This window comes from Papio anubis, chromosome 11, assembly GCF_008728515.1.
Source record: "Papio anubis isolate 15944 chromosome 11, Panubis1.0, whole genome shotgun sequence".
Lineage (NCBI taxonomy): Eukaryota > Metazoa > Chordata > Mammalia > Primates > Cercopithecidae > Papio > Papio anubis.
This window is the reverse complement of record NC_044986.1, coordinates 76,001,581-76,132,979: the sequence shown is the minus strand read 5'-3', so window position 1 is coordinate 76,132,979 and position 131,399 is coordinate 76,001,581. Positions and strand designations below refer to the sequence as shown.

General features: G+C 50.1%; 1 protein-coding gene and 1 long non-coding RNA gene across 2 annotated transcripts; one reads left to right on the top strand and one right to left on the bottom strand.

Annotated features, from left to right (window-relative positions):
* Positions 1-49,574: 49,574 nt before the first annotated feature.
* LOC110744121 lies at positions 49,575-55,365 on the bottom strand. The gene is made up of 3 exons (XR_002524309.2): positions 54,053-55,365; positions 52,815-52,882; positions 49,575-51,895 (listed from the first exon to the last, which is right to left on the bottom strand). It is a non-coding gene; the product is annotated as an uncharacterized LOC110744121 (long non-coding RNA).
* A 1,982-nt stretch (positions 55,366-57,347) lies between these two features.
* ZCCHC24 (zinc finger CCHC-type containing 24) lies at positions 57,348-120,116 on the top strand. The gene is made up of 4 exons (XM_003903715.4): positions 57,348-57,779; positions 70,421-70,621; positions 109,322-109,486; positions 115,951-120,116. Exons 1-4 carry the CDS (start codon positions 57,534-57,536, stop codon positions 116,062-116,064), a joined length of 726 nt encoding a protein of 241 aa, XP_003903764.1. The 5' UTR covers positions 57,348-57,533; the 3' UTR covers positions 116,065-120,116.
* Positions 120,117-131,399: the final 11,283 nt, after the last annotated feature.

Below are 131,399 nucleotides of genomic sequence, written 5' to 3'. Positions count from 1 at the left end.
ACATGGAGTTAAATGTTTTCCCCCTTTTCACTGAGAGAGAGGCATGCACAATCTGATGCACTTTCCTTTTTTTTTCTTAAGACGGTGTCTTGCCCTGTTGCCCAGGCTGGAGTGCAGTGGTGTGATCTCAGCTCATTGCCACCTCTGCCTCCTGGTCAAGCAATTCTCCTACCTCAGCTCCCCAGGTAGCTGGGATTACAGGCACTCGTTACCATGCCTGGCTAACTTTTGTATTTTTAGTAGAGACAGGGTTTCTCCATATTGGTCAGGCTGGTCTCAAACTCCTGACCTCAGGTGATCTGCCTGCCTCAGCCTCCCAAGGTGCTGGAATTACAGGCATGAGCCACTGTGCCTGGCCGTGATATACTTTCTAGCTGCTATCCTAGAGATCACACTGGATTAAGCCTTAGTTGCCTTCAATGTGGTCATCTCTACAGTATACCCTTAGCTTTTATCTCCTCCTTTACTTTCCCGGACCCTCACTCTGCTCCCTGGATTCACTTTTCCAAATAACCCTCCGCTGCAAAGTCCTGAGCACAGGTCCTACTTTCAGCATTGGAAGGGGGGGCCCAGGCTAAGACCATGAGGCTCCACTGTGGGTGCCCACATCGCTGTTCCTCTGTCTATTCCCACCACAGTCACATCTTCCTGTCCCTTGGTGCTTCTTCGCCTTTCCCTGAAGCCCACCGTGAGATCCCAGGGGACAGAGCAGCCCCTTCTCTGCCCCAGTGCAGGGCTTGGCCTGAGCACATGGTCAGTCCGTGCTGGGGTGAAGTGGTGAATGAGTGAGTGGTTGAGTGATAACAGGCCATCAGATCTTGTCTTCTCCACATGTCTCTATTCCACCGGGGAGCAAGTTTTCATCTCACAAATGGGCACATGAGCTGAGTGCTCCTAACCCTGCAAAATCTGTGAACTGGCACAGCTGGGGACTGGACTCCTTCCTTGACCCCACCTCACCTCCCTTTCTATATCTATAAAATGTGGGTACCTTTCCTCTAAGAGCAAAGAGGAGGCCTGGCATAGAGAACAAACCCAGCTCGAGCACCCAGAACATCCATCTTGCTCTCAAATACCCAATACAGGGACATGTCTTCTGCTGCAATTGGTATTGAGCTGGTACCATTTTATTAAAATGTAATTCAGTTATGAAGCTTCATTTATTAAAACAGTGTAGTAAATGTGTATGTATGGACAGACAGATAAATGTAAGAGAAGAGCAAGTCCAGATGTAGACAGAAATCCATACAGAAATAGAGAATGGAACAAAGGAAGCATCTCAATGCAGGGTGTTCAGATATCTGGCCAATCATCTGAAAACTGAAAGAATAAAATTTGCTGGGCGCGGTGACTTATGCCTGTAATCCCAGAATTTTGAGAGGCTGAGACAGGTAGATCACCTGAGGTCAGGAGTTTGAGACCAGCCTGACCAACAGGGTGAAACCCCATCTCTATTTAAAATACAAAAATTAAGCAGGGTGTGGTGGTGGGTGCCTATAATCCCAGCTACTTGGGAGGCTGAGTCAGAAGAATCACTTGAACCCGGGAGGCATAGGTTGCAGTGAGCCGAGATTGCATCATTGCACTACAGCCTGGGTGACAAGAGTGAAACTCCGTCTCAAATAAATAAATAAATAAATAAAATTTAGTCCTTTTCTCAAAGTAGACAGTGATATAAATTCCAAATGCATTATGATTTAATACTTAAAGAAAAATCATATGATATCATGAGGATGTACATCTGTCAAGCGTCATCAAATTGTATCCTTTAAATATATGCCTTTTGTTATATGTAAATTATATCTCGTGAAAGTTGGTTAGAAAACATAAAAGTATTGGAAGAATATGTGAGAGAATTCCACTCTTACCTTGAAGTGGGTGGGGTGATTGGAGTCCCTCTAACCATGACTCAATATCCAAAAACCAGAAAATAAATTGATTACTACATTTGACTACACAAATTCAAAAAAATCTACATGGCATGAAGCACCGTAAGAAAAATCAAAAGATAATTCAAAATGGACAAATATTTGTAACTCAGATCACAGGAAAAGGGCTGACCTTACAAATATCTGGAGTTCAAAAATGAGAAATACCTAACAGTCCATTAGGAAAACACGCATGGAACATAGTTTTTTGTTTTTTGGGTTTTTTTTTTTTTTTTTTGAGACAGAGTCTTGCTCTGTTGCACAGCCTGGAGTGCAGCGGTGTAATCTCAGCTCACTGCAACCTCCGCCTACCAGGTTTAAGCAATTCTCTTCCCTCAGCCTCCCAAGTAGCTGGGATTATGGACACCTGCCACCTCGCCCAGCTAATTTTTTGTATTTTTAGTAGAGACAGGCTTTCACCATGTTGGCCAGGCTGGTCTCAAACTCCTGACCTCAGGTGATCCACTTGCCTCGGCTTCCCAAAGTGCTGGGATCACAGGCATGAGAGAATCCCAGGCCTGGGTCCCATCATAAGCCCTGGTTGGATGCCAAGCCTAGGCTCACTCCCAGGCCCAGTCCCAGTTCTAGGCCCATGCCCAGAATTACTCCCAGCCCCAGCCCCAGCCCCAGGGCCCTTGTGGCCTCAGAGCCCCTATGCCTCTGACTTGTTGACAGACACTCAGTTATTCCCTCACTTCACAGAGCTGCTCCCACCTCTATACTCCTAGGAGGGATCCTCAGTCTTCACAATGATGTCTCAGTACCAAGAAGGGCATGGCTCTATGGACAAAAAAGAACTCAGGGTTTCAGTACCAAGAGGAGGATGTCTCTGTGAATGAAAACCACTCTGACCCCAGGTAACTACTGGATTGGTAAGGGGCCTGTGCCTGCAAAGTCCTACAGATCCCAGTGGGCCTGGAGTGGCTGGTCTATACCACTGATAACTTTCTGCAGAAAATGCACCGCCCTTTACCCACTCTGCTGCAGGTGGGTATTTGCTGTCTTCACTGTGTGGCCATCACAGGTGGCTCTGCTGTGAATGTACCTGCCCCTTATTTGAATTGAGCCTGAGCATTTCCTTGCTGGGGTTGGAACCACTGTTCACTGGGATTTTGGCATTAGTGGATGCTGCTTGAGAGCTTTGTAAAGGGCTTTTCCCAGTGCTTCTGGTGGTCAGCATCTTCCCCAACATTTAGGATTGTGAGACTTTTTAATGTTTGTCGATCCAATGACTTGTGGCTTTGTTGTGATTGTAATATCCATTTTCCTGATGATTAAGAGGTTAAGGAATTTTCACACGTTAATTGAACCTTAGAAATTCTCAAAATGTGTATATTTGTTTACCCATATTTCTTCATTTATTGTATGTAATCTGCCTTGGCAATTAAAGTGCTGCAAATGCAAAAAAAAAAAAAAAAAAAAAAAAAAAAAAAAAAACAAACACAAAAAACAAAACAAAAAAACCCACCAATTTTTCTCAAACAATTCCCAAAAATTAAAGGGGAGGGAATTCTTCCCAACTCAGACTATAAGACCAGCAGTACTCTGATACCCAAACAAGACAAGGACACACACAAAAGAAACACTACAGGCAGTATTCCTAATGAACATAGATGAAACCATTTTCAACAAAGTACTACCAAGCTGAATCTAACAATGAATCAAAAAGATAATATGCCATGATCAAGTGGGATTTAGGAGTGGTTTCAGGATGAAACTGTTCCACCTCAGATCATTAGATATTAGTAAGATTCTCATAAGGAGCCGGCAACCTAGATCCCTCGAATGCAGAGTTCACAATAGGGTTCATGCTCCTATGAGAATCTAATGCTGTCACTGATCTGACAGGAGGCGGAGCTCAGGCAGTAATCTGAGGGACGGGGAATGGCTGTAAACACAGATGAAGCTCCCCTCACTTGCCTGCTACTCACCTCCTACTGTGCAGCCAGATTCCTAACAGGCCACAGACCAGTCCTTGGCCAGGGTATGGGGACCCCTGCTGTAAAGGGCTCTTACCAAGATTAGAGGGGAAGAAGGAAAGGTGGTCACCTGGAAGTCACATGGAGAGGGGGCAAGACATGAGATGCCTGGAGAAAAAGATGACTCAGGAGGACATAATCACTGAGTCTTTGAAGGACTGTCATGTGGAAGAAGAGGCAGACTTGTATGAAGTTCACAACTGTGTCCTATGAGGAGAAATTAGAGGAAGATAGATTTTGACTGTAATTTATAGTTAGAGCAAGGCATTTAGTAATAGAATGAACTGCTTCAAGATGTACTGAGCTCTCCATCACTGAAAGTATGCAAACAATAATTGGCTGGCTGTCTGCCAGGGAGGCTGCTCGTGTACGTGACTCCTACATGAGGGATCATGTGAGTCCTGCATGAAGGATGACAACAGGTGACTCTAAGGTCCCTAAGTTGTTTGGTTTATTTTGTTTCTTTGTTTTGAGACAGGATCTTGCTCTGTTGCCCAGACTGGAGTACAGTGGCATGATCTTCATTCACTGCAGCCTTGACCTCTGGGCTCAAGCAATCCTCCCATTTTAGCCTCCTGAGTAGCCAGGACTACAGGCGCATGCCACCATGCCCAGCTAATTTCCTTTCTCTTTCTCTCTTTCTCTCTTTCTTTCTTTCTTTTTCTTTCTTTCGTAGAGATGGGTTTCATCATGTTGCCCAGCTAGTTAATTTCTTTCTTTCTTTCTTTTCTTTCTTTTTCTTTCTTTCTTTCCTTCCTCCCTTCCTCCTTCCCCCCTCCCTCCCTCTCTCCTTCCTTCCTTCCTTCCTCTCTCTCCCTTCCTTACTTCCTCTCTCTCCCTTCCTTACTTCCTTTCTCTTTCTTTCCTACTCTCTCTCTTTTCTTTCTTTCTTTCTTTCTTTCTTTCTTTCTTTCTTTCTTTCTTTCTTTCTTTCTTTCTTTCTTTCTTTTTCTTTCTTTCTTTCTTTCTCTTTCTTTCTTTCTTTCTCTCTCTCTCTTTCTTTCTTTCTGACGGGTTTCATCATGTTGCCCAAGCTGGTCTTGAACAGCTGAGCTCAAGCAATCCCCTGCCTTTGCCTCTCAAAGTGCTAGGATTACAGGTGTGAGCCACCACACCCAGCCACCTTAAAGAGGGAGACTGTGCAATTATCAAAACTATACCTCTGGTAGGTACAGGTTGGCAGCTCTGAACTACTACTAGTTTGAGTCCTTCTCAAGTAGCAGTCTTAATGACAGCAGTCTGGGGCTGGGCAGTAGCCCTGAGGCTTTGGGGACCAGAACCTCATCTTTATGGTCCAAAATGGCCCACTGTGTGTCTGCATGGTTTTACAGTGGCCAGATGAGGGCTGGTCCCCTTCTTGAATAGGACTCCCAGCCCTGAGATGGTCCAGAGCAGCTCTTACCTTGCTCAGATAAGTTCTCGCCCCGTACAGATTTCCTTCCAGTGCTCTCTGCAAAATAGCGGTGTTAGCCCTGAGCAGAGCAAGGTAGAGCTAGGTGATTCTGCAGCTCTCTGCCTCTCTTTGAGGCAGGCTCTCTGTCTTGCATTGCTGTTCTCCCCTTCACTGGTTGCATCTTCTCATCCCTGGACAGTTCATGGTGAGGGCAGTTGCTGGTAAGAATCACTTCTTGCTGGACCCCAAGATTACAAGAGATAGCCCACCGTACAGCAGCATCTTACTTCCTGTGTGATTCCATTAAGCCCTCCCGTGGAGGCAGGAGGGTCCCTGCTCGATGACTTCACGTCCCATGGAGCATGGGATGCCCTGACCTGAAGGAAGTAGGGGAGGAAGACAATGCCCCCCATTCCTGCCTCCACCTTCCAAGTTGCCTGCCTGGCTCACACAACAGACATATACAATTTATAGATAAATCTATTTTACATCGGTATTTTTTTAGGTTACAAAGCAATTTCACATAGAGTTTTACTCAACTGGAGAAATTTGAAAAAAGCAGTTTTTCATTCCCGTTTTGCAGATGAAGAAACTGAGATTTCGAGGGGGTAAAGTAACTTACCCAGTGGCATATAACTGGCAACCAGTTGGGCTAGGACTGAAACCTAGTTTCTAAGATTTATTTCAGAGGGTCTTTCCTTTTTCCTAGAGAAGCTCCATATAGTTAAGGAAAAAACCTCTCTTTCCTAGTGGACATTTTATGAAATACTTAGAAATTCTGATCTTTCTGTCCTCCTGCCCTAGAACAGAGGTAAAGGACACTCACACCCTATAGGAACCAGCTCAGGAAGTTGGAACCCACCCAACTCCATGAAGGGACACAGGGTTTTGAAGAGCCTGTCCAGACGCTGCAGGCCCATGCTTCACAATGAAGTGTGTGTGTGTGTGTGTGTTCAGTTGTGGGTATGGTGTATAGGTGTGTCGTGTGTGCATATATAGTTTAAATGCATGTGTGTGTCTAGTGTGTGTGACATGTGATTGATATGTGTGAGTGTGCATGAGTGTGTGGTGTGGGTGGACATGGGGTGTGTGTTTAGATGTGTGTGAGTGTGCATGGTAGGTGTTTCTGAGTCAAGTGTGTGGTGGGTGTGTTCTTGTGTGGGTGGGTGGATGTGTGATCTGTGAGAATCTGTGCAGTATAGTGTGGTGAGTGTGTGCAAACATGCACATGTGTGGAGAGGGCAGGCCTGGGACTGAGTGAGCTGGGAGAGGATATCCATGTCTCCAGCAGCACACGTGTCCTAGACTCCTCCATGAAACTCATGCCACCTTCCCCAGGCATGGCTCATAGTTCAGCAGGAACCCTTCCCAGCATCACTGCCTGGCTAGGTCAGCATGCCCAGCCAAGACCGGTTTCAACTGGCCCACTGAATTGCCTTTATAGACAAAGTTTCAATGCTTGGATGAGACCAACTTCACTTTGGCCCAGTCCCTGACTGCAGACCCCCCCTTTTTTTTTTTTTTTTCTTTTGAGACGGAGTCTCACTCTGTCTCCCAGGCTGGGGTGCAGTGGCCAGATCTCAGCTCACTGCAAGCTCCGCCTCCCGGGTTTACGCCATTCTCCTGCCTCAGCCTCCCGTGTAGCTGGGACTACAGGCACCCGCCACCTCGCCCGGCTAGTTTTTTTGTATTTTTTAGTAGAGACGGGGTTTCACCGTGTTAGCCAGGATGGTCTCGATCTCCTGACCTCGTGATCCGCCCATCTCGGCCTCCCAAAGTGCTGGGATTATAGGCGTGAGCCACTGCGCCCGGCCTGCAGACCCCTTTTAGGCCACACAGCCTCCCTGAACTCCAGGAGAACAGCCCATGGGGAAGAAAGACACCTCCCAGCGTGACCCAGAATAGCCACACCCATAACTCCGTGTCTTCCTGACCCTGGAAAAAGTGAAAACTAGTATGTGACGCCAGCACTCTAAAAACGTCAATCCTCTGGTAGGGGGACGTCTGGTGTCCGCCTCAGCTGTTACCCTCTCAGGAACACCTGTCCAGATCTCCCTCTTCCAAACTGCACTGCTGCCGCTTCCCCCTCTGCCCCCACTGCACTCCTGACCCCCCTTACTGCAGTGCCTTTTCTCTTTGTCTTTAAATAGCACTTACCACCTTCTAACATTCTGTATAATTTCCTTTCTGTATAAATTTCATATTTGTCTCCCCTCACTAGGACAGAAGCTCCAGGAGGACAGGGACTTTAATTTCTCCATGTGCCTAGAACAGTATACGACATTCAGGAGTGCAAAAACCATGTGTGCAAGGAAGGGAGCTGCGGGGGAGGCCCTAACACCGACATTCCACAAGAGCCTAGGCCTGTGATCCAGGTGTATGGACCCCCGACCTCTCACTGATGACCTGGGGGTGGCTTAGGCCAGGGAGCAGTCTCTGGCAGCTGAGGATGGGAGGCCCAGTCAATGGCTCACCGCCCAGCCTGTTGGGAAGGCACAGGCGTGGGTGGGAGGGAACCGGGGGAAGGAATGTATTCATGTTATGGAGACAGAGCTACTGGCCAGGGATGGACTTAACTGAGCCTGAGTCTGGCGAGACAAGGGCAGATTAATGCTGATCGGGTACAGTCCTTTCCCTGGGCTGGGGTGGGGCTAGGAGCAAGGGTTTGGTTCAAGTGTGTTACTGGCCAAAGGGGCCTGAAACCAGGCCCAGAGGTGGGTGAGGCAAATACCCCTTTGGGAGAGAGCAAATCTCCCTCCGGGAAAAGAAGGCAGCCGGACCTTGCCTGTCTGGGCCATGATGAGCCAAAAGTGTTAGTGTGTTTGACTTTACAACCTACCAATCCCTTTCACAGGTATGGTCTCCTTTGGGCCTTCTAGCCACCTATCAGGGAATAAATGTGTTTATAGGTGAGGAGAGGGAGGCGCGAGGGCAGAAGATGCTTGCAGGAGCAGTGGGTGGTGGCTGCAACCCATGGCTCCAGATCCCTTGCTGGCTCTCTCACCCATTTGATGGGAGGCGCTGACACTCGTGCACTTCCCTGGCTGTGGACTGGGCCCACTAGGGAGGCAGGGTGGCCCTTCCAAGCCTACACCACGCCTTGTGCTGTTGTCAGGAAGGCAGAGCAAACCTGCACTGAACTCCTAAATTTCCAGGTTTCATTCCCTGCTTAACTGCAGTTTGGGCAAGCCACTGCTGCTCCCTGGGACTCAGTTTCCCCACCTGGACAAGCCAGTTGATGAAGCTCAGGTAGGTTTCAGTGAGACTTGAGCACAACTTGGTTTTGTGCACTGTTGGACTCCAGTCACTAGCCAGGAGCTTCCAGAAGCTTCTGTGGGAGCTCGTCCTCAACCCATCCCTCTCCCTCCACCTTCCTGTTCTCTTCCCATCCTCTTCTCCCCCGGTCCTTGTCCATGAGATCTGAATAAAAGCAAAGCAACTTGGGAGTGCTCTCCATGGTCCCCCGTCCAGCGGCTGCTCCAGTGAGCACCATGGCAGCCACTTTCAGCAGCTGCCAGGAGAGGACACTTTATGGGAAGAGGACTCTGGATGGGGCCGTGCCTACTCCCAAGGGGTGAGTGATGATAGCAGGACTTACTCCAGGCTTTCAAAGACTTTCACTTCAAAAAGAGGCCCACGATGGAACAGCCCAAATGTCCACCAATGGATGAATGGACAAACAAGATGTGATCTGTCCATACAGTGACATGTTATTCAGCCATAAAAAGGAGTGAAGTACTGACCCGGGCTACAAAGAGGAACCTTGAAAATGCAACGCTGCATGAAAGAAGCCAGACTCAAGAAGTCATGTAGTGTGTGATTCCATGTGTATGAAACACCCAGAACAGGTAAATCCATAGAGGTAAAAAGCAGATTGAGCAATGGCCAGGGGCTGCGGGGATGGGAGAATGGGGAGTTACTGCTTAATGCCTCTGGGGTTTCCTTTTCAGGTGGTGAAAAACGTTTTGGAACTAAATTGAGGTTGCACAGCAGTGTGAATATACTAAGTGCTACTCATCAAATGGCTAATTTTTTTGTAATGTGATCTCAATTTTTAAAAATGGGGCTAATGCAGTAGGCGCAGGTTACCTGCACCACCCACCTCCTCAGCCTCGGCCGCCTTTAGCTTCCCACCGCAGGTCCCACCAATACCCTCCTCTGCTGTCCTCCTTCAATTCCAGGCCATCCTTGACCTGGCAGAGGGTTTTTAAACCACCTGATACTGAGCCACTGTCCCCGGGGTTCCACAAACCTTAACACAATCGTCCCCATTTATTGAGCATCTACTGTATACCATGCCCTTGCTGAGGCAGTCCTACACCTCTGCCAGGTGGACACATTCTCAAGTTTGTCATAGGGGAGAGATGGCTTTCATTTCATGGGCTGGTGGTGAGGACCTGGTGTCCAGCCTATCTCAGTAAGCACCCAGTGTAAGACAGCTGCTCCAGTCACTGTGATTTTTGCAGTCCCTGTTCCACAGGGGTCCAGGCTCAGGGCTCAAGTGACCTGTCCAAGCTCAGCCAACTGGTGTGAAAGGTCCATTGGGCCTGTGACAATTTCAGCCCAAAACATGGAGTTTTGACGCAGAGGAAAGGGAAATGGGCAGTTGTTTGAGGGTTGAGGCTCCCAGGATATGATGAAGAGGCCTGCAGAGCCCTGAGCCTGTGGCCTCGGAGGACAGCAGGCCTGAGTAAGACAAGGCCAGAATATGGGAGCTTCAGAACAGAGGGACAGACAGATGGTGGAGGTAGCAGGAGCCGGAGGGGCAGGGAAGGCTGCACAGGGCCCTCGGGAAACAAAGGGGTTTTTCTCACCTGTAAAATGAGGTGATGACACTGCCCCTGGAAGTAGATTTGGTGACCAGTCCCAAACCACAAGCAAGTGGTCTCAGGCCAGATGTAGCCAGCGCTAGAGGCCATTCTGCTTCCTGGGCAGGGTCTTGAGCTGTCTCCAGCCCAGACAGAGTCCTCCAGGGCTCTAGCACTTCTTCCGGTCATTTGTCCAGTAGTCTCAGCTGACAGATGAGGAAACTGAGACCTGGAGCGGGTTTAAGGGACTTGCCCATGATCTCATTGTAGAGTGCGGCTGGGGCCTGGGTCTCATTCCCCGTCACACATTCCTTCACTGCACCACTCTGGAAACCTAGACTGGTAAGAGACAACAAGGAGCCTGGGACATGTTAGTGTGAGACTGAGGTCCCGGAAGACCCGATGTCCTCAGTTGCTCTCCCTAGACTTCTCCTCAGTCCTGGAATCTCACCATTAGAGAAGGACTTTCTGGGAGTAAGGAACCACCTACTACTCTATGTTTGGGGTTAGTTTATCACCCCAAGGTTGGGACTGTGTAGAGTCAGACTTCCCCTTGAAAGTATGTTTGGGCTGGCTGCTTAGGCCTGTCATCTCAGCACTGTGGGAGGCCAAGGTGGGCAGGATGCTTGAGCTCAGGAGTTCAAGACCATCCTGGGCAACATGTTGAAACCCCAACTCCACAAAAAATACAAAAATTATCCAGCCGTGGTCATACCCACCTGTAGTACCAGCTACTCAGGAGGCTGAAATGGGCGGATTGCTTGAGCCCAGTAGTTTGAGGTTGCAGTGACCTGAGATCACACCACTGCATTCCAGCCTGGGTGACAGAGAGAGACCTTGTCTCAAAAAAACAAAAAGTGTCTTAGGAGACACCTAGTAGAATTCCCCACACAGTCCCTCAGTAAACCCACACGGGCAGATTTTCCCCCCGGCTTGGCTCGGATCCCTGTTTCTTTGGTGGACCCCAGAAGAAGTAGCTGGTTTCTGTTTCAGGATCATGTATGATTATGCAGCACCATCTGTTCCCCTGGGGTCACTCCCAGCACCTAAAGGAACTTGTACTATGAGGGAGACTGGAGGCCCAGTGGGAGCAGATTCATGCCTCAGCCTGGGAACCTTCCATCACCAAGAGGAACTAGTGTGGGAGTCTCCTGCACCAGCCAAATCCTTCTCTCCTCACTGTCACCCTGGGCCAAGTGTGTTCTGCTGAGGTGGCCTGAGTCCCCAGTCACGGGCCGCTTGTATCTGGGGCAGGGGATGAATCACTCACTCCCTGCATGCTCCTGTGCAGGTGTGTGGCTGGCCTTTTCCAGGCCGCGTGGTGGGGTGAAGAGCGAGCATGGGCTCAGAATCATCACAACTGGGTTTAAATCCTGGCTTTACCATTTCCTCTTTCTGTGAACTAGTCAAATTTCCCACCCTCTCTGGCTCTTATTTCCTTATTTGTCAAAAAACAAAACAAAACAAAACAAAACAAAACAAAACAAAAAACAGCAGGATAGTTAGGGATAAAACCAAACAAGCTTTTCATGTAACAAGCGTTCAGGAAATGCTAGTGAGTACACACACACACACACGCTCTCTCTCTCTCTCTCTCCTCTCCCTGGGGTGGGTGTGGGGATGTTGATAGGGACACAGAAAGGAGAGTCAGAGGTCATTGCTCTGGGAGGCAGTTGAAGGGACATTTAGGGACCTGGGTGAAGGAGAAGGCTAGGAAGGCTTGTGGGTGGGGGTACGACCAAACCAGGAGGCCCCACCCCAAGGCAGGTCCTGCCCCACCACACTGGGTAGAAGGTGTCCCAGGAAGCCTGCCCAGTCAGAGAACCAAGGGGCGGACAAAAAGGCAAACATCAAAGCTGGGTCAGAGGTTTCTGGCCAAATGAAGAGCAGCAGGAATATGTCTGGAGTTGAAAGGCCCAAGAAACCCCAGGTGTCTGAGCTCCCGAGGCTTCAGAGAGACCTGGGTTGAGTGGCTGGAGCCTTCTGGATTCTGTCCAGACCCCTGGCTAGCCCTGCCTGGCTCTCTTTGACTCATGTCTGGGGAAGAAAGGAGAGAACAGCGGGGGGAGAGGGGAAGCCACGCAGCTGTTCCTGAGTTGGGGGCCTTGGAAATTTGAGCTGAGCCACACACTGCCGGCAGGCAGGAGAGGACCTCTAGAAAGCCACTTCTGAGGCCCTGGCCTGGCCTCGCCAGCAGCCCCAGGATTAGCTCTGCAGACTTCTCTGAGCCCTGGACATCTGCAGTCTGGAGTCCACTTCCCTCTCTCCCAGCCCCATGAGGCAACCCCTGTGACAGGCGAAGGGGGAACAGACAGCTGTGACCTGGAAGGGGGGTTAGAAGGGCCTCTGGCTGGCCTAAGACCCAGGGATTGGGACAGAGCAATGGTGCAGGAGCCGACTGGGGCCTCATTCCAGAAATGCCTTCCCCTTTCTCCATCTTGTGAGCCTGAAAGAGATGGGGGTGAAGGAAAAATCCAGGGCAATAATATCTGCACAGGCCCACCAGGCACCAGGGAGGTGCTGGGTGCTGTCCCTAATACTTACGGCCATCTCAAAGTTGGTCTTATTACTTCTAGCCTTCATTTGAGAAGACAGGCTCAGAGAGGTTAAGTAACTTGCCCATAGTGACCCAGTAAGTTGGTAGTAGTGTCAAGACAGAAAGAAACCCAGAACCAGGTCAATCTACCTACCTCTACATATTGAAACCTCATTTTATCCAGAGTCCAAAGAATCAGAACCAGGCAGGCCCAGAATGGAACCCAGGGATGGGGTTAGCCCTGTTTGCCTGCTGAAGGCTCAGTGCAACCATTGGCTGCATCACTGAGGTAGAAAGAATACTGAGAAGGGGAAAGGGACAGCAGCTTTTACAAATTGCTCCTGGGTAATGGTGTTCCCTTTCCACACTGCAGTGTGTCTGGAAGAAGAGATCAAGTGAGAGGTCAGCAAACTGAAGACTCAGCTGGAAAAACTGGGGGCTATCCAGGTTAGAGAAGACTTAGGAGAGGCTGGACTGTTATTGACCCTGAGTGGATACTTGTTCTCTGGGACCAGATTTAGCCAGGATAGGTTAGGTTTTGCTGTGATAATAAACAATCCCCAAATCTCAGTGGCTCACACAGCCAAGGTTTATTTCTTGCTCACATTACATGTTCAGTACAGGTCAGCATGGAGCTCTCCTCATCCTAGTTGTTCAGGGATTCAAGGCAAGTCAGGCTTCATGCAGGCATGAGCGCCCCCAGACACTACTGCAATGGCATAGGAAAGAGGTAAACCACACACTGGCTATTTAGGCTTCTGCTCACATTTCACTGGCCAAAGGAAGTCCCATGGCAACACGTAACTTCATGGGGCCAGGAAGTGCAATCACACCTAGAGCCCATGTGCAGATGGGAATGATTGACTGGCAGCACTCATGACTACCTCAAGGATTAAAGGGGTAACTGGGGCTGTGGATGAATGTATAAGGAAATTGACTTTGAGTCCATTTCAGCATGGCCTTCCCACGAAAATAGTGAGTACCTATCAATAGAAGTGTGTAAGCCATGGTGGGATAGGTGCATTGCATTGCAGGAATGTCGTAGAAGATTCTCCACCATCACTGGCTTCATGGCCTGTGTGGCCATACAGAGCAGTGGCCATTAAAGGCAAGGGTGCTGAAGTCAGAGGCGCCTGTGTCCACATCCCTCTGTCTCTTATTGGTTGTGTTACTTTGTGCAGATTACCTAATATCGCTGGGCTCCAGTCTCCTCCTCTGTCACGTAGGGGTAATAAGAAGTCCATAGAATTGTTGTGAGGATTAAATAAGCCCATAGCACACCATGTCTGGCATTTGGGAAGCTCTGATTAAGTCAGTTGCTCTTGCTGTTGTTCTCATTCCTACCCAAGATCCTGTGACCGCCCCTCCTGGAATCCTTGGCCACATCCCTCCTCCGGCCTCTCACATCCCTAAGACATTAGTCAGCAGCCAGGACAGGGTTGGGAAAGCTCTGTACACTGGGCCAAGCAGGCTGATCTTTTCCCACTAGTGTCGCATGGTCTGCTGGGGTAGGTTACTTTCCCTAACCCACCCTGCTCCCCAGTGGGCTTCCTCCCCATCCTGTCTCCCAGCCGGACTGCAAAGCCATTTCCTTCTTCAGCTCATCCCCAAATCTTCCCTGACAGCCATGGGTCTGATTTCTATCTCTATGATTTTGCCTTCTCCACAATGTCGTATAAATGGAGCCATACAGTATGATGTCTTTCTGCTTTTTTGATTTATCTGTCTTACAGCTATTTGGTCCTATCAGATGGGGGATCTCCTCTCCCCCTTCCCCCCATCCAGTTAGATCTCTGGCATTTGCTCCTTGGTTGTTATCTTTGTGAGTCTCAGTAAGATACTTCTATTTTCAGCTATAGACAGTGTCCCTGGGCTCCCCACTTTCAGAGATAAAGCTATCAGCGCCCCTATCCTTCCCATAAGCTCTAAAATAACCGTTTTAGAAACATCAGGAGGAGGTGCGGCAAAGTGAGGTGGTGGGTTTCAGAAACGGGTGTTGAAGGAGCACAGAGGAGCCAGGGGAAGAGAGGCTTTCTGGAAGAGGCGGAGTTGAGCTGGGCCTTGTCCTCTTACATCTCTGAGGGCAGCTGCTGGCCAACCGGCTCTGGGAGGTGTGTAAGCCCTGATCTGCAGTACCTCACTTCAGACACCAGGGGGAAAGCAAGGGGCTTTGCTGTGGTCACCTGCACAGCCAGACCATGGGCGGCTCAGCTCTCCCCACCCAAATCCCTGAGCGGGGCGGGGGAATCTAGGCTCTTAGCTCTCAGCCCTCCACACCCATAGAGGCTCAACTCCTTGAGTGCCGTCCAAAGCTGTGGCTTCCAGGCCTTGTGTTCATTGGTGTTGTCTCATCTGCACTCGTCATTTCTCAAAGTGTGGTTCCTGGAGCCCTGGCATGGGAATCAGTTTGTTAAGCACATAGATTCCTGGGCCGGGCTTCAGGTCTCCTGTTAGGGATGGGCCCCAGGACTCTGCCTGTTTAATTCTCTGTTCGTGTTTCTCTCTCACACACAGGATGAACTGAGGCTTCTGGATCAAGACTCGCCATGATCTCAGTCCCTTAAACCCCTCCACCCTTTTCTCTCCTACTGTCCATGGCAGTTTCCAGGGAAAGGGTCTGTAATTTTGGGAAACATATATTTGATTCCTGGAGATTCACTGGTTACACTACCATGTACAAACCCTGTGGTAAAGAAACCTGTATGACTTTGTTAAACGTAGCATTTCCCCAAATTATTTGACAGGGAACCCCCTTTCCCACTGTTTAACACCTACTTACATCACACCATACACAAAAGGCTGCCCTAACCACCTCAGGCCTAACCTGATGGTTCCCTCCACAGTCCTCCCAAACACCATGCACTTCACCACTTCTATTCCATCCCCTCCCTCCCACAGGAAGGCTTCCCAGATCTCTGTAGCACACCTGGCCTGAGGCTTCTTGGGGTTCCAGCCTCAAATAACCCTCCCTTCTATGTCATTTTTAGACACTCAGTGGATGCTCCAGGTCCAGCCATCTTAGTATAACAAAACCCCTTTCCTTCTTTTGTTCTCAAAGAGAAGCAAAGCCACAGGCTCTCCTGGACAACATCTCCAAGGGAGGAAAAGACAAGACTCATTGCAGTCCCCCACAAGTCCAGCCCATTCCCTAGGCTGAGCCCCAGCAGTCAGCCCTGGTACCTTCCCAGGTCCCCATCTCATTCATCAGCACTCGCTAATGCAGACCACTCACTCACTCAGTACCGCCCTAGGCTGCTCTCCAGAGCGCATGTTCAGAGGGGACAAAAAGTCATTGCAGGCCAGGCGTAGGAGTTCACATCTGTAATCCCAGTACTTTAGCAGGCTGAGTCTGGAGAATCACTTGAGCCCAAAAGTTTGAGCCTGCATGAACTACAATTGCGCCACTGCACGTCAGCCTGGGCAACAGAGTGAGACCCTGTCTCAAAAAAAAAAAAAAGTCATTGCAGCTAAGTCAAGAACCACCTGGATTTCCATTCTCCATCCATTTAGTTCAGTGGTTCCTAAACATTTGCATTTCAAGGACCTGTAAGCAAACTGCATCCCCTGTCCACATGGAAGGCCAAACAAGAGTCCTAACTTTTTATTTGGCCAAGGAGTACATTAAAATATTATCGGTTCTGCACTTCAGTTTTGGAACCTTTGAATAAGAATCATCCATAATTTTGTGAAATAATGTTAATCCAAAAAAATTTTTGGAGATGGGATCTCACTGTTGCCCAGGTTGTAGTGCAGTGGTACAATCGTTGCTCATTGCATCCTCCACCTCCCAGTCTCAGGCAATCCTCCCACCTCAGCCTCCCAAGTAAGTGGGACTACAGGCTTTCACCACCATGCCTGGCTAATTTTTTATTTTTTGTAGAGACAGGGCCTCACTGCATTGCTCAAGCTGGTCTCAAACTCCTGGACTCAAGTGATCCTCCTGCTTCAGCCTTCCAAAGTGTTGGGGTTACAGGCATGAGCTACCATGCTGGCCCCTCAATATAAATGTTAATAACATTTTTATTTTAATACCAAAATAAGTAAAAGGAACAGACTGGTAGAATAAATAAAAATCCCCTAAATTAATCAATTTAATGTTATGGAACATTCACTATATTGTCCTCAACTTTTCTATTTTTTGTAAACAAATAAAAACCTCACTACAAAGCAGTTCATGTCCTTGAGCCAGGGTCTGGGAAGCAAGCAGACTTGTGCACCTACTCCAAGTGTAGGTCCGAGCTGGAGACTGTATTGTGATTGCCATACCAAGGCAGGGAGTCAGTTCTAGGCTTTCATATACATTTCATTTAATACGAAGACCTGGCATTTTAAATGAAAGGGAGATATTGTTGCCATTATTTTCTATATTACAGGAGCCACTGCGCCCTGCCAACGATCTTGACAGTAGAAAAATAAATGTGTAGCCAATGGAATGTTCCACCAATGGGGGGAAAAATGTAAGAAAAGGGAGGAGTTAATAGTTCTATCATCATACAGGGTTGTCAAGATAGTGAATAGAATTAATTTTAAAAAAGAAATAGAAATATAAGTAATTGTTTAAATGTTCAAATATAGCCAGTAGAAAATAGATTAGAAGATAGATAGGTAGGTAGGTAGGTAGGTAGGTAGGTAGGTAGGTAGGTAGATAGATAGATGAATCAAATAAAGAAGAAGTGAAAAAGGAATTTGTGTGAACTAAATGATTACTTTTCATTATCTAACGTTGGTAAATTAGGAAACAGATCCATAAGCATTTAATGTAGAGTTACAGAGGCTAACCATTTAAATAAATAAAAATAGAAATAGCTAAAAGACATTGCCTTGAGGAAGTGAATCAGGGGTAGAGAGGGTTGGACCAAAAAGCTTGTTCTTCATCACAAACACGTATGCAACATTCTTGGTTTAAAAAAAATATAGGCTGCGTGTGGTGGTGCATGTCTGTAGTCCCAGCTACTCCGGAGGCTGAGGTAGGAGGACTGCCCAGGAGAGTGAGCTGTAGTGAGCTATGTTTGCACTACTGCACACCAGCCTGGGTGACAGAGCAAGACCCTGTGTCTAAAGAAACAAAAACAAAAACAACTCCTTCCCAATACAATGTGATGTATTATTTTCATGTTGATTTTTAATTTAAAAACCACCTTCTCCATAAATAGATTTAAAAAGCTGATGCTCAGAAAAGTGAAGTGCCTTCGTCGAGGTCACAACGCTCCGAAGAGGAGGGACCTGGAGTGGACACCCTATCTGCTCATACCAGCTCCCCTGAGCTGCGTAGGGCAGCTCCAGGGAACCCCAAGAGCTCCTTCTCACCCAGCCTTCATGATTTGCCATCCAGCAGGCCACCATGTCTTTGCCCCTGCCCTTTTCTCTGCCTGGTGTATCCCTCCCAACTTTGTTCCCTGGAATTTGCCCGTTGATTTTTCATGACCCGGCCCACTGTCCATTCCTCCATGACTGTGACTCTCTTTTGTCCTCCCTCTGTACTCTGCCCCAGATATTTTTGATCTCGCAGGATCATAAATATTTGGCTGTCCACGTGTCCATTTTGCTGTCTCATTTGCTAGACTGTGAATCTCTCAAGGCAGCAGTTTGTATTTTATTCAACCCTGCATCACAATTCCCACTGCAGTGTCTGCCACTGGGCATTCAGAGGTGTCTGGGGAATTTGTGAATGGGTGGAGTGCATGTGTCTCTGACCCTAAGATTCTGGGCTGGTGGCCTGAGGCCCCAAACCCTGGCTGCAGGCCTGACAGCTGTGGAGGAGGCTGTTCCATCAGGTTCAAACTCATCCCTAAATGACTCTCCCACCCCCAGCCTTCATATTCTGCCACCCTCTGGCTTCCTTTTCTTCCTCCCTCATCCCAAGGCTTATCTGCAAATCTCAGCACTCCCAAAGGCATGTTTTAAGAGCCAAGTGGAGCCTTCCATCTGGAATGAATTAAGTCACTGACAGAGTTATGTCCCCAAGTCAGCAGGAGCTCCAGGAAGGCTTTGGGAAAAGACCAGACCTTTCCTCCTTACAGGAACTAACTCAGAAGAAAAATAATGTGTTGGTAAGAGTTGCCCAAAGTTGGGGGAGCCGGGAGATGGATGAATTGAGCAAATCTCTTGCTAAATGTGTGCCCCATGCAGGTTTTCAGAGTCTCTAGGCCTCTTTTTTCTCACCTGGATAATAGCAACTGTGCCACATGCGGATTAAATGAGCCAAAGCTTGAGAAGGTGCTGGGAATAGTGCTACCTGAGAGTGGGTGCACAGTCTACGTGTGAGCCTTCTTTCTTCTCTTGTTCTTTTTCTCTATTTTTGTTTTTACTTTTATCACAATTATCTATGGATGTAGTTTAAAAGACAAATTATTCTTTTGTTACGACAAGAACCAGTTTCCTACCCTGTTCCCACTGTTTCTTTTTCCCCAGAGGCAATCACTCTCAACTCTCTTTACAGTAATTATTTTGGTATTTACTTTCATATTTCGAAATAACTTGTCTGTGTTGATACTTTTTGTATTTTCCATTTCAAGACTTACCAATGGACTTTCTGCTATGAAAACTAAAGGTCTGGCCTCTTTGACATACACCTCTCCCATCCTCATTGCCATCCCCTCTCTCTCTCTCTCTCTCTCTCTCTCCCTGTGCTGCCCCCCATCTTCCCATTCTGATTTTACTGTAATTTTGGTTAGAGCCATTTTCAGGATTCACAGTTATTACAGTGTAAACACTATCCACAGCTGAGACATAAATTATATCACAGTTACTTTTTCTCTTCCAAACAGTATTTTCTCCTCTGGAACTAATCATTATCATTTTGTTCTATTTTTTTAATGTTTTGTAGACTTCATTTTATCTGCCAACACACTAATTCAGCTGTGTAAATCTCCTGTCAGTGTGTTCAGCCCTAATTGAGAATCTAGCATTTCTGTCTTTTTAGAAAAATTCCTTCTGGGCCCCTCTGACCCCTCTTTGGCTGCCTGTCTTTGGGCTCACTGCACAGTTGGCCACAGGGATCTTCTTTCGCCTTTGTTCTTTGTCTCTCTTGTGTTACATCTGTTTTCTGGATGCCAAGTCTTTCTCTTCCTTGGTTTACACCCTCATTTTGGGTTGGGCACTTCTTCTAGTAGCTCCTGCAAGGCAGGGGGTAGGGGGCTGTTGAGGCAAATACCTTAAAATATTCTTATTCTACCCTCACACTTGATTGATAATTTTGCTGGACATAGAATTCAAGTTTGAAAATAATCTGCCCTCAAAATTTTGAAGGCATTCCTACACTGCCTTCTAGCTACTGTGTGCCTGGCCAAGTCTAATGCCCTCCACAATGGCTGATTGTTTGTACGTAACCTGTTTGTGTCTCTGTCATCTTTAAGCATCTTCTCCTTCCTCCAAGTGTTCCAACATTTCATCATCTTGTCTTCTTGTTGGGGATCTATTTTCATCCATTGTGCAGGACACTTGCTGAGTCTTTTTGATCTGGGAATGGATGTCTTTCAGTTCTAGGAAAATTTCCTGAGTCATTTTTTGATGATTTTCCTCCCCAGCATTCTCTCTGCTCTGTTTCTGGTGCTTCTATTGGTCAGATGCTGGACCTTGAGCTTGTCTTTTGATTTTCTCATCTTTTCTTGATTTCAACGTCTGTATTTTCTTCTCTACTTTCTGACAGTTTCTCAATTTCATTTCCCTTTCTAATGAATCTTTTTCTTTCTTAAAATTACACATCCTTGTTTGAAAAATTTAACAGATTTTTTTTTTTTTTTTTTTTTTTAGACGGAGTCCTGCTCTGTCACCCAGGCTGGAGTGCAGTAGCACGATCCTGGCTCACTGCAACCTCCGCGTCCCGGGTTGAAGTTATTCTCCCGCCTCAGCCTCCCGAGTAGCTGGGACTACAGGCGCGTGCCACCAAGTCCGGTTAATTTTTGTATTTTTAGTAGAGATGGGGCTTCACCACGTTGGCCGGGATGGTCTTGATCTCTTGACCTCCTGATCTGCCTGCCTCAGCCTCCCAAAGTGCTGGGATTACAGGCATGAGCCACCGCGCCTGGCCAACAGATCTTATTTCCAGAGCAATTTCAAATTTCCAGACAAATTGAACAGAAAATCTACAGCTCCCACACAGCGCCTCTTCCTCCACACACAACTTCCCCAGTTAACATTTTGCGTTAGTGTGGTATGTTTGTCATACCTGATGAGCCAGTATTGCTATATTATAATTAATTAGAGCCTCTAGTTTACATAAGGGCTCACTCTTTGTATTGTGTATTCAATAGGTTGTGACAAATATATGTCATGTATCAACCATTACATACTTCATGCAGAATTATTATATTTTCACTGCCCTGAAAAAAATGTGTTCTTCCTACGCATCCCTTCCTTCCTCTGACCCCCAAACTGCAGGCAGTTGTAATTATTAGCTTCTCTATAGTTTTGTATTTTCCAGAATGCCATATTTTGGAATGATATTGTATGTAGCCTGTTCACATTGGCCTCTTTCACTTAGTAATATATATTTATGGCTCCTTCATGTTTTTTCCATGGCTTGATAATCATTTCTTTTTATCGCTGAATAATATTCCATTATATGGATATACCACACATTGTTTATCAATTCACCTATTGAAGGGCATCTCAGTTACTTCCAGTTTTTGGAATTATGAATATGGATATACCACACATTGTTTATCAATTCACCTATTGAAGGACATCTCAGTTACTTCCGGTTTTTGGAATTATGAATAAAGTTGCTATAAACATTTGTATAAAGGTTTTTGTGTGGACATCAGTTTTCAACTCATTTAGGTAAATACCAAGGAGCTGGATCATATGGTAAGCATATGTTTAGCTTTGTAAGAAGCTTCCAGACTGTTCTCCAAAATGGCTATGCCATTCTCCTTTCCCACCGGCAATGAATGAGAGTTCCTGTTGCCTCAGTCCTCACCAGCATTTCAGGTTGTGGTGTTTGGATTTTAGCCATTCTAATAGGTGGGAAGTGATATCTCATTGCTATTTTAATTTGAAATTTCCTAATGACATATGGTGCTGAGTATTTTTTCACTTGCTTATTTCCCATCTGTGTATCTTCTTTGAAGAGGTGACTCTTCAGGTATTTTACTCATTTTTAATTCGGATTATTTGTTTTCTTATTATTGAGTTGGAAGAGTTTTTTTAATATTTTGAATATAAGTTCTTTATAGGCTATATGTTTGCAAATATTTTCTCCCAGTCTTTGATATGTCTTTTTATTCTCTTAATCTAGTGAGTTTTTATTCTTATTGTGTGTTTAATTTCTAAGTCTATTTTTGTTTGCTGAATACTCATTTTTACATTTCTTTTTGTTTCAGGTATGCAACAATTCTTCTCGTCTCTCTGAGGATATTAATGACAGTTTTTCATGAAGTTTTATTCTCCCTGAACAGCCTCTATTTCTTCCAAGTTGCTTTTCTTTCTTAACAGGAGCTTTCCTCAAATGATAGGTGATTCTTGACTGTCTTCTTATCTGAAGAAGACACCAAAAAATCTTACTGGATTGTGTGTGTGTGCGTGTGTGCACGTGTGTTTTGGGGTTGGGGGTGCTTGGTGACTGAGGGCTCCTCTCTAGGGTAATCAGGCTGAGCATTTTGTTAGGGAGGCTGCCTGTACAGTCCTTGCCTGGACATTATAAGCCTGACTGCTCATAGTTTGGGATTTGAGTGGGGAAACAAGACTGGAGGTCTCAACATCTAGTAAGTAAACATCTATTTATTTTTATTAAAAAACTTTTTTTAGAGACCAGGTCTTGCTCTTTTGACTAAGCTGGAGTGCAGTAGCGTGATCACAGCTCACTTCAGCCTCCAAACTCCTGGACACAAGCAATCCTCCTGCATCAGCCTTCTGAGTAGCTGAGACTACAGGTGCATGCTGCCATGCCCAGCTAATTTATTTTTATTTTATTTTTCCTGTAGAGACAGGGTCTCGTTAAGCTGTCTAGGACGGTCAAAAACTCCTGGCCTCAAGCAATCCTTCCACCTTAGTCTCCCCAAATACTGGGCAGGCATGAGCCACTGTACCTGCCCCCATTATTTTTAAAATTTTTATTACTTTTTAATTGACAAAACTGTATATATTTATGGCATATGACATGATGTTTTGATCATGTATACATTGTGAAATGGCTAAAACAAGCTAATTAACAGAGATATTACCTCCCATACTTATCATTTTTTTGTGGTGAGAACATTTGAAATCTACTACCTTAAAAATTTTCAAGTATACAACACATTGTTATTAACCATAGTCATCATGTTATACAATAGATCTCTTGAACATACGCTTCCTAACTCAAATTTTGTATTTTATGACCAATAACTTAATCCTGCCAATCCCCAGGCCCTGGTAACCACCATCCTACCCTGCTCTTATGAGTTCTACTCTTTTAGATTCCACATGCAAGTGAGATTATGCGGTATTTGTGTGTCTGTACTGGGCTTACATCACCTAACGCAATGCCCTCCAGGTCCATTCATGTTGTTGCAAATAGCAGGATTTCCTTCTTTTTTATGGTTGAATAGTACTCCATTGTGTATATGTACCACATTTTTTAATCCACTCATTGTTGATGGATGCTTAGATTGCTTCCATATCTTTGCTATTGTAAATAGTGCTGCAGTGAACATGGGAGTTCAGAAATCTCTTTGACATATGATTTCATTTCTTTTGGATATATCCCAGGAAATGAGATTGCTGCATCCCATGGTAGCTCTACTTGTAATTTTTTGAGGAATCTCCATAACTGTTTCCCATAATGGCTGTAGTAGTAAGTAAACTTATTTTATTTATTTATTTTTTCGAGATGGAGTTTAGCTTTTGTTGCCCAGGCTGGAGTTCAGTGGCACGATCTTGGTTCACTGCAACCTCCGTCTCCTGGGTTCAAGAGATTCTCGTGCCTTAGCCTCCAGAGTAGCTGAGATTGCAAGCACCTGCCACCACGCCTGGCTAACTTTTTTGTGTTTTTAGTAGAGATGGGGTTTCATCATGTTGGCCAGATTGGCCTTAAACTCCTGACCTCAGGTGATCCGCCCGTCTCTGCCTCCCAAAGTACTGGGATTACAGGCATGAGTCACCTCGCCTGGCCGTAAACTTCTTCTTAATACCTATTTTTAATACTCCACACCCCTCATTGCTTGGTATCTTTCTGTCTGTGCACTCCAATGTTATCCTTTCTAGATAAGGAGACTTCAGGATTTGGCTGAGGTGGACTACAGATTGTTCCTCATCTGTGTGGTGAGGTGAATAGATCTGGGGCTCAACTGCTTCTTAGACTTTTTAGACTTTTGGGGACATAATATATTAAGTTTATTCCAAGGGGGAATTTTCACCTTCCCATGGTGTTTTAGTTTTCTACAAGAATGATATCTAACGTCTTTTCAGTTTATTTGTGGACTTAAGTTTTAAAATTAGAAATAGGGATACTATACACATATGTATTTTACACTAATTTTTAATAATCTATTTTCAAAAAATATAATGGAATTATTTTATGTTATCCTAAGATAAGTTTTACTAAAATTTATTCTTTCTGGTCATCTATTCATCCAGAGATCGAGCTTTACTACCCTCAATCTGTACTTACAAGGAATAAATTTGAGCACAACACTCCTATCAGAATTTTTTTTTTTTTTTTGAGATGGAATCTTGCTCTGTTGCCCAGGCTGCAGTGCAGTGGCATGATCTTGGCTCACTGCAACCTCTGCCTCCTGGGTTCAAGCGATTCTCCTGTCTCAGCCTCCTGAGTAGCTGGGACTACAGGTACCCGCCACCACGTTCAGCTAATTTTTGTATTTTTAGTAAAGACGGGGTTTCACCATGTTGGCCAGGCTGGTCTTGAACTCCTGACTTCGTGATCCACCTGCCTCGGCCTCCCAAAGTGCTGGGATTACAGGCATGAACCACTGCACCTGGCCCAGAAAATACTTCTATATATTTTAGTGGAGTAGATTGTTCAGGGCATTCTGGGTTTTAGCTAGCATTATTTAGCATTTGTTGTTTCGATGGATTTTTTGAAAATAAACTTTTTATTTAGTAGTCATGTCTCCTTAGCCTCCTCTTGTCTGTGACAGTTTCCCACACTTTCCTTGCTTTTGATGACTTTGACTATTTTAAGGAGTGTTGGTTAGGTATTTTGTAGAATGTCCTTCAATTGGGATTTGTCTGATGTTTTCTTGTGGTTAGACCAGGCTTGTGTGTTCTTGAGAGAAAGATCATAGAGATGCATTATATCAAGCGTACATACTATCAACATGACTTATCACTGATGTGTAACTTTGCTCACCTGGCCGAGATCATGTTTGTCATGTTTATCCATTGTAAAGTCATTCTTTCTACCCCCCAGTCCACCGCTTTCCACAATGTATTCATCATAAGAGGTCACTATGCACAGCTCACATTTAAGGACTGGGGAGCTGTGTTCTACATCCTTGAGGGAAGAGTATCTCCACAAATTATTTGGGATTTTCTGAACAGGAGATTTGACTATTCTCCTCTGTTTATTTGTTAAATCATTATTTATATCAGTATGAACTCACAGATATTTATTTTGTACTTTGGGTTATAATCCAATATTACTTTATTTAGTTGCTCAAATTGTTCCAGCTTTGGCTATTAGGAGTTCCTTCAGTATGGCAGTTTGACACATACCCATTATTGTGGGTGAACTCTGTGTGTGTGTGTGTGTGTGTGTGTGTGTGTGTGTGTGTGTGTGTGCTGTTGTTGTTGTTGTTTGAGCACTTATTTACTTTCTGATACTACAAGATGCTCCAGGCTTATCTTGCATATTTCTGGTCCCACTTCTACAATCGGCCATTTCTCCAAGGACCTTTGATTCCTTTTATTGGAAAGTGATATTAGAAACCAAGATCTGGGTGATAGAGGTGCTCATTGATATTGAGATGTCATTGCTTCTAGGCTTGCCCATTGAATAGAGCAAGAAATATATGTGTGCGTAGTAACCCTTGAAACACAAAACATAAAACTATAAATGTTTCTATATATAACCATTGATATGGTATCTGTATTAAGCTAAGCATGAGTTCATATGGTTCACTCCCACTCTAGACTATTAATAAATGGATCATTCTAGCCTCTTCCCCTTACAGATCTGTAACTTCCCACTCCAACAGTGAGAAACCAGGCTCCAGCCACTTACCTAATTGTTAAGTTCTGGTATACATGTAGAGCAGTATCAAAATTGTTATCCTGTGCTCCATGGGAAATAACTAGAGTATAACTACAGCACAGTAATTATGTTCAGTTTTTTCCTTCAGTGTACAGATTCCACTCATTTCCAAAGTTACTTGGGTCAGCACCTTTTCCCCTCATCACCCTCAGTCAGCTTGGTTCCTGCATTTGTAACACAGTTAAATTGTTTTGTCACATTCTTCATTCCACTCTGGGATCTGCTGACTTCCTAAATAATATTTTTTTAATTTTGCATACATTAAGGTTCGTTCTTTGTGCTGTAAAGTTCTACAGATTTTGACAATTGAACCATTACAGTATTGTACAAAATAGTTTCACAGCCCTAAAAATACCCTGTGCTTTACTCAACCCTTCCCCACTCACTGACAATCACTGATCTTTTTGCTTTCTCTATAGTTTCATCTTTTCTAGAATATCCTATATTTGGAATCAGATAGTGTACAATCTTTTCAAAATTGGTTCTTCCACTTAGCAATATACATTTAAGATTCACTCATGCATTTTCAAACTTGATAGCTCATTTGTTTTTGACAATGAATAATATTTGATTGTATGAGTATGCCACAGTTTATCCATTTACCTATTCAAGGACATCTTGGATGCTTCTAGTTTGGAGTGATTAGGAATAAAGCAGCTGTAAACATTTGCATACAGGTTTTCGTGAGGGCATATGTTTGCAAATCAGTTGGGTAATAAAACAGACTTTTGACCAATGATTTTATGTTTTTTGGATCCACCATCTTCTCGCCCACTTCCAGAAGAAAGGGATACTGCCTATTCCCGAGCTTTTTGGAGGCTCTGCAACATAAATGAACTTGCTCCATGGCTTTTCACCTGCCCCGTTATGATTCAGCTTTCTTTGGTCTACTGAGTCAGTTACACTCTTCTGTCATGGTTCCAGGCTGAACAATTATGTTGCATAACTCCCTTTTCTAGTCTCACTATTGTGTGGGTTTATACCTTTTCTTGTCCCTTTTTCTGTCATTTTAGTGGGATGGAGTAAAAGCTAATGCCAGTGCTCAATCCACCAATTTCAACTGGGGGTATCCCCCTTTCCTTTCTTAGAGGTTCAGACTTGAGCTCCCTCAGGTTGAGGTTGGCAGAACAAGCATCAGTAAAGTCACAGCAGCTGTGGCTCCAAATCTCTCCCTACACCTGTCCCAGTAAGAGCTAGGTTCCAACCCTCTGCCCTTAGGGCTTTGAAGGCCCTAACCAATTGAGAAGGGAGAGGAATTGGCTCAACATTCTGAAATGGAGGCCCCAGAGTATGGTGGTGTCTGGATATGGCTCAGCCTGGAGAAAAGACACTGATGGAGGGACAGGGAAAAGGGGCAAAGTTGGCAGGAACCCCAAGAATACACTTGAAAGTAAATACTTCTCCAGTCCCTGTTTATCACCTCCACTCTCATTTCCCTAACCAATAGTGCCTCGCAGCAAACCTTCTGGAGGAAACAACAGAGGTGATAAAGGTTAGGGTTAGATAGAGTCCATAAAGAAATGACTCATCGTTAAATGGAATCCTCTCCCTCTGCCCACCCCTCACAACCTCGACCTTTAACTTTTCTCTCTGTTCACTCTCCTAGGCACCTTCTCCCCGGGTGGTTTCATCCACTCAGCGCCCTCGCTTACAGCCTGCATCCTAAGGACACTCCAGGTGCTACCGGCAGCCCAGTGCCCTGCCTGAACTTTAGCTGAGTAGAGGTGGCTTGCCCTGGCTGTACCACATGCCTCCTGGACACTCCTTCCCTCTTCAGATCACACCCCTTCTGTTTGGGGCTTCTGAAAAAGTCCTCAAATTTCTGGTTTGCTTATAGATCTTTTTATTTCTGAGAACTGGTATGTATTTATATGGCAGCTTTTCAGTATCTGCTATGGCATCGAAGGCCATGCTATGAAGATTGAGCCTCCGTGTCTCATTGCTATGGTGACAGCAGTAAAAGTGATAATGCTTTGTGATCTCTTTATTTGGTTGTTACAGCACATCAGGAGCTAGCGTCAAAATAAAATCAAGATTATTATAAAGGGAATCTCAAAGGTAGATTTGTTTTTGAAAATGTACTAAGATGTTTAGTTTATGAGATGTATGAAGGAATTAAGTTCAGACTTGAAAATTCATACTTTTATGATCCTACAGTATAATTTAAAATTGCCAAGAAAAGAGTTATTTCTTTTTTATAAACAGAACTCTAATTAATTAATTAATCTGCTTATTATTTTTTAAAAATAGGATCTCACTCTGTTGCCCAGGCTGGAATGCAGTGGTATAATCATAGCTCACTATAGCCTCAACCTCCTAGGCTCAAGTAACCCACCTGCCTCAGCCTCCCAAATAGCTGGGACTACAGGAATGCACCACCACAGACGGCTAATTTTTAAAGTTTTTTTAGAGATGGGTTCTCACTATGTTGCCCAGGTTGGTCTCAAACTCCGAATTAACAGTGATCCTCCCACCTTGACTCCCCCAGGGTACTGGGATTACAGGGCTGAGCCACCACGCCTGGCCCCAGAACTCTCATTAATGTCTTCTTTTTTCCCCCTTTTAAATTTAGGATTGAATTAAATTTATTCATTTATGACTTCTTCTTTAAAAAAGACATGCCCAATACCTTCTACTAGCTGGATTTTTTTTTTTCTATTTAAAGTCCTTTAATTATTGTCTTCAAAATGACTTCCAACCCCTTAGTCCCTCTCTCTCTCTCTCTCTCTCTTTATTTTTTTTAAAGAGTCTCACTCTGTTGCCCAGGTTGAAGTGCAGTGCTGCAATCTTGGCTCACTGCAACCTCTGCCTCCTGGGTTTAAGCAATTCTCATGCCTCAGTCTCCTAAGTAGCTGAGATTACAGGCATGCGCCACCACACCCAGCTATTTTTTTATTTTTTAGTAGAGACGGGGTTTCACCATGTTGGCCAGGCTGGTCTTGAACTCCTGGTCTCAAGTGACCCACCTGCCTCAGCCTCCCAGAGTGCTGGAATGTCAGGCATGAGCCACTGCACCCGGCCTAACCACTTAGTCTCTTAAAACTACTTCATGATCTGGACCTTGGAGTTGGCTTCTGCTGCATTCCCTGCCCTGGTCTGGTGGCACTGATTGTAATTCCCTAGTTGTTCCACGCTTTAGTCTGGAACATCCTGCCTCTCTTCTTTGCTTGGTTCACCCCCACAGATAGTTGGGTGTCTCTCTGCAAGGCTTTGCCTGACCGTGACAGCCTGCTGAGACCTTGACATCCTTCCTGTGAGCTCTCATAGCAGCAGGACCCAGTGGTGGTGTCTGTTGTAATACTTGCTTCCTTATATTGTAAAAGTCTGTCTCTGTATATCTCCCCTATGAATAATTCAAGAGATTGGAAAAAATAAAAAATAAATATCTTTGCTGCAATTTTTTAGGTTTTGGGGTGTAGACAAGAAGGCTGTATGACTTGAAATTGGAAGAGCTGTGGTTTCTTCTCCTTTCCTGCAGTTCATTTTTGAAGGGCCTCATGGTATTTTGTCAGCCCCTAAACCACCTTCAGGTGAGTGAAAATCCCCTATTTGGGGAAGGTTGATTCCCGGTGCCTCACCAGAGCACAGTTTAGGGTCTTACAGCCCCTTGGAAGTTTCTCTTAGTGTTTATTTCAACCTTCGATCTTCCTCCTACATTGTTGGCTCATCTCTCCCAGGGGTCAACAGCAGCCTCCCAACTCTCTGGTTTCCTCTTTGAAAAATACACTGGAGGATCTGTTCCCATGGGAACAAGGGGGTTAACAGCCTGGTTCCAAGGATGACTCCATGGTTATGTAACCAACTACCCGGGAATTATGCAATGTTCTCACTGTCCCCAGACCTGCACCAGTAAACTTTTACCACCTACAGGACAGAACCCAAATGTCTTGTCCTATAATTCACATCATCCAACATCTGTGAAATTAACCTTGTCTCGGGCTCCAAAGAGTCAGCAGGTGTCAGGAGTGTGGGATCTGCAGCCGGACCACCTGGGTTCTCATCTGACTCTGCTGTATACCTTCTGTGAGACCTTGGGCAAGTTACTTAATCTCTCTGTGCCGCAGTTTCCTTCTCTGTAAAGGGATAAGTGATGGGTAATAGTAGTATGTGCCTCAAAGAGTCTTTAGGAAGACTAAAAGAATTACAAGTGAAAAAGTCTCAGAACAGAACAGTGCCTGGTGCTTGAAAAGTGGTCAGTAGATGTTAGCCACTAACCCTACCTCCCTCACAGCCCAAGACAGACTCTCCTTCCAGTCACACCCGACCACTCCCCTCTCTAACTCTAAAACTTCTGTTAGCCTAAGTAGATTGTCACGGGGCCAGGCGCAGCGGCTCACACCTGTAATCCCAGCACTTTGAGAGGCCGAGATGGGTGGATCACAAGGTCAGGAGTTGGAAACCAGCCTGACCAACATGGTGAAATCTCGTCTCTACTAAAAATACAAAAATTAGCCTGGTGTGGTCGTGTGTGCCTGTAATCCCAGCTACTCAGGAGGCTGAGGCAGGAGAATCACTTGAACCCGGGAGGCAGGGGTTGCAGTGAGCCGAGATCCCGCCACTGCACTCCAGCCTGGGCGACAGAGCGAGACTCTGTCTAAAAAAAAGATCATCAAGGGCAGAGATAAAATCTTCCTGTTACTGCTCCTTTCCTTCTTTCCTCCTTCTTTTCCTTTTTCTATTATGAAGAAGAACTACCATTTATTGAACACTTGCTACATGCTAGCTACTTTTCAAAAGTGATTTTCAAAATCTTCACAATAACCCTGAAAGGCTGGAAACCTTGCTCCTGTTTCATAAATGAGACAGAAATAATGTGTCAAGTCACTTAAGTGCTAAGTGGCAGAACTGAGAGTTGAACTGTGTTCCTCCTGCCTGACTCTGCCTTCCTCAGCCAGCTGTCGCTCCCTTTTTTTTTTTTTTTTCCTTGAGATAGTGTCTCACTCTGTTGCCCAGGCTGGAGTGCAATGGTGTAATCACGGCTGTTGCAGCCTTAACCTTCCGGGCTCAATTGCTCCTCCCACCTCAGCCTCCCTAGTAGCTGGGACTACGGGCATGCACCACCATGCCCAGCTAATTTTTGCATGTTTTGTAGACATGGGGTTTTGCCATGTTGCCCAGGCTGGTCTCAAACACTTGGGCTCAAGCAATCCTCCCATCCCGGCCTCCCAAAGTACTGGGATTATAGGTGTGAGCCACCGTGCCTGGTCTCTCCTTGTCTTATCATCAAACATTTACTGTTCACTCTGCCAGGCTGCAAGGCTATGCTTAGGCCACTCCATATTACGAATTATATCACTTACAATGCTTTTGTTTCCAAGTAATAGAAAACTCAGCGCAACTCAAGCTGGCATAACTAGAAAGGGAATTAATTGTTCACAATAATGAAATAGCTAGAGCACAGGCAGACTTCAAGGAAGGGTGGACCCAAGGGTTTCTCAATGTCCCAAGGAGCCACTTTTCATGTTCTTTCAGCTCTGTCTTCTTCCGTGGTCCTGACCCCTCCTAAGGCTGGCTCCCGTTGCAGCTTAGGGCAGCTGTCAGTACCAGTCCATATGTCTCACATTAGAGTCTCCCCATATCCTGAGACAAGGATATGAGGATAAGGAGTTTGTTTGGAAAGTGATCTCAGAAACACCAGTAGGAACATGGGAAACTGAGACAGGGAAGGAAAACAGCCCATAAAGGGCTAACTGGAAAATTACCTCTGGAAAACTAGAGTACAGTCTTACTGAGGAATTTCAGGGACAAACATAAAACCATGTGGCAGAGCTGTCCCACTAAGTGTGCATGGTACTCTGGGCCTGCCTTGGAGCAGGTGGAGTGGGCTCCAGCAGCCGGGGGGAAAAAAGAAGAGCAAAAGCCAGGCCAGGTGCCGTCGCTCATACCTGTAGTCCCAGTACTTTGGGAGGCTGAGGTGGGAGGGTCACTTGAGCTCAGGATTTCGAGATCAGCTTGGGCAACATGGCAAAACCCCTTCTCCACACACACACACACACAAATACAAAAATTAGCCAGGCGTGGTGGTGCACACCTGCAGTCAGCTACTCAGGAGGCTGAGGTGAAAGGATGACCTGAACCTGGGAGATTGAGGCTGCAGTGAGCCATGATCACACCACTGCACTCCAGCCTGGGTGACAGAGGGAGACCCTGTCTCAAAAAAGAAAAAAAAAAGCAAAAGCTGGCAATACGAGATAGGAGAATATGAGCAAGGGCACGAGTGCATCTGTCGCACCAGCACGTGTGCTTCCTCAGTCAGGCCAAGGACAGGGGACACTCCCTCCCACCGCCATCACACACAAGTCCTGGGCCTCGCTCTGCTTTGCCCTGCTGAGCTCCATGCCTACACTGGAGCCAAAACCTGTGTCCCAGCGAATACTCTGTCCGGACTGCTTTGGTCTTTAGGTATTGCCCACCCAGCAGCCACTGTGGCAAGAGATGTGGCTGTGCTGCTTGGTTGAGGCAAACCAGGGCCTCCTCTATTGCTCGGAGCAGGACCAGCCCCCCACCCTCCCCCACCCCCAACTGCACAGCAGCTGTTCCTGAACATTGGGAGGGTAGGAAGGATGCTGAGAAGCCAGAAGCCATGTTCATCACATAACTTGTTTCCCTAAACCAAAAGGTGACAGTGGAGTGGGAATAAAGCTTGCAAGAGGAAGAGTGTAGAAACCTGAAAACTCAGCGCTAGAAGAGGACTTTGTTTTCTTTTTATTTTATTTTTTAGAGATAGGATCTTTCTCTGTTGCCCAGGCTGGTGTGCAATGACATGATCACAGCTCTCAGCAGTCTCAACTCTGTCTCAAGCGGTCCTCCTACCTCAGCCTCCTGAATAGCTGGGACTACAGACACGCACCACCACACCTGGCTAATTTTTAATTTTTTTGTAAAAAATTTAAAATTTTCTATACTGCCCAGCTGGTATCAAACTCCTGAGCTCAACCGATCCTCTAGCCTTCGCCTCCCAAAGTGCTGGGATTATAGGTGTGAGCCGCTGGGCCCTGCCTGGGAGAGGGCTTTGAACGTCTCATAGTTTAATTCATTTGTGTTGCTGTGATTCCTTCCTTATCTGTCCTCCAAGGTATGCAATCTTAGCTTGTATACCTCAGACCAAAGGGAGCACACTCCTCCAGAGTAACCCACATTCGTTCTGGAGACGTCTATAACCGCTGGAAGTCTCTCTTCATATTGAGTTGGAACATTCCTTCCTGTGTCTTCTCCCATGGGCCCAGCCCTCCCCTCTGGGATATCCAGGATACATCTGCTTCATCGGTCCTACAGGAATGTGTAAACAGTGATTGCATTTCCCAAAGACTTCTCTGGAACAAACTGACCACTCCCAGGCCTGTCACCTCAAAGACGGTGGGCACAGAAGGGCCCCAACGTCTGGAGTGGGGAGCTGGGGAGGCCCCTGGGGAAGGCATCTTGAAGCTGGTGGGCATCCGACGAGCATCTTCCCTGGAAGCATTGGTCGGTCTCCAGGTCAGTCACAGTTTACTGCTTAGAAACAAATGGCCTCAGTCACAGGGAGGAGCCCCAGGCTCCTCACGCATGTGTTTGTTGGAAGGATATGATCTCCCACACATACAAACACTGCCTCCTCCCCTGCCACATACAAACACTGCCTCCTCCCCCGCCGTCAGTTCCCACAGGAGCTCTGCAGTGCCTAGGGAAGGCCACGTGCCCTGCAGCTTTAGTTCCTGAGGTCTAGACTGCTCCCATCTGGCCACACACATCCAATCCCCTCACCTAGTCCCAGGCCTGATCCCCCACCTCCTAAGAGGTCTGCAAAGGTGGGGCAGTACACCATGATGGAAGGGGTCTGGGCTGAAGTCTGAGGCCTCCAGGGATCCTGCTCTGCTCAGATAAGTATGCCTTTCAGAGCTTCAGTTTCCCTTATCTGAAAAACAGGGAAAGGAACTCATTTGAGGAGATGCTCAGGGAATGGGAAGTACCGAGCACATGGTAGCTTCCTAACAGGCGTGTGTATTACTGTGTCTTATTGATGAGGTCTTCCCTTCACCTTCCCTGATTTTCAGAATCCGTTGAGGCTCTTTCAAATCCCATGTTCCAGCAATCCTGCAATTTGATGGCAAATAGTAATGTACCTACCGTGGAAACACTCCTGAAATCCTGCCTTCCTTCAAGAAGGCCTCATATGCTGATCAGACAGGCCGGTGGTCCCATGCTCTCCTCATCTTTCTCCCCAGCTTTCATAGACCTTGTAGAAGATGACTGTAGTTGTGCCTTCCCCTCCCCTTCTTGGGAACTGTCCCACCCCATGCGCAAGTCTATAGAGGGGGCCCTTGCAGTATTGTCACCCTTCCCCTGGGGCTCCGTTGACCTCAGGACCCAAGCTGGATTAGGCAGAGTTCTCCCCTCAGATTCGTTGGATTGGAAGTGGAAGAATCCCAGTCCTTCCTTCTCCAGGGCGTGCAGGCCTGGAGCTGCTGCCAGTGTGCAGTGCGGGAACAGAGCTGACAGGGAGAGAAACAGAGACAAGAGATGCAGCATATTTGAGTTCCTGGTTTCTGTGTTCTTCAGCCCTGTCTGTCTCCTGCTTAGTGACACAAACCATCCTTAGGATCCAAGAGGAGCAGCCCATTTCCAGCCTCTTCTGAGGTCCAGCTGATCAGACTTTGGGTAGACATTTGACCAGGGAGAATTAATCCAGAAGCCAGGCAGGTCCACTACCTCCTAGAGCTGGAACAGAGTGCCAGGGTCGGGTGTTTCCAGGGCTGCACTGGTGAGGTAAGTAGACATAGCCTTCAGACTTGTCATGAGGATTCTTACATAGCAGAGAAAAACTGAAGTTCCTGGAGCCTGAGGTCAGGGCAGAGACAGGAGGGAGGCTGGGAGAGGGGCTGCCTGGGCTCCGACCGGCTTCCTCCTTTGTGTCTTCACTGCCTTGAAAGTCATGCCCTGGCTGCCCTCAGGTACCATCAGATATTTCTGCATCTATCTGGCAAATCTTCCCTTTTGCTCAAGCTACTTTGCCAGGTCTCCTGTTCCTTGTCCCTGGCTATCCTGTCCTTCAACATGGAGGCAACAGAAAGTCTGTGATCCCCCATAGGGGGCGCTGGAGAACAACTTCCCACAATTGACCAGGGAGTTTACAGCCTTCCTTTTTGTTGTTGTTATTTTTGTTTTAGAGACAGAGTCTTGCTCTGTCCACTGGACTGGAGTGCAGTGGCTGCAACCTCCACCTGAGGCAGCGATTCTCCTGCCTCAACCTCCTGAGTAGCTGGGATTACAGGTGCACACCACCACATGGGGCTAATTTTTGTATCTTTTAGTAGAGATGGGGTTTCACCATGTTGGCCAGACTGGTCTTAAACTCCTGACCTCAGGTGATCGGCCTGCCTCGGCCTCCCAAAGTGCTTGGATTACAGGTGTGAGCCACCATGCCTGGCCTGCAGCCTTCTTTTATTCAACTGAGATATGATTCACGTAACGTATCACTCACCTTTTTAAAATACATCATTTAGCGTTTTCTAGTGTGTTCATAGAGTTAGTTGTGCAACCATTACCACTATCACATTCCAGGATGTTTTCATCACCCCAAAATGAAACCCCATACTCACTAGTGGTCACTTGCCATTCTCCTTCCACCCTCCCCAGGCCCCGGCATTCAACAGACTGCTTTCTGTGTCTAAGGATTTGCCTACTCTGGACATTCATATAAATAGAATCATACAAAATTTGACCTTTTAAGCATGGTGTTTTCACTTACCACAAGGTTTTCAAGGTTTATTTACATTGTAGCATGCATCAGCACTTTACTTTTTGTAATGGCTGAAGAATGTTCACATTTTGTGTGTCCATTCCTCCATTGATGGACATCTGGGTTGTTTCCACTTTTTGTCTATTGCGAGTAGTGCTTCTGTGAGCATTTGTGTACAACTATTTAAGTACCTGTTTGTTTTCAATCCTTTGGGGTATAGACTCAGAAGTGGAATTGCTGAATCATGTGGTAATTCTATGTTTAACTTGTTGAGGAGCCACCAAACTGTTTTCTTTTTAATTTTTTTTAATTTTAATTTTAATCTTAATTTTTTTTTTTTTTAGAAAGAGTCTCACTATGTCGCCCAGGGTGAAGTGCAGTGGCACAATCTCGGCTCACTGTAGGCTCTACCTCCAGGGTTCAAGTGATTCTCTTGCCTCAGCCTCCTGAGTAGCTGGGATTACAGGCACCTGCCACCATGTCCGGCTATTTTTTGTATTTTTTAGTGGAAATGGGATTTCACCATGTTGGCCAGGCTGGTCTCGAATTCCTGACCTCAAGCAATCTGCCTTCCTTGGCCTCCCAAAGTGCTGGGATTACAGGCGTGAGTCACTGCGCCCAGCCCCAAACTGTTTTCTACAGTGACTGCACTATTTTACATTTCTACCATCAATGTTTGAGGGTTCCAATTTCTTCACATCTTTGCCCATCCTAGTAGGTGCGAAGTGGTATCTCATTGAGGTTTTGATTTGCATTACCCAAACGACTAACGATATTGAGCATTTTCTCATGCACCCATTGGCCATTTGTATGTCTTCCTTAAAGAAATGTCTATTCAGATCCTTTTCCCATTTTAAAAATTGGGTTATTTGATTTGTTTTTGTTTGTTTTAATTTTTAAATTTACTTTTTAATTATTTATTTATTTATTTATTTTGAGAGCAAGTTATGAGATTGGCTAATTTTTGCATTTTTGGTAGAGATGGGGTTTCACCATGTTGCCCAGGCTAGTCTCAAACTCCTGGGCTCAAGCCTTGGCCTCCCAAAGTGCTGGGATTACAGGCATGAGCCACTGTGCCTGGCTTTCTTTGTTTTTGACAGAGGGTTTCACTCTGTCACCCAGGGTAGAATCCAGTAGCCCGATCATGGCTCACTGCTGCCTTGACCTCCCAGGCTTAAGTGATCCTCCCACCTCAGCCTCCCAAGTAACTGAGACCACAGGTGTCCATCACAGTGTCCAGATACTTATTTTTAAATTTTTTTCTGTAGAGAAAGGGTCTCCCTATGTTATCCAGGCTCGTCTAGAACCCCTGGGCTCAAACAATCCTCTAGCCTTGGCCTCCCAAAAGTACTGGGATTACAGACATGAGCCACGACGTCCAGCCTATGTTTTTTTTTTTTTTTTTTTTTTTAATCAATGAGTTGTAATAGTTTTTTTTATGTATTGTGGCTACAAGTCCCTTATCAGATATATGATTCGCAAATATTTTCTCCCATTCTGTGGGTTGCCCTTTCACCTCTTTTATAGTATCCTTTGAAGCACAAAATATTTTAGTTATTCAATTTATCTACTTTGCTGCTGTTGCTTGCGTTTTTGGTGTCATATCTAAGATATATGTCTTTTTCCTTAAGTTCAGATTCTTTCCATCTGTTGAGTTCTGGATTCTGCCTGATGTTTGCAAATGTCTTTTCTACCACTTACATTTTGAACAAGTCTCTCTGTCTCAGATCACAAATTTCCCCAGGGACAATGATCAACTCTGGAAAAAAAAAAAAAAAACCAAGCCCACAGTGTGCAATTAATCAGAACTTTTAATGATGAACACAGTAATGACCTAGTGGTCAGTAAGTCCTCCCTTGGGTGTAACCTCATATTGCAGAATACATCCATTCTCTCTTCACAGGTTCTGAGGTGAACTTTGATGTGAAGGCCCCAGAGGATGGTAAGACCCTAGCACAATGGAGGGAGTCAAGAGTGGCTGCCCTGCTTGGAGCAAGACCACCAGTAGCAGGACAGTGCACTAAGCCTGGCTTCCCACCAAGCAAGGTCGGCACTTTGTGCTAGGGCAATGGTGGTGGCTGGGAGCTGGCACTGCCTCTCTCACTCCAAGGGAGAAAATGTACAGTCCCTGGGCAGGATCAAGTCCCTGTCACTATCAGGTCAGGCTAAGATAGTAACACAGGCAGGGCAGGCAGAAAACAGAGAACTAGGGAAGGCGCCTGCTCTGCTCCTGATCTCCAGGGACACTCTGTGGGCTGTAGTGCTTTCTGGTCAGCCGACTTGGAGCTGACCACTGTGGGAAGCTTGTCTCTGGAGATCTTCCCAGGCCAAACCAGGGCAAGCCAATCCCGAACCAAGCACATCTTCTGCCAGGAGACAGGGACCACAGCTGACCAGCTTCAGATTCCAAGCTGCCCACACCCATGGGCTTTGGCTGAACCCACAAGCACATTCAGACGGGTCATAGCTGTGAGAGCTCCTGCTGTGAGCCTGTGCCCGGCTCCACAGCGCCCTCTGCCCTGGCCCTCAGCACCAGGTCTGGCACACTCTGGGTGTCTGGGTTGGTAACTCCACAGTCCAACGTCCCTGCTAACCTCCTAGGCCATGGAAAGAGTGTGGGCTTTGCATGCTGGATTACCATTTAATCCGGGTGTGATTTGGGGCAAGTCACTTAACACCTGTGAATGTCTCTCCCACATCTGGCAAAATGAGGTGTCTGGTGTCATAAGGTGGCTGTGAGAACAAATGAGGTAAGGGATATGCATTAGTCAGAGAAATGGTGCCAATAAAATATACTGATGCAGATATATAAGAGGGGATTTGTGATGAGAATTGGCTCACGTGATTATGAAAGCCAAGAAGCCCCATGCTGTGCCACTGCAAGCTAGAGAACCAGGGAAGCTGACAATACAACTTTCAGTCCGAATCTAGAAGCCTGTGAATCTGCGGGAGGTGCTGGTTTAAGTCCTGAGTCTGAAGGCCGGAGAACCTGGAGCTCTAATGTCTGAGGGAAGCGGAAGATGGATGTCCCAGCTGCAGAAGAGAGAGTGAATTCCCCTTTACTCCACCTTTTTGTTCGATTGGGCCCTCAGTGGATTAGATGATGTTCACACGGGTGTAGACGATCTTCCTAACTCAGTCTACTGATTCCAGTGCTAATCTCTTCCAGAAACACCCCCAAGGACATACGGAAATAATGTTTTACCAGCTATCTGGGCATCCCTTAACCCAGCCAACTTGATGCCTAAAATTAACCATCACAATGTATAAGGGTCTAATGTAATGCAGAACTGACAAAATGGGCTGATGAATGGAAAATATTGTCATCATTAACCACAGAACCAGTTTTCAGTTCTGACCTTCCTTTACCTGATGTCTTTCTGAATCTCTTCTTTAATCTCCTAAATTAGCATCTGTCAGCCCAGATCTTTCTCCTGAAGATTTGACTACCCAATTGGTCCCATACACATGAACCAGGAGTCTCAAGACATCCCAAACTCAGCACACCGATACTGAACTCCTCATTTCCCCATGAAAACTTGCGTGTCTTTCCATGTTTGCAGTCTCAGTACAGCCCCACCATCCAGCCAGTGACCCAAGCCAGAAAGCTGGATGTCATCCTAGAGCTTTGCTCTCCCGAATTCCCCATATCCATTCAATCATCAGACCCTCTTTAACATCTCCTGATTCTGCCCTCCCCTCTCTGCTCCTATGGCTCATCCACAGCACAGGCCCCCATCAGATCTCCTTGTATCTCTTGTGCCAACTCCAGTCAGGGTTTTGCCTCCCTCACTCCCCCCAAACTGCTTTCTTCAAGGTCCCTTGTGACATCCATGATGCTGAATCCAAGAGTCTATTCTTGGTCCTCATCTTTCCTAACCCTTCAACAGCATTTGTCACAGTGGATGGCTCCCTCCTCCTGAGATACCTTCATCCCTTAGTCTCTGGACACTTCCTTTGCCCGGTCTCTCTCGTAGTCCTCAAGCTGTTTCTTCTCAGGTTCTTTTGCTGGTTCACCTTCATCTCTCTAAGTCCTAAATGTTGGTGTTCCCTACTACTCAGTTCTTAACATGTATTTTCTACCTATGCTCACTCCACGAGTGATCTCATCCTGTCCCAGGGATTTAAAGACCATCTATATGTTAATGACTCCTAACTCTAGTCCAAACTGTATCTAATTGCCTACTTTTTATCTCAGTTAGGATGTCTAACAGTATCTCAAAGGAGCCATATCCGAGACTGAGCTCCTAATCTTCCCTGCAGACTTGCTCTCTGGCAGTCCATCTTCCCCACTTCAGTTAATGACAAGTCTATTCTTCCAGATACTCAGCTTTAAAAAAACATTGGTGTTATCTCTCATGCTCTATGAGAAATCTGTCAGGAAATCCTGTCAGCTCTACTTCTAGGACATATCCCGAATCCAACCATTTCTCACCACCTCACCGGCTACCTAGCTGTTTTTAGCCACCATCATCTCTTGCCTGGACTACCACAGTAGCTTCCAAAAGTATCCATACTTCCACACGCGCTTGCTTCTAGTGTAAGTCAGATCCTGTCACTCTACACTGAATCCTCTCCCTCTCCCTCTCAATAAGAGCCGTGATCTTCACAGTGACCCACAAGGCTCTACATGTGACCCTATTTCCTCTCTAAATCTTGTCACCTTCTACTCTCCCACAGATCACACTTAACAGCACATATTTTGAACTCAGAAGCTGTTAATTATAGAAATGTGCATTATCTATCTCAACATCGTTCTTCTTTTCCTATTAGAATAAGAACCCTGGTTGTTAAATGGATACATTCGACCTGGAACAAAAGTCTACATCTCCCATATTCCCTTACAATTAGGTATGGCCGTGTGACTATGTTCTGGCCTCCAAGTTATCCCAGACATAATGGCTGGAGCTCCAAAAGCCATCTTGGGCCATGAGATGACTTTAAGGACAAAACTAGTGCATAGGATATGGAGCAGAAAGCTTGGAACTTAGGGCCGGGCATGGTGGATCACACCTGTGATCCCAGCACTTTAGGTGGCTGAGGCAGGTGAATCACTTGAACCAGGAGTTTCAGACCAGCCTGAGCAACATGGCAAAACCCATTTCTATCAATAATACCAAAAAATTAGTCAGACATAGCTGTCAGACACATTAGTCAGACACATGCCTGTTGTCCCAGCTACTCGGGAGGCTGAGGCAGGAGAATCATGTGAGCCCAGGAAGTCCAGGCTGCAGTGAGCCGCGACTGTGCCACTACACTTCAGCCTGGGTTATAGAGTGAGAAAGAGAGAAAGAGAGGAAGGAAGGAAGGAAGGAAGGAAGGAAGGAAGGAAGGAAGGAAGGAAGGAAGGAAGGAAGGAAGGAAGGAAAGGGAGAAAGAAAAGAAGGGAAGGGAAGGGAAGGGAAGGGAAAGAAGAGAAGAGAAGAGAAGCAAAGCTTGGAAATTGGGCCCTGATGACACATGGAACTTTCACACTGGCACTAGAGGCCTATTTCCAGGTTGCTTCTATATTAGAAAAAAACTTCTATATCGTTTAAGATATAATTAGTTTGAGGTTTTCTCTGATATGCAAATGGAGCATATCAGAGAAATTTATAATTTATAATTGACAGGGGAGTTATAGTAGGCCCCTTCAAAAGATATCTACATCAAATCCCTGGAACCTCTCTGTCTGTCCTCAAATCCCTGGAAAGCTTCTTTGCACATATAATTAAGGCTCTTAAGGTGAGATCATCCTGGATTATCTGGGTGGGCCCTAAACCCAATGACAAATGTCCTTTTAAAAGATACTCAAAGGAGAACAGACATACAGAGGAAGAGGTGACGTGGCCACAGAGGCAGACTGATGAGGTCACAAGCTTGCATGTCAAGGAATGTCAACAGCCACCAAGAAGCTAGAAGGGACAAGGAATGGATTCTCCTCTGGAGCTTCTGCTGGGCAGCCCTGCCGACACTTTGGTTTCCGTTTGTTATAGCAGCTACAGAAAACCAATACAGGATTCACCAACACAAAGGTCATTGGAGCAATGAAAGTGGATAAGGTACCTCTGAGAGATTTCAGTATCCTAAAGAACCAACATTTAAGGCTTGGAAGAACAGGGCCTGCAAAGGATATTGCCAGGCAGTGATCAGAGAGGAGGAAACTGTGTTAGTCTGTTTGCATTGCTATAAAGTCACACTAGGGACTGGGTAATTTGTAAAGAAACGAGGTTTATTTGACTCACAGTTCTGCAGGCTGTACAGGAAGCATAGGGCCAGCATCTGCTTCTGGTGGAGCCTCAGGAAGCTCATAATTGTGGCGGAAGGCAAATGGGAGCCAGTGTGTCACAGAGCAAGAGAGAGAACGAGAGGGAGCAAAAAGGGGGGAAGGTACTAGGCTCTTTTAAAACACGAGATCTCACGTAATGAGAACTCACTCATTAATATAAGGATGGGACACAGCCATTCATGAGGGATTCACTCCCATGATCCGAACACCTTCCACCAGGTCCTGCCTCCAACATCGGGGATTATATTTCAACATGCAGTTTGGAGGGACAAACATTCAAACTGTATCAGAGGCCAAGGCAGTTCCAGGCTGAGTGAACGGCAGTGTCAAATACTGCTCAGGTCAGAGCTGGTGTGGCCAGTGAACTGGGAAATTTAACATCAGAGGGGGCAATCTTGACTTTCCTCAAAGCGTTTTCAGTGGAGTGGTGGGAGTAGGAGTGAGGTCCAAAAGATATGGGGATGAGTGAGTGGCTGAGATGGGAAAACAGCAAGTGTAGAAAACTCATACAAGTTTGGTTGTGAAGTGACAGAAAGAGTAGCTAGAGAAGTGGAAGGATTTTCCTTAGCTGGTAGAGATCCAGGGATGCTCCATTGCTTATGAGGGGACAGGAAAGAGGGGAGGGTTGAAGATATGGGATGATTGACAGGGAAGAAAGCATTCCCAAACACATGAGGAGGTCCCCAAAATGGATCCCAACACAGGTAAGTAGAAAGGTTTGTGGCAGAATGTTGAGAAACCATCCATTCAATGGCTTCTGTTTAGTCTCTGATACGAAAGACAAAGTCACCTGCCCAGATGGATGAAAAGATAGTGGGATACAAAATTGTAAAAAAACACAAAAACAAAAAACTGCGAAAAGGTTTGAAATAGCCTTTGAGAAGCATGAAGAGAGATCTGGAGGCTTGCTGAACTCTGCTGAGAGCCAGTAGAAACTGGAGACCAAGAATGTAATGGCCCCAGCCTGTGTGACTGTGCAAGGTTCTCCAGCAGCCCTTGACAGCCAAGGCCAGTGTGGAGAAGGCAGAGAATGGATGAATCTACACTGGACATTTTCCAGGCAAGCGGGGTGGCTCCTCTAGGCCAGGCCAATGGGACTAATGGGATGCTGACAAAAGTAATTGACAAAATGTACCAAGACATGTAAGGTAAATGAGAAAAAAATATTTTTAAATAGAAATAAGAGGAGTTGGATGGAGTGGAGTTATGATCAAAGAGAGATGTTTGCATTTTTCAGTGTCAGAGGTGGGGCAGTTCTGCAGGTGGCCAGGGTAGTTTGAGGACTGGAGTACAGTGGAAGTAACAGTCCTTAGAGATGAGGTAGTTAAGGAACTAAGAGGGCAAGGTGGTGACAAGTCATCATATAATTTATTGTCCACTTTTGAAAGTGAAAGGAAGCATTATTAATTTGTCATTCATCCCAGAATAACAGGCATGAGTCTGGACTGTACTGAGCAAACCAAGACATATGGTAATCCTAATGCTTAGCCATTCGGGCTGATTGCAAGCCTCAAGGTGGAGAAAATGACAGTGCCCTCATGCAAAACTATAAGGGACTGACGGGGCTTGCAGACAGTTGAGCGCAGAGTATGGGAAGTGGCGTGGCCAATGGCAAGAGGTTGGCCAAGCAGGGGTTCTACAAGAGGGTGGAGGAGCTTAGGTGGGAAGCTTTGCTGGGGCGGGTGGAGGACATAGGTCCCATCTCCACGTCTCTTGGGGGCTGTTAATCTGTAGAATGAGAATTGCTCAACCTCATGCATGTATCACATGTTTTCCTACTTTCCCAAGCACTTTTTTTTCCCAGCCTCCTGACTTTCTTGAGCGTTACCTACTGTGCTTCCCATTTTCAGAAACTGAAACCAAGGTGGAGGATGGTTTAGGTGATGACCCAGGGCAAACTGAGGAAACTCCAGAAGTAGGGATGCCAGACAAAATACAGGACACTCAGTTAAAATGTAATTTCAGATAAACAACAAATAACATTTTTTGTATAAGAATCTCCCAAATATTGCATGGGACACACTTCTACCAAAAAAAGTTATCCGTTGTTTATCTGAAACTCAAATTTAGCTGGGCATCCTTGTTTTTTGCTTTTTGATTTGTTGTTGTTGTTTTGCTAAATCTGGCAATCCAAAAAGAAAGGGGGCAGGCCAGAGTGGCTGAATAAATCAGAGAGCCTTCTTAGTGGCCTCGGAGGCTGGGAGGGCAGGGCCAGGCTCAGGCGCTCTCAGCTATGTTCAGGCGTAGCTGAGAGAAGACTTGAATGGCTTTATTTTATTATTTTTTTATGTTTTATTTTTATGAGTTCATAGTTGGAGTTTATATTTGTCGGGTACATGAGATATTTTGATACAGGCATACAATGCATAATTATCACATCAGGGTAAAAAGGATATCTATCCCCTCAAGCATTTATCATTTCCTCATGTTACAAACCTTCCAATTATGCTCTTTTAGTTATTTTTAAATGTACAATAAATGATTGTTGACTGTCGTCACTCTGTTTTTCTTTCAAATACCAGATTTTATTCATTCTAACTATATTTTTGTACCAATTAACCCTCTCCATTCCTCCTAGAATGGCTTTCTGCTCATGGCCATGTCACTTGCAAGTGAGCAGATAGAGCCTCAGAGCCAACAATGAAAGTCCACATCCCCTATTTTAATTAGATCCTCATCTAGCCCTGGGAAGTAGGCACAGCATAGACCCCTTTACTCAAAGGTTCCAGGAGAGATTTGCTGAGCTTCTAGAGTCAGAGCCCACCAAGGAAGGGGCCTTAGGGAAGGACACATGTTCATGCATGATGGGTGAAGGTGCAAACCCTGGAGCCCACCCAGCAGGCCCCATGGAGCATGGTGCCAAGACTGTACCCTGGCACGGGATCAGCAAGATTGGCCTTCTCCCTAATAAAGCGGTAGGCAGGGTGCAAGGAGAGGGGAGTCATCACTGTGGAAGGTGGGAGAGGCAAGGAGAAGAGAAATGACCAAAGCTCAGGTCAGCTAGTAAATCATTAGCCTTCACCAGAACACAGAAGCTTGGTAGATCATTGTTATAGGATAATTAAATCAAATAAAAAACAGCAAAAATAGGCCGGGTGTGGTGGTCACACCTGTAATCACAGCACTTTGGGAGGCCGAGGCGGGCAGATCACTTGAGGTCAGGAGTTCAAGAGCAGCCTGACCAACATGGTAAAATCCCATCTCTACTAAAAATACAGAAATTAGCCGGGCATGGTGGCAAGCACCTGTAGTCCCAGCTACTCAGGAGGCTGAGGAAGGAGAATCGCTTGAACCCGGGAGGTGGAGGTTGCAGTGAGCCGAGATCACACCACTGCACTACAGCCTGGGTGACAGAGCAAGACTCCATCTAGGGAAAATATTAAAATTAAAATTTAAAAAAAACCCAGCAAAAATAAAATACAACGAAGAAAAATAAAACAACAAAACAAAAGCAGTCCCCAACCTTTTTGGCACCAAGGACCGATTTCATGGAAGACAGTTTTTCCAGGGACAGCACGGGTGATGGGGATGGTTTTGGGATAATTCAAGCACATTATTACACTCATTGTGTACTTTATTTCTATTACTATTACATTATAACATATAGTGAAATAATTATACAACTCACCATAATGTAGAATCGGCAGGAGCTTGTTTTTTTTATTTTTTTAATTAATTAATTAATTTTTTTTTGCTACTAGACAGTCCCATCTGGGTGTGGAATATGATGAGGTTTTTCTTCAAATAATCTGATCAATCTTTTATTTTTTAATTCATATATTCCTAACATGGGGGTAATAGGAGACAGTGACAGATCATCAAGCATTAGATTCTCATAAGAAGCCTGCAACCTACATCCCTCACATGCGCAGTTCACAAGAGAGTTTGTCCTGCTGTAAGAATCTAATGCTGCCACTGGTCTGACAGGAGGCAGAGCTCAGCAGTAATGAGAGCAATGGGGAGCTGCTATAAATACAGATGAAGTTTTGCTTCTTTCCTGCCACTCACCTCTTGCTGTGCGGCCGTGTTCCTAACAGGCCACGGATTGGTACTGGTCTGTAGCCTGTGGGCTGGGTCCTCTGGCTTAAGAAATATATCGTATATCATGATCAGGCATATTAAATATGTATACAAATGAATGTCTTTTTTTAAATGACACAAAAGTATCACAAAACAATACTTTGTACCATGTGTTCTGATAGATTCAATTCTTCCATTTCATTCAAATAAAAATCTGATCATGACCCATTAAATTGATTTCACAATCCATTAATCGGTCATAACCTATAGATTGCACTGCTTTACAGATACTATTCTCACTGTTGGGTATAAAATACATTGTGGGGGTCGTGGGGGCAGGCAAGAGAAGAGGCAGGAAGCTCAATGAGGAAGATATTGCACAAACTCAGGCACAAGCAGATAGCGGATTGGAGCAGGATGTTGGTGTCGGGGGTAGAGGCCGGTGGGCACTCTGTATTTTAGAAGCAGAATGTACAGGACTTATTAATGAATTAGATGAGCAAGAAGGAGGAATTAGTGATGACTTCATTTTTGGTTTGGGTCGCTGGGGGAACAGCAGTGTTGATTACTGACATGGATTAGCCTGGGGAAAGGAGCAGATTTGCAGGTAATTGAGAGTTCTGTTTGGGCTGTGTCCATTTCAATGCAATCTCACCCATTTTCATTGTTCCTGCTCTAGTCTTAGAGTCAGCTGGAGAGAAGTACATAGGAGGTAGAGAAAGACCCCACAGTGAAAATGTTAAGGAAAACGGAAAACTTAGTTAACATCTACTCAGGGCTTACTCTGTACCAGGCAGTGTTAAAAGCACTACACATGTACATTTAATTCTCAGGATAATGCTATGAAATAGGTGCTATCGTTGTCTATGTTTTACAGAAGAAGCACAGAAAGGTTACTTTCCTTGTCTTCAGTTGCACAGCAACTATATGAGCTGAGATGTGAACCAAGTCTGCCTGATGACAAAATGATATTGCCCTATCAGGGAAAGAGGTACTCAATCTCTTGGAGTAGGATGAATCTTTTTTTTTTTTTAATGAATTTTGACTTGGAAAGATGTTCACATTATATTGCAGAGTTGAAACACAAAAGCAGGATTCAAATCAGAAACAGCAGCTTCTGATCTGTTTTTACAGTAAAAGTTAAAAACATGTCTATGCATTGGTAAAAGACAAGAATTATGTATATTACAAAATTAACACAGGTTCTCACTGATGGGATACAGGTGGTTTAAATGTTTGTCAGTGATCGTATACAGTCATTGTTAAATAATATATTTTAAAATAGAGAAAGAAATGGAAACAGTGTTCGGCATATCCAGCCTGTCTGTAACACAGATTCATGGCAGCAAAGTGCCTCAAAGGACAAGTGTGCATTGTGGTGGAGGCCTCTAAAGATGTGGGCTGTCATCCTGGTACTCCCTATCTGCAAATCTCTGTGTGGCCTTGGGACCACAGGGTCCTCAGAGGGGGATCTCAAGGAAAGTACCTGCAGCAGTAGTGTCTTGGTAAATCTGTAACCACCAGCTCTCTAAAAAATAAAACACCCTTGATTTGCAGTGTTCACTGATTTCTGTGGCATAAAAACTACCAGTTTCAAATGCAAATTGAGAAAAGATGAACAATAGTACACAAGTATATGGTATTTCCACCATGTAAATACAATATGTAAATTACCTCCAGAAGATAGTTAACAGTAAAATGCAATAAAGTAAATAGGGCATGATGAGTTACAAGTGTTTATTACTTTTTTAAAAATGTAAATTGTTTATTTGCAATCTCATATCATCTAATTTTTTTTTTCTTTTTTTTTTTTTTGAGATGAAGTCTTGGTCTGTCGCCCAGGCTGGAGTGCAGTGGCCAGATCTCGGCTCACTGCAAGCTCCGCCTGCCAGGTTCATGCCATTCTCCTGCCTCAGCCTCCCGAGTAGCTGGGACTACAGGCGCCCGCCACCTCGCCAGGGTAGTTTTTTGTATTTTTTAGTAGAGACGGGGTTTCACCGTGTTAGCCGGGATGGTCTTGATCTCCTGACCTCATGATCCACCCGTCTCGGCCTCCCAAAGTTCTGGGATTACAGGCTTGAGCCACCGCGCCCGGCCATCATCTAATTTTTAATAATGACTGTGTTTAACAATTGGCTTACAAGATTCCCCGAAATTTAGCAATTGGCTCTAGTGAGTCAGTATGAGCCTGCCCCAGCACACCACTGCCTCAGAGACTTTTGGGCTTTGTCCAAGATCAGAAAGAGCTATGTGCCTGCTGAAGCAACTGAAGGAGGGAACCTCACCGCTGGCTCCTTGGCCCCACAAGGCATCTTGGCTTGAATCTCAGTCCGGAAGGAGAGAGAGGAAGAAGCATAGGAGAGGACTCCAACCAGGAAAGCCAGTTGCAGGAAGGGCTGGCAGCATCAATGTTATCGTGGGAGCTGTTTTTCTCTGTCTTATCAATGGCAAAGACCAGGGAAAACAATGCCCCTGCCTTGATATCACTTTGTAAGCCAACAGGAAAACCCCAGAACCATGGGTTTGCAATGGCTTTGCCAATCTGGGTGGGCCAGGATTCCTTTCCCAGCTCTGAACTCTTGCCTTCTGCCTGTCTCTGCTTTCTGTGCTCCAGCATGCTGATTACATAGCTCTGAGTCTCAGTTTCTCCTCTCTGAAATGGCCCAACTTGGCAGGTCCTGGAGAATTCAGGGGCATAGCTGCCTGTCTCTCACTATGAAGACCATGGCAGAAGCAGGGCAAGCATTCCTCCTTCTTGGCTCTGTGTGACCGGCCTGGACACCACCCAATTTCCATATCATCTTCACTTTGGGAGCTGTGTAGGCACTGAAAACATCATCCTCCATCAGCAGATTTGGAAACTGAGGTCCAGGGAGGTCATGGAGCCTGTTAAAATGGCAAAAGAACCAACTGCACACACATTTCATAAATTAAAAAAGTGGGAGATCAAGTGTTGCAGAGGGTGTGAACCTATAGGATTTCTTATGCATTACTAGAGAACATTAGTAGTATCTTGGAAAGGTGAATATGCATATATTCTACAATGTGGCACATGCACTGAACAGATATTGTTGCAAATGTAGGTCAGGAAGAGTCAGAGCAGCAGTGTTCACAGTTGCAAGAACCATCAACAGGAGAATAGTTGAATAAACTGCAGCTGAGTCACACAATGGATGAAATATAGGAATCTAAATCTAAATGAACGAATGAATGAATTACAGTGGCATACCTCAATATGACTAAAATGTAATAGTATGGCCAGGCATGGGAGTACATACCTATAGTCCCAGCTACTTAGGAAACAGGTAGGATTGCTTGAGGCCAGGAGTCCAAGACTATAGTGCACTATTATTGCACTTGTGAATAGCCACTGCACTCCAGCCTGGGCAAGATGCTGTCTCTACTTAAAAAAAAAAAAAGGCCAGGCGCAGTGGCTCAAGCCTGTAATTCCAGCACTTTGGGAGGCCGAGACGGGCGGATCACGAAGTCAGGAGATTGAGACCATCCTGGCTAACACAGTGAAACCCCGTCTCTACTAAAAAATACAAAAAAACTAGCCGGGCAAGGTGGCGGGCGCCTGTAGTCCCAGCTACTCGGGAGGCTGAGGCAGGAGAATGGCGTAAACCTGGGAGGCAGAGCTTGCAGTGAGCCGAGATCTGGCCACTGCACTCCAGCGAGGGAAAGAGAGAGACACCCCTTCTAAAAAAAAAAAAAAAAAAAAAAAAAAGCAGTACAATATTAAGTGAAATAAGTCAGTCATAAAGATTTTATACAGCATGATACTTTTTTAAGAAAGGTAAACAACAAATCAAAACTATCTGTTTATAGAATGCATACAGATTAGATACAATTAAATAAATGTGAAAGCAAGGGAGTGATTCCAGATGGTGATTATGTCAGTTTGGGGGAACCTAGGAGATGGGGTAGGGATAGATCTCATATGTAGACATAAGTTATTGTCAGGGTTCTCATTTTTATGGTGGCTGGTTTGTACAGGGACTATAAGCAAACAATTAAATAAAACATTATATTATGAAGCAAGGATTATGGTTAACTCCCTTCTGTGCCCCTGGGCTGGGGGGAGGAAGAAGGCTAGCATTGAGAATCAGACTTGGCTGGTGCCACTATCCGGTTTTCAGGGGGACAACTGAAAATCACAGAAGCAGAAGTCATGTGCTTTCCCCTTCCAGGCCTCAGTTTTCACATCAGTAAAATTAGGTTTGGGGATCAGGTCATCTTTGAGTTCCTCTATTAGCTGAGCTAGAGTAGGCCCTGCTGCAGTAACAGACAAGCCTCTCCATCTCAGGGGCTGTACACATCGCAGTCTGGGAGGCCACCCTGGTCAGCTCACCTACAACACTGATTTACAGATCTGGCCTCTTCTGTCTTAGAGTCTTTCACCCCATGGAGGGGAGAGAGAAAGTGTGGAGAACCCACACCTACTCTTGTTGACTCCCAAGAGACACGCAGTTCCTACTCACCTTCCTGCTGAGAATGCACAACCCCCACCCCACTGCAAGGGATGCTGAGTGAGAAGGGAGGAGGACGTGCCTGCTCAGGGAACACTGACCCTCCCTGTCTGAGCTCCCTGCATGTCTGTAATCCTCAGAGTCTCCGGGATGTTCCAGCCCAGATTCGACAATCTCCTGTTTCTGAGTCTACAAACCACAAAGGCTTTCTGAGTTTATTCATTCATTCCTTAAGTAAACAGAGGGCCTGCTCTGATCCAGCGCTGGGTTAGGCCAAGGAGCTTATCACTCCTTAAAAAGCTCATAGTTCGGGGGTGAGTCCTGGTGGGAATGGAGGGTAAGAGAGGACTGACCGTTTTTCAAATGTCATCATGTTGTGTGAACGCCCCATAGTCAAAGATAAAAGAGAGAATATCTAATGGGTGTGTGTGATAGGGGAGGAGGTTGTGATCACAAAAGTCTTCTTTCAGAAAGTCAGTTTTTCAGCTGGGTCTCTAAATGTGAGAGGAGACTGCTAGGAAGACTAAAAGAGGGGGCTCTTCCCAGTAGGGGAACAGTATGTGCAAAGGCATGAAGGCAAGGAAGGCCTTGCATGCATGGGAAAGGCCAGTTATTTCATTTTGCCAAAGGTGGGGTACACGTGGTATAAGGGTTATGGGAGTAGATCGTACCTGCTATTAGGATAGAAGGGTGATCAGGAGTTAGATGCTGAAAGGCCATGAATGTTGTGCCCAGTAGGCGTTTGGATTTTATCCAGTGGGCCACCATGGAAAGGTTCCAAATAGGCAAGGAAGGCCAAGGGGTGACTGGAGTGGCAGTTTCAGCCTTCCCAAAGTCTCCATTAGCCAACTTTCCTTCTATTCTTTGATGTAAACAAAGTTTTTCTCAGAATAAGGTAAAGAACTCTGCACACTCAACTTTACCGCAAGTACCTTATTCCCCATCTCCCAAACAGATGTCCCACTAACTAAATACATAGAAATTCCAGAGCCATTCTCCTTGTCGCCCACAAGAGGACAAGCTCACATTTTGATCACTGACTGCGACCCACTAGGCATTATGTGGAGTGACCAGTCCGCCCTAGAAGCCTGTGTTCTCTCCGCAGGTTGAGCATTGCTAAGAGGCCACCGATAAAATGTACAGTAGTTCCCCCTTATCTGTAGTTTTGCTTTCCATGGTTTCAGTTCCCTGCAGTCAACTACGGTCCAAAAATGTTAAATGGAAAATTCCAGAAATATACAATTCAAGAGTTTGAAACTACACGCCATTCTGAGTATGTGATACAATTTTGTACTGTTCCACCCTGGACATGAATCATCCCTTTGTCCAGTGATCCACGCTGTGGACGCTGCCTGCTTATAGATATCGTCTGCTCCTGACATCCAGCCATTGACCTCGACAGGGCTTGATGGTCCAAGATCACCAGAAGCAGATGAGCCTCATTCTGACATGTAATTAGAAGGTCAAGAGCGGCCTAATGCAACGTCATAATGACCATGTCACTCACCTCACTTCACCTCATCAAGCAGGCACTTTAACATCTCACATCATCATAAGAAGAAGGGTGATACAGTACAATAAAACCTTTAGAGAAAGACAGAACACATTCACATAACTTTTATTACAGTATATTATTATAATTGTTCAGTTTATTATTGTTAATCTCTGCCCCGACTTTTTTTTTTTAGATGGAGTCTCATTCTGCCACCCAGGCCAGAGCACAGTGGGGCAATCTCAACTCGCCGCAACCTCCTCCTCCCAGGCTCAAGAGATCCTCCCACCTCAGCCTTCCAAGTAGCTGGGACTATAGGTGCACAACACAATGCCTGGCTACTTTTTTGTATTTTTTGTAGAGACGGTGGTTTCACCATGTTACCAGGCTGGTGTTGAACTGCAGGCCTCAAGTGATCTTCCTGGCCTTCCAAAGTGCTGGGATTACAGGCATGAGCCACCACACCCGACCTGTTAATTTCTTAATGTACCTAATTTATAATTTCAATTTTATCGTGGGTATGTATATATGTACGTATAGGACAAAACATTGTGTGCATGCATGCGCACACACGTGTGTGTGTGTTTCAGAACTACCTGCGATTTCAGGCATCCACTGGGAGTCTTGGAATGTATTCTCCATGAATAACAGGTGACTACTGTGTGATTGCTGCCCACAGCTCCTATGTGACACTAGACACCACTTTTCAGAGGATGGTTCCTTAGGGAGCAGGAAGCCCACTAGGCCTGCTCCGAACTTCTAGGAACCAGAGGTCCGGGATGTTCTGCCAGCTTTCCCAGACCACACACAAACCCTAGGCCCCTGACACCCAGGCTGGGACCCCTCAGGCCCATGTCATACTGTCCGCCATGAAACCAAGCAAGCACTCTCTCAGGGCTTCCAGAGGCCAGGGCCCTCAAAGTGTCTCCTGCCTCCCCGTGTCATCTGGGATTCCAGCAGCAGTGGGAAGATTTTATACACAAGGAAATGGTCCGGGGGAGGAGACTCAACTTGTCAGTGTCACATAGCCCAGGAAATGACAGTCTCCAAAGCTCCAGGCACTTTCCACAACTCGGAACCTGCAAGGAGTGGTAGGCTGAGTTTAAGGTTCAAGGACCTACCCACCCTTTGCTGCTCAAGATAATCTTAAAGGCTACTAAAGAGCCTGTGGGTGGGGCCTGGAGTGGTCAAGTTGCCCTTATGGTTTTGTCATCTGTGCACTGCACAAAGAGGTCGGGGGCTAGTGGGGGCTGAAATCTGGTTAGTGCAAACAGCAGGGCTGCATCCATGGAAGGAGGAGGCACTCTGTGTGTGTGTGTGTATGTGTGTGTGTGTGTATGTAAAGGTGCCTTGAGAGAGAGAGAGAGAGAGTGTGTGTGTGTGTGTGTGTGTGTGTAAAGGTGCCTTGAAACCTGGATTTCAGCCCACTGGGTTGGTTCTATGGTAAAAAGAGCAATTACTTTTGCACCAGCCTAGTAATTCTGCACAGTCACCATAGGGGTTAGACACTGGCCTGGGAGAGTGGATATAAAGTCAACATGGCAAATAATTTGCGTCTTCAGGGCCAATTCCAGTGTCTCATTAGAGGCGACGTGGGGTGCTGTATTGAGTAGGAACCTGAAGTCTTGCCTGGGAAGGGGATCTGCACTCAGTGAGGTCTGTCCTGGGTGGGGGATGGGGCAGTGGTGCCTGTAAGGACAGTATTTGCCATTTTGCCATCTCTGCTGTAAACTGACACCTTCTGTGTCAACACACAGTCCAAAGGAACCCAATGCCCAGCCCTGGCCTAGAGGAGAAGCAAATCTTAGCTTTGTCAGTCTGTGCTTTGCTATTTATTCCTGGCACATGGAGTGTGGGGGGGTTGAAGAGGGTTAGGGGTTCGTTTGCATGATAAATCATCATGGGGTATTTTTTACAGAAATAAGAAGCATCAATTTGCACAGGATTGTGAAGCCCCATCTTCTTCCCCTGCCCATCTCTGCTTGCCTCCTGGGCCCAATTTGAAGGCTGACTCCCTCATAAAGGCCAACTGCTTCCTCTTCTTGCCCAGGTTTCTCCTGCTTCTCTGAGCTCAAAGGTCTTGGTTTGACACTCCACCAAACACTTATCAGACCTGTTACCTGAGCAACTTTAGGAGCATACTTTTTCCTACTTGTCCCCTCCTGCCCGCATTTCTCCAGATAAAATGAATATTACTGTTATTGAAAGTATCAATGTCACCCTCCCCTCACGCATGACTGCCTACTCACTCAGGGAACAGCAAAGCTCCTTCCTGTTTGTATCCTCCTTGGATCCCGTCAGTCACTGTAGAATTTGGTAAGGATGGGATCAACATTCCCATTTGATACCTGGAAAAACTGAAGTTAACAGAGAGGGCGGGCCTACCCAAGGTCACTGGGCCAGGTTTCTTTCCTCCAAATCCTGTGTTCATTCCACTGACCCATTCTGGAGACTGTGGGATGGCTGGAGCCTCTGGACAGGGAAGGGGACAGGGATGTGAGCCTTACCTGGGTGCTCCCTCCTGCCTTCCAGTCTGAGGACAGTATATGGGGCCAGAGCTGTCACATCTGAATGCTGCCACACTGGGATCAACGAAGAGAGAGCTGGGAGGTAGTAGTGGGTTAGGAGCAGGTAGTTTAGTTATCAGGTTTACTGAGTGACCCTGGGATGGTTCTTTTCCTTCTCTGGGCCATGGTACCTCCTCCTCTGTAAAGTGAGGGCTTGGAACCTCTGACATTTTAAACGCAGAGTTCCTTAGTGTGCACATGATAGGGCAAGAAGGTGCGGAGTTTGGGCATAGCCCGGTCTTCTGGCCTGGTACCTAGTCCTCTGATACCCATCTGGTCACTCTCACCTATTACCCTCTCCCACAGTACACGTTGTCACAGGGGATCCTGGAGCATGCATTCCCAGCAGCTGGCTGAGGGCTGACCTTAGGTCAATCAGTTGCCATCCAGGCAAGCTGCCTATAGGATGCTCATATTTATTAATCACCTACTGGGTACAGAGCCCACATGTTGAGCAGATGTCCTGTGGTCAAGGAGAGGGAGAAAAGGACAAAACCAAAGAAGCCACTCAGGCTTCAAAGAGGAGCAAAATCTGGACATCCGTCCATCCATCCATCCATCCATCCATCTCTCCACCTATTCATCCAATCATCAACCCAGCAACTATTTCCTGATTATTTACTATCTATGCTCCAGGCTCTGGGTAGAAACTACGTTGGGGAGAAAGAGGCAGAGGCCATCAGTGTGGTCACCAGGTATGATAAACACCTTCTTGGCATCAAATCACTCTGAAGGACACAGGGAAGGACCAGAGGTTTCTCCAAGCAGGTGTCAGATTCCTAGTTATGTCCCCTACCTGAACAGCAGTTTTCTCTATAAAATCTAGGGAAGGTCTTCTTCAGTGGTTTGAAATCCTGCCTCCACCCTTGGAATCTCAAAGACAGCAGCAGAGTTCCAGAGATAATCCCAACTATTTCTTTTGGTGTGGTGGCAGGGACAAAGTTTCACTCTCTTGCCCAGGCTGGAGTGCAGTGGCATGGTCTCGACTCACTGCAGCTTCGACCTCCTGGGCTCAAGTGATCCTCCCACCTCAGCCTCCTGAATAACTGGAACCACAGGCATGCACGACCACGCCCAGTTAATTTTTGCATTTTTTTGTAGAGATGAGGTTTTGCCATGTTGCCAGGGCTGGTCTGGAACTCCTGGGTTCAAGCAGTCTGTCTGCTTTGGCCTCCCAAAGTGCTGGGATTACAGGTGAGCCACCATGCCCAGCCCCAAATAGTTCTAAGAATAAGTGGTTATCACATGTATTTGCAACAACCATGTACCTACTCTTTAAACAAATAGGTTTAATACTGCTTAAAAATATAAAGGGTACTGTATAGATGTGTTCTTGATGAATGAAAATATTAAGATATAATTGATATACGTGCTGTTGTTTGTATTAATAACTGCAAATTGATAGACAAGATGGAGATCTGAGATCCAAGGGCCTCTTGGTTGGTGAAAACGGGCGGCATTTGGTCATCCCTGAAGGCCTTTCTGGTGCAAGCGTCCATAGATGTGGTTAGGTACACCTGCAGGTGATGGGAGTAACTCGTGGAGTGGGTGGCAGGGAAGGGCTGTCCTTTACGAAATATCTTCCGCTTACCAAGCCCAAGCTGGGAAGCACACAAACGTCCCCGGCGGCGGGAGGATGACTGCTCCCATTTTATAGAGGAGAAAACAGGCTTGCTCGCAGAGGTTAGGCGTCACGCAGAGGTCATTCCGCTGGGCGGTGGCCGAGCTGGCACTCCAACGCTGGGCGGAATGGCTCCAGAGCCAGACTGAAGGTGGGAGAGATGACTCGGTCCCAGCCAGGCGGTGAGTTCCTCTGGGCTAGGTCCCAGGTGCTGGCGCAGCAAAGACCACCCGGAGAAAGAGACGGTGAAGGCCCTGGGACTTCTTGGGGCGTCCGGCGGAGGCGGGGACAGGGCTCCCTTCAGGCAGTCTTGGACTAGCTGAGTTGTCCCAGGAAGATGGGTGACAGCCGCTTTCCCGAGCTCCCCCGGCCCAGGCTGGGGTCCTGGCGACTCGCCAAGGCACCGGGGCGGGCTGGGGCTGGGGCTGGAGCCGGGGCGGAGGAGAGGGGCGAGAAGCGAGGCGGGCCCAGAGCAGAAATAGGAGAAGGGAGAGGGGGAGGGGGCGGGGAGTCTTTCCTGGGGCAGGAACCCTGGCCCCCCTTGGCGCAGCCGGCCCGCAAAGTGATTCTGCAGATGGAAGGAATTAAGTCGGAGGGGGAGGGTCCGATGGTGATAGCGAGAGGAGGGAGTTAGAAGTGTGTGTATCTGTGTACGCGCGTCTGAGAGAGGAGCGGGAGAGACAGGGAGAAACATCAGATCAGACGGAAATAGAAGAGAGGAGACAAGAAAGAGTGAAAGAGAAGAACATACACAACACACACACACACACACACACACACACACACACATACACGGAGCGCGCCACATAGAAAGACGACGGACACGGGAGACACTAATCGTAGAGAGAAAGAGGGAGTATAAGAAAGGAGGGAAAATAGGAAAGGAAAAGTGAGTGAAAATTAAATAATTGCGGAGGATTTGGAAAGAACGAAACAAGAGAGCTGACGACAGAATGAGACGAGATTGATTAGGCCAGGGCTGCACCGAGCTCCCGGCAGCTCTGGGAGCTGGGTTGGCCGGGCTGGGGCGAGGTGGGGCTTGGGCGGGGCCTCGCATGGGCGGGCTCGGTCGGTGCTGCATATGCAGATGAGCCTCATTCCCCTCTCCCCCCGCCCCTGACGGTTCATATTCAACGAGACAGCCAATGCAAGGAGAGGACGGTGCCAGGCGGGGCAGGGAGTGGGCGGGGCATCGTGGACCCCACCCCTGGAGCCGCCGCTGGAGGGGTTAGCAGCGAGGCAGATAGCGGATCGCCGGGCCGGGCGGGACGCAGTGGGCGGGGCGGAGGGGGCGGGGCCAAAAGTTTCCTGCCCAACTTTCGTAGCCTCCTTCCACCGCCCGCGCGCGCCGCGGCTGCAGTCGGGGGGAGGTGGCGGTGGCTGCAGCGGCTGCGGGCAGCGCGCGGGGCGCAGGGCGCGGGGCGATCGCCGTCGGGGTTCGGGAGGCGGGCAGTGGGCGCAGGCTCCCCGGTGCCCGCCCCTCCGCTGCGGAGGGGGGCCGCGAGCGGGCGGCCGGGGAGGGGCCGGCACCGCCGCCGCAAAATGAGCCTGCTGTCGGCCATCGACACGAGCGCCGCCTCGGTGTACCAGCCTGCCCAGCTGCTCAACTGGGTCTACCTGTCGCTGCAGGACACGCACCAGGCTAGCGCCTTCGATGCCTTCCGGCCCGAACCGACCGCCGGCGCCGCGCCCCCGGAGCTGGCCTTCGGCAAGGGCCGCCCGGAGCAGCTGGGCTCGCCCCTGCACTCCAGCTATCTCAACAGCTTCTTCCAGCTGCAGCGCGGAGAGGTGGGTGCCCCCGCGCGCCCCCGCCCACCGCCCCACCGCCCCACCGCCCCACTGTGGCGGGCCGTTCCCTGTCTGACCCGCTCTTCCTGGCCTGGTGCGGCCTGGCTCCGCATTGCCCGGCCCGGCTTGGCTTGGCTTCGTTCAACTCTGCCAAACTCGCTGCCCGAAGTCCCCGGGGTGCCGGGAGCGCGTCACCTCCCGGCTGAGCCTGGGCTGGAGCAACGCAGCCCGGGGCGGGGCTCTCCCGCCCCCTCTCCCTGCCAGGGCAGCCCTACTCCAAAGGGGTTGGGGGAGGGAGTTGAGGAGGGGTTGTCTCCGGATTTTCTCCAGACAGATGGGGTGCGGCCTGGGCGGGGAGCCCCTTCCAAGTGTCCTTCTCACGCCCAACCCTATCCTTGTCCTGGCCACCGCGGGCTGGGACCGAGAGTGCAGATTCTGCTCAGGGCTCCTCTGGAAGGGCCTAAAATCTTTGCTCCGACCTCTGCTGTTCCCGACCCGAAAGGCACCCTGGAGAGCAGTGACTGCCCAGAGGGCTTCTCCTGTTGTTCTCACTCGGGGACCCCAGATAAGTCCTCCAGCTGCTCGCCCTCCCCCAGCCACATAGGAAGTGGTTTCTGAGGGCTTGACCCCACAGACTGCGCTGTCCCTAGCCCTCCCAGCCTGGAAGGAAATGAAAGGGAAATCCTCTTGAGCTCTTGGGAGGGGGGCTAGAAAGGGAGAGAGGTTCCAGCTGCCCAGCGCCTTCTGCAGAAACCTGGGCCGGCTGTGTTGCAAAGTCTGCCTGTTTGGTAGATTCAGTTACAAAGTTGACTGGGCAGCGCCTCTTTGCCAGCAAGATAAATACACAGATCGCCACCACCTCCCAGCCCTTTTTGAAGAGTCTCCAGGGCCTGCCCAGATACCACTCCTTTCCCTGGGCTGGACTCCTCCTCTCCCTCCATTTACTTCTGCCTCATTTGGGAATTTCAGACACCCATCTGTGGCCTTCACTTCCTCCCCTTGTGGGGGCTTTCTCTGCAAAGATGCAAGAGGTGTGTTGGGGGGGAGGACACACATGGGGGTCACTTTCCTTCCAGACCTGGGCACATCGGTGAATGTTAGGAGACTCAGAGTCCTGAATGGGTTGGGAGGAAAGCCTATGTATGCAAGGGTGTGCTGGGGATAAGAGAGGGATGCAGAGGGTCGCCCTTGAGTTCGACTCTGCCATTATTTACTAAGGGAGACATGGACATATAAAATGCTGGCCTAAGGCCAATACTACCCAGGCTGACGTGTTGACCTGTGTGGGTAGAACAGGTGTGGGAGGGGGCTGGGTGCAGAGGAGGAAGATGAGTCTGGAAGTGCACCCTTTGGTGCCAGGCAAAAGCATTTGTATGCCAAAGCTCTTTGTAAACTGTAAAGCATTCCCTCCGAGTGAGGAATGGTTCTTGGCTGGAGATCTTTCTTTCTTGTAAGAGACTTTTCTGCCTCTTTGGGGAACTGGCTTCAGGTGACCAGTGACTTTGTGGGGTGTTTCTTCGGTCCATGGTGTTTTTAGTTGTTTGTTCTCTTACCAAACATTTGTTGAGCTCTGGGCAGGCCCTGGGGATTCACAACCACAGGCTAGTGGGGGCCACGGATGAGTAAACAGACATAGGGTATGAATGGTGGGTGATTTGATGGTGGCGCTTGTGGGAGCCCCAAGGGAGTTTCTCACCCTGGGAGAAGGCTGAACTTGACCCACAGATCAAGTGTGGACCCCTAGTCAACCTCTTCTAGCCTCCCTCTGCTCTCCCTACCATGGTGGCATTGTTCCCCACCAGTGGGTCTCCCCTGAAAGGACCTGGGAGTTTGGGGCCATCAAGAGTACCCTATAAGAATAGGATGTTGTGCTGCTTTTTGAAAATTTCTGGTATCCAGGATCCCAACTGGAGCTCAGTGAGACCTGCCCTCTGTCACTTCATTGCTGTGTACCTCAGTTTCCCCATAAAGGCACACACTGTGAAAGGAGCAGGAAAAGGTTATACTGTATAGTGCAGTGGTGTGGAAAAGTCTTTCATGACCCAACTTCAGGGAACCCCGTCTCCCTCTTAGCCTTAGCTTACCTATCTGTTAAATTTAGTCTCTGCTACACCCCAGGATGGTGTATCTATAGTATTTGAGACCTGTTCAAACAAGAGAGGGCTTGGGGAGGCAAGAGGGACTTCTCCAATGCTCACAGGCCAGTGGCTTCCTCGGAGGTGATGGAGGGCTGTGCCTGCTGACTTCCGGAAGGCCCTCTTGGCTACAGGCTCACTCATCCTCACCGCTCCCCCCCCCCCCCCCACTTTGCCTCCTAAACCCTCTCAAAGCCTCAGCTGTGTTCCTAGGGACAGGCCTTTCCTGCGCCCAGGGCTTAGCTGGTGACCTAATATGGCTCCAAAATAGCAACTGGCTGAGAAGGCAAGAAAAAATACCCCCCACCTCAATGCCACCAAGGGGCTGGTCGGAGAGGAAGCAAGTCGTGTGTGGGCCGGAGGGGACTCTACGGAGGGACCCAGGGGGTCCAGGAGCATCACCATTCTGTGCGAGGCCTGGCAGGCCCGGTGGTAGTGCCTGTGGATGTGACTTGCATGCTGACCACTGACCACGGCCTGTCTGCGCCAGCCCCTGTGCCAAGAGCCCACCCCCTCCTGCACCACCCCCAGGCTGCTCTCACCACAATAGCAAAACACCATGAATGCAGCTGGGATTTGGAGGGGGTGAGGACATGGGGGCACAGAAGCCCATTGTGCCCCTGGAACCTCGGCTCTGGAAGCTGAAGATAAGCCAATGGTTCTGAGTGGCACACTGGCCCTGAGAGCAGAGAGAGAGATGGCAGAGTTCACACCAGAGTTCCTGGTGCAGGAGCAAGCACCAGGAGGTGACTTGGATTCTTGTGGGGACTTCCCAGCTTGTGGTGAGGGTGCCAGGCTGAAGCGGACACAAGCACCTTGCACAGTTTCTTAAAAGGCTTCTGGGTCTACAAACTAGGCCCCGTGAAACCCAGTTTCAAAAACCTGATCTATGGCAATGACAATACACTTTTAGAAAGGGATTCCTAAGGCCCTTGGCTGAGCCCCTTCTCTCTTTCCAGGTACCCAAGGAAGGCAGTTCTTAGACAGAGTGGGGGCTGGGCTGCATGGGGTCTTCCCTGCTTGTTTGGAATTTAAATTCACAGTTGTAAAGGGACTATGGGAGTCATTTCTGGAAAAGCTGAGTAACCTCCTTGTGAAGATGACCTCTTGGGCCCCTTGGAGGACTGCCCGGAGCCCCTGCCAGGTAGTCCCTGTACCCCCCAGCCTCCAGGGAGATGTGGCTCTCTCACTCCATTCAGGTAGAATTCTTAGGGCAGCTGTTCCCTTTCCCTGTTTCTCCAGGGACAAAGGTAGCTGGAAGATGTGGCCCTACTGTCAAGAGACCCCTACTTTGTGAATGTTGGGGGAAGGACTTTGTGGTCAAATACATTTGGAAGACACAGTGTCCTTCCTTTCCCTTGGAAACACACAATGCCCACTAGCATAGTAAAGGCTCTGAGAAGTCCTGCCCACTAGCATAGTAAAGGCTCTGAGAAGTCCTGCAGTGCAAAACCTGTTAACCTTTCTTTAGTGTGACAGTTCCCACACCTATTCGAGCAGAGAACATTTTTGGCTTAGGACACCTGCCAGTGTTCTTTCAAACATCTCCAGGCCCAGGGATGCTTATTCCTGGGAGACCTCTCCATTGTTGGATAGTTCCGATAGTTCCAACCTTTAGGAAGCTCTTCCTAGAGCATTAGCCTCTGTAGCAATGAACCTCCTCTTTGCTGCTCAGGTCTACCCATTGGTGGTTTGAGAACAGTAGCAAGGTGTCACAAGGCTTAACAGATAGCCTTTCCGTGGGCCCAGCCCTTCTGTACAGACATGGCCATTAAAACCCTTAGAGGAGTAGCTATAGTGTCCTGCTTTAAAAGGCTCCAGTCTTGGCAGTTTCCCAAGGGTTTGGATGTGTCACCTGTGCCCTCAACAGGTGGAGATAAGCCCACGGGCTGCCTGACCAGTGTGGATGTGTGGAACAAAGCCACATTTCTGCCTGAGGATATGAGGTGCCCATGTTTGAGAACGGGCTTAAGGATCTCCGGTGGGTTCCCAGCAGCCTTTGTGGTCTGTGTGTGTTTAGAGGACAGCCCCAGGGCCTGGGAGCAATGGCCATTCTATTCCAGTCCAGAGTTTGGGAGGATGCTCCCAGCTCTCTTGGCCACCCTTAGGAAGCTGAAGTGTGACTCAGGCAAGGAGGACCGTCATTTGAGAAGCTGTTGGCTGAGGCAACCTGACCCTCCCTCTGTCAGATTACGTTGACTGGACAGGCATGGACTCAGAGGAAAGACCACACCTCGTGGACCTTCTGAGTCAGGTGGGAGGGAGGAAAGCAGACGGCATTAGTAATCAGTAAGTAGCAGTGGCAGGGAGCCAGATGCCGTCAGTACCCAGAGGAGGGCTTGGGGAGGAGATGGCCCGTGTGGAACAGTCCCCTGCTCTTGGGTGGTGCTCTATTCATGGCCTCTCTTTCCTCATAGCTCCCATTTTTTGCAAAAGAGGACACAGAGGCCTGGCAAGTCACCTAGCCAGTCAGTGGGAGAGCTCGATCTAGAATTCTGTGTTCCAGCTATGGGTTGCCTCTGCAACCCGTCCTGCAATTGGTCCCCAGGTTTGCCCTCCCCTTGATCAGCCTCCGGGTCCCAGTGAGGGCAGGCAGCAATCCATCTGGACAGGGGCATCCTATGAAGCCTCAATGCCTCCAACATTTTGTCTCTGATCCCCAAACTTTCTGGAATTGCTGAATACTGGTCATGGGTACTGGATTTCCTACCATGTCCCTGTTCCAGCCACTCCCCATCAACCCAGCATGGGGGCATGAGTCCAGGGCTGGCCTGCTTTAGGAGAAGCAGAGAAGATGGGCACTGAGTACTTCCTACTGCTTCTGCACCAATATCCTAGCCTGTGTGCAGCATCCCCATTGTTTGGATAGGGAAACTAAGGCTCTTCTACAGAAAGACGATGCATTCGGGGAATCAGTAGCAGAACCAGGACTCCAGCCTAGGTCTCAAGTCCTCGATCTGTTGTGTGTGTGTGTGTGTGTGTGTCTGTCTGTCTGTCTGTGTGTGTGTGTGTGTTGTGGTGGTAGTGGTGGCATGTGATTCTTTATTCAGCCCTCCTCTGGCCATACGGGTCTACTTGGAGTTTCTGAAAACATCAAGCACTCTCCCTCCTCTAAGCTCCTGCACTTGCTATTGCTGCTACCTAAAATGCCATTCCCTGCCCTTGTACATGGACACATTCCAACTGGCTTCTTTATGACACAAATGGATGTCCTTTCCCTGAGGGGTTTTACTTGGCTGCCACGAGGAGCAGATCTCTCTCCAGCTGCTGTAAGCCTGTGAAAAATGAGTTGTAGGTGCTCTGGTAAAGCATGTCTTTTTATTTTATTTTATTTTATTTTTATTTATTTTTATTTTTTATTGAATCTGGCTCTGTCACCTAGGCTGGAGTGCAGTGGCACGATCTCTGCTCACTGCAACCTCCACTTCCCCCCAGGCTCAAGAGATTCTCCTGCCTCAGCCTCCCTAGTAGCTGGGATTACAGGCACCCACCACCACTCCTGGCTAATTTTTTGTAAAGCATGTCTGAACGATTGGTCTTGTCCTGTAATAGCAATGTGTGTGTCTGTCTCAGTAGTTAGACTGTCAGCTCCCTGAGAGTAGGAATCTTGTCTTTTCTACTTAGTAATCCTGGCATCTGGTTCTTAGTGCGGAGGACATGCTAGCTGCTCAGTTAATGTTTTCTACATGGGTGGGTGTCTTGAATTGTAACCTCCCCTCCTCCCTTCCACCTCCAGACTTGTGAGCATGTAAGTACTCTCCTGGGCTACTTTGCCTTTTGTTCTGTCTCACAGAAAAAAAAACTATTTATTGATTTCTTGATTAATTGGAATGAGCTGTCTTGGGAGATAGTAAAATCTTGTCCCCTACAAGTGTTTCAGCAGAGGCCTGGGTATGCTGATGAATGGTCCTTGACCTTCTTTGGTTAGGGACCTCTTTGAGACTCTGAAGACAACTAGAGTTTCTGCTGCCAGCACAATGCACAGAACAGAAGCATTCGTGCACATGCATATACACATGTGTGCATGTGATTTCAGGGGGACCGTGCACACCTTCATGCCCACAGTGGATCACAGATCAAGGACCCCTACAATGGAGACTGCAAGCCTCATTGGTACTCCAGACCAAGTACAGTCTAGCTAAATATGCAGGTCCTTTCCAGTCCTGGGATTCTCATATTCTTGCTCTCTGCTTTCATTCAACAAATATGCTCTAGCAGTAAGAGGCAGCCCGGTCCCCAGTGCTTACACACTAGCTGGGCAGAGGGCGTATAGCTGTGAAACGCGAGCACCTGTCAGGTGAGTGGTGACCCTGGGCTGGAGCTGTTAGAACCAAGGAGGAAAGGGATCTCCTCAGGTCTCCTCTGCTTTGTCCTGATGCCACTGTCTGTTCCCCCTTTCCTGGGTCCTTTCCCTATTCTCTCTGCCCACTCCCCCACCAAAAATAACCTGGACTTGTGATTTAAATAAGAATCTTTTGCTAAGCACTGACTGTGTCCAGGGAACTGTGTTTTACATTTGCTGGGTGAATGGGCCTCCAGGAGGCAGTGGTGCCCTCTGGGGTCCTGGGTGAAGGGTTGCTGTGCCTGTCATGGCCAGTCCAGCACTGTCCTGGCCCATGGGTCAGCTTTAGACCTGGGAAACAAACAGAGTCAGGGGCTGAGCACAGCTGAAAACCCTCAGTCAAGGTGTGGCCATGTTTTCCCATTGGCTCACTTCCCACCTTGCCCACGGGCTGTCTCCTTGTCTCCCTGAGATGGGCTGGTGTCCACCTCTGTGTATATCGGACATGTATGTGTTTGACCAGCCCCAGATAGATGCCTGAGGTGGAGGAAGTACAGATCCCCTTGGGACAGGGGTGGATTCATTTGTGAGATGAATGGTCTCTTGTCCCAAACAGAGGAGTGTGGGTGCGTGTGTGTGTGCGCGTGTCTGTGGGGTGGAGTAGGGGTGGCTTTGGGATAAGAAAGCGGTTGTTCAGCTGATGAAAGGAACCCCTACAGAGCTGGGGACTCAAATCAGAGTTCCTCCTCCGGGGCCTTCTCAGGCCTGGGGAGCAGGACTCAGCACTTGCTTCTGCCTTGCCTGGCAGCCTGGCCCAGACACTGCCTTCTCCATGGTCTCACTGTGGCCATATCCTTCCCAGCACATGCTGCTCCCCATCCTGCCTGCTGTCACTGCCTCTCCTGTTTGTCTCTTGTCCTGTCTCTGTGCCCTCTCTTCTCCCTCTGGGCTGCCCTCTGCAGCTTCTACCCCCCTGCCCTAACTCCTGCTATCCCTCACCCACTGTGCCTACTTACTGTCCTGCAGGGAGGGAAGAAAAGAGAAGAAGTCCTGCTGGTCAGGCTCTGGGGAGAACTGGAGTCAGCCTTGGAAATCTCTGCCTCTGTACCCTGTATTCTGCAGCAGAACCACCATCCCCAGGGCCTGCATCCCTCATGCAGCCCAGAGACACTGGTCCCTCATCTTGCAAGGGCTGAGGGGCTTAGCATATGATGTCACAGGGCCTCCGTGCCAAGGAGAGTGGTCTGCACCTGGCATTTTCCTCTGATTCCCCTTCCTATAGGGGAGGTCAAGCCTTGGAGACCATGTAGAGGCTGAAATATAACAGGGCAACACGTGCGGGCTGTGTTACCTTGAACAAATCGCTCAGCCTCTCTGCACCTCAGTTTCTAGCTCTATAATATGGGGCCAATAATGCCCATTTGAATAGTATTCTTGCCAGGTATGAAGGGACTAAGAAAGGTAAAGGATTTAGTCAAATATATGACACACCACATGATCAGAGTAAACCACAGGCCGAGCACAGTGACTCATGCCTATAATCCCAGCATTTTGGGAGGCCGAGGCAGGCAGATCACTTGAGCCCAGGAGTTTGAGACCTGCCTGTGCGACATGGTGAAACCTCATCTCTACAAATAATAAATACAAAAAATCAGCCAGCCATGGTGCCATGCACCTGTTGTCTTACCTACTTGAGAGGCTGAGGTGGGAGAATCACCTGAGCCCAGGAACAGTAGGCTGCAGTGAGCTGTGATTGTGCCACTGCACCCAGCCTGGGTGACAGAGTAAGAACAGTGAGACCCTGTCTCAAAAAAAAAAAAAAAAAAAAGTAAACTATAATGTCTTCCCACCTACCTTTCCCCAACAGCCAAGCAAAAACCCTGAAGAAATTCCAGCACTGGGCAGGAGTGTGATGCACGGTCCCCCAGATGTGGTGTGAGGGTCACATGCTTCCTGCTAGCTGCTGGGGTCACTGACCTAGGGAGGAAAGAGAGGTGGCCTCTTCCCTAAGGCTGGTGATTTGGGCCTAGATGGCCCAAGGGCTTCCACTTACCGCATAAGTGGGTGTGCCCTGCATTAGTGCCCAGTGCAGCCTAATCTAAGGTGGGAGTGCCCCTCCACTCGGCCCATGGAAATGAGAAGACCGCTAGGGCATCTGTCACCCTGTCTGTCAAGTGGGCAGGCCCTTCCCTGCTGGTGACCATCTGCACCCAGGGCAGGCTGTGGGGCAACGGAGGCTTGCAGAACTTTTGTCTTCAGGGATGTCCAGCCTTGTGGGAGAGGTGAGGAGGCCTCACCCGTGGGGAGAGATTAGAGACCAACTTCAGAGTTCCACCTGTCACTCAGGAGGGGCTGCGCCATGATCCCTGCCCCCCCTCCTGCCAACCACAGTGCTGGACTGGGCTACACTGGGGTCGGAGGGATCAGTGAGGCCTCTGGTGGGGGTCGGGGCCTCTATGGCCAGGGGGAACTTCAGGAGCACCTGAATCTGTGCTTTTCATGCTTTTCCTTGGAGCCCGAGGCCTGAGTAAGGGGAAGGGATGGGGTCAAGGCCAAAACCCTGGAGTTAGAGCCCGATCTGGAGCCAGGCCCTGGAGGGGTTCTGGATGGACACAGAGAAGAGCATTCCCAGGGTGAGGCAGCAAGTGCGGGCTGGAGGGAGAAAGGCAGAGCTGCGCGGTGGGCATGCAGGGAGGAGCAGGGTTAGGGCCTATAGATGAACATTTCTAGGGCTGCCGTGCGCTCCAGCCACGGAAGGAAGGCCACAGAACAGATGGTGCCTGTGTTGGCCTCTGCATGCCAGGCTCCAGGGGCGTCTCTCAGGACCCTGGTGTCTGGACCCTAGGAAAGCAGGACCGCAGGGATCGGCAAGGTCGCCCTTCTTCCCCGCTCCATTTTACACTGTAGAGATGGGAAACCCAGGAGGCCAAGCCCCAGCTCCGAGCAGGAGAGGATAGAGCTCTGTGTCCTGGCCTCTGTTCCATCCAGTCCCCACAGGCTGTGGAAACAACCAGGAGGCTGATTTGCCTTTCACCTCCCTGGCCCGAGCTCAAACGGGGCTTCGGAGAGGAAGCAGCTCACTGCCCCACCCACCCTTCACACCGGCCAGCCAAGCAGGACTTCTGGCCCTGGGGCCTGTCTGGGTGCCCTGGTCTGCGTCCCTGTGCCCCTGTGGACCTCAGTTTCCCCATCTGTCATGTGGGAATGAGGTGGGGTCAGCTGATGGTCTCTGCCCTTTCGGCTCTAAGGTAGTGTTCGTCTGGAATTAGGGCTTGGGGAAGGGCCCTAATTCCCTGCAGCCAGGCTGGAGGGCACTAGAGGTGGAAAGGCCATGAGGAGGGGAAGCTCTGGCCTCGCTTCTCTCACTGTGGGGCTGCCTGGGGCAGCAGCAAGGCTGTGGCCCTCCAGAGGGTGGGATGTCGGGCTGCCAAGGAGAGGGCACCCACTTAGAGGCCTCTGACTGCCCAGGGATGCCTGTGGGGCCGTCCGTGGGCAGGGGACCGTGGCCGCAAGATGAGGGAGAGGTTTTTCAGGGTGTAATTAGTGCACTTTCTGGCACCCACCAAACTTCCCCTTCCTCTTGACAATTTGCTGCCAAACAGCCTGATTCCTGTGGACTTGCTTAAATCTTATCCAGGGGGGGGGGAAAAAAAAACCAGAAGGAAAGAAAGAAAGGAAGAAAAAGAAAAAAATAATAAGTGGGTTGTTATTTGTGAAATTGTGTTTCCCAGCCATGAGGGTGAGTCACACCATTTGGGGCTTCAAGTTTCTTGTTTGGATGAACTTTTCTCTGGGAGGCTGGGGCAGATTTGGAGGGCGAGGGGGCCTTCTGGTGTGGGGAAAGTCTTAGAGTCAAGATAAGGGGAGACCCTGATGGTTGGGAAGTCCAGGTGCTCCAAGGCTGGGTGGGACAGTGCTGGTTGTACCTTAATTGCCTAGGGGAGCTTGAAAAATACAGATTGGGCTGCAGTAGGCGGGGGTGTTGTTGCTTCATGGGGATGGAGTTTCAGTCTGGGAGGATGAAAAAGTTCTGGAGCTGGACGGTGGCGATGGCTGCCCAGCAGCGTGAATGCTCTTAATGCCACTCAACTGTACACTTAAAAATCATTAAAATGGTCGATTTTGTTGTGTATATTTTGCCGCACACCTAAAAATACAGATTTCAGGCCCTCGATTCCAGGTGGCTGCTTTGGTAGGTCTGAGGTGAGGCCCAGAAAACTATTTGTCATAAGCTTCCCAGGTCATTCAATGCAGGCTTGGGCACACTCATGTAATCTGTAAAATGGGATAGTGACTCATAGAGTTGTGGGGAGAATCAGCTATCTCAATACGTGCAAAATTTCCAGCGCTAGGGTCACAGTAAGAGCTTGGTCTGTGTCACTATTATCCTCTGATCTGGTTTTTATCAGAATTCTCCCCCGCGCCCTGGAAGGTCGACCCCCATTGGCTCCCACAGCTCCAGGGATGGGGGACCCTCTGCTTCTCAGGGTGGACTGCTCCATCTTGGGCTTATCTGAGAGCTGCAGTCCCCCTCAGGCTGAACGCAGGTCGATGTGGAATCTTCCACTCTGGATTTGGTGGTCGGGCCGGGCAGTGATAGAGAAGTTACAGTCAGTAGGACCCATTGAGATCCTTCCCAATCTCTATAGATGACTGTGTGCTGGGCTGGCCTGCGCCGGATGTGGTGTCTGTGTCTTTCCTTCCACATCCCAGGCTCTGCTCCAGATGCACACGAGAGGGAACAGAGGCCCAGAAGGAAAGGGCTGTGGTCGCACAGCCATGTGCCCTGAGGCACCAAGAACATTAGTGACACCCAGATGATGAGGACCATGTCGCTAGGAGGGGAGTGGCAGATGCCTGCAGATGGAAACAGTCGGGTGGCTGGGACACATACTTGTGCAAAGTAGGATCTACTTCAACTGGGGGAGACAAGGCTGTGCCCTGTGCCCTGGGGCCAGCCCGCAGCTTGCCTCCCTCCCCTTCCTATGCTAAGGGAACACAGAAAGGACTGTCCCCAGCCTGGGCTCCTGTCTGCCCCATCTTTGTAAGGGAGCCTGAGGCCCTTCCTTTCAGGGGCCCTGCTTCTCCTTCAGCCTGGAACTCCAGAAAATAAATCCTTGTCTCCCCATCAGACACAAGGCCCCCCAAGGTCCGTAGCTTATTCCTGCAGTTCTTGGGCACCTGTGCTGGGGCCAGGAGATACCCAAGCCCCAAGCCCAGATTTGTGGTTGACCCTCCTGAGGAGGCCGCTTCTTTCAGCCTTGGCCTTGCTCCAGGAAAGGGGGACCACTGGTTGCTCCCTGCCAGCCCCACCTTCGCTAAATTCCAGTGCTCCAGGCAGCCCGGAGCCCGTGACTCCTATAAATAGAGGCTGTATATACCAGGAGGGGGCCTGGGCCACGTCTGCTGTGAAGCTAAGCAAGATGTCTGGTTCCTGTCATCTGGAGGTGAGAGAGATGGACCACTTCCCTCCTTGGGCTTCCAGAGAGGTGGCTTGGCCGGGCTGAGGGCTCCCCACACACAGACTATCCAAGCCTTGGGCTGCAGGAAACCTGGCAAAGGGCTGGGCTTCAGCATTCTCTAGTGTGAAGCGGGAGCAATGCTGCAAGCTGACGTTTCCCCTTCCTTACAAGGTGGGGAAACTGAGGCAGCAGTGACTTTCCTAAAGTCACCCCAGAGCCCCAAATCTGACAGGTTGCTTTCTACTCTATGTTCTTACCTTGTGGCAGTATGTTAATAACTAATGGTAATAATAATAATAGCCATCATCATCATCGCCATTTACTGAGTGGTTCTGAAGTGCCAGGCATGAGATAATCCACTTTCCATTAGTGACCTCGTTTTAGTCTCATAGAAACCCTAGGAGGAATTGTTACTAGGCCCATTTTACAGACAGGGTCACCGAGGCCCAGAGTAGTTAACTGGCTTGTCCATGGAGACACACTAGTTAGGATCTGAACTCAGGCTTCTGGAGCCCAGAGCCCTCAAGCTGAAGATTCAGTGTGAATCCATGCGTGTGTTTGGGCTGGGGGTTATGGAACTTCTCCCAGGGCCGCGGCTGCAGCGTGCGTGCCTCTGTCCCAGGGCCGCGGCTGCAGCGTGCGTGCCTGTGTCCCAGGGCCGTGGCTGCAGCGTGTGTGCCTGTGTCCCAGGGCCGTGGCTGCAGCGTATATGCCTCTGTCCCAGGGCCGCAGCTGCAGGGCGTATGCCTCTGTCTCCCACAGGCACTGAGCAACAGTGTGTACAAGGGCGCGTCGCCCTACGGCTCCCTCAACAACATTGCCGATGGCCTCAGCTCCCTCACCGAGCACTTCTCAGACCTGACCCTCACCTCCGAGGCCCGCAAGCCCAGCAAGCGGCCCCCACCCAACTACCTGTGCCACCTGTGCTTCAACAAAGGACACTACATCAAGGACTGCCCCCAGGTAAGGCAGCCCTGGCCCAGGGGATGCTCTTGGGCTCCCCTACTGACCTGCGGACAGGCTCCTGTGGGTGGAGCAGGCAAAGCGGTGTCCCCAGGGCCCCTTCCACCAATGAGGGGCCCCGTGGCCCTCTGGCCTCTACCCTTTTGTCCCCACTGGGATTTCTGAGGCAAGGCTGGCTGCTGTGGTCAGGACAGAGGCCCATCTTCGGCCCACGCTGGTTGGTCAGCAATCAGGGTGGGGGATTTTTGGACCCAAACTGGGCCCCCAAAGGAGGTTCTGTGCCTTCAGGTCTCCACCAGTCGTTTTTGCTAGGTAGGGCCTGTTCTAAGGGGGCAGCCTCCTCACAGCTCCCTGGAGGCCCCATCTCATCACATTCACGGGGAAGGAATGCAGGCTCTGGGCCAGGAATCCAGATGTGCACCCCCTCCCCCGGACCCCACCTCTGCCTCCTCAGCCTGTGAGGGAAGAGGGGAGGGACCCTGCCCCGCACTCTGTGCTCCCAGGATAGGTCTGGGCGAAGGCTTCAGGCACTGCAGGGCGGAGCATCTCTTTCTAGGAGTGAGAAGGGGTGGGCAGATCCAGGCCCCCACCTGACCCAATGCTTCAGTGTGACAGAGTGGGCCTACCGCACCAGCCCACCCACAGGATGGTCTCTGACCCTGATAGACATGGTTTAGGGATCCTGGGAAGAGAGGGTAGCAGTCATTTTAAATACAGCATGAGATTATCAGTGATTTTTTTTCCTATTAGTTTTTTCTATTTTCCAACTTTTGTTAATAATGTGGCATTACTTTTACTTTACATTTGTAATGGAAATGGAATCCTGGAAACTCTGGAAATGCATGTAGTGTTCCCCTCCAGATGTTGGAAACCGATGCGTGGTTGGGTGGGGCTGGGTCCCTGCAGGACCAGTGGGAGGCCAAGATGTGCTTGTCATTCATTACATTCCCAAACTCTGCTCAGAAACGGCCACACCACGCTTCAGGTCCTTGCCGCTGAGAGTACAGCCCTGGCAGACATGCATCAGTGCCTTCAGGGAGCTATTACAAATGCAGGCTCTCAGGCCCACCCAAAGCAGCATCTTAGCAAGGTCCCCAGGTGATCCGTGTGCCCCCATCACAGACTCCGCATACATAGTGGGAGCTGACCCACTGACGACTTTCCTGCAGACCCCACATCCCCAGTGGGTCCTGTCCTCCCCCTCAATATACATAGTAAGCAGGAGGCCATTGGCACGAGTGGCTCCCAGCAGAGAGTGAGCACCCTCTGTCCCCCTGGGGTTCTCTGGATAGAATGAGGGGCGAACAGGCGACTGAGGATCTGGTTGGTCCTTAAGCCGTGCTCATGACCTGTGCAGTCCATAGCCTGTTGCACTTTGTCCAGCTGAGCCCCAGCACAGCGGCCCCCAGCTCATGCGCACACAGCCATCCACAACAACCCTCCCTCATCCCCTGCCTACAGCCTGGGAAGTGGGCAGAGCCAGACTGGGCTCTATTAAGGAGACAGGCACTGTACTGAGTGCTCTCCAAGCAGTATTTCATTTAATGAAACTACTCTATGTGTTAAGTGCTCTATTTGCCTCATTTTCCATGGTGAAACAGATGCTTCGAGGGAGGAAGGGACTCAGACAGGATTATTGAGCTATCAGTGGAAGAGCTGGGATTTTAATCCAGGCAGGCAGGTGACACTCAGACATCAACAGGGGCTCTGGGGCCCCAAGGAGGTACACTCACTCTGGGCTGGCAGCCTGGGAATGCCTCCAGGAGAAGGGCTTTGGAGAAGGGTGGCAGGGCCTCCCCCAGGGTGACCAATATCCAAAGGCAATGGATGTAAGCCAGAGGCCCGGGGATGACAGAGGTTGTGTGTGTGTGTGTGTGTGTGTGTGTATGAGTGTATGTACACCTGCATGCGCCATCCTCTCTCCTGACAGCCAGAGCTCTTCTAAGTGCTGGGGCAGAGGGTCCCTGGCACCTTCCAGCACAGCACTAACATGGGATCTTCCTTCATAGAGATCATCATCTCATATCGGACTCTTAACTCTATGGCAGAAGGAGGAGCAGCGGCCTCATTGTACAGTCTTGGGGAGGTGGAGAGGGCAGAACGAGATCCCCAGTCTCAGAATCTCCATATTCTTTGCCTCCTTGACCTCCATGTCACTCCAAGCTAAGACCCACATGATCGATGGGGCCTCAGTTTCTCACTGGAGCTGATTGAGGCCTTCTCCTGGCTTCATCCCAAACTTGATTCTGTTCCACACTCCTGAAGGCCCAGGCACCTTCCTCCTCCCTTAATGAGTGGTGGGAGGACAGATAGAAGCTCGCTGCATCAGTTTTATCACCTGTCCCATGAGGCTAAGGAGAGCACCGACACCCAGGATATTGTGAGGACACAGTGAAACTATGCATGGAAGGTGCTTAGCACAGTCCCTGGCACACAGGAAGTGCTTAGTAAAGGTTGGCTAGCATTTTCTTCTCCTTTGGGTCACTATGAAGAGTGCACCCACCCGGCAAGGCACTAGGTATTTGGGCAGGCTGAAACCTGATTGGATGCTCTCTACCCCTCACCTGGCCATGGCTCCAGGGGCAGGTGCTGGGCTGGATTCATCTCCGTGCTCCTCACCATCTGACCATGCCAGCTAAAGGAACCTCACACACAGCAGTGCTCAGTGCAAGGCTCCCTGAAGGGAGGAACGGGTTGACAGGGCTTTTGTAAACCTCAGAAGGAAACCTGTGTCACAAATGAAATAGTGTGTTAGAACCTAACTTCCATAATATTTAAAAGTAGAATGATTTTCTTGGGAACAGCTTTATGAGATATAATTCACTTACCATATAATTCCCATTTGAAGTGTACAATTCAGTGATTTTCGTATATGCCCAGAGTTGTGCAGCTGTCACCTCAATCAGAGAATATTGTCATCATCTCGGAAAGGAATTTCATATTCCTTAGGTATCGCCTCTTTTTTTTTATTTTTTGAGACAGAGTCTGGCTCTGTTGCCCAGGCTGGAGTGCAGTGGCATCATCTCGGCTCACTGCAACCTCCACCTCCTAGGCTCAAGTGATTCTCGTGCCTCAGCCTCCCAAGTAGCTGGGAATCCAGGCCCTGCCACCATGACCGGCTAATTTTTCTGTTTTTAGTGGAGACAGGGTTTCACCATGTTGGCCAGGCTGGTCTCAAACTCCTGGTCTCAAGTGATCCACCTGCCTCAGCCTCCCAAAGAGCTGGGATTGCAGGCGTGAGCCCCCTCGCCTGGCCCAGGTATCACCTCTTGATCATCTATCCCCTCGCATCCATAACTGCTCATCTATTTCTCTCTCTGTAACTCTGTCTATTCTGGACATTTCATGTAACTAGAATCACGTAATGTGTGGTCTTTTATGACTGGCTTCTTTCACTTAGCATAATATTTTCATGGTTCATCCACGTTATAGCGTGTCAGGAAGCGTTCCTTCCTGTTGTATTTTCTGAAAGAGTTTGTAAAGAATGAGCACTAATTCTTTTTCAGATGTTTGATAGAATTCACCTGTGATGCCATCTGAGCACGGCCTTCTTTTGCGGGTAGATTTTTGATGATTGCTGTGAGTTCTTTACTCATTATAGACGTATTCTGATTTTTTTTTTAATTTCTTTTTTGACTCAGTTACTATAGTTTGCATCTTCCTGGGCATTTGTCCATTTTACCTAATTTGTCTAATTTGTTGGCATACAGTTGTCCGTAGTATTCCCTTATAATCCTTTTTATTTCTGTAAGGTCGTTAATAATGTTCTTTCTTTCATTTCCGATTCTTGGAATTTGAGTCCTCTCTTTTTTCTTGTTCAATCTAGCTAAAGTTTTGTCAATTATTTTGGACTTTTCAAAGAACAAACTTTTGGTTTAGTTTTCTCTATTTTTTTCTATTATTTATCTCATTAACTTCCACTTTAATCTTTATTTTTAAATTATATTTAAAATACATATGACATAAAATTTACCATCTTAACCATTTTTAGCTTACGGTTCAGTGGCATTGAATACATTCACATTGCTGTATGACCATCACCACCTTCCAGCCACAGAACTCTTTTTATCTTGCAAAACTGAAATTTATCTCGAAATTTATCTTGCAGAACTGAAATACTGTGCCTATTACATAATAATTCTCCCTCCCTGCCCCCAGCAGCCACCATTCTACTTTCTGTCTCTATGAATTTGACTACTCTAAGTACCTCGTGTAAGTGGGATCACATGGCGTTTTTCCTTTTGTGACTGGCTTAGTTCACTTAGCATAATTTCCTCAAGTTTCATCCACATTGTAGCATGTACCCGTTTCATTCCTTTTTAAGATGGAGTAATACTCCATTGTATGTATATACCACATTTTTAAATCAGTTCACCCATCAATGGACAACTGGATTGCTTCCACCTTTTGGCTATTGTAAATATTGCTGCTGTGATCGAGGGTTTATAAGTATCTTTGCTTGCCTTCAATTCTCCACTCCAATATTTATTATTTCCTTCCGTCAGCTTACTTCAGATTTAGTTTGCTCTTCTTTTTCTAGTTTCTTAAGGTGGAAAGTTAAGTTACTGATTTTACATCCTTCTTTTCTTTTCTTTTCCTTCCTTCCTTCCTTCCTTCTTTCCTTCCTTCTTTCCTTCCATCCTTCCTCTTTTTATGGAGACAGGATCCCACTCTGTCACCGAGACTGGAGTGCAGTGGTGTGATCATAACTCATTGCAGACTCAAACTCCTGGGCTCAAGTAATCCTCCCATCTCAACCTCTGAAAGAGCTGGGATTACAGGCATGATCCATTGTGCCTGGCCCCTTCTTTTCTTAATGTAGATGATTATAGCTATGAATTTTCCTCTGAGCCCCATCCCACAAGTTTTGGTATATTGTGTCCTATTTTCATTTATCACAGGGCATTTTTTTTTTTAATTTCCCTTCTGATTTTCTGATTTCCTCTTTGACTCACTGGTTATTTAGGAGTGTGTTGTTTAATATCCACATATTTGTGTGTTTCCCAAACATCTTTTAATGATTTCTAACCTATTCCATTGTGGTCATAGAACATATTTTATATTATATTAACCCTCCTAAATGTATTGTGGATTGTTTCAGAACATAGCATTATGAGTTATTCTGGAGAATGTTTTGTGTGCACTTGAGAGAAATGTATTCTGCTGTTGTTTGGTGGAGTGTTTTATAGATGTCTGTCAGGTCTAGTTGGTTCATAGTGATGTCTATGTCTTCTACTGCTTTGTCGATATTCTGCCTAGTTCTTTTATTATTATTTTAAGTGGGGATATTTAAGTCTCCAGAAATTATTGTTTATCTGTTTCTTTCTTCAATTCTGTCAGTTTTTGCTTCATGCATTTGAGTGTTCTAGTATGAGGTGCACCTTTGTTTATAGTTGTATCTTCTTGATGGATTAATCATTTTATCCTTATAAAATGTCCTTTTTTATCTCTAGTAACTGTTTTTTTTTTTGTTTTAAAGTATATTTTGTCTGATACTAGTATACCTAGCTTTCTAATAGTTGCAGATTACATGACAGATATTTTCCCATCCTTTTATTTTCAATCTATTCATATATTTGAATTTAAAGTGCATCTCCTGTAGATAGCATATAGTTAATCTTGTTTTTTGTTGTCTAATCTGAAAATCCTTGCCTTTTGATTGGATTGTTTGATCCACTCACGTTTAATGCTCTTTTTGACATAGATTTTGGTCTGTCATTTTACTGCCATTTGCTTTCTAAATTACTCATGTCTTTTTTAATTTCTCTATTCCTTCTAAAGAATAACCAAATAAATTGCTTTCTTTTGCATTAAGTTTCTAACTAACATTTTAATTTCTTTAATGATTTTTTTTTTACTATGTTTTGTGAGTTATTTTCTTAGGGTTGCTCTAGGGATTATCTTATACCTGTGTCTTACCAGAATGCCTCAGATTTATAACTTGATTCCTGTGAGATATAGAAATGTTACTCCTATATAGCTCTATTCGCTCCTTGTTTTGGCTTTCAGCAGTTTTACTATACTGTGTCTGTGGATCTCTTTATGTTTATCCTGCTTAAAGTATGTTGAAGTGCTTGTATGTATTGTTTAAATTTTTTCATCAGATCTGGGAAGTTTTCAGCCATGATTTCTTCAGATATTCTCTCTGCTCATTTATCTCCTCTCCTTCTGTGAGATGATTTTTAAATGATCTAAATGCCTTAAAAACCTTTAATGGTCTAACTGGGAGTAAAATGTGCAGAACACTAGGCCAACCCTGCCTAGGTCCTGAAGCTGCCCGTGGAGCCCCAGGGGTCTGAGGAGGGCAACAGTGAAAGCGAGCTTAAAGCATTCACTGCCATGGGAGCCAGAGGTTGGTCACTTATTAGTTGGTCCTTTCTCACCTTAAGAGTAGGACGAAGGTGTCCAGAGCTCAGCTCATCAGACTGATGGGGCCTCTCACATATCCCCACGGCAGTGGGAGGGGGATTGGGCCCTGGCAGGAAGACTGGGAACCCCCAAAACAGAGGGAGAAGGTGCTAGAAGCCAATTCTGAATATCAGCAAAGGGCAGTCCTTCCTTGTGGAGTGAGGCTGTGCCTAGGCCGTGGTCCACCTCCAGCCAATGTCAGCACTGAAACAAAAAGGATTAGGACTCAAGAGTGTCTATCATTTGCTTCTTGAAAAAACAGCTGCTGTTGTCCCTATGCAGTGTACCAGTCATCTAGCCCAAAGGTAATAATAATATTATACACTATGCAATAGTAGTAGCCTCTAAGCACTGAGTTTACCACTGGGTTTAGCATGTTCTATGTATTAGCTCATTTAATGCTGTCAAAAATTGCCGGGCGCGGTGGCTCAAGCCTGTAATCCCAGCGCTTTGGGAGGCCGAGACGGGCGGATCAGGAGGTCAGGAGATCGAGACCATCCTTGCTAACACAGTGAAACCCCGTCTCTACTAAAAAATACAAAAAACTAGCCGGGCGAGGTGGTGGGTGCCTGTAGTCCCAGCTACTCAGGAGGCTGAGGCAGGAGAATGGCGTGAACCCGGGAGGCGGAGCTTGCAGTGAGCTGAGATCCGGCCACTGTACTCCAGCCTGGGCGACAGAGGGAGACTCTGTCTCAAAAAAAAAAAAAAAAAATTTATCTCAGTAGGTACTATAGTGATCTTCAATTGCCAGATGATAAAACTGAGACTCAGAGAAGTTGAGTGACTTGCCCAACACCACACAGCTAGTGAATATCAAAGCTGGAATTGGAACTCAGGTGCTCCTGATTCCAGAGCGCATGCTTTTTCAGTATCATCCTGCATCACCCTTGGCATCCAGACTTTGATCTCCACTATCATTCCCAGAAAAATCAGGGTTCTTTAAAAAGACAGATGACTGGAAGTAGAGAGGGACAAGGACAATGTAGGCAGAGGCCATCCTAGGCCTGGTCTGGCCAAGTTGGCGTGCCTGGTAGTTTCAGCACCCTGCCTCAGGGTGTCTGCTGCCCCAGTTTAGTCAGGCAGATCAGGAGTGGGTTGGGATTACCAGCTCTGGTGGCAACAGAAAGCCCACTGACTGCAGGGAGGCATGGTTGATATGATATCTCCTGGGCCTGCCTGCAGGGTCGCCTGGTATCTCGTTTTGGCCTCTGCACACTAACGGGTCAGGACTGTGAGGGCCTGAGCAGCAATGTGTTGCTCTGAGCCAGCTGCACTTGCCTCTAGGGATCTGTGGTGGGGGTCTGGCGCAGTGCCACATTTGTGCCCAGGACACACAGTCTGTCCAGGACAGAGCAGGACTCAGGACATGTTCCCATCACCCAACCATTCCTGAGAGCTTCTTGTGCACCAGGCCTGTGCTAGATAAGGCCCTTCCCCTGTCCTCAGTGGGACAGATAGAAAAAGTGTTGGCCACTCTGGGGGAGCAGGGCTGGGGTGAGTTTTGCTTTGCAGGCCCGGCTCAGCCTGGAGCTTCGTGGGAGGCCTCAGAGAGGAGGAGCTTGGATTTGGAGTGGGGAAGGCTTTCAAGCGAGCGTGTAAATAACAGGAATATGCTTTCCGGGCACTGTGAGCCCTGGGCCACAGCAGGCGCTCCTGGGGGAGGAGTGGGGGTGTGGCTGGAACAGGTGATGAAGGGCTTGTGTGCCAGGCTGCACAAACTTGGACTTTATCTGGAGGCCAGGGAGAAGGGTTTTAGGTGACATGCTCAGATTGACATTTTGAAAGATCCTGCTAGTGGCAGGTTGGAGGCTGGGCTGAAGGAGGCAAGAATGCTAAGGAAGCCAGGCCCTGAGCATGGATAGGGCTGATAAGACTGGACACAAGACAGTGGTGAGCAGAGGCTGAAGGGAAGGGAATGGATTCTGGAATGGAAAAGCACCATCTATGGGCTGTGGTGCCCAGTGAGAGGGAGAGGGAGCAGGCAGCAAGGAGGGCTACCAGATCTTTAGGGTGGCTGCCTGGGCAAATGAGCTGCCAACTGGGATACAAGTACACATGCACGAACAGGTAGGCTCGCCTTCATTTACCCCTTCTGTGGTTATTTATTGAATATCTACTGTGTGTCAGACGCATAGTAAGCACTAGAGGACACCACAATGAGCAAAACAGGAAAGGCTCCTTCTGTCCAGGAGCTTGTGTTTCGGCTGGTGAAGTCAGGCAGTAAGCACACATCAGTGGGAACACAGGGAACTGTCAGATCCGGTGAAGAATACAGAAGGGTGCTTTCAGAGCGTGCACCGGGCTGCCTTCTCCAGGAGTAGCAGGACTTAGTAGTTAGTAGCATGCATGCCTAGGCCCATGATATTTTTAGGGTCCACAAATATGCTTCTTTTTCTTTTCTTTTTTTTTTTTGAGACAGAGTCTCGCTCTGTCGCCCAGGCTGGAGTGCAATGGTGTGATCTCGGCTCACTGCAACCTCCACCTTTTGGGTTCAAGTGGTTCTCCTGCCTCAGCCTCCCGAGTAGCTGGGATTACAGGTGCCCGCCACCATGCCCGGCTGATTTTTGTATTTTTAGTAGAGACGGGGTTTCACCATGTTGGCCAGGCTGGTTTCAAACTCCTAACCTCAAGTGATCCGCCTGCCTTGGCCTCCCAAAATGCTGGAATTACAGGCATGAGCAACTGCACCCAGCCACAGATATGTTTCTATTTGTATTTATTTTATAACCAGAAGAGAAAATTAGTATAATAATGAATATATAATTATGAACTCAGCCTGGAGATTTGTGTTTACACCAATGCAGTCAGAAAATATATTTGTGTGTGTGTGTGTGTGTGTGTGTGTATATATGTTTTTGTTTTTGTTTTTTTAGATGGAGTCTCACTCTGTCACCCAGGCTGGAGTCCAGTGGTGCCATTTCAGCTCACTGCAACCTCCGCCTCCCAGGTTCAAGCGATTCTCCTCCCTCAGCCTCCCGACTAGCTGGGATTACAGGCACCTGCCAGTACACTTGGCTAATTTTTGAATTTTTAGTAGAGACAGGGTTTCACCATGTTGGCCAGGCTGGTCTCAAACTCCTGACCTCAAGTGATCTGCCTGCCTCGGCCTCCCAAAGTGCTGAGATTACAGTCATGAGCCTCCATGCCCGGCCAGAAAATAAAATTTTTAATAAGGTTTTTTGCAAAAATGGGCCACAAAGGCAAAAGTGCCCAGGGTCCACAGAAGTCATAATGAAGCCCTGAAGGGTGTCTGGGGCAGCTTTCGACTGGGTGGCCACTGTGGGTCTCTCCTATGATAGGACATGAAAATTCCACATACTGCCACTCCACTAAAGCTCAGGCAGGGTGAGGTCCACATGCCCACAGTAAAGATCCTGATGTTGACATGGGTGATATCTTGTTGAGGTCAAAGGATACAGCCTTGAATTTTTAACCCAAAGACCAGAGTTCAAATTCCAACTCTGCCATTTAGCTGCTGTGCAACCTTGGGCAAGCTGCTCACCTCTCTGGCCACCTTTCCTCGTCTGTAATTTGAGGTTGGTGCCTTGATGATGTACTCAGTACCACTGTAGAAACAGAGGCTGGGGTGGTGGTGGGGTTGTGCACCTTTTCCTAAGCTCTCTCTTTGCCTTTCACGGCTGTCAGGCCCAGGCATGCCCAGCCTGGCAGCCACCCTTCAGGCACTGACCTGGGAACAGAAGCTTTCTAGAACCCATTTCCATCACTTCTGAGACATTGTTAGCGGTACTCGTTACTCCTTTGAGGGAGGTCTGAGGGGTGTTGTCACCTGTGCCTCTTGTGTCCAGCTAAGAACCGGTGCTGTGAGAGGTCTGGGAGGGCCCGAGCCCAGGGGAGCTGCCATTCCTGAGTCAGCATGCCCAGGGCTGCTAATGGAATCCAGATGTCAGGCAGAAAACAATCATCGCCCCCACCCATCTGGCAGCTCGGGTTTCTTGGAGATTGCAAAAGAAGAAGAAAAATAGAGCCAAGAGAGAATGGAATCCTAGAACAGCTGAGATCTTAGAGACGGGATGTAAATAGTTTCAGGGTCTTGCTGGGGGAAAGAGCAGGAGACAAGGGAAAGAAGGGGCTGACCCAGTCCCCCTTCTCCCTCATCCACGTCTCTGCAGCCCTCAGACCCCAGCCCCTGCACTCCTCCCCAGGCCAGAGCAGGCTGGTCCTTGAGGGGAGTAGGCTGTGGGAGACAGCAGGCAGGGCCGAGGCCCCCAGCCCATGTCTGACCCTTGCCTACGGTTTCCAACCCCTCATTCCAGCCCTGACCTCACTGCAGGTCTGGGTGTCCTCTGGGGCCAGAGTGGCTAGAGCCCAGGGAGGGGACAGGCCAAAAAGGACTGACGCTAGGCAGAATTGTGGGCTGACTAGAAGCTTCTCAGAACCCCAGAGCTGCGTGGCATAGGGATAGAGGATGAGGGGTATGGTGGGCCGGCTGGAGAACCTAGCTTCTTCTTCCCACCAGGGCAGCCTCACACATATCCACCTCACATGTTAGAGAGCGTGCAAAGGAAAGGCTCTCAGGCTTATAAAGTTTAATACTATTGATTAGTTCAGACCCATCAACCTACTGGTGGGGAAACTGAGGTTTTCTCACAACACTGGGGCTAAGGACTGCCTGTCATAAAAAAATCTATAGAAGGCCGGGTGTGGTGGCTCATGTCTGTAATCCCAGCACTTTGGGAGGCTGATGTGGGCAGATCGCCTGAGGTCAGGAGTTTTGAGACCAGCCTGGCCAACATGGTGAAACGTCATCTCTACTAAAAATACAAAAAAATTAGCCAGGTATGGTGGCACACACCTATAATCCCAGTTACTCGGGAGGCCGAGGCGGGAGAATTGCTTGAGCTCAGGAGGTGGCGGTTGCAGTGAGCCGAGATCGCACCACTGCACTCCAGCCTGGGCAACAAGAGTGAAACTCTGTCTCTAAAATAAATGGATAAATAAATATTAAAAATGCATACAGGGAGGGAGAAAGAGAGGGAGGGGCAGAAAGATAACACCACAGACAAAAAGCCCTTTGAATGTTAGACAGTGGAATTAGCAAAGGAAGTGTTATACTGCCACCCACTACTCATTAGCAAATATCCAGAAGGAAGGAAGGGAGGAAGGGAGGGAGGGAGGAAGGAAGGAAAGGAGGGGAGGGAGGGAGGGAGGGAGGAAGGCAGGAAAGGAGGGAGGGAGGGAGGGACGGAGGGAGGAAAGAAGGAAGGAAGGAAGGAAGGGAGGGAGGGAGGGAGAAGGGAGGGGGAGAAGAGGGAGGACAGACAGCATCATTCTCTGTTCCCACAAGGAAGGACTGGGCCCAGGGCAGGTGGCATAGCAGGGGATGGGTGCTGCAGGTAGCATTGCAGGGGGTTCTTCTAGAGCCTGGGCTGGCTGGCCGAGGGGCCTCAGCTGAGGTTCTTTCAGCACTTGGCACAGAACCTGGAATGTCGTGAGCACTCAGGAAATGTCAGCCGGGATGGGTGTTACTGGGGTGCCGTGCCTGCCGTTTGGCAGGTGGTGGCTTTGGCATAGATGCTGATGTTAGGGTAGTGCCCCAAACCCAGCGTCTGGGCCTCGAGGCTCTCCTTCCTCCCCTGCAAAAGCCCTCTCCTTTCAGTGAGGTGCCTTTGAGCACAGCCCTGAAGCCAACCTGCCTGCTTTCCACCCCGGCGCCACCTTGTAGCAGCAGTGCTATGTGCCTTTGGGAAAAATTCATTCAGTCTTTCTAGGCCTCTGTTTCTTCCTCTGTAAAATGAAGATATTAAAACATCCTACTTCATGGGATGCTGTGAGCCTGAGTTATTTTATCTGAAGTGTTTATAAGAGTGCCTGGCACCTTGCTCGCACTGCAAGTAGTAACTCTTGGGACTCTGTTAATTACTGTCATTTTTAAAATTATTATTATTATTATCATTATTATTTTGAGACAGTGTCTCTCTCTGTTGCCCAGGCTGGAGTGCAGTGGCATGATCTCAGCTCACTGCAGCCTCTGCCTCCTGGAGCTGCAAGTGATTCTCCTGCCTCCTGAGTAGCTGGGACTACAGACGTGAACCACCACACTTGGCTAATTTTTGTATTTTTAGTAGAGACAGGGTTTCTCCATGTTGGCCAGACTGGTCTCAAACTCCTGGCCTCATGTGATCTGCCCACCTCAACGTCCCAAAGTGTTGGGATTACAGGTGTGAGCCACCGTGCCCAGCCTACTGTCATTATTATTATGCCTCAACTCTGCTGTTTCAAACTGGCTTGAGAAGTCCCAGGGGTCTAAGAGACTGATTCAGCACTTTGGGGATCCACAGAGGTGGCTGGAGCCCTCCCTTCCCACCCTCACCCCTTAAGAGAGGGGCTGCCTCTGGAAGGGGCTGCAGAGAGGCCAGGAGACAAGGCTGTGCTTTCTCAGGGGTCTTGGGGAGGGGACAGGGGAAGGCCCAGATGACTGAATCCCTCAGGTTGGCTTCGGGGACTGAGTCCCGGAGACTCTGCTGTGCCCAGGATGGGTGCTGTGGGAGGAGGGGCGATGCACAGATGGAAGGTGCCCAATGCCACCTGTGGGCTGTCGGTTCCCCTATGGCCCAGGGAAGAGGAATCTCCCTAAGTGCTCGCCCTGGCACAGACAAATAGGAGCAGCTGCTGGGAGTGGAGCAGGGGTGGGAAATTGAATGGGTGGGGCATGGAGTGTGAGGGCTCACGGGAAGCCACTTTTACATCCTTCCTGCTGCCTCTTGCCTGGCAGGAAAGAGCCTAGGAGGGCCAGTTTCACATCCTCAGCTGCCAGTTCTGCTTTTAGAAGAATCACAGATGATGATTAGGAGTCCCCAGAAATCTCGATGTATCAATGGCCTCACCTTCCCAGCCCTCTGCTTCTGAGCCTTAGGGACAGAGATGTTGGCAGAGCCTGGGAGCTAGGACCAGTCCTGGTCTTGAACTACCTGCAGGGCCTTGTGAATGGAATGCTGGAGCACAGCAAGTGCATCCTTAAGCTGAATAGCTCCAAGTGTCACCTCCTTCGGGAAGCCCTCTCTGATTTCTCATTTCCTCCAAGCTCAGAGGGACTGGCCTCCTCTGAATGCCGGAAAGACTCACTCACTCACTCACTCATTTATTCCTCACCTGCCAAAGGCCTCCAGTGTGCCAGGCCCTTGGTCTGCCCCTCTCACATGGCTTACTTTTGTCCTGGAGTAACTGAAGTGCCCTTTGCTGTGAAGACTCCGGGAAAGGTTCTGGCTGGTACATCCCTTGGTCCCTCAACCTCAGTAAGAATAGGAGAGCCCCAGGCAGCGCAGTCCCACTGAACTAGACTCAGAATTCACTTTTGCTGTTTCCCAGCTGTGTGTCCTTCGCTGTGTTGCCCAGCTTCTCCCAGGCATCTGTAAAATGGGTTCACCATCCTTGCAGAGCGTGTGTGTGGAAAGCGTCTGACGCAGGGCTTGGCATCCCACAAGCACTCAGTAAGTAAGTGGCAGCCCTCGCTGTTGGTATCACTTGTTAGGCCATGGGGCTTCCTGGGCCAGATCTGCCCTCATTTGTAAAGTGAGGCTCATGTACCTGATGGGAGGGTTGGTGTGAGGGAGATGAGAAGCAGCCCGGATGCCTGGGAAGCAACACGCATCGGAGCCCCTCTCCTTCTCCCCGACCCACCCCTGCAGCTGCTTAATTACATGCACACACGCACAGGCACACAGGTGCACACATGCAAGCATGCGTGCATACACACCCCCCTTGGGCTCTCCAGCCTCAAGGCCTTGCTCACACTGTCCCCGAGCCTGCAATGTCTTTCCCGCATCTCTTCCCTCCTATCACCCTTTAAGAGCCCAGCTTGAGCCCACCTCTCTCAGAGAGTCTTCCCCAACCACCCAGGGCCTCGGGGCTCTCCTCTCTGAACCCCAACTTGTCAGGACAGCACTTCTACCCCAGAACCTGGTTTTAAGGCCCTCAAGAGTAAGAAATCTCAACCAGATTTCTCACCTTTTCCCCATCTCCATCTGGCCCCTAGGGGACAGAGAATGCCCCTCTTTGGGTGGGCTTCACTCTGCCCTGCCCTAGTCCTGGAAGGTAGCCCAGGCTGGGCCTGTTGACCTCTGCTCAGCCTTCTCGTCCCCACTCCACCTGTGCTATGGCCTCAGCCAGTGCCTCTCTCATATCCCCCAGGTTCAGTCCAAATGCATCCTCTTCCATGGTGCAGCTCCTGTGCCCTTCTGTGCCCCCTGGGCTGGCTCCTACCCATGTGCTCCTGCCCTGCCTTGCTGAGCCGTGCCTAGCCCAGGGCTGATCCTGGCACAAGCCTGTCTCCTACTTCCTGAGGCCACTTCCCAGGTGGGGTCTGTGTCTGCCTGGCTGGCAGAGGGAGCATGGCCTTGGGGTCAGAAGGCCCAAGCTCTCATCCCAGGGCTATCTCTCAGTAGTTGTTCAACATTGGCCAAGTCGACCTTACCCTTGGGCCCCCACACCCCCATGCATGAAGTGGCATCAGCAATGAAGCCTGTCTCTCAGGGCTTCTGTGAGATCCAGAGATGATCAGACAGGTGAATGCGCTTTGAGAACTGTGAAGTTATACCATTTGCTCCACTGCCCAGCGAGCAGTCACATTTGCTGAGATGATCAGAGGTGTGCGAGCGAGGGTGTTTAGGCCTTGATGGCTGCTGTGGGCCGACCCCTGCCTCAGCTGCCATGGGGTCTTGGAGGCATATTTGTGAGGGCAGCATTTTCCCTTTCCACCATGTCTGGGGTGGCTGCCCAGGGTGGAGCCTGTGTTGGGCGCCTCCTGCACCCAGTGGCTTTGTGTGGAGTGGGAAGTGGCCCAGCTGGGGCAAGGTGGCCAGGTCCCAGCCTGGGGTTAGAGGACTTGGCACCACTGACCTGGCCTGACTTGGAGACCTGGCTCCTCAACGTACAGTGCCCCCTCCCTCCCATTCCAAGGCTCAGGGCTCAGAGAAATGGGGCAGCAGGTGCAGGGAGGAAATGTGCATGGAATAGGGATGAGGAGCCCAGGGACATCAGACCTCCCTCATGCCTCGCTCATGGAGCACCTTCATCTCATTTGCTGGCTGGGTTCTCAGACTCACCTGGATGTCATCTGTAGCCCACGTGCCTGCTCCTCTCTTTCTTCTCTCTCTCTCATCCTTTCTTCCTCTTTTCTTTTGTAACAGATTACGTAACTTACCCCTGGTCCCACAGCTGGTTAGGATCAGGCCAAGTTAGTCTGATCTTAGGCCCTGCCTTTCCCACTGTTCCCTCTGCCCAAAAGAACGGATGGGGGTCTGTCCTCTAGGACACGCTGTAGACCTGCTGAGCTCTGGCCCTGGCAGAAATCAGGCTGCGGGAGGCACTGTGAACCCAGGCCTTCCTCCCTGCCTGGCTTCCTCCAAGTTCTCTGGCTGTGTGGGAGCCATGGGTCTCTCCCTGACAGGTTGGGGTGATGGTGAGGTGGAGGGGTGTCCCTAAGGCAGTAGGCATGATGACAAGGGGTAAAACCCAACAGAGGCCCATCCTCCTCTGCTCCTTCCTGGGGACTGTGAAACTCAAACAGAGCCTTGTGTCCCTCCCTCCCACAGGCCCTCTGGGCCCTCCCCATGCATCAGTCCTGCCTCTGTGTTCCCAAAACACCCTGCACAATCAGCTTAGTATTTTGTATTCTCTTTTGACTGTGATCCCAGAGAGGGGGAAGGCTGGCAGAAAATCACTTAGCACAGCACCTGGCAGGCACATAGTGAGTGCTCAGCAAGCATGAGCCATTGCGTTGCTGTGGCTTCAGTGCTCCATCCACAGTGTCTGCCGTGGTGCCCACTCTGAGCAGGGCCCTGGTCGTAAGGGAAACATATTAACAGCACAGCAGCTACACGCACAGGGAGTGCTCGCTGTGTTCTGGGCACTGCTTTGAGCACTTTTCACCCGTTGACTCCTCTAATCTTCTCATGGCCCTTGTGCTGGACACTCTTCTTATCCCCATTGCACAGAGGAGGAAACTGAGGCACAGAGAGTGACTTGCCCAGGGTCACACAGCTTGGACGTGTTCCCCAGCAGTCTTGCTTCAGAGGCTGTGCTGTCATAAATATGTGCAGAAGAAAGGAAGAAATGAACAAGACTCAGGATGTGGACGAGGAAAGAAAGGCAGGAAGCTAATGTTGACTGAGCATCCTCCACGTACCAGCCATGGTGCACATCACTGATGTCTTCAGAGACGTCAAGGGATTCGCCCAGGGTCACAGAGGAGCCAAGGGCATGGCTAGGATTTGAGCCTTGGGTGATTTCTAATCCCCTCCTCCCCACCCTATCCCACCAGCTCAGGCCACAGGGAGCAAACACAGTTCATTATGGGCCCCCTGGTCACCCCCAGCAGCCTCAGACCACACAGTTGAGTTGGAGGCAAGACAAGGAGTCATTCAGTGAGGCCACTCATTACCAAGACGTTTGGTTCAAACCAGCCATAGGTGAGGAGTTTAGAGGAAGGAGCAGAGCCAAGTGGGTGACCTTGAATAAGCCCATTGCCCTTGCCATACCTCAGTTTCCCCTTCTGTGCAGTGGACCCAGCAATATGCATCCTGTCCCTCTAGGCTGCCGTGTGGGTCTCATGAGCTAACAAAGCTGGAAGTGATGAAAGTCAAGCTGAACAAAAGAGCTTTGTAGGAATAAAAATACTTTTATTTATGAACATCTAAAGGCTTTGCCTAAAAGTGTGGTCAGTGGACCGGCAGCAGTGGCAGTACCTGGAGCTTATCAAAAATGCGCTGCCCGGGGCCTCAGGCGCCACCCCAGTCCTGCTGGATCAGAGTCTGCATTTTCGCAAGCTTCCCCCCATGGGAAACACTGGTCTAGAATTTCTAGCTTCCCAGTTCCCCATTCCTAGAGGCTGCCTCTTGGGCCTTCTTCCCGTAGCCTACAAGGGGTTCTTGGCAGGAAATTCCCATCTTGGAGAAAATGGCGTGACCCAGCCAGACGCCTGCCCTGTTCAACTGCTTAGGAGATATGAGTGCGTCAGAATTAAGCTGAAGTTGGGCAGAGGCTCTAACAGCCTCTGTCACTCCAACAACCTCTGATGAGACCAACTTCATTTGTTGGGGGTGCAACTGCCACCAGAATCAGCAAGGCCTTTCAGACCTGGGGCAGGGTGCGGGAGGAGTGAGGGGGTAACCTCAGCCTGGGCTCAGGAGGGCTAGGGATTTCTTCTGAACAAGCAAAGGGCATTTGTACCAGATAGTCTCTATCTTCACACAGGAGGGCAAAAGGTTGAAACCGCAGTTGGAATGTTCCAGGTTAGAAATAAGAAGCAACGTCCCAACTGATCAGGAGCAAGCCAGCCAAGGACACTGAAGGTGTCCCTTAAATGTGTGGCCAGTGTGTGTGAGGTCAAGAGGCAGAGCTGGAACGGATTCCCAGAGGTCCTCTGCCCGCCATCCTGCCCTGAGACCAATTTGTCCTCAAGAGGCCAAGGGACTCATCTAAGGTCACATGGCAAGGAGCTCTGGCTTCTGATTCCCTGTGCCTGGGGCCCCTCTCCATTACAGGCCTTCCTGGAGACTGGGGAGTGACCTCAATGACCTTAGCAACATCCCTTGAAGCAACCTGGAGGTTTTGAGCATGTCAGTGGGAGGTCGGGAGGGGCTGGCTTTGTGAGCCTAGCAACTCTGTGTGTCTCACTCTGTCTCAGCCTTCGTGGTACCCAAGATAATTAGGAATACCCCAGGGGCAGAAGTCCTCTGAGACAGATGCGGTGAGTCAGGGACAGGAACCCTGGAACCCAAAGAGTCCAGGTAGAGAAAGCAAGTAGAGGCTCGGGAGGCCTGACACTGATGAAGAGCCTGGAGACCAGCACTGTGTATCCTTAGGCCAGGTACTTGCAGTCTCTGTTTCCCTATGCGTAAATGGAGGAGAGGTTATTAGACAAGATCAGTGATTCCCAACTGGGGCTTCGCATTAGAACCAGCTGGGTTTTTTTGTTTTGGTTTGGTTTTTGGTGCTAGAAATTTGGATTCAGTAGATCCAGGGTAGGCCTGGCCATGGGCATTTTCCTAGCTCCCCAGGTGATTCTGACGTGCAGCTGGGCGAAAGCACCATTGCCAGGTCTGAGATGGCAGCTGTGGGGGTTGCAGGTGATCATAACCACAATTATCCTCCTGAGGTCCGGGGAATGCAAGATTACGAGGTTCCGGGAGACTCCCAAATGAACATTCAAGAGGTTCCAGTATCCAGAGGTTCCAGATGTTCAATCTCAGATTCCCTAGATCATGTGACTGCAGCTTTATTATTCTGGGAAGTGAAGCTTCCCACGACGGAGGATTCTGACACTTGAGTGTTCTGGTTTTGTGACTTTAAGAGTGTGAGATTCTATAATCATTCTATATACCTCAAGTATATAGAATGTGCTTCTGAACCTTCCACGTGTTTCTGTGTTCCAATGTGCAGTTATTATTCTTCTCTAAAATGAAGATTCTCCATGTCTGTAATTCCAACACATTATCCCAAATTCTAGAGACTCCAAGAACTTAAGCTACCGTGGCACTCATGTTTTTTAAAATTCTAAATTCAGCAACTCTGTGACCTGTCATTCCATCTGGGCACTTGGCCGCCAAGGCTTGGGCCCAGTCTTTGTCTCCTCGAGACAAGGTGGTGATTGTATAAGCCTGGGTGCACGCCCCCTCACCTCCTTGGCCTGGAGGACCTGTCTTGGGGGAAGGGACAAGGGTGGAGAGAGCAGAGACCCCACAGAGCTCTCACTTCTTTGGCTCTTCCTCCAACGCTGGCTGTAAAGGACTGGAAGGTGGAGCAAGTATGAGGGGCACATGTGGCCATGTGGCAAGGAGGGCAGCAGGTGGACATGTAGCTGCATCCCCGAATTGCTGCTTGCATCTGCCCATCTCACAGCAAAGCTGTCAATTCTCTGTGTCAGACTGGCTCAGACATTAGAGGCTATCATATCCAAAGCAGCTCCCTAAACTAACTCTCCCTCTCTCTCTCTCTCTCTCTCTCTCTCTCACACACACACACACACACACACACATATGCACATGCACATATACCCTTTTTCCAGATGGGAAAACTAAGGCCCAGAAGGAGGAGGTGACATGCCTGATAGAGCTGGCATCCAAACCCAGGGCCCTGAACTCCCAGCTGTCATTGCGTGATCCTTTCCAGCTAGTGGGGCCCAGGTCTGGCTTTCTGCACAGAACCATCAGCTTTCTATAGCTGACTTTCAGGTCCCTCCAAGGGGACAGGGACCAGCCCTGCGACTCAGGATTACACATTTAAAGCCTGTAGCCTGGCGGATTTCGCCAGGCCCAGGAGAGGCTCCCCCTGCCCCCGCATGACCTGGCTGTTTCCTGCCTGCCTGACCACAGTCTTCCGTTTCACTCCCCCAGGACGGGTGCCTGCCTTGTGCCAGCGCACGTCAGGCTCAGAGGCCAGGAGGCAGAGGCTGGGCTGAAGAGTTAGGTGTAGGGAGGGGTCCCACCGCTCACTCACTGTGTGACCTTGAGAAAGTCTCTCCACCTCTCTGGGCCTCTCCATACTGTGGGCCGGTGGATGGTAACTGACGGAGTTACTGTAAGGATTAAATGAGACCCTAGGGGAAAACCTAGCATGCTGGGAGGGGAGGGGCAGAGGCTGGTCACATCCACCACCCACTGGTCCCCTCAGCACTGAACCCATTTTGGACGAGTGGCTTGTGTTTGTTGAAGGTGGCCAGGTAGACTTCCTTATAATCCTTCAGAGGTAAAATGATGGATTTCAGACCCTCCTGGGTTTTCAGAAGGTTGGCAGGTAGAGGAGATAGAGTCCAAAGGCCTTGAACACCTGAGATTTAGGCAGGTATCCATAAAATGGTGATGATAATGGTGATGGTGGCTATTGTTAACTGAATTCCAGCCATGTGCTTGGCACTCACGAACTCCTTAAAGCTTCTCGACTGCCTGCCCGATCGGTCTTATTATCCCTACTTACATGGGGAAACTGAGGCTTGTCCAAGCTCTTGCTGCCAGTAATGGCTAAGTTGGGATTCAAACCCGGGTCTCTAGGACTGCACAGCCAGAGCTCTCTTTCACTTCATACTCAGCTAAAAGAGGGGACGCAAGGCCACATGATGGATGATGGCCATCTCTCTACATGGCTGCGGGCAGTCCATGGCCAGGGAAATAGAAAGACATTTTCTAGAAGAGATGCGAATGGTTGCATGTTCTCCTCCCTCGGTGGGATTCTTCCAATTTTCCATGTGGCTATTTTATCACTTTTAGAAATCTAGAGCTGCCTGTGGCTGCCCAGGGCCTGGAGATGGGTGGAGCGCACAGGGCTCTGCACGGCCACCCACACCATGTACGTACATGGGGCTGCCGACAGGCGAGGGTGTACAAGGGCATGTCCGTCCCTCACCGATAAGCCTGTGCACACTTGCACAGAGGCTCATGCTTCTGCAGGCTGCTGCCAAGGCCAGGGGACCCAGGAGCTTATCGGGAAGCTCCTGAGCTGCCTCCCCTGGGGTTCTGGAGCGGCAGCTCTGCCTTAGCCACTCAATTCCTTGTCAGTTGACTTAAAACGGAGTTGGCAGGTCATGCCACGGTGCATTCCGCTTGCTCCCTGTGTGCGTGCATGCATGTGTGCGTGTGCGGCTGCAGACCTGTGCCCACCCAGACCCAATTCAGGGCACAGGCTCAATGCCCCCTGTGGAGGAGTAGCAGGAAGTCCTTGCTCCAGGGCTTCTACATGCCGAGACTCCCCACGTGGTTCCTCCCACTCACAAGATTCTGGCCTTCTGGGCTTCTGGGAGCCAGGGAAGGGCAGGAGAGACAGCCAGGGCTCCGTAAGGGGCACATGTAGAGTGCTCCAGGGACTGGGACGGTGGACTTGCTGGGGATCCTGCCCTGGCAGAGCAGGCCTTTGGGACTAAGAAACTTTCTCAGAGTGGGATGGTAGGGTCCCAGGGCTGAGCATGGCAGCTCCAGGAGGGGCCAAGGCCTCCCGGAGGTCTCCTGACCCTTCTTCTATCCCCACTGTTGCTTCAGACTCTCCCCAGCACTGGCCTGGGACCCTAGGAGGCCTGAGCTTGGCCTTGCCTCTCACGACTGTGTGGGCTGGGCGTCCCCTGGCCTCGGCCTCCTCTTCTATAAAGTGGGGCACCCGTGGGCAGTGGAATGAGACCTTGGCAGTCCTGCTCTGTGCACATGCCGCGCACACTGAGCGCTGGGAGGCTGGGGCCACCTTTCCCTCTAGACTCTGGTTCCATCCTCTCCCTCCTGGGTTTTCTTCCGCTGTAGACTCAACACCCCTTCCGTTGAGTCCTCCTTCATGGCTCCAAAGAATTGTTTCAGGGCCCAGCAGTGGAATAATTGGAACAGTGGGGAAAGCCCTGGCCTGCCACCGCGGCCTGTGTTTACGTGGTTCCTGCTCTGAGCCTATTTGCTCACCTGCAGGGCAGTGTGTGTGTTTAATTACAGCACCATGCCAGGGTACCTGGCCACATTAGACTGTAAAGCTAAGAACGGAGGTCAAGGCCTCTTTTTACCAGTCCCGAGGTGATTTTCACATCAGCTTTAGAGTGGACCATACCCCCAAGGGCACCTTAAGCAGGCTCACGTGACAGGTTTATAGGTGATTCCTGAGGACAGGAGCCAGGGCAGACAGTTATCATGAGGCTGCCATCCATCACTGCTGCCTGCTGTCCAGTGACGGCCAGTCCTCCTTCCATCCATCATTGCCGGCCCAGGACACCATCATCACCTTCCCTTGTCCCATCCCGGCCTTGTCCCCCAGTCAGAGCCAGGGCAGCCACGGGCCAAGAGGGGAGCTCCTGCCTCAGCCCCCAGAGCCCTACAGATGATTGAGGCCACACACCTGGGAGTTGCTCTCAAGCCCTCGCTCTCCTCCCCCAAGGCTAGCCCAAGTGCTGCTGACTCAACCTCATGCCATCTCAGGGGTCTCTCACCCTTCTCCCCTCTGCCACCCCTCCCCAGACCACACCCCCACTGCCTCTCCCCAGCAATGTGGCAGCACCTCCCTAACTGGTCTCCTCATGTCCAACCCCTCTGTCCACTCACCAGCCAAAGAGATCTCACAATGCCAGGCTGACTTTCGCATTTTCAATGCTTCCCTGGCTTCCCATACTCCTGGGCTGACATCCAACTCTATGATATGGTCCAGGACCTGGAGTGGCCTGGCCTGTAAGCCTCAAGCCCTCCATGCTTCATGTGGTCCAGCCCTTTGCACAGGCTGCTCCAGCCCCACAGGGCCCTTTCCACTGTGACGTCACACATCCCCAGCCACTCTGGCCAGATGCTCCCAGAACATGGGGCTCCGCTCATCCTGAGCACATCCAGAAGGCCAGATCTGTGTTCAAGCATGCTACTTTTGTCTGACTGGTCATCATGTATTTATTGAGTACCTACTATGTGCCAGGCACTGCTCCAGGCACGGGACATTTCATAGTGAACAAGAAAGATGAGGAAAGAATACAGTTCCCAGTCTTGCAGGATGACAAATAGTAAAGAAATTGACACCAATGGATATGCTATGCTGGTAGATCATATTCAAAGACAGTTGTCAGGAACGGTGTCTCTGAGGACATGACAACTTGAATAGAGACAAATGAAGCAGGAGCAAGTGGTGTGGGCATCTGGGGGAAGGGTATTCCTGGCAGAGGGAACAGCAAGTGCAGAGGCCCTGAGTGAGGCACAGATGTGCTTGGCTTGTTTGAGGAAGAGCAAGAGGGCCAGAATGGGCCTCCTGACAGCTCCAGCTCAGAGGGAGAGTTGGCTGGGAGGGGAGGGGCGGAGGCACAGTGTTGAACACATCCCCTGCCTTGCTCTCCCTTCTCCCGCCTCCTCCCCCCAGCTGGGCAGCCCTTCTCTAGGGGACACAGATGGGTGCTTGTCTTGAGAGTCCCCTTCCTCCCCCTGTTCCTCCAAACACTGGCAGTGGGGACAGGAAGTGTCGGCCCTCGCCTTCCAGCTGCCCGGGTGGGACACCACTGAGCTAGGCCGGCCTGCTCAGGGAGGGACAGAGGCCCTATTGAGCCCGTTCTCTGGACCATCAGGGACAATAGCCACACTGAGGACCAGGAACAGTGACCAGCGTGCTTGCCCAGGAAGTTGCCAAGCCGCTGCCTGCCCCATCCCCACACCTCCCCTACCCCTCTGGCTTTCTCCTCCAGCTACTTCTCTCAGGCTGATAGTCATGTCCAAATGGTCACTTGTCCTTCACCTCCTCCCCAGAGCCCCCTGTCCTGTGCCAGACCCACGCTGGGCCCGGGGAATCAGAGGGGACCTCTACAGAGTCTCTGTCCCTGAGGAGAGGGCAGGGAAGGAAGTGACAGACACAAGAGCTGAGAGGGATGCATCCTAAGTGCTTCCTACAGAGATCCACAAGGTGCGGGGGTCCCTGGAGGGCAGGAGAGATGTCTGCTAGGAGTGCTGGTAGGGAAGGCTCCCTGGAGGAAGAGTCACATTTCTAAAGAGCTTCCGCAGCCAGAGTCGTGCTTTGAAGGCACACCCCCCAAGTGGCCCAAGCCTGGCAAAAACTAGCCTCTGTTACAGCCCCACAGGTGTGCAGAAGCAGTGGCCAGGACTTGGACTCTGTCCACTTCTCAAGCCTGTGTGCCGTCTACTCGTGGAACTATTTGCTTTGGAAGGATCTTTAGGGATCATCTAGGTCAGGAATGCCAACACAAGTCATGTGTTCCTGCTGCCCCTGGCCATGGCAGGGCAGGTACCACGAAAATCACACCATTCTTGCCTGTTGAGCTTGGATGTAGCTGCAGAATCCTTTACACCACAGTGGTTTGGTGGCAAGTAACGAGTAGACACACAGGGAGAAGTATTTGCCTTTCCTGATTTTACTTTATCCCCCCATCATGGACAGATGGGGACACTGAGACCCAGGCAGGGAAGGGGCTCACCGCAGGTCACAGAGCTTGTTGGTGGCAGTGTGTTGGGACTGGGTCAGGGGCTGGGTCAGGAAGGAGGTCAGAAACACCCACCTTACGCAGTTTAGGCTGTGAACCATCAGAGACCGGGAATGGTTGACTACCCTGAACAGACCTTCTGTGTGGCTTCCCACTCTGAAGAGGGGATCCCCATTCTTCTCTGCCACGGCACCCCATTTCTTCATAGCTCTCATCACAGCTTTAATGATCTGAATGGGATACTTACTTTTCTTTTCCTCCACGCCTGGCTGTAAGTTCATGGGGGCCGGGGTTGCGTCTGTCTTGTTAACCACCCCCCTCCAGTGCCTTGTAGGTGCCTAATTCATAGTTGTCGAGGCACACATGGAGAGGAAGTAAATGCACGTGGCGATTGGTGCTCCAAAGCTTTCCCTGCTCCCTTGCTAGTTGTTTGGCCTACAGAGGACAAGTGGGATCCCTGGGGACAGCTGGGGTCCAGGCATCAAGCTGGTCAGATACATGCCACTATATAGTAAGCAGCTAGCCTAACCTGGATAGTCCCTGAGCTCCCTGCAGGGAAACTGAGGCCCAGAGTGCTATAATCATAAGCCAGGAGTTGTGCAGGCAGAGCAGGGAGCTAAGCTGGCGTCAACGGGCTTCTGTCCAGGCTTCTGGGCACCCAATCTTGCCACCAGCCTCCACATCTGTAGCTCAGGGGCTGACTTTTCCCGACAGCTGGGCCCACTGGGAGCTGTGTGTGTTGGTGCCAAGGCAAACATCAGTGGTGGAGGTGGGGGCAGGAGGTGCCTGCGGGCTCTGTGTTCCTTTGCCTTCCTGAACAGACAGGGCTGGAGCCCCTGAGCAGTCCGGCCTCCTGCTCCACGATCATTGTTCCCAGTGATGGTTTCCAGATGCCGAGGAGTCACAGGTTTGGGGCTGGGCCAGGAGAGCCAGGCCAGCCCTCCCCAGTACCCCGCCGCCACCGACACCACCACCAGTCTTGCTTTTAAAGAGATGGCCCTTTCTCCCCCAATCCAGACTGTTTCCCCGCTCAAGCACAGCAGCCTCACTGTCCTGCAACCAGCCCAGCTCCTGGGGTGAGGAGCCCTGTGCTCCACTCCCAGCTCTGACCCTAACTTCCTGTATGGCTTGAGCAAGTCACTTGCCTTCTCTGTGCCTCAGTTTCCTGGGCTGTAGAATGGGCACATGGGGGCAGCGTCGAGGTGACAGTATCTGACTGGACTTTAACAGACTGTGATCAGGATCCCTGGGGCGGTGGCTCCCCAGGTGGGTCCCCAGACCAGCAGCAGCTGCATCGCCCGGGCATTTGTGAGAGACTCTGGTTCTCAGGCCTTCCCAGACCTATTGATTCTGAGACTCCAGGGCTGGGGCAGCAGCGTGCAGTGTACCAATGCCCCGATGGTCCTGTGCGTGCTCTTATGAGCGAAGAACAGTGCGTGCTCTAGAAGCAGGGGCTCAGGAATCTGGAATCTGGAATCAGAAAAACAAGCACAGCCGTGTGGCTTCAGAATGAACCTTCGCTTCCTGCTGGGGAATATGGACTGGCACTCCCAGCCCTGTGTGTGGTACGGTTACTGTGCAATGGTCAGCCTGGCTCCCACACCACCGAGTGCTCCTCTGGGAAAGGCGCTCCCTGGGGGCAGGTCTGCACCTGGCTGGTGCTCCACCCCATCAGCACTTTAAAGGCGCTGTCTCAGACCCTAGCAAAGAGGCCATATGTGCACACAGGTTGCAGGGCGTGTGTCCAACTTGCCTTCAGTAGGTGTGGAGGGGGACCTAGGGTGGCTCTGTGGCACAGAGAGTGACAAGATGAGCCCTGGGGCAAGGGGGCACAGACCAGAAGGGTCCCTGCAGGCAGGGCAGTCAAGGAGGCTTCCAGGAGGAAGTGCAGCTTCCACTGGATTTGGTTGGGAGGCAGGGTGTGCCAGGGAGTGAGATTGAGGTGTGTAAAGGTGGGTATGAAAACAAGTACCACCAGCCAGCCCCTTCTCCTTCTCCTCCCTTTTCAGCGCACCAGCGGGATTATTGTCCTGTGGGGCTGTCCACAGACAAGGGCAATGAGAAGGTCAGAGCTCAAGGCCACGTAGGAGGCATGCAGTGTTGCAGCAGTCAGTCAGGCCTGGGTTTGGATCCCAGCTCTGCTGTTTCCTGGCTGTGTGACCTCAGGCAAATCGCTTAACCTCTCTGTGCCTTGGATTCCTCATCTGTAGGGGTTAAAGGGAGGACGAAATGGCTGGTGGAGGTAACCCCACACATAGCAGGAGCTGTAAGGGTTTTAGAGCCAGGGACCTGGGGCCCAGGCAGGGGAAGTGACCATTTGGGGACACTCTATCATCCTGCTTCCTGTAGAACTTCCTGCACAGAACACCATTGCCTTTGGGGACAGTGCAGAAAGGTCAGTTTGGGAATGTCTTTCCAGCCCCTTGGTGAAGAAGCAGGGTCAGCAGGGGTGGGAAATGTGAGGCTTCCTTCCTCCCTGCGACCCCCTGTAAAAGCCACGTAAGAGCAGCTCTTCCTCTGCAGAGCACCCCCACCCCCACCTGAAAAACAGGTGCCACAGGTGTCCTTTGTACCTGTCCATGGCCTTCTGGACCTCCGATAGCTCACTCAGCAATGAGGGAATTGGGCAACAGCCAGAAAGGCCATGGTTCGAAGCCTGCTGCTTATTTGCTGTGTGACCTTGGACAGGTGACTTAACCTCTCTGGGCCTCTATTTCCTCACCTGGAAATGGGATCACAATGAAGCTACCTACAGGTTCTGTGCGTGGCCAGCCCCAGCATGCAGGGGAGACTCAGCACTCTCCACCCCTGTCTGTGGTTGTCATAGTCTCCTAAGCACCGTGAGCTCCAGCGCTCACCCAGAGGTGAAAAGTTTGCTTCTCTTTCTACCCGTCGCTGGCCAGATGAGGAGATCGAACCCCAGAGAGAGGAGGTGATTTATGTGAGGGTTTTGCGAGGCTGGAAGTCAGGCCCGCAGCCTCTTGCCAGGCAGCAGTGGGGGCCCCAGCCCCCAGGCCTCTGCCAGAGTGGCCCCAAACTGCTGACTTCAGCATTTCACTGGCCAGGACAGATCAGATTTCTTTTCTGGCACTTGGCCACCCTGCACACCCTTCCCCCATCACTATTTTGAGCTGAGCTCCCCTGTCCCCTCCTCCCAGGGCTGTGGCCCTCACACCCAGAGCCTCACTCCAGGCTGAGGCCTTTCTACCTCTTGACCCACCACCTTCCCTCCAGCCAGGGACGGCTGGGCTGGTCACGGCCGTGTCTAGCCAGACCTTGCCAGGGACGCCTTCAGACACAGAGCCAGGGGCCAGCTGCCCTGTGCAAATGGCACTGCTAGCTCAAGACAGCCTTCCAGGGTGCTCAGCGTAGCCCAAGGGGGCGTCCTGGGAGTGGACAGAGCCCACGCCACGATCAGCCCCGGCATTACCACCTCCTATCTGTGTGACCTCCGCCCTGCCCTAACCTCTGCTGTCCACCTCACACCTCACCCTTTGCAGGCACTGCCACTCCTGGTGTCCCCTCCAGCCGCCGATGGATTCTGAGTCCCAGCCTGAGCCTAGTGCTCCCATAGAAGTAAGAGGTGTGGAGGGCGTGCCTGACCACAGCACACGGAGAGGCTTGTGGAAAACAAGATGGCAGTTTGGGGAATTTCTTTTAAATTTCGGATGAAATTTCTGAGTTTGGCAAGCTGGAGGCTGGGTCAGGGCAGGACATGACCTAGGGCAGATCATGTCTGTCGCCTTTCCCGGAGCTAAGTGTGTGGTGCAGACCACAAAGTCCCCTGGAAGTTCAGGGAGAGGGCCTTCTCCAGGGGAAGGCGGCGGGTGGGTTCTTGGCTCCACAGCAGCCAGCCTGGGACTTGGCAGTGGGGTGAGCTCCCAAGCAGGGCATTAGCCCTCTCTGGGCCAGGGAGACCAGGGTACCCCTGGAGCTTGCTCTTGAAGGGTACATGGCCGTTCACTGGTGAAGTGTTGCGTACAGGGAACAGCAAGAAAAAGGCACAGATGGGCAGCTTGTCACCTGCGGGGAGCGACTTTTCTTTATTGGAGTGTAAGTGCTGTGGGTGGAAGGTCAGCTGGGGCCGGAGGGGGAAGGGGCCTGAATGCCTTCAGTGTTTTGTCTCAGCTCTGCGGTGAGGCCCAAACCTGAAGCGGGCCTTCATTTAAGTATTCGGGGAGACTCTGCCTGGCCCAGCTCGGCTGGTGACGACTGCAGCAGGACAGAGGGGTGCAGTCAGAAGAAGGGACTTGCTGAGCAAACGGGACCCAAAGAGGGATGTGCAAGACCTGGAAACAACACATGGTTTTCAAACTCAAGAGTCCACTCCAGCAATCAGCGAACAGCAGGGTGGCTGCAAATCTTCCATCCACCCACTAAGGCAGCCAGCAATCCCTGTCTCTGCAGCGGTAGAGGAAACCTCTGTCTTTTGCAATCCCTGTGATTCGGAAGCTTTCCACCCCTCTGGACCGGCCCCTCTTCCCCTCCCGCCCCTCCACTCTGATCCGTGTGGTTAGCTAAGGGAGGAAAGCCAGAGCAGGAAACAGATAACTTAGGGAGTGGCTGTTCATGTGATTAAAATGTCTTTGCTTTCCAAAAAGTTTTGCCTGAGATTACGCCAAATCGCCTGGCTGGGGTGGGATTTGGAGAGGGGGCTTCTGCTGCCTTCTGGGCAGTGGTGCCTCAGGGCCGGGCACAGGGCCTGGAGGCACGGAGTGTTGGGGGGCTTGGCACCTCTCTGGGTCCTGGAGGGGCTCCTTGGTCTCTGTGGGCCCCGTCCCCCCGAATGTCTCTGTCTCCCAGCCCTTTTGGTTTGTTTCCGCATCATGTCTTGCCTCTCCTGGGCACCCTGTCGCCCCCCCCCCCTTATCTGCTCTGACGGGCACTCTCTCACTCCCTGCCCCTCATTCCCAACATCACGTCCTCACTCCCCGGCTCTCCAGGATCTCTCCCTCATCTCTCTGTCTCCCGCTTGTTTTCCCCTCTCTATCTCCCTTCCCTCCTCTCCACACCCCCACTCCATGCCCTCCTCCCCAGGGTTTTCCTGAGGCCTTTTCCTGTCCCTGTGAAAGCTCCCATTGTTCCCTGCACTTTGACAAACCCTAGTGTTGTGGAATCAGGATGGCATTTTTGCGGTGGCTTTGGGCTGGGAACAGGGTGGGGGGGGAGGGGTGACAAGAGGCCAGGCCTTCTGGACCCATGCTGGGCTGCAGCAGGAGCCCAGAAGAGGGGAGGGGGCCCTGGGCAAGGAGGCGAGGACGGCTGTGCGCAGACAAGGAGGCCCTTGAGGCTCCAGAGGAAGCCCCGGGTGGCCTCTTGCCGCGTCCTTCCTCCCTCCCGGCATCCTGCAGGCCGCGGCCCAGCCCGCCTGTCCCTCTGACCGCCTGCTTCCTCCGGGGCCTCCGTGGAGCCTGCAGCTGCCCGGACCAGGCTGCAGGGCTGCAGCCCTCCCACCTGCCTCCCCCAGCCATGCATGTGGACATGTGAGTGTGGAGGTCTTTGGTTGGTCCCTAAAGCAGTACCACAGAGCACAGAAGGGAAGGAAAAGCCAGGGGCTCAGCACTTGGCAGACTTGCTCCCCCTGTCTCGAGCCTCAGTTTCCTCATCTGTCATTAGGGTTAAGAGTACTGACTTCATGAGGCCGTGGCAGTGATCAGAGACAATTTCATGTGCCATGCATAGGTCCCATGCCTGTCACTTGGGAGGTCTGTGTGGCCTCTGCCTGAGGGCATGAGTCCAAGCATGTTTTCACAGGTGTCAGTCCGACTTGGGCTTGAGCCTGGGAGTATGTGGCTGGGGAAGTTCGTGACTGGTGTGGGCCATGGTTGGGGAAAGGGTCACAGGGCTGACCTGTTTGGAAGGCCTTGGACTGAGAGCTCCATGAAGACAAGGTATTCTTCATCTGTCTTATTTCCATATTTCTGGAATTTTCCACAGAGCCTGGCACAGAGTGGGTGCTCAATGTAAATTAGGTGAACAAATGAATATTGAGGTGGTGGCCATGGTCATAGGTCAGAGGTGGGGCTGTGTTCCTAGGAGCAGGCTTTCTCTTTAATTTTCTCTCAACCGTCTCTCGGAGAGGCTGCGCATTCAGTGGAAAGTGTCGTTTTGGAGTCAGCAGATTGGGTTTAAGCTTCGGCTCCACAGCTGTGTGGCCTTGAGCAGATTGGTTGGCCTCTCTGTGCCTCAGTTTGCTCTCCCGTCAAATGAAAGGGCTCTTGAGAGTCAGGTCAGAAAGCGTGTGGCACATTGTAGGTGCTCATTGAATGTTAGTGTCTCCAGCTCCACCAGAACAGCCCCGTCACATGGAAGATAGAAAAACCGAGGCTCTGGCCAGGCGCCGTGGCTCACGCCTGTAATCCTAGCACTTTGGGAGGCCAAGGTGGGCGGATCACGAGGTCAGAAGATCGAGACTATCCTGACTAACACGGTGAAACCCCATCTCTACTAAAAATACAAAAAATTAGCTGGGCATGGTGGCAGGTGCCTGTAGGCCCAGCTACTCAGGAGGCTGAGGCAGAAGAATGGCATGAACCTGGGTGGCGGAGCTTGCAGTGAGCCGAGATCACGCCACTGCACTCCAGCCTGGGTGACAGAGCAAGACTCTGTCTCAAAAAAAAAAAAAAAAAAAAAGAAAAAGAAAAAAGAAAGGCGTGGGAGAGCCAGGGCCCAACCTGGACCTCTGACCTCTATCCCCTGTTTACTCTACACTGCCCCAGGCTCAAAGAGAGACACTAGGGAGAATGACCAGGGACCTTCTGCCTCCTCTGGCAAGGGCCAGCAAGGCCACACAGAGGGTCCTGGGCTGGGGTCGTGAGTCCATGGTCAGCCCTGCACTCCCTCTGTGGACTCGTTGCCCCACCCCTGTGACCTCTGTTTCTGCATCAGTGGAAAGTCTTTCTCAAACTCCTGAGACTGGGGATCTTCCTCTCTGGGAAGGTAGACTGGAGCCCAGGGCCACCTCAGCGGCAGGGCTGCAGGAAAGCACGCAGACTGGGCAGACCAGGCGGGACAGGGGCCGGCGGGCAGCCCATCTGTTCTTTATTTCCTCCCCCTGCTCCTCTTGGCTCCAGCCAGAGCCTCTCAGCTGGACGCACGGTGGGGCCGGCCTTGTGCTCCATGGGAGGGCGGAGCGTGAGTGGGCTGCCAGGCACATGCTGAGTTATGGGCCTCCTGGGAGGCCAGTGACCCTGCCCAGCAGTCAGTCCAACCTCTCATTCTGGAGATGGGAAAACTGAGGCCCAGAGATGGGGAGGGATGCCCCCAGCGTGCCAGGACCCATGAGAACAGTGGCCCCTTCCTGTTTCTCACCATCCCGGCTTGGTGGGTCTCTTCTTTGTGCAATCCCGGCATGTTGCATAGCAGTTTAGAAAGTGAGCCCACGTTAAGGGGCTTGGGCTCAGATCTGGACTGCTCCATTTCCTGACAGTGTAGCTTTGGCAAGCCATGTAACCTCTTCATGCGTCAGCGTTCCCATCTGAAACCTGGGACTAACCGTACTTAGCTCATGGGTGGTTGTCAGGGCATAAAGAGGGCCTGGCCCTGACCAAAAATACCCAGTGATGGAGGAACAGTGATTTCTCCATCCCAGGGCTTGGCAGGGCACAGGCCTGCGCCCCTGTGCAGATGGGAGTGGCAAGGCCAGGTCTGGGGGTGAGGCGCTTACCTCAGGCTGGGAGGTATCGAGGCCTGGCTGGAACCCATATCCAGAGAGCAGAGGCCATGCATCCTGGGGCACAGTGAAGCCTGGAGTCATGGTGTGCAGGGCACAGCCTCAGGCTCCCAGTGCCCACCCTGCTCCCCTCCCAGTCCCTGTGATTCTCTGCCTCAACATCCAAAGGCCACAATGTCACCTCTGTGCAAAAGGGATTCACTGTCTCAAAGGGGTGAGGAGATCAAGCTTCACCCTAAAGGATCACTCACTCGTGGTGGGACTTCAAGCAGCTGGGGAGGAGTGACCAGTCAGGCTCTGGTGTTACGTGACAGTGTGTGGACATGTCTGACTTCCCTTAAAATGGAAGGAGCAGAAGGGACCCAGGGGTGGGGAGTGCCTTCCATGGTTGGGCGGCTAGCTCTATGGACATGAGCATGATCCAACAGAACCAGCAGCCTGAGGCCAACCAGTGCTCAGGCCCCAGGGTCCGCACCTGCAGGGGCAGGAGTGTGGCCAGAGCCACCATCTCTGGGGTTTCTGTCACCTTGTGAAAGCACAGTGCGCCCCCTAGGGGGCAGGAGGGGCCTTTGGGGCAGGGAGTGGGCTGGTTATCACCTTCTTCCAAGAGGGTAACCCACTCATTAAAGGCAATTCATTCGTTAAGAAAGAGAGTAAGCTGCAGAAGTAAGATCATCAACAGTCCTGTCTCTCAGCCTTTGTGGCTGCTTTCCTGCCAGTCCTGTTCTTGTGCAGCGGTTGTCTTCGGTTGCTTATCCTGCTCTCTTTATAAGTATTTTCCCAAACCCCTAAAAAAAATCACCATAACTATTTTAATGGCTTTGTTGTCATTCATCCAAAGGGTACAACGTAATTTAGGGAACCCAGGCATTGTATTTGAATATTTTGCTCATTCTAGATTTACATTGTCCTAACTCATGCTGTAATGGACATTTCTGAACATCTCTTTTGTCCACATGTCTGATAATTTCCTTGGGATAGTCGCCCAGAGATGGATTTGCTTAGGATAAGGAATGCACATTTGTTTAAAGTTTGAAGGCTTACAGAAGTTTGAAGTTGTCATATAGAAATACAGTAGGAAAATATACCTGTTCAGTCCCCACCCAGCAGCATCTCAGAGTGCCTGTCTGCACACCGGCCTGGTTGGCCTTTACCAGATGTGGGGGTTGGAAGGACTGTAGAGGTGGAAGTGCCTCCAGAGTCACCAGATCCACCTGCCTGACCAGGGCAAAGGCCCCCTCAGCAGCCTCCCTGATACTTGTTAACTCAGCCTCTGCTTGCATACCCCCAGTAAAAGGGAGCTCACCACCTCCCAGCCAACCACAAGAGATTTCACGCAGGGATGGGAAGAAAACACTGAACCGTTCTGAAGAAGTGCCCAGCCAGTGTGAGCCTCCTCCACATCTCTTCCCCAGCCGCTGGCTTGCCTGGGGGGCCCCTCCCACTTCCCCGCCCTGCAGTGCTGCCTTCTTTCCTCCTTGGCTTGGCTCCTCCTTCCCACCCCCACGCTGGCCACAGTTTCCCACTTCCCAGGCTGCCCTCCTGTGACGATCCAAGCCCCAGTCTGGAAGTCAGAGGATCCCTCCCTCCCCCGAGCTCAGATTTACTGAGTGTGTCCTTGAGTGAGTCCTCTTGCCTCTCGGGTCCCCAAAGGGCCTGTCTGTGCTACAAGGGGTGGTTTCTGAGCTCCAGTGAGCTTTGCCCAGCCTCCTGGCAGATGTCATCCCCCAGAGGGGTACATGGCAGGGGCCTGGGTCAGGAGAGCCTGGTCAGGCCTGGCATCCTTCCCAACCGGGCGGGTGGTGGCCCCTGCAGTGCTGTCAGCAGTTACCGTCTGTTTCATGCTGAAGTTTATGAGAAGAGGCTGTGCCTTTCTGGGAGGAGGCGGGGCTGGGGGATGGTGGGGGGGTGGGGGGGTGGTGAGTAGAGAAGCCTTTGTTCTGTTAGAAATTCCTTCTCCCCTTGGCCCTGCCCTCATTTGTAAGCATAAACAATGTCGGGACTGAACCCTTCCAGGAAGTGGCTCCTCGCTGCTGAGAGCTGCCCACAGTCCTGTCTTCTCCTCCATCCACTGCCTTTACCCCTGCCCTACAGGCCACCTCTACGGAGGTCACAGCCAAGGCCTGACACTGGACTGGGCTGAGGGGAGGCCCTAGGAATTTTCTTATAAAATTCCTGCTAGGGGGTCTCTCCCCAACAGCACAAGCCTCCATCATGGTGGGGACAATTTTGGGGATGGCAGACAAGAGGTGAATCAAGTGTGGCCTTGTGGAAGAGCCTGCTGGGCCTAGCCTGCTGCCCTTCACGCACTGGAAGCACTTTGGCACGTCCCACCCATTCCCTGTGCCTCAGTTTCACCATCTGTTAAATGGGTTGATAATGTCCCCTGCCCCACAGGATTCTAGGAGAGTTCGTTGGGGGCCTAGTGGGCTGTGGAGTCCTGAGCATAAAGCCCAGCACGCAGGCGGTGCCACACTAAAGTCAGTTCTCTTTCCTCTTTCCTCAACCTCTGCCACCAGTGTCCCCAGAGCTTCTGCAGCATGGTCCTTCCATGAGAATTCTAGAAAGCGAAGACGCCTAATGCTGTTTCTTCTTTTGCTTGCCAATCCGTTCCTACCCAGGGATAGAGAGTGACCCAGATGTCCCTCCCAGGTTTCCCTCCCATCTCTGGAACCATCCTCCTGGGACTAATGCCTGCGGACCTCAGCCCTAGCCTCTGCAATACCTCAGACACCTCTGCTCCCTCTCCTAGTGCAGGCAAGGAAGAAGAGAATCACCCTGAAATAGCTAATGGTGACCGAGCACTTGCAGTGTGCCAGCAACTGAGCTGAGACCTTTACACGCATGAATGTATCAAATCCCAACAGCCCTGGGAGGCAGGTCCTTTGTCATCATCCTGGTTTCCAGATGAGGAAACCAAGGCACGGAGAGTTTGAATAACTTGACAAGGAACCCCCCAGATAGTCACAGGCAGAGCCAGATGTCATTGCAGGCATCTGGTCCTGGAGACCACAATTTGAGCCACATCCCATGCAATGGCATGTTGGAGCCAGGCCCTCCCAGTGCCTGGCCTGACAGCAGCCATGGGAATGGTGCGCTGAGGATGTCTGGTCCTGCAGGAGGCTGGGGCCCCATCCCTTGCCTGCCAAGCAGCCCACACGCCCTGATGGATGGCTCCAGACGGCTGCTTTTCTAATTACATGGTGCGTCCATGCTTCCTGGCTCACCCCTCGCTCTTCTCTTTCATTTTCCTGTTCCCTTCAGTTCGCACTCAGTGTCTCCTTTATCTGTGTGGGTTTCCTTCCTGTTCATTTCTGAAGCAGGGGCTCGGGGAACAAATTCCCAGAGTCCACCTCCAGTGTGGCCTCTGTCCCCATGCTTCACTCTGCCCAGTGTCCTGGAATGACTTGACCCCTCCTTCTGGTACCTTGACCCCTGCCCTTTGCCCCAACTGTGTGAGGCCAGGCACCTGGTCCTGTGAGCTCCCTGAGCTAAGAGGCCTGCAGAACCAGCTCCAGAGTGGGCCTGGCTGGGGAGAGTCCCCAAGTTCCCACCTTCAATCAAGGAATCTCAGACCTCAGCATCAGGGAGGCACCCACGCCTGCCCCCTTATCCCCTCTGAAGACGTAGATGCTTCTGGGGAGACATGGGGGAGTGAGTTCATCCAGTGCTTTATTTCAGATGATGGAAGATGAGGGGTTGTGATAGAGGGGATGGCTTAGAAGCCACAGGTTCCAGACCCCAGGTGAAGGAGAAGCGGGCACCAGAAATGGTCAGAGGGACACCCACTAACTTGAGATCAACAGAGCTCAGTGTGCCTTCAGAGGCACACGTTGACCCCTCTATTACAAACTGACTGGCCCCTGGGCCCTGGCTGCCCACTGAGCACTCCCTCGGGTGTGGCTGACCCCTCTCTCAGATCTGACCAGTGCTGAGGGCAGCCCTGCCCTGGAACTCAGGCTGAAACTTCTCCCAAGAATGTTACAGCTGCCAGGAAGGCCACTGAGGATCCAAAGACTTTAGGCAGTGGGCCCAGGAGATCAGGGTGGTGTTGGTGTCACTTTCTAACTTTAGGTTTGCGCACTCAGCACGCATGTCCCCGCTTAGTGTTTTGCCTGAAATTCTAGCAGGCTATCACCGAGTGGTAGTAATGGCGCCTGGGACAAAGAGGCATGATTACTAAAGGAAGAAACTATGTACCCATTTTATATACCACTTTTTGTTCTACATTAATAAATAATAATAGCACTAATATTCCTGTTTTGCCTTGTGTGCGAGGCACTGTTCTAAATGTTTTGCATTTAATCCTCAGCTCATTTAATCCTCAGAACAGTCTTATATGGTAGTTACTGTCCTTATCCTTGTAAAGTAACTTACCCAAGATCCCAGAGCTAGGATCTGGATCCAGAGTGTGTGCCCTTAACCATTACGCACCACTTCATAAATGGGCAGTTCCCCAAGGAAAGTTACTATGGCAACATCATCTCATAGCCCAGCGCTTCTTTAATGTAATGGCATATTAATTCCCTGGGGCTCTTGTTAAAATGTAGTTCTGATTCTGCAGATCCAAGGTGGAGCTTGAGACTCTACATTTCTAACAAGCTGGTGGCGCTGTCACTGTTGGTCCGGGGACCACACTTTGAATAGCCACCGTGGAGAGCCTGCGTTTAAGCCTCTCCAACTCAAAGCCTGCGAAGACCTAGTAGAGAACATAAATTCAGCTGCAGCTGGTGGGAGCAGAGGTGATGTGGAGGAAGCTGATGGGGTAGCCACTCCTTAACCTCAGCCGGCAGGGATTCTAGATCAGAGTGGTCGTATTTGTGTGAAATCTCCCATTTGCAAATATTAGGGTAACTCATTCAACTTTTAAAAACACTTGCAGCTTGCATGTGAATGTTCATAATAGCATTATTCATAATAGCCAAACATTAGAGAAAGCCCCAGTGTCTATCATCTGATAAATGGGCTAATAAAACATGGCATATCCATACCATGGAATATTATTTGGCAACAAAAAGGACTGAAGTGTTGACATATGCTGTAGCATGAATAAACCTTGAAAACATGATGCTAAGTGAAACCAGACACAAAAGGACAAATGTTGTATGTTTCTACTTATATTAAATACCTAGAATGGGGAAATCCAGACAGACAGAAAGTACATTAGTGACTGCCTAGGGCTGTGTGGGGTAAGGAAGTGGGAGTAGGATGGGGAAGGACTATTACTGGGTATAGGGCTACTTTTGGGGGGCAATAAAGATATTCTAAAATTAGATTGTGGTGATGACTGTAGAACTCTGTGAATATACTTAAAACCAATTGATTTGTCCACTTTAAATGGGTAAAATGTAAGATACATGAATTATATCTCAGTAAAGCTGTTAAAATAACACTGTGTGGGAGACAGCTTGTTTCTTTCATATATAAAATGCAGTTACAAATCAACAAGAAAAATATTAGGCTACTCTTGCAGGAAAAAAGAATCACAAAGAGCATGAACAAATAGTTCACAAATGAAACACAAGTGATTCTTAAATGCATGGCAAATTCACTCTTGCTCATAATAAAAGACATGAAAGGCAAAGCTCCTCTGAGAAGATTTTCTACCTCTTAGATTGGTGATAATGAAAACTCTGTTGATGCTGATGTGGAATGTTAAGTTGGGATACCTGCAGTATGTGGGGAGGGGCAGTGGGAATTTGCTCTTTAAAAATTAGTGGTGCTCATACCCATTGACCCAACAATTTTACTTCTATATTCACAAATACACTCACACATGTGCAAAATGATACACATATGAAGTTGTTCATTAGAGCATTGTTTGTAATGATGGAAGAACAGAAACAAGCTTGATGTTCTAAAATAGTAACTGGTCCATGCACTATGGAGCTTGCGTGGACTCATACTGTGTGCAGCTGTTAAACCGAATGCAGTAGCTCTATTTGTAGTGATGTAGGGAAAACTCTAACATGTATTATTCAGTAAGAAAACAGTAGCCAGGCACAGCTGTATGCACCTGTAGTCCCAACTACTCAGGTGGCTGAGTCAGGAGGATCCCTTGAGCCCAGGAGTTTGAGTCCAGCCTGGCCAATATATCGAGACCCTGTCTCGAAAAAACAAAATAAGATATGGTTTTAAAATGGAAGATGCAGAACCGGATGGATAATCTGTTTCCATTTTCATGAGGGAAAAGAATGTACGTACAAATTTGTATGTCATATGCATCTGTAAATGCAGGGCCCGCCTTTGGAGTGGTATGAGGGACATTGGATTGCCTCCTAGTAGAGGAGTTGACTGGGTGCAGGGAGGAGGAAGACTCATTGGCACTGCCACCAGTTTCCGTGCTTGTACTGCCTCTTCAATGACCCTTTAAAGCACACTGCTGGGTAGGCCAAAGAGTGCCTGTGTGCAGGCTCATGAGACCAGCTGCCCTTGATGACGTGTGAGTTAAGGAAGTAATTTCCAGCCACCACTGAATACTTTACTCCTTAAATCTAGAAGAGACGTGCTCCTCTGTTTTTTCACCATCTCCTCTGTTTTCTGTTCCCCATGTGTCTCCCAGCCTTTGGATCCTGTCTGTGCTCTGGGGACATCCCTGATATTATCTAGACTGGGGGCAAAAGGGGCCTGTACACATGGACACAGGACATGAAGACTGAGGCAGAGGCCAGGGGAACCCCATGGGGCATCATCTTGGCCTTTGGACCCCAATCCCCTGTGTTTGCTTCCTGCCCTGTAGGCACGCCCCAAAGGCGAGGGCCTGACTCCATACCAGGGCAAAAAGCGCTGCTTCGGCGAGTACAAGTGTCCCAAGTGCAAGAGAAAATGGATGAGCGGGAACTCCTGGGCCAACATGGGGCAGGAGTGCATCAAGTGCCACATCAACGTGTACCCGCACAAGCAGGTGAGCCGGGCGGGCTGGGGCCTTCTCGGAAGGACCACGGGAGGGTGACTTCTCCCTTATCGGGCCTCAGTTTACTCCCTCCTACGAGGGATGTGTCTCTAAGTTGACTTTTTCTTTCCTTGTCTCATCTGAAATGGGAGGGGAGGGAAGGGAAGGAGAATGGTGGGGCAACTGTACCAAGATCTTGAGACCAGAGAATCCCGGCAAATTATAAAACTAGTGAACAGGGCTTGCTATTGTGAGACAGAGACGTGAGGACAGCAGGAAGCAGCAGGAAACTCCAATTTCCTTCCTTGATCCATCCAGTCGGCCAGTGTCAACAGGGAGGCTGTGTGCACCAGGCCCAGGCATGTGGGAGAGATGGGGCCAGCTCCTCCTAGGAAGGTCTTACCTCAGGCAGCTGCACAGGGAAAGTCACTCAGAGGAGCTGCTGCTGACTCGGGGACCTGGAGGACAGGGGGAAGCTAGGCCTATCACAGGTTGGGGGCTGGCCATCCTAGGAAGAGGGCACAGCAGGTACAAATGCCCTGAGGCCATAAGGACTTGGGGCGCTCCAGGCCCACAGTTCAGTGAAGGCGCAGGAGAGGGCAGTGAGAGGCTTGGGGCAGAGGGCTAGACGGGGCGGTCACAGAGCCCTGGGGGCACTTGAGGAACCCAAGAGCAGCAGGGCTTTCAGATTCATTTTAAGTCAGTTACTCTGGTTGTGTGCAGAGATTGAGTGGGGAGACCAGTGAGAAAGACAACACCGTAGCCCTCATACAAGCTGGGAGGGGGCTGAACTCTGGAGGAGGCTCTGGAGCTGGATGCAACACCAAGCATCATCAGATTGGTGGTGGAATGTGGGGGAAGAACAGGAGCCCCGGAGAACAGTCCCACCCCAGGCAGGCTAGAGCACCTGAGTGGATGGAGGAGCTTGTTCCTGAACTGGGCAGCCTGGCTGGGACACAGGTGTTGGAAATGAAAGCAAGGCTCCTCTGATACAGATTACATTTGAGATGTTCGCAGTAATCCAATTAGAGACGTCAAGAAGGCAGTTAGATTTGTAATTCTGAAGCTCATGTGAGAAGTCAAGATGGCCCATACATAAGTGGGTGTCATCAACCTAAACATGGTAGGGAATGGATTTGAGTTCCTGTAGAAAGAATGTGGACGGAGTAGAGAAGGGATTCCCTAGACCAAGTGTTGCTGAATCCCAGTGTTTGATGGTCAGATAGAGGAGGAAGACCCAGTAAGGAGAAAGAGAACCAGGGAGCGTGGAGTCCTGGAAGCCGGGGGTGGGGTTCGGGAAGTGCTGTTGGAGGCTTGACTGGTGCTTGGTGCTCAAATGTCAGGTATAGAGACCACAGAGGAGTGCCTTGGAAATTTGGCAATAAGGAGACGGTCCTCAAAGTTTTACAAAGCAAAACAAAAGTATCACTTTTACCTGGGGAACTTGAACTACAACCAAGGTTTGAGAAGCACAGAAGCCCGGCCAGTCAGGCGTGAGGGCGAGAGTGGAGGTGCTGATGTGTAGCTGGCCTGGAGGTCGGGGCAGTGTCCATGGAGCAGTGTCAGGGGAGGCTGGTGTGGATCTGGCTGCAGAGGGAATGCCTCATTGTCCAGTCTCTTGAGGAGAGTTTGACTGTGGAGAGAATCACAGCAGTAGCCACAACCAGGAAGGAGCCCTGGAGCTAGGTGTTGTGGAGATGGTAGAGCCTGGAGCCCAGTGCAGTCTGGTGAGAATGATCTAGAAGACAGCAAAAGGCTGATGATTCAGGGGAAAAACGGGAGATGCTTCACCCATCGGCACAGGAGGGAGGGAGAAGAGGGGGTAATTAGGAAGGTCCATGGGTTGGATGATGCAAGAAGAACCTCACATCCAACGCTTCTGTTTTCTCAGCAAGTGGAAGACAAAGTTCTCAGGTAGGAGTGAGGCGGGCTGGGGCGGGCTTGAGGAAGGACGAGCGAGGAAGCAGCCTGCTAGGGAAAGCTGGCTGGACCACCCAGCCGCATCCCAGGCCCGGGGGAGGTACGTGATCCTAATGCAGTGGCAGGTGTCAGCCTAGTTCCGTGACTTGCTCCAGCACAGCTCGCCTGGCAGGTGCAGGCCAGGCCTGGTGTACAGAGGGTCCACAGGACAGAGGTTGGCTGGGCAAGCACTCCAGAGAGCAGATGGCTGGGGGGTGGGCATATCTGTAAAAGCATGACGACCGTGCTTCATCATGGGGCATCAGCAGGAAGGGGAAGCTAGAGAGGCCCGGTCGAGAGGGAGGCCTGGTGGGCCTGTGGACTGCGGGGAGTCTGGGAGCCAGTGGAATGGAAGGAGAAAAGGAGGGGGCAGAGACGGGTGGTTTCTGAAGAAGCCCAAGTCTAGGGTGTGGCTGAGGGGTGGTGGGAGGGAAAGGTCACTGTCGATGAGGTAGCGGGGGATGGAGGAGCCAGGGGTGGGGTGGGCCTTCCATGTGTGCTGAGTCACCACAAAGGACAAGAAGACAGAGGAGGCAGGAGGGGAGAGAGCTCTGGGAGCTATTAGGGGAAGGCTCCCCTGAGGGAGAGATGTGGGGCAGAGCTCTGATGGGGTAGAAGGTCAGTAGACTGGGGGCCTGGAGGATAGCTTGGAGCCTGGAAGGGCAGATAAGTGGCCTGGGAGGGAGGAGGGGAGGAAGGAAGGCAGATAATGGTGGCTGGCTGGGGGCAGGAGTCAGGAACAGTCCAGTTTCTGCAGGGCCTCAGATGTATGGGGGCTGCTGGGGTCTGTGCTGACCGTCCTGGGGGCTGGGTCCTTACGACCCCTTCTGTGACTTAAGCGGAGAGGCAGCGCCCAGCCCATGCACCCAAGCCCCACAGGAACCGAGTCTCTGCAGTGGCTCCAGCCCTCGGCCCCTGCCCCGATATCGCCCTAGCATCTGGCTGGGCAGGGCTCCTCACCATGCCCCTTCCATAATGCCAGGCCCATTCCTGGCTTATGTCACCATCCCCAAGCTGGCAACGGCCTCACCTGCCTCGCCATCTCCATCCTGCCAAGCTCAGTCCCAGCGCAGCCTCCCTGACCACCTGTCCCCCATCTCCACATTCAGGATCAGCTCTCCCAGGACCCAATCTAAAGGATCCCTCAAGAGCGTGTGTCTGGGCCCTTCCCCTCTCCCAGTCGTTAGGCTACTGTTTAGCACCTACTGTGTGCACTGGGGACACCGAGGCCCCAAGAGGAGACAGGACATGAGCAGGGTGACCAGTCAGCTGGTATCAAGGGGCCTTGGAACCCAGGTCTCCCACCACCCAGGGCTCGATCTCTCCTGAGCTCCCAAGCTGGGTGGGGGTGGGAGGGTGGTGCCTCTCTATCCCCCAGCTGTCCAGAGCCTTTGAAGAGCCCAGCGGTGGTGCTCCCCATGGCGCCCCGCGGTGGAGAGGGCTGGTTTATTTCTCCTGCCCCGCAGAGCCCTGACCTGTGTGGCCTCCGTCTCCGGAGAACCCTCCACCTCCCCACTCTCCTGGCCGCCACATCTGCTTCCTGTCAGCCTCCAGCTGCAGCTCCCCCTGCCGGCTCTGGTCCCCCCAAAAAGAAAACGCCACTGGGCCTTGCCTTGCTGCAGGGAGTGGGGGAGGCCCTCCACCACAGTCAGCCCCAGCTGCGCAGTGTTTTCCGTCCACAGAGGAGAGTGTCTTGACAGCTTCCCCAAGCTCCTCGCCCAGTGGCAGGCCAAGCGGGGCTGAGCAGTCAGACCAGGGCCCACAGAGGGAACCTGCACCATAGGGTCACGGCCAAGGAGGGGGCGCAGCTCAGATGAGCCCAGGAGGGCGCTGGCAAGGATGTTTCCAGAGCATTTCACCCGGGACTTCGCGGCTTCCCCTGCGCCATGCTGCCCCTAACGCTATATAACACATGATACCAATACTGGCCAACATTTTGAGTGCTCTCTATGTGCCAGGCACTGTTCTAATCCCTTTGCATAGACTAACTTACTCTTCACAGCAACCCTATCATGTAGAGTTAGCCTACAGACTTAGCCCCCATTTTATGGAGGAGAAAATTGAGTCCCAGAGAAGCTAAGTGATTTGCTACACGTCACACTGTGATCACTAAGTCTTCCAGAGCTTTTTATGGTTATAAAATACTTTAAGACAGTCATCTCTGTTGGGCGCAGTGGCTCACACCTGTAGTCCCAGCACTTTGGGAGGCCAAGGTGAGAGGATTGCTTGAGCCCAGGAGTTCAAGACGAGCCTGGTCAATGTAACGAGACCTCATCGCTATAAAAAAATTTTTTTAAACAATTAGCCAGGCGTAGTGGTGCATGCCTGTGGTCCCAGCTACTTGGAAGGCTGAGGTGGGAGGATTCACTGCACTCCAGCCTATGTGACAGTAACCCTGTCTCTAAAAAAGACAGTCAGCCAGGTGTGGTGGCTCACGCCTGTAATCCCAACACTTTGGGAGGCCAAGATGGGTGGATCACTTGAGGTCAGGAGTTCAAGACCAGCCTGACCAACATAGCACAACCCGTTTCTACTCAAAATACAAAAATTAGCTGGGTGGTTGTGTGCACCTGTAATCCCAGCTGCTTGGGAGGCTGAGGCAGGAGAATCGCTTGAACCCAGGAGACCGAGGTTGCACTGAGCCGAGATAACACTACTGCACTCCAGCCTAGGTGACAGACTGAGATTCTGTCTGAAAAAATAAAAATAAATAAAAAGTAAAAAGAAGACAGTCATCTTATTTACTTCTCTATCACACACACACACACACACACACACACATACACACAAAAAAAACTAGGAAAAAGGCAATGAATGTTATTAACCTCCCACCCAGGTCCCAAAAGGACAAGTCGAGGTTGTGGAGGAGAAAGCTCCTTCCCAACAGCCGTTGGCTGATAGGTGGCAGAGCTGGCATGCAAAGCTCTGTCTGTCGGACTTTGGTGATACCATGTCATATGGAGACACTGCAGAAGACACCAGACACAGAGTGTTCCAGAACAGTCTTCAAAACAAACTGGTGATGACCCCTTCAGTCTCCATGGAGGTTCTGTCCTCAGTCCTGGGCCTGCCAAACCTCTGTCAGCCCCAGAGATGAAGACTCAGAAGGCAGATGCCAGTCAGGGTGGGTGCAGCTGGCAGGTGCCCGTGAATTCCCAGGGGAGAGCGCTGTGCCGGTGAAGATGGCCTTCCCTCCACCAAACACAGGAGGTGCTGTCCTGGGGACAGAAAGCCAGGGACTCAGCCAGGCTGGGAGGGAGTGCGGCAGTCTGGGGTGGACACTGGTCATAAGCTGGCCCTGAGCCCCAGTACAGTGCAGCCAGTGGGGCCAACTGCAGGCAGTAGGCAGCATGTCCCTGCAGCACAGGGCTTGGAAACAGCATGTGTGGCTGGAAGGCCACACACTACCACCTCCTCATTGCAGGCCCCGGGGATGTCCCTAATGTCTTGGAGCCTCAGTTGCCTCATCTGTGGAAACTGCCTTCCTCATACATCTGTGGCCTGTTTCCTCCCTGTGCCACTCACAGGGAAGTGGTGACATTAGGGTGTGTTCCAGAGTGGCCTGGCTTAGGTGGCAGTACTTTGCCACATAACGTGTAAGCCATGGGGAGTGAGGGCTGTGTGGGCCCTGCTGAGTCTGGCCTTTCTGGCCTGTCCTGGAAGACTGGGTGCAGGAAGAGGCTCTGGCCAGCCTAGGGGGTGGGGGCTGCAAACCAGCTTGGGTTTGGGGTGCTGGAGGGGACACTTCACAACTATACTGATCGGACGGTCCTTTGGGAGCCGAGCAGAGTCTGTGGCTGGATCTCCAGGATGAGGCGACAGGGACCCAGATTCTAACTCAAGGTGGAAAGCCTTCTTACCGTCCAGGCAGTAAACTGGGGACACCCAAGCCCTAGATGGAGGAGCTGTTGGAGGTCTCCCTGGGACGTCCAGGAGAGCAGGGAACTTACCCTTCCTAGGTGCTTTCACCTTGGGATCTTGGCTCAATTTTGATGGCCCTGCACCAGCTGGTGTCCCCCTCCTACCGATAAGACAAACCACAGACAGCTTCGGCATGCCGGGCTCTTTGTATTCATTATCTCCATTGAGTTGTCTGGTGAGAACAAGCCCATGAAAAAGCTGTTATCAGCATCCCTGTTCACAGATGGGAGCATGGAGGCCAGAGGGGGCAGGTGGCCTGCCCAAGGTCAGACAGCTGTTAGGTAGAAGAATCGGCATTCGAGCCCACTCACTGGGTGATCGCAGGGAGCCTCCCTCAGCAGGAGGGCCCCAGCACCGTGGTTGAAATGACCTGTGACCACAGGTGCCCCCTCCCCACCCCGCATCGGGTGTGTGTCTCTCCCTCTCTGTGTCTGTCAGTCTCTGTCTCTGTAGAGATGTGCATCTCTGTCTGTCTGGCCCCCTCCCTGTGTACCTGTCTCACCTGTCTGTCTCCGTGTGTCTCTCCCTGTGTGTTTCTGTGTTTCTGTCTTTCTCTCCCCTCACTCCCCTGGGCCCCTTCCTCCTTCTCTCTGCAGAGACCCCTCGAGAAGCCCGATGGCCTGGACGTGTCCGACCAGAGCAAGGAGCACCCGCAGCACCTCTGCGAGAAGTGCAAGGTCCTGGGCTACTACTGCCGTCGCGTGCAGTGACCAGCTGCCCGCTCGCACCCAGAGCCGCCCCCGACCAGCCCAAGGAGACGCTGCTTCCCTGTGCTGCTCCAAGGGGCTGCGTGTCGCCCTGTGCGTGGGGTGTCCTCGCAGGCCTGCGGGGCTGGGCCGGGGGCTCTTAGCGTCCTTGTCTTGTGTGTGTTGACAAACAGTGTTACTGACATCGCTGCCCCCACAGGCCAGGGAAAGCAGGGAGTCTGGGGCTCTTTAGGCGGGCCTGAGGTCTCTGTGGAGGGGACAAAAGCAAGCAAAAGCCCACGTCCAGGAGCCCCGGGTATCCCCACAGACTCTCCTCTGAGAGCCTCTTTGGGGTGAGCAGCCTTGTATTGGCCACAGGTGCACTAAATTTACTGTGAATCCCAAACTTCCCCCAGACCAGCCAGGCCGCCTGCCCCCAGCCACAACCTTCCGGTTTGCCCGGTATGGAAAGCCACTCTCGGAAATCCCTGTTTCTTTCCTGAGTCAGCAATCTTGGCAAGGGGACATGTGTTCTAGCAGCTGCTGGGGAGTGGACCTCTCTGTCCCTTGTCCACTTTAAGCCCCAAATCCTGACCCCCTCTGACATCACTGGCATTGCACCTGGGTGTGCCCCCCTCCCTACCCTATGGACCCAGATAGGAGGGGTTAGGCACAGGGGGGGCACGAAACGCTGGACGGATGTGTCCTGGGGAACGTGAGCAGCCCCTCCCACAACCCCCACCAGACTGCCTTAGGTTTTGTCAGTCCCACTCCCCTTCCTTCCCCTGTGCCTCCCACCCACGCTGGGGGTCCACATCAAGGTAGTTTGGCCCAGCGTGGAAGCCCAGCGTGTCTGTTCTAGCAGAAAGGACGCAAGCCTGGCATTCTGGAGACCTGGGCTCAAGTCCTTGCCCTGCTGCTGACGCATTCTGTCACCTTGGGCAAGGAATTCACATCTCCGGGCCTCAGTTTCCCCATTAGTTAAATGACAGCATAACACCAGAGAGCAGAGGGCCCATTTCAGCTCTGTTGTTCTGGGATTCATGCTGGCCGGTGCTGTGTCCTGGAGCTTTATTTGGGGAGTTTCACCCAGAATGGTGGGAGAAGCCTCCCAGGTGCCAGGTACCCCGCACCGTGACCCCTCACTTGGTGTCTTAGGAAGTCAGGCTGAGGGACGCTGAGTCCTCCCCTGCTGGCCCCTACAGCCCCAGCCTTGCTTTTCATCCCCAACCCCTGCAAACATGGAGGAGCCTCCTCCTTCTCACCTCGGTCTCCTAGCCCCTCACGTGGGGAACCCTGAGACAAGCCACAGAACCCCTCCTTTCTAAAATGGGGACAATAATTTCCTACCTCCCAAGGGAGCAGAGAGGCCTCGTGGCACGTCCCTGGCCAGGGAGCCCACTGTCCTGACTGGCAGCGGGATCGTGCGCTCCTCTGTCTCCCGGATGAGAAGCCCCGTTTCCATAGTCATGACCCTTCCTTTCTCCCGGCTGTTAGAACTGGGTTTCTTGATTTTGCCCCTACATGATGCCTCTGTGGGAAAAAAAAAAAAAAAAAAAAAAAAAAAATCAGACCACGAAATGGGCCTGAAATTCAGTGTTTACCATGGCCTCAAGGATGCCCACCTGGTGTCCAGTTGCCTTTTGTATTCAAATGAAAATGCTTTGTACAACTGAGGAGTTACAGTGAAGTGTTAACCAGGGGTCCAGGGAGCGAGTTGAAAAGATGGAGTGAGTGTATTTGCAGCCAGGGAGCTGCAGGGTGGATTTGAGGGGCCATACCCTCTGAGCACTTAAAAAAAGGTACATTTGCTCCAGGCAGCAGGCTGTGGACACTCTTGTCACCACTGGGGACTGCTACTAAGGACTCCCCGAGCGCGTTGTTCCCCGTCTTCTCCAAGGTGTTGAGGTGAGCTGGGGTTGGCCCCGGCCCAGGCTTCTGTCCTCAAGGAGAAGCTGCCACTGACAGTCATCCTACTGCATCACTAAAGAGAATGTTCACAGTGGTGGGCAGTGTGCCTGTGCCAACCCTTCCAGGCACCCGGCCCCATGTGGGACCTTGGCCCAAGGATGCCTGGGGCCTGCCAGCTGTGCTGCAGGCCCCAGGGGGAGCCCACACCCTAAAAAGAACCCAGGTCCCTGACCACTGGAGGCCAGGGCTTCCCTGCACGGGCTAAGGGGAGTTGGGATATCACCCCAAAGTGACCTGGCCAGTGAGCTGTTCAGCAGGTAGCCAGTGCCCTGCCATCTGTGCAGAGCCAGCCACCTTGGAGGCTGAGGTTCCCGCTTTGAGGTCCACCCCCTATGCTCCCCTTGACTGGGCTCTGGCTGAACTGGGGAACTCTCTGTGGTCAGCAAAGCCACTGCCATGTAGGCTGGGTGCCGTGAGAATTAAGTGCTCAGAGGGCCAGGAGCCCAGGGGACAGGAAAGTGTGTGGTTTTAGTAAGTTCAAAAGGGACAATCGCTTGCAGTTGGTAGATCTAGCGATCTAGTTGGGAGATTATGGTGTTTACCCCGTATGAAGTATTCAATAGTTCTACTTGTGAATTTGTATTTATTTTGAGTTATACTTGACACAGAATTCCTTTTTTAAAAAAATACTATGTGTGTATTTTGGAAAAAAAAATATTCATAGATGTTAAAATTTCTGCATGGTTACCAGTTTTTCTCACAACACTGAATTTGGTAGCTTTTCCCGAAAAAATCTTCACAGTGATTTTTTGTCTGTATATATTTGAAGGCCGTTTTTTAAAAAAAAGAAAAAGAAAAGAAAAATATAATTGTTTGATTTTTGAGAATAAACAAACAAACAAACAAAAAGAGAGGCATTTTCAAAACTTCAGAACTTTCAGGAGGGCAAGAGAATATCAAACAAAGATTTCTGGAAGTATTTTGCCAACCTTCTGGTTGAACTGCAAGAAAATATTTATGGTGAGAACTTTTCTGTTTCCCGTTATTGGGTTTTTGGTTGGTTTTTGTTTGTTTTTTACTATGCTTTGGTCTGTAAAAATATGCAACTGAACTACATTCAGAAGGAAATATTGTCTACATAGAATATTATATGAAGTTGGTACATAATTCTGATGAGGAAAAAAATCTCTGCAATTCTTTAAGCCATATTGTTTTTCTGTGTTGTTTTCCCTGGATGAAAATATCAGTATTAAGTAGCCAGCATATTATTCAAGTGTTTAGGCTTATTAATATGTTCTTGTCCTGTATTTATACATACGTGTATTTTGAAAAGTATTGCCTTTTTTAAGGGAAGCTATAATTTGATACACAGTGAAAAAGGGAATGGTGACCCCTTTGTGCCTCTTCCACTGAGGATAACAAACAGCATTGTAATCCATTCTCTGGCACCTTCTTCTTCTTATCTTGTTATTACGGTTTTATTCATTTTGTAGAGGGGCAGGGGGTGGGCGAGGGGAAGAAGCAGCTTATTTGACTAACCAGACCCTCTGTGGTCCACCAGCGTCTTGGCTTGGTGGGAGGGCTCTCGATCAGCAGGGCCCCAGGAGGGAAGAAGAAGTGGGGCAAAGCCTGGCCTCGCCGCTCCGGAGCTTTGCCATCTGAGCCACGCCTCCTCCAGGCCATGCTCCTTGAACTTGGAAATGTCAACCGGAGCCCTTACACCAGCCCTCCAGCATCTAATAGACTTGAATCTACTCTAAATGAATATTTAATCCAACCTCACTACATTGTAGCTCAGTCCAACGACTAACCCTGAAATGGGAGTATTCCAGCCTTCAGCGAGATGGCCAAGCAGTCCCCTGGGGGCTGTGGCAGCGGGCTCATCCCCTTCACTGTTGCCAACCTTGCCGTCGGACCTCCTCCACCCCCATGCAGTGACCCCATCTGCGTCTGTGTCTGTCCATACGTGTGAGTCCAGCTAAAAAGACAAAACAGAACCCGGGGGCCCAGCTCGGAGGGTGCGTGGAGAAGGCTCCGACATCTCCGAAGTGCAGCCCTTGGGATGGCATTCCGTTGTGTGCCTTATTCCTGGAGAATCTGTATACGGCTCGCCTATAGAAATATAGCCTCTTCATGCTGTATTAAAAGGACTTTTAAAAGCAAAAGAGGCTCACAGGTTTCCTTGTTCACGCAAGCGTGTGGGGAGGCTGGACTCTTTCAGAGGCAGGAGACGGGGCAGGCGTCAGAGAGACTTGGGGCTGGCCTCAGCTCCCCTGGGTCTGGGTCATCTTGTCATTGTCCTGCCTCCATGCCATTGATTTGCCTCCTCCCAGTCTCTCTGCCCCCAACTGAACACTCTGCAGGGCGACGGCCCTTCCCAAGTTGGCCCCAGACTGGGTGAGATTGTCGGCAGATGAGGTCACGCATTCACTCAGTGGGGGGACTCCCGGGTGACCATATATAGGAGTGAATCTGCCTCGGAGCCGGCAGCCCTGGGCCGCTCCCACTTGGCACACTCGGCCAAGATCAGGATTTGGGCCCAGACACGGAGCATCACACAGTGAGCAAACAGAGGAGTCCAGGGGAGACGGCGCAGGGACCCCTCTTCTGACCAAAGCCTGGGCTGGCCTGGGCTGTCATGAGGTGGGGCTCCTGCTGAGGACCATGGGGAATCACAACGAAGCAAGACTGTCAGCAGCCACCCGCCTGCAAAGCCCAGCATCGGCTCTTGCTGTTCTCAACCTTGCTGCTCACCTGAGTCACCTGTGGGGCTTTAAGAACATCATTGGTCCCACCCCAGGGAGGCCGAGGAAGTGGTTCAGGGTGTCCTTGAGTTTGTAAAGCCCCCCAGCTCAGTCCATTGTGCATCCAGAGTTGAGCAGCACTGGGCTTCAGATGGTCCCTAGTGTTCCCGTGGGGCCCACGGTGATGGGGAGGAGGCGGGGGGCAGAGAGTCCTGTCAAGGGGCGCCTGGTCCTCAGCTCCAGCCAACTGTTGCTATCTGTGAATGATGTTGCCCGGGGAGGGAGGAAGGGGCAGCAGGAGAAAGACTGGAAATCCCAGTTGTTACATGGAATTGTCCACGTTTTAAATTTTGGCAACGAGTTAACAGGATGTTTGAATAGTGTAGAAGTCAAAGCACATCTGTACGGGCCAGTCCATGCCCCCTGACTGCAGACTCTGAGATGGAGCAAAGAAAACAAAATGCCAGTCCTCGGGGTCAGGGACCATGGATGTGAGGGGGGAGGGACAGGCAGGAACAGAGACCACCAAGGCCAGACCTCCTGTCTTATTTGGGGTACAGAGCAAATCCCAGAACAAAGCCCCTTCCTGCTGATTGGCATCTAGAGAATTCCCCGCAGGGTGCCTGCCCTCAGTGTGTCGAATGGCAGCCAGGCTAGAGTCAGCCTGAACACAGGTGGCTGCCAGCCAGGCCCAGCAAGGGAGTGGAGAGGGCACCCACCTCCACCAGGGTGAAAGGAGAATGAAGGACCCCCTCCTCCACACTGTGACCTCTGCCAGCCCAAGTCCTCCAGCAGCCCAGGTGGGGCTGTTGCTCTCCCTGGGCAGATCTGAGGACACAGAGCCGGTGTCTGTCTCAGGGCCCTCCTGTCTCCTTCAGCACTGCCACCAGGCCAGCCCTGCGACCCCAGCTGTGTGACACTGGGTGACTTTGCCCCTCTCCGAGCCCCAGCTCTCCCGGGGGTATTGTGTGGATGAGACAACCCACTGAACACAAGACAAAGCGCACTGCTTGCACCCGGGAGAGGCCCGGGGAGTGTGGGTCTCCTGTTCCCATTGTCTGTGGCTCAGGCAGAAGCATCCGACCAGTGATCACACCAGGGATTACACAGGGAGCCAGGCCTCGAACCCAGGGCCCCAGGTGCTTTTGCACATCCAGTAAGCATTGACTGGGCACCCATGCATGCTGAGGCTGGGGCTTTGGGGCTGTTGTTTGATGACATGCCCTTGTCTTTGAGTGTGTGGCAGTGTGCATGCGCCTGTGTGTTTGTTTTGTTTTGTTTTCTGTGGAAAGGAAACAAACCCAAGGCAAACACAGCCTGCATTTCAACATCTCCTGGAGCCGTGGAAACCACTAACTCCCTGGACAGGAAGGATTTCCGGTTGGACTCAGTGCCCGTGTCCAGACGCAGCCGGCTGCTGAGGACCCAGGAGAGAGCAGAGTCCACCAAAGAAAGGGCCGGCAAGGGATCCAGAGACGGTGGCCCTGCCCTGAGCTAAAGCTGAGGCCCCACAGGGAAAGGTCTCACCTGGCACACTCACCCAGCAGGCAGGTGGCAGAGCCAGGATTTGATTGAACTTGGAGTTCTCACCTCCCAGTGCAGTGTATCAGGGCAGAGCTGGGACGGAGACACAGTTGCAAAGGTCAGACCAGGAGTGAGGGTCCGAGGCTGGGTGTCTCAAAGGGCAAGAGACCAGGCAGGAGGAAGGGAGGTGGGGCAGGTTGGTGCCAAGTGGTGATGGTTGCCAGGTTGTGAGAAGCCCCCTTGGCATCTGCTCCAGACACAGAGAGGGGAGACCTGGCCTGGGGAGAGACAGCGGGAGCTCAACCACCTGAGCACCAGAGCCCGTCAGGAGCCCAGGGCCCTCTGGCAGGACCCTGACAAGGCTCTGCTTCTTGGCATGTGTGACACAGAGCCTCAGGTCCTTATCTGTAAGCGAGGGGCAATCAGGACACACTGAGTGTAGCGGACACCTGGGCAGCTCCTGCGCACAGCTCTAGGGTGGCCACCTCTCTCCCACCAACCCCCACTGTGGTGCTGAAGCTCCCAGGCCCAGGCCACCAGCCGGCTTCTGCACTGGACTCCGGCCATAGGCTGGAATTCCTCCCGGTTTTCTGGCCTCATGCATCCTCCTAACAGTCCTGGCAGGAACCAGGACAGGGAACAACATGTCAGTATGCCAGGTGGAGAAACTGAGGCCTGGGGAAGCCCTGCTGCCCCAGATTGACAAGCAGGGACCTCTGCCGCACCCTTCAACCTCCACTGTCTCCACTGTTCTGACAACCTTCACTGTTTCTGATCCTGACCAGGGCCACCGAGCGGATTCCCACCAGCCTGTCTAGTCCTTCAGCAAACAGCTGTCTGTCAGTGTGTCCTGGGGCCCGGCCGGGAGCTCTGAGCTAGGCCTGGGATCCACAATGCGCTGGGGATTCAAGCCCCCACCTGCCCTCCTCAGACACCCTGGTGCTCCTCCCCACAGCCTGGTAAACCCAGGGTTAGGCATCCGAACGCCACCCTTCCAGTGGCTGCCTCCTGTGCGGCTTGTGCCCGGCTCCTGCCCACGTGTTTGGAAGTGGGGAGAAGGGGCAGGGAATACCCCAGATGAAGGGAATGAGGGCCGAGGTGGGCTTGCCATCTCTCCAGAGTCAGGTGTGTCCTTGCTAGTCCCCCAGAGCACTGGTGGGAGCCAAGAACCGGCTGCGCTTGGGTGCAAAGCAGGCCTCTCTCGACACCTCCCCTGCCGTTTGTCCTGAGCTGGATCCCAACTGAGATGTTGGGGACACATGTTCCCCCTGCCCACACGCACATGCACTCATACACATCTCACACGCACACCCTCACACATCTCTCACACACACGCACACCTGCCATGTGGGCACCTTGCCACATTTCTACATGCACTCACATTACATCTCACACGCTTAATTCCCCACACATCTCACACACACACATACACACTCACACGGCACCCACACACATTTCTACACACACACACACATCTCACGTGCCCACAGTTCATGCACACACACAAATCCACACGTGCATTCACACACATCTCACACACATCACACATGCACCCACACCACACACATGCACCCTCACACATCTCACACGTGCACCCACACACTCACATGCACACCCACACACCTCACACGCACTCACATCTCACACACACACATCTCACACCACCCACACACATCCTCACATGCACCCACACATCTCACACATGCACTCCACATATCTCACATGTGCACCCACACATCTCACATGCGCACATTCACGATCTCACAGGTGCACTCACACCACATCTCAAATGCATACCCACACATCTCACACGTGCACCCTCACACATCTCACACACTTACACGGGCACCCACACACTTCACATGCACACTCACACACATCTCACACGTGCACTCACATCTCACACACACACATCTCACACGCACCTAAGTACACTTTCATTCCTCTGCCACATGCACCCACACATCTCACACATGCACCCACACATCTCACATGCCACTCACACATATCACAGGTGCACTCACACCACATCTCAAACGCATACCCACACATCTCACACGTGCACTCCTCACACATCTCATACACTCACACACGGGCACCCACACACATTTCTCACACACACACATCTCACACACACCCACACACTTCATGTGCATACTACAACCACACGCAGTATCTTACACATCTCGCTACTACTATATCACACATGCACCCACAATTACACACGACTTCCTACACATCTCTACATGCACACCTACACATTCACATACACGCACTCCAAGACCCTGCCACGACACCCACAATACATCTCACACATGTAATTTCGCTACATCTCACACGCACACCCACACACATCTCACACGCACCAACACACATCTCACACATGCACCTCACACATCTCACACACACACACACACACACCCACATGCACTCACATCTCACACGGACACCCACACACATCTCACACATGCACTCACACATCTCACATGCACACCCACACATATCTCATACGCTGCACCCACATCTCACACCTGACACCTGGCCACATCTCACATGCACTCACACATCTCACATGCACACCCACACATATCACACATGCACTCACATCTCAAGCCATGGACACCTACACATCTCTTGCCACATGCACTCACACATCTCTCACATGCACACCACACACATTCTACACGTGCACCAACAAACATCTCACACATGCACTCACACATCTCACACACCCACACATCTTACACGCGTGCACTCACACATCTCAAACATACACCCTCACACATCTCACAAGGACATGCCCCACATCTCTACATGCACCCACACCCATCTCACACGTGCACTCACACATCTCACATGCACAGCCACACATCTTGCTACACGCATACACTCGGCTACATCTCCCAAACATGCACTCCCTCACACATATCAAGCACGCACTTCATACATCTCTACACGCATACATACCTCCCACACGCACACCTCCTCACATGCCACTACACATCCTCTCACATGTGCACTCATACATCTCACACATGCACACACACATCTCACACGTGCACTCACATGCATCTCACATGCACACTCTCACATCTCACACATGCACACACACCTCACACACATGCACCTCACACGTGCACTCACACATCTCACACATGCACACACACATCTCACACATGCACTCACACGCCACACTCAGCACTCACACATGTCACACGTGCCTCACACATCTCACATGTGCACTGATACATCTCACATGCACACACAGTCTCACACGTGCACTCACACATCTTACACACTCTCACATCTCGCACGTGCACTCACACATCTCACACGTGCACTCATCTCACATGCATGCACACACACACATCTCAAGTGCATTCACGTATCTCACATGTGCACTCACACATCTCACACGCACATTCTCACATCTCACACATGCACTCATGCAACTCACAGGTGCACTCACACACATCTCACACTCTGTTCACACCCTCACATACACACCCATTTGCACACTCAAGCCTGCACATATTCACACATGCACAGCCCACAAACACATACGGCCACAGACCATCAGGAGTCCCATGGGGGCAGCGGGCCTGGGGCCCCTCTCCAGCTGGAAGGGCACTGCAGTAGGGTGGGGATCCTCCTGCCCAGCAGGGTAACAAATGTCATGTGAATCTGCCTATCTCCTTCCCCACAGGCTCTGAGGCCTTCCCATGGGCTGAGGACCCCAGGTAGGTAGGTGATGTCACACCCAGGCCTTGCACACAGTGAGCAAAAGTCCATTCTCACAGTTGACGCAGTTGAGAGAATTCACATTTTGTTCAGTGTCATAATGGCATTGGGATCATGTAAAAAATGTTCCGTCTGTTGCATTTTGGAGAATTTACGGGTGAAATGAGGCAGTGTCTGGGCTTTGCTCTCAAACAATCTGGAATAGGGTCTGGAGGGGGACCTGGGATCTGCTGTACTGCTCTCTCTGCTTTGTGTCTGTTTTTGCTCCTGACCAGGAGATGAGCTCAAAGGTGAGCCAGGCTGAGGAGATGCCCCAAGGCAGAGTGGGAGCCGGGTCCCTCCACATCCTCACCCTGCGCCGTGCACTCCACAGTCCTGACCACCTCCTCTAGAGGGGCTACTTGGGCTTGCTTCATTGCCGACCTCCAGTGCTCACTGTGGCCTGGCACTCAGGTTAAATGTGGAGTAAATGAGCGCATAAGAGTCGCTGCCAACATCCAGCCAGGAGCTGGTGTGGCAGCCATGGTGCTAGTGATTCACACACATCAGTTTTCGTCCTTGCAACAGCCCTGGGAGGTGGGTACTACAAGGATTCCCATTTTACAGATGGGGAAGCCAAGGTTCAGAGAGGTCAAGTGACTTGTCCAAGATAATAGAGGTAGTAAGTAGCAAAGTCCCCCACTGCCCCCTCCTAGAACCTCTCCCCCTCCACCCCCTAACTCCAGGGGCATTTCAGGCCCAGGCCTAACCCCTACCTCCTGCTGCTTCCTGCTATTATACTGCGCTCCCAGATAGCCAGGCAGCCACCAGCCTTCCCTTAGCTCCCTCTCTCTGTCCTGGGCCTCTCCCCACTGCCCAACCTGGCCTGCAACCTCCCCGAAGTAGCTCAGAGTCATGAACCATGTAAGGCCGGCCCCATGGTTGTTGGAGGCCTACGTGGAAGCCAGAACTCAAGGGAGCCTCCAGCCCTCCCTCCACCTCCTTCCTTGCTAAGTTCTCAGGAGCTCCTGGGGGTGGGGGCAGCTCTGCTCCTGTTCCCACTGTGTCCAGCATGATTGAGCCAGGCCAGGCCCCTGTGCCCTCTCTCCCTGGACACTTGCTCCTCCTTCTCTTTCATGCCTGGCCCCACAGCCTCCTGGAGCCCTGTACTGAGGCCAGTTACCCTCTCCATGCCCCATCCCAGAAGCACTCAAAGCTGGGAGCTGAGATTCCCCTCCACCATCTTCTCAACAACCCCCACCCTCTCCCTGGTCCCTAGTGGGGGGCCCACAACCCTCCACACGCGGCTCCTGCAAATTGTGGGGCAACCCGGGGTCCAAATCCTGCCTTGTAAGTCCAGGACCATGGCACTTGCCTGGAACTCCATCTCCCTCCGCACTCTTATCCTGGGCAGGAATTCTGGGGGCAGAAGGGCTGGACCCTGAGTGACAACATCACTACTTATCAGCCACCATCTTAAGCAAGCCACCTCGCCTCTCTGAGCCTCAGTTTCCTCCCTTGTAAAATGGAGACACTAATACCCTTCTACCTACCCAAGGTCACCATTGAGATTAGTTGAGATACAGTGGCTAAGCCCTTGGCACATGGGGTGTGCTCAGGAATTGTTAGCTACTGCTCTGGTCATGGAGTGGAATGGCCACTTTGGCCTGTGCTGCCTCTAAACGGGCCCCATGATCCCCTCTGTCTCTGCCTCCACTTGTCAGCCTTTGAGCCATGCTTTCTGGAACCTTCACCCTGACAGGATGGCAAAGAGAAGCCCCAGGAAGGGACTTGGGTGTGTTGGCTCTCTCTGGCCTGTGGGACATTCACCTCCCCTCCCCAGGCAGCCACACCCTGTTAGTCCAGTTCCAGCTGGGCTTCTGCCTCAGTTTCCCCATTGTGCTGAGGCAAAGGACCCTTGCCCAGCATGTAATTTGTCATCCTCTCCCTGGGAACCTGACCACAGTCCCGCACAATGGTGGAGGCTGCTTCAAACTGGGTCTCCCTGCCCCACCCCAACAAATGTGCCAGCTCAGAATTCTCCAGCGTTCCAGGATCTTGCAGCAATCAGCTGGTTCCCTGCTGCCCCCTGGTGGCCAAAACTTAAAACTGCAACTTTCTGCTGGCAAGGAACCAGTGCAGGGAACAAAAAGAGATTTTTTTTTTTCTCCCAAGTCCCAGGTAAACCCTGACCTCCCAATACAGGGATACCTGGGCCTCATGCACCTGTCAAGTGGTAAGATCGTGTTTTTCGCCCTTGGTTATAAAAACAATGCCTTCACAATGTGAAATGGAAACAAAGACAGTAAGCAGGGTGTGAGCGTTCCCAGTAGCCCAACCTCCCCCAGAGCAGCACTGTCCAGAGTTTGGCCATATCCTTCCATAGTCTTTTGCTTATAGAAATCTGTGTGTGTGTGCGTGTGCGCACGTGTGTGTGTGTGTGTGTGTGTACACGCGTATGTTAATGGATTATACCTGATAGACATCCATATCTTGCTTTGACTCATCATCATCATCTTCCCCTGTTAACACAGAGACCTTTCTCATTTGTCTAATAGCTGTATTTCTTTGCTGGTTAATGATTAACATACTTATCAATTCCCTATTGAAGGGTTTGAAGCACTCTTGCTTTTACAAGTCAATCTTTTTTCTTTTCTTTTCTTCTTTATGAGACAGAGTCTTACTCTGTTGCCTAGGCTGGGGTGCACACGTGGCACAATCTTTATCACAGCTCACGGCAGCCTCAACCTCCTGAGCTCAAGCAATCCTCCCTCCTCAGCCTCCGGAATAGCTGGGACTACAGGCACACACTACTATTGTGGGCTAATTTCTGTTTTTGTTGTCGTTGTTGTTGTTGTTGTTGTTTGTACAGGCAGGGTTTCACTGTGTTGCCCAGACTAGTCCTGAACTCCTAGAATTAAGTGATCCTCTTGCCTGGGCCTCCCGAAGTGCTGGGATTACAGGCATGAGCCACTGCGCTTGGCCAATCTTTTTCCTTAATCACCTTTCTGTTTGGTACAGTGGGAAGATCTGGAGTCAGGAGAACCACGGTTTGACTCAGATCTCAGGCCACTGGGTTTTAAATTTTTTTTATTTTTTAAATGACACATAATGATGATACATATTTATGGGACACAGTATGGTGTTTTGATACATGCGTACATTGTGTAATGATCAAATCAGGGTGACAAGCTTATTCATTACCTCAAACATTTATCATTTCTTTGTAGTGAGAACATTGAAAACCCTCTCTTCTGGTTATTTTGAAATATACAATACAATGTTCTTAGCTACAGTAATGCTACTGTGCAAGAAAAGACCAGACTGATTCCTCCTATCTAACTGTAATTTGGTACCTGTTGGCCAATCTCCCCCATCCTGCCTTCCTTCTCCAGCACATAGTAACCATTATTATACTCTCTACTTCTATGACATCAGCTTTTTAAAGTCCGCAAATGAGTGAGATGTGGTATTTATCTTTCTGTTTTTTCTATTTGTCTTCTTATTCCTGTTATCTTTGATCACATCCTTGTGATCTTCCAGGCCTCAGTCCCAATGTATCAAACTCAGGCATTGGGCTCGATCGCGAATCCATCGCTCTGACAAGCTCCCAAGTCGATTATTCCATGTTGAGTTGATAGAGCCTACAGGCTGCCCTGGGGTCATCAATAAAATTTATTAGGCAGTGCTAGAAAGGGGCATGGGGGACCACACAGCTCTCTGGGGCATGAGGTCCAGTAAGCACTTGCACAATTGTGGGGAGGAAAAGTCTGAGATTCTCCTGCTTAGACGTGGGAGGGCCTGGTCGGGGAAGACTGAAGCTGAGAAGGCTGAGGCCAGACCCGCCTTCCTCCTCTGGTGCTCTCTGAGGACACCTGGCCTGGCTGCTTTCTCTTGGGAGGGGAATGTGGGTATCCTACCACACTTCAGGCTGGAGTTCTTAGAGCCTGTTCTGGTTCCAAAAGCTGTCTGATCCATGAATCACTCTTTGCTCAATTAAACTGTTAAATTTAACTTGTCTAAGGTTATTCCTTTTAATAGATTCATCTTGAAACATAAAGATACAAATAACTTAAAAGTAAAAAAGTGAAGAGTTCCACTTCTTGGAGGCAGTGTGAAGAGTTCCATGAGCCCACTTCCCTGTGAAACAAGCAATGTTGGTGAAAACTGCTTTTTAAAAATCAACCTTTAAAGTCTCTGGAAGTCGTCCTAAGGATATAGAGCAAATGAAGAAAGGCTCCCACTCTGCCTTGGGGCATCTCCTCCACCTGGCTCACCTTTCAGCTCATCTCCCGGCCAAGAGCAAAAACAGCACTTGACCATGACAGTAATCATGACCATAAAGAGAGTATGTGGGGAAGTCACTAAAACTAACTCAATAAGAACAGCTGGTCTATGGCATTTGACACATAACTATTCCCTTCTCCTTCACCTTCAGCTCAGCTTAATGGAATCTTCCGTAAGGTGAGGGTGGCCAAAAAGACAAGGCCCCTCTGCCCTCACTTCCCAATCAAGTATTTTCACATATTAGTGGGAGAGGCAGACTAATAACATTTTGCCCATCTCTCCCAACTCCAAGTTAAAGAAGCTAAATTCCGAATGAGTGCAGCTGAGAAGTGGGGGGTTTCTTTCTACACCCAGCCCTAACCCATAGAATAGTGGCTCCACCCCAGATGCAGAAGGCCAAAAACACTGGGACCCCAAGTCTTGCTCCAGCTCACTCATAGAGCACAGGTTCTATGCTAGGAGAGGAAAGCCAAGAATATCAGAGGCTACCACCCTGCCCAGCCCCCAGAGTACTGGCTCATCAGAAAGAGAAACAATCCATAAGAGAAAGATATCCAAATCTCTCCACAAAGGAACTTTTATTTTTATTTTTGAAATAGCATGTGGAAGCCTGAAGTGCTTTTGAAAACAAAAATAAATTGGACTTCATCCCAATTTAAAATTTTTGTGCTTCAAGGGACACCATCAAGACAGTGAAGAAACACCCTACATAATGAGAGAATGTATATGAAAATCATGTATCTGATAAGGAACTTGTATTTAGAACATATAAAGAGCTCTGACAACTCAAAAGTACAAACGCAAATAGCCCAATTTAAAAAGTCAAAGAATCTGAACAGACTCAGCTCCAAGGACATACAACTGACTGATAAGTACATGAGAAGATGCTCAACCTCATTAGTCATCAGAGAAATGTAAGTCAGAAATAAATGAAGTAGCACTTCACACTCACTAGGATGGCTAGAATGAAAACAGATAGATAATATCAAGTGTTGATGAGGATGTGGAGAAACTGGAACCCTCATACATTGTTGGTGGAAATGTAAAATGTCACAGTCATTTTGGAAAACAGTTTGGCAATTCCTAAAAAAGTTAAACATAATCATTTGATTCAGCAATATATACACAATATGTAAGGTGGTATAATACTATTTGCAGTTAGTCTGTGATAAG

Excerpts from the sequence above, each read along its gene's own strand:
- ZCCHC24 (XM_003903715.4), top strand. The coding sequence starts at position 57,534 with ATGAGCCTGCTGTCGGCCATCGACACGAGCGCCGCCTCGGTGTACCAG. Across the intron at positions 70,622-109,321 it reads ACATCAAGGACTGCCCCCAG|GCACGCCCCAAAGGCGAGGG; the intron begins GTAAGGCAGCCC and ends CCTGCCCTGTAG. Across the intron at positions 109,487-115,950 it reads ACGTGTACCCGCACAAGCAG|AGACCCCTCGAGAAGCCCGA; the intron begins GTGAGCCGGGCG and ends TTCTCTCTGCAG.